The sequence below is a fragment of the Mustela nigripes genome, chromosome 4 (genome assembly GCF_022355385.1).
Source record: "Mustela nigripes isolate SB6536 chromosome 4, MUSNIG.SB6536, whole genome shotgun sequence".
In the NCBI taxonomy this organism is placed as follows: Eukaryota; Metazoa; Chordata; class Mammalia; order Carnivora; family Mustelidae; genus Mustela; species Mustela nigripes.
The window spans coordinates 134,444,911-134,572,903 of record NC_081560.1 but is presented as its reverse complement, the minus strand read 5'-3'; the positions used below and the strand labels follow the sequence as shown (position 1 = coordinate 134,572,903).

General features: G+C 39.4%; 2 protein-coding genes, 2 long non-coding RNA genes and 2 other non-coding genes across 7 annotated transcripts; 3 read left to right on the top strand and 3 right to left on the bottom strand.

The window, feature by feature from the left end:
- Positions 1 to 13,282: 13,282 nt before the first annotated feature.
- Positions 13,283 to 17,665, top strand: LOC132015219 (uncharacterized). The gene is made up of 3 exons (XR_009403592.1): positions 13,283 to 13,361; positions 14,282 to 14,330; positions 17,565 to 17,665. It is a non-coding gene; the product is annotated as an uncharacterized LOC132015219 (long non-coding RNA).
- A 793-nt stretch (positions 17,666 to 18,458) lies between these two features.
- Positions 18,459 to 54,369, top strand: DNAJC12 (DnaJ heat shock protein family (Hsp40) member C12). 2 transcript variants are annotated; one of them, XM_059395824.1, is made up of 5 exons: positions 18,463 to 18,709; positions 30,139 to 30,217; positions 41,311 to 41,450; positions 45,634 to 45,838; positions 53,827 to 54,369. In XM_059395824.1, exons 1-5 carry the CDS (start codon positions 18,632 to 18,634, stop codon positions 53,919 to 53,921), a joined length of 597 nt encoding a protein of 198 aa, XP_059251807.1. In that variant the 5' UTR covers positions 18,463 to 18,631; the 3' UTR covers positions 53,922 to 54,369. The 2 variants fall into 2 exon arrangements, with proteins under 2 accessions (XP_059251808.1, XP_059251807.1); XM_059395825.1 differs by lacking the exon at positions 45,634 to 45,838 and having other exon boundaries at positions 18,459 to 18,709.
- A 9,345-nt stretch (positions 54,370 to 63,714) lies between these two features.
- Positions 63,715 to 85,208, bottom strand: LOC132015217 (uncharacterized). Its single transcript, XR_009403591.1, has 3 exons — positions 85,146 to 85,208; positions 74,960 to 75,037; positions 63,715 to 64,116 (listed from the first exon to the last, which is right to left on the bottom strand). It is a non-coding gene; the product is annotated as an uncharacterized LOC132015217 (long non-coding RNA).
- Positions 78,280 to 78,384, top strand: LOC132017012 (U6 spliceosomal RNA). The gene has a single exon (XR_009404100.1). It is a non-coding gene; the product is annotated as a U6 spliceosomal RNA (small nuclear RNA).
- On the bottom strand, positions 84,844 to 84,925 carry TRNAS-UGA (transfer RNA serine (anticodon UGA)). Its single transcript has one exon. It is a non-coding gene; the product is annotated as a tRNA-Ser (tRNA).
- A 16,035-nt stretch (positions 85,209 to 101,243) lies between the features above and the next one.
- Positions 101,244 to 101,600, bottom strand: LOC132015216 (probable protein BRICK1). The gene has a single exon (XM_059395823.1). The coding sequence runs from the start codon at positions 101,587 to 101,589 to the stop codon at positions 101,362 to 101,364; it is 228 nt and encodes a 75-aa protein (XP_059251806.1). The 5' UTR covers positions 101,590 to 101,600; the 3' UTR covers positions 101,244 to 101,361.
- Between the last annotated feature and the right edge of the window lie 26,393 nt (positions 101,601 to 127,993).

Below are 127,993 nucleotides of genomic sequence, written 5' to 3'. Positions count from 1 at the left end.
AAAGAAAGAAAGAAAGAAAGAAAGAAAGAAAGAAAGAAAGAAAGAAAGAAAAGGGGACAATGGCCTCTCATTGGGCACAGGGGACCCCGGTCTGCCAGAAATAGTGTCCCTCCGCCTAGAGCAGGCAGCATAACCAGTTTGATTCTCGCTTCATAATTTTCCCTTACATATATTTCCCAGAGGCCCTCTTTTAACCACCGCATGACTTCATAAATTTCCATGTGAAGTGAACCAGTCTCCTCTAAGCACTATAAATCCAACACAGGTTTGTTGAACATGGACCTCGTAAAAGGTCTGTGCTGCGATGGGAGGGGAAGAGGGTGCTGAGAGGCAGGTTCCAGAGTTTTAGGTCCTCACTGTTCAGTTGGGGAAGTGGACGCATGTACAGAAAATTCAAACGTAGGCTCATTTTGTTTTAAACAGTATCTATGCTCCTGAAGCTCTCACATCAATTCAAACATCACGTTTTTCAAGACTAATTAGAACGAAGGCCTGCGGTGAAGTGATTTTTGTTTAGCTGCTAAAGTATCAACTATATTTGCAATTGACTCAGCTCCCCAGCTCTGAAATCATGTAATTCTTGAATTTTTTAATTTAGGAAGTTTGCATTATCTCCATATTTACACATTCAAAAGAACATTTAATATTCCTATGTCGCAGGAATATTAAAAAGATTTTGAGAGAGAGAACAAGCGGGGAAGGGACAAGGGAGGGAAAGAAGCAGACCCCCGCTGAGCAAGGAACCCGACTTCCGGCTCCATCCCAGGACCCCAAAATCATGACCTGAGGTGAAGGCAGATGCTTAATGGACTGAGCCACCCAGGATCTCACCATTTTATAATACAAATTCTCAAACTGTCCAGTGAAGAAAAGTACTGTTGCACAGTTGAACGTGTTTTACAGAGAGCACTTTGCTCTAAATTAAACATCGGGACTTGGAGATGTTTCACCTGGCACTTAGTAGGTGATCAAAAAATGAGTTTTGCAATGACATTGTACATACACGGTGGAAAGGAGGCAATTTCAGAAATCCTGAACAAGTTGAGGGAGATTGGGGTGGGGGGTGGAACGTAGGGGCAAACATTAATGTACCTTAAAACACCAAACACACACACACACACACACACACACTCACACGCACGCCAGGAAGAAAGGAGGTGATTTTGCTTTGCCTGAGGGTGGAATGTGATTGGTCTATACTGCCTCCATTGGGATTTGCAGTTCCCCTACCCTGCCGTCCAGCTTTCCAGGTCAGAAGGGGGGGAGGAGGAAGGGTTTGTTCTTCCCTCACTAATTCCTTCCCTCTTAGACCTAAGAGAGCTGGAAAAGGGAGACAAAAAACTTTAACCTAGCAAGCTGGAAGCGGGGAATAGGGTCCTGAACCATAGAGGATTGTATCCAGAGATGGTAGATGTAATCTTGGTCTCAGGGCTCCAAGACTGGGGGTGGATGGCTGGACAGCTGGCCCCGCCTAGGTCAGCACTGAAACAATTTGAGACTTGGGGATTGGGAAGGTACCAAAATCTAAATCTTAATGTTAGGTCTTAAAGTTTTCTTTACATAATCCAATACATGGCAATGGCAGTTTCTAGAGCCCTTGTTATGCAAAAACGCTCAGTCAGTTTTTGATGGGAGTCATTTTAAAGATAGAAGGTTGGAACTGGGAAGGCACTGGTTTCCAACCTTGGTTACCTTCCAGCCTTGCAGTGGTTACAAATCTGAATGCTGAGGCTGAACCTCAGACTAATTACATTGGAATCTCTGGGGCTGGGGGTGGGATCCAGATGTTAATATTTGTTTGTTTTTTTTTAAAGATTATTTATTTATTTGACAGAGAGAGATCACAAGTAGGCAGAGAGGCAGGCAGAGAGAGAGAGTGAGGAGGAAGCAAGCTCCCTGCTGAGCAGAGAGCCCGACTTGGGGCTCGATCCCAGGATCCCGGGATCATGACCTGAGCTGAAGGCAGAGGCTTTAACCCACTGAGCCATCCAGGCGCCCCCCAGACGTTAATATTTGTAAAGCTGCCCAGCTGATTCTAATGTGCTGTGAAGCCCCACTGATGGGCACTTTGGTAGAGAGCTGGGAAGCCCAGCCCTTACCTTCCAGGCGGGCGCTCATTGAATTTACCTTAACATATTCTGTTTAGAAGCCAAAATGTTTGATTTAGTCTGCAATAAAATCTCAAGAGTACATATGATACTAGGGCATACCTGATAATTGAGCAAATATTCCACAGGAACCATGTAGAAGGCATTTCTTTATATTTATTAGTTGACTTACCCCTCTTCCTTTTTGCTTTTCAAGCACAGTAGTGTTAAAAGAACTAAATGGTACTTTGAGGCCTGGGAGACTAATTTATCAATCTTTCTGGGCCTCAGTTTTTATTTTTTTAAAGATTTATTTATTTGACAGAGGAGACGGTGAGAGAGACAGCACATAAGCAGGGGGGAGGGGCAGAGCAAGAGGAAGAAGCGGGCTCCCCCATGAGCAGGGAGCTCCATGTGGGGCTCAGTCCCAGGACCCTGGAATCATAACCTGAGCTGAAGGCAGATGCTTAAGGACTGAGCCACCGAGACGCCCCAAGGCCTCAGGTTTAAAAAAAAAAAAAAATGTCTGTAACCTCAATTTTATGTAGTTTGGACCCCGACAGTGACACAGTAGGCAATTAGATGTAGGCAGGGAACAAGTGCTATCCCACTGATAAAAGGACAGAAACCAAGTTCCAAACAGCTGGCACAGACCCCAGGGGATACGCATGCAGTCTTCCCTAGGACCAGTGCTCTGACAGTAACCTATAGCTTCATTATAATATGTTTACATTGTTGTTTTGACCCCTTCACAGTGAGGTGGAGGGGAAGGCTTCTGAGGAGGATCATATAAGGGCCCCAAACTACCACTTCTGAGTGGTAGGAGGAGTCCCTTAGATGACTGGCTGCAACCTTGGTCAGGAATTGCCCTAGCTATGACATATGTATTTAAACATAAAAAGAAGTGTGCCTGGCGGGCTGAGTCTGTAGAGAATAAGACTCTTGATATTGATATTGAGAGATTGTGAGGTCAAGGCCAGGTTGGGCATAGAGAGATTGCTTTAAAAAAAGGAAAGACAATCTGGACCCCCCACTTAGTGAACCCCCCCAACCGTCCTGCCGCTCCTCTGGGCCTGCTGCTCTTCCATCTCCAGAGGGCACCTTCCTTTAAACTGCTATTAAACGCTTGCTTAAGAGTTTGGCTCTGAATTCTTTCTTGGTTGAATTCAAGAACTGAGGCCAGGGAAGGGACTTGCCCTTGACCCAACTGCTTCACTTAAGCAACTGCAACCAGAATGATCTTTATTTTTTTAATCAAGGTAAAATGTACATGCAGTGAAATACACAAATACTAACATTCCGGTGAGGTTTTTTTTTGTGTGTTTTTTTTTTTTTTCCCAAAGACTTTATTTATTTGACAGAGAGAGAGAAATCACAAGTAGGCAGAGAGGCAGGCAGAGGGGGGGGGGGGGGAGGAGGAAGGCGGCTCCCCGCGGAGCAGAGAGCCCAACATGGGGCTCGATCCCAGGACCCTGGGATCATGCCCTGAGCTGAAGGCAGAGGCTTTAACCCACTGAGCCACCCAGATGCCCCTCTGGTGAGTTTTGATAAATGAATACACCTGTGCAGCCACGACCCCAGAAGTTTCTTTATGCCCCTCACAGTCTTACTACTCTCCCCATAAGGAACAGCCCTTCTGACTTTTATTATCCTAGATCAGTTTCCCCTGTTCTTGAACTTCACTGAAATGGAATCTCACATCATGTACCCTTTCACAGTGATCTTTTAAATTTTATTTGTTTTTAAACTTTATTTGTTTATTTAAGTATTCACTACAGGCAATGTGGGGCTAGAACAGCTGACCCTGAGATCAAGAGCCGCATGCTCTTCTAACTGAGCCATCTAGGCACCCCAGATTTTGAAAAATTTAAAAATTGATTGATTGATGAGAGAGAGCGTGCACGTGTGCATGTCACACACACACATACACGCAAGCAGGGGGAGGGACAGCAGGAGAGGGAGAGAGAATTCTCAAGCAGACTCCCCCTTGATTTCTGAGCTAGAGCAGAGCCCATCTCAGGACCTTGAGATCATGACCTGAATTGAAACTAGGAGTCGGCTGCTTAACTGACAGGGCCACCCAGGTGCCCCGATCTTTAAAAATTTAAAACACAGAGGCACCTGGGTGGCTCAGTGGGTTGAGACCTCTGCCTTCGGCTCAGGTCATGATCCCAGGGTCCTGGGATCAAGCCCTGAGTCTGGTTCTCTTCTCCGCAGGGAGTCTGCTTCCTCCTCTCTCTCTGCCTGCCTGTCTGCCTGCTTGTGATCTCTGTCAAATAAATAAATAAAATCTTTAAAAAAAAAATTTAAAACACAAATTAGATTATGTTAATTCTCTGCTCAAAATCTTTCGTGGTTCCCTATTACTTTTGGAATAAAATCCAGACTCCTTCCTGTGGCCAGCAAGACCTTGTATCCCTCTCAGTCATCAAGCATTGTCTCTAAACTACTCTGTGCTCATTATTATGTGATGGTATTCTCTCCACACAGGTCTTTCCCAGTGCTTCCTACTTCGGGTCTTTGTTCAGCTGTATTCCTCTTCACTCTTAGTGGCCTTTAGGCACCATCTTAAATGTTACTTCCTCTCAGAGGTATTCCCTGGTGCCCCAATTCTAAATTACGTTCTCCTTTGTTCTTTTCATTTCTGCCACTGTTGCAGTTAGTAATTACCTGTATGTGTGTATTCTACTTTAAAACTGTTCATCTCCCTCGCCCATGAGGGTGGCGGCCCTGCCTATTTTGTTCACCACTGTGCTTCTAGACCCTAGCCCAGACCCTAGGTGTCCAATGAATACGTGTTAAAATAAATGGATGAAATTGTTTCATTGGACTCTTGAGCCTCTTGTTTTGCAAAATGAGAAAAAAAGGGATAGAAAAGAAAGGCAGGAAAGATGTGGGCAAGTAAGGGTAGGATTCCAAGGGAGACCAGCTCCTTCTTAACCTTGACTAGTGAGAGTGAGGAGCAACAATGGAGAGAACACTTGGGAAGAAGTCAGATCACCTGGCTTAGATCACCTGCCCCACCCCCTTCACGCGGTGAAACATCCCTGCCCAGTGTGATGGTATTTGGAGGTGGGGCCTTTGGGAAGTAACTAGATTTAGATGAGGTCTTTTTTTGTTTTTTTTTTTTTTGTTTTGTTTTTATCTTTCTTTTTTAAAAATTTTTTAATTTTTTATAAACATATATTTTTATCCCCAGGGGATAAATCTGTGAATCGCCAGGTTTACACACTTCACAGTAGATGAGGTCTTAAGGGCGAAGCCTACATGGTGGAAGTAACATCTTCAGAGGAAGCCTTCTAAGAGACAGAGAGACCAGAGCTCTTTCTCACCACCACGTGAGGACCATGAGTAGGTGGCCATCTGCAAGGCAACGAGAAGCTCTTCACCAAGGAACCAGATTGGCCATCCCTTTGATCTGAGACTAATTTTAGCCTCCAGAACTGAGAAGTAAATTTCTGTTGTTTAAGCCACTCAGTGTATGGTAGTTTGTTAGGGTAGAGCTAAGACACAAACTAAGGCTCGAAGAAGAGAAACATTAAAATTACACAGAGAACTCTCCTGTGGCAAAGTTGCTATTTTTAGTGTTGTGTTTCCTAGAGTAGCATTTTACCCACCAGAGATGACTCTTCGGTTATAGTAATTAAGGAGGCTACTTGCTAAATGTAGTCTCATCTTCACAATTCTAAGGTCCTTGACTGCTCTAAAATTCTATGTTGCTAAAAAAAAAAAAAAAACGTAGTGGAAACAACACAAATGTCCATCAATGACAACTGAATTAAAAAAATGTATATCCATACACGGGAATATTATTTGACCACAAAAAGGAATGAAATACTATGCATGCCACAACATGGAGGAGTCTTAAAAACATTACGCTAGGTGGAAGAAGCCAGTCACAAAAAAGCAAATATGCTTTCATTTATATGCAATATCCAGAAAAGGCAAATGTATAGAGACAGAAAAGAGATTAGTGGTTTCTTAGGACTGGGGGCAATAGGAAGAAAAGGAAGGGATAGCTAAAGGGTATAGGTTTTGGGGCTGGCTTAGTCAGTGGAGCATGCAACTCTTGATCTCAGGGTCATGAATTTGAACCCCACCGTGGGCATAGAGCTTGCTAAAAAAAATATATATATATATATATATATATATATATATATTTACACACACACACACATATATATAGGTTTCTAGTTGAGGTGATGCAAATGTTCTAAAATTGACTATGGTGATGGTTGTGAATATGCTAAATACATACTTTTTAAAAAAGATTTTATTTGAGATATAAATAGTGAGAGACAGAGAGTGCATGCACACAAATGGGGGTGGGGAGGTAAGGGCAGGGGGAGAGAGAGAAACAGGCTCCCCACCGAGCAGGGAACCTAATATGAATATGCTAAATATACTTTAGATAGGTGAAGTATATGATATGTGAAATGTACATCAATAAAGCTCTTTTTAAAACACGAAAAGGTATTCAACTTCATTCATAATTAAAGAAATGAGAATCAAAACAATGGTGAGCAACCATTTTTCATTCATCAGACTGGCAAACATTTTTAAGTCAATAGGTATCATGGGCGAGAGTGGGAGGTTAGTGCTCCTGCACATTGTTGGTGGGAGTATAAATTGAGGCAATCTTCCTAGAAGGAGGTTGGATAAGATCATTCATGATTCAGTATACACACACCTTTTGATTCAGTCATCCCACTTCCAGGGATTTATTCTGCAATACATTTATTGAGAATTAAAATAATTATCACAATACTGATTACAACTGAAAAATTATTAAAAATTGAAAGTCCATCCATAGAATACTAAGTAAATTATATTATAAATTCATATAAATTACGGGTTTATGCATGGTTAAATGAATGAAGGTATAGAATATACTATTTTGTGTGAAAAGGGAAGAAAATAAGAATAAGAATATATATGTATTTGCATAAAGAAGGATACACAGTACATGAATATAAACTATTATCTGGTTAAATGGGAACTAAGTAGATGGTAGCTAGATTACCATCTACTTAGTGAGACTAAGAATACCTTTTTATATTGTTCTATTTTTGAGCCATATGAATATCTAACCTAAAAAAATCATTAAAATTAATAATATAACTGAAAGAATAAAGTAAAAAATAAAAGTAAACAAAGAAAAAGTAAAATACAATTTATACAAGATACACTAAGTGAAAAAACAAGTTGCAGAATAGTATGGATAACACTTTCTTATTTATTCAGCTAACAGATACTTTTAAGTCCCTAATATATGTCCTAGAATCTAAGGATATAGAAATAAACAGGCAGAGCCAAGGATCTGGCTATCATAAAGTTTACATTTTAGTAGGAAGTAGGTATGCAAGCACATAAATAAACAAAGGTAAAAGATACTGACATGGGTTGGGGTATAGTTGTTTGTTGGATGACACAAAAAGCCCGAGGAAGTGACAAATGTGCTGACACCTGAATGAGGAGGATGTGGGAAAAGAGTGGTGTAGGAAAATAATGTAGTGAGTGCAAAGGTCCTGAGGCTGGGACAATTCAATGAGTTTGAAAATCTGGAATACAGGCTGCATTACAGGGAAAGTGGTAGGGGATGAAATCAGAGTAGTAGTCAGGGGACAAATAATGGGTTTAAATAAAAGAATAATACATGTGTTTACACATCAACTGCAAATACTTGAAGAACACACAAGAACCTTAACATTATTAAGTGGCTGTTTTGTAGATGGGTATTGGAGACTCTTTAAACTTTCTACCTTCAAGAGAAGTCTGGATTTATTAAAGTATTTAAACATGCATAAAATAAGAAAATATGCTTCACGCACAAAAAAGGGTTGTTTTTTAATGTAGAATATTGAGTAGGAATCTAGGAAAGTGAATATGGTCCCTAGAAGCTCGATGATTCCTTTGGTTCTGGTCCCTCTAGTGGCCATTATGGGGTAGTGCTGGTGCCTGTGTCCAAGAACAAGCAACCCATGGTGAGAGCTTAAAAAAACCACAACTTATTTATTTATTTATTTATTCACTCATTTTTTTAAAAGAACTTTTTTTTTTAAAAAAGGTTTTATGTGTTTATTTGTCAGAGACACAGCTAGAGAGGGAAGACAAGCAGAGGGAGTATGAGAGGGAGAAGCATGCTTCCCACTGAGCACAGATCCTGATGTGGGGCTCGATTCCAGGACTCTGGGACCATGACCTGAATCGAAGGCCCACCCTTAATGACTGAGCCACCCAGGTGCCCCAAGAGAGCTAAAAAATCTTTAATGGAACTCTGACACACTCAGAAGTTTAAATTCTTGAAATTGTTTAATCCTTGCCAAATGGTGGGTGAAGAAAACCCTCAAATTGCTACAGTGATTGTTACAATCACCTATTTACATCATGAAGCAGGGGGCAGCAAAATCTTCAGATTTTAAAATTAAAACATTATGAAAATGTTGCAGTTCAGGAAGCTGCCCTGCAATTTTATGACTTAACTACCCAGGCCCTGGTCACTATCTCTTCTGAACCTTTGCTCAGACCTATACTGTCTTGTCTTCTCTCCATCTGGATAAGTTACGTCTCTCTCCCATCTTTGGACAGCTCACCTCTTCTGCACAACTTCCCCAACCCTTAAGTTCTTCCTGACCAGGATAAAAATAGCTGACATTTAGGGAGCTGTCACTGGGTACCAGACACCATGTTAAATCATGTTACCTTGTTCAGTCCTCAAATCAACCCAGTGAGGTACTTGCTATTATCGCTACTCTTATACAAATGGAGAAGGGCAACCTATGGCATAGGCCCCTACAGTAGGATCAAGGCTGGTAAATGGTAGCTTGGAATTGAATCCCTAACTAGACCACACACATTTAACCAGTTACCTGTACTTGATTATATGGCTTTTAAAAAATTTATTTATTTATTTATTTGTGGGTGCAAGGCAAGATTTATTAAATGCACTCTCCCGCGAAGTTTCAGGGCTCAGAAGAAGAGGAGCCAGGAAAGTTGCGCCGGGAGGAGGTGGGCACCCTCGGGCACCCATTCCTCCGGAAAGGGGAGTGGGGGAAGTTGCACAGGGAGGGATATGGCTTCTTTTTTAAAAAATCTTTTTGTTATTTGTTTATTTTTTGAATATATGGCTTCTTATCTAGATAGATATTGCATATATATTTTAATCAGTGTAGATCATGGATCATAAACTCAGGTGTGTATAGGGACTAGGATGTGAGTGCAGAGAACTTGATATTACATTCTGTATTTTCTTAAAGGAATATGTCCTCTTGTTTTTCTTGAAACATAGGGCCTTTTTGCTCTGTCTTTGGATAAAACTAGGGATCAAGAAATATTTCACTTTTAACTCTATGATAAAAATGTAAGTGATAATGCCTGACAACTGATACTTGGCCTCAGTGTCAGAGAACAGCAGGGAATCAGGAGACCGTGACATGACTGTGACATGACAGCACAGACCCCATCTAAATGGTTCCACTTTGGTTCCAGGCAAATGTTGCCACTAGGAATGGCAAGTGAACCCCAACAGATATGCCAATGTTTCAAAAGGAAATAGAAGCCTGGAATATTATGTAAGTTTTCCCAACTTTAAAATGTTGGCAACTAATTCATATCTAGGAACATGGCTTGGTAGGCCTGATTTGATCTGTGCATCACAAGTTCAATCTTATCTCTTATTGTCATGCAAGTTCCTTGTGAGGAACCACTAAACAGATTCCTTTAGCTCTCTCACAGTGCTGGGTGCATACCACTTACTCAGAGAATTTGTGCTGAGCCACAAAGCTGCTCATGAGTATTTCTCTATATTTAGATTTCAGTTCCTTTTGGCAAATGTTCTGTGAAAGCTTGGGCTTTCACAGAATCATATAGTATCTGTCAATTTACCACAAAATCAAATGGATTCTCTGAATTTGCCAAAGAGGATGGGGACCAAGACATAGAAAATATTAATGAAAATTTCTTGTTTTGGGGGGATACCTGGGGGGCTCAGTTGGTGAAGTGTCTGTATCATCCCACATTGGGTTCCCTGCTTAGAGTGGAGTCAGCTTCTCCCCCGCCCCGCGTCATATCCTCTCTCATTTTCTCACCCTCAAGTAAATAAAATCTTAAAAATAAATAAATAAATAAAATTTCTTGTTTTTGAGATACTGGTCTGGCTCAGTCAGTAGAACATGCAACTCTTAAACTTGGAAGTTGTGAGTTCGACCCCACTTTGGGTTAGAGATTACTTAAAAAAATAAATAAAAATATAAAAAAACAGTAAGTTTCTTTTTTTTTTTTTAAAGATTTTATTTATTTATTTGACAGAGAGAAATCACAAGTAGATGGAGAGGCAGGCAGAGAGAGAGAGAGAGAGAGGGAAGCAGGCTCCCTGCTGAGCAGAGAGCCCAATGCGGGACTCAATCCCAGGACCCTGAGATCATGACCTGAGCCGAAGGCAGCGGCTTAACCCACTGAGCCACCCAGGCGCCCCAAGTTTCTTGTTTTTATTCCACTAATTTGTCTGAGTGATAATAATCAAATCAATGTCCTCAGTCTCAGTTATACCTTGATGCACATTAGAATTGCTGGGAAAAACTTTTTTTACAAAATACTCATGCCACATCCATAGAGACTCTTTTTTTTTTTTTTTTTTAAGATTTTATTTATTTGACAGAGAGACAGCTAGAGAGGGAACATAAGCAGGGGGAGTGGGAGAGGGAGAAGCAGGCTTCCTGCTAAGCAGAGAGCCCTACACAGGACTTGGTCTTAGGACCCCAGGATCATGACCTGAACCCAAGGCAGACACTTAACTGACTGAGCCACTCAGGCACCCTGAGACTCCTTTTTTTTTTTTTTTTTAAAGATTTTATTTATTTATTTGACAGAGAGAGATCACAGTAGGAGAGAGGAAGGGAAGAGATCACAGAGAGAGGAAGGGAAGCAAGCCCCCTGCTGAGCAGAGAGCCCGATGTGGGACTCGATCCTAGGACCCTGAGATCATGACCTGAGCGGCTTAACCCACTGAGCCACCCAGGCGCCCCCTGAGACTCCTTTTTAATTAGTCTATAGGATGGGCCTTGCATTGGTGTGTGTGTGTGTGCGTGTGTGTGTGTGTGTATTCACCAAGTGATTTTAATATGTAGCTGCACTAGAGATTACTTGTCTAGGTTCTGGGAGTCAGGACTCATAGGACCAGAGAATCACAGATCTTACTGCCAGGAGTTATCTCATGAATGATTTGGTCCAGTTTTACACCCTCAAGTCATTATTTTCTTAAAATTACCATCATATCTGATTTGATTACCGTATTACTGATATACTCCACTGCAATTCTATTTGAGAAGGGAGTGTGAAGCTGAAATGTCAGGGACTTATTTATTTAAAAGATTTTTAATTTGTTTTTTAATTTCTAAAGTTTTTTTTTTTTTTTTTTTTGATAGAGAGCGCACAAGCAGGGGGAGCAGCAGGCAGAGGGAGAGGGAGAAGCAGACTTCCCACTAAGCAGGGAGCCCAATTTATGTTCAATCCCAGGACCCTGGGATCATGACCTGAGCTAGGCCAACACTTAACCAACTATGCCACCCAGGTGCCCCAAAATATTTTTTATTTTTAAGTAATCTCTATACCCAATGCAGGGCTAAAATTCACAACCCCGAGATCGAAAGTTGCATGCTTCACTGACTGAGCCGGCCAGGCACCCCCTGTCAGGAACATATTTAATATTTGCTTCCCAAACATAATCAAGTGACTATTTAAGGAATTTCATTGTTTAAAATAAATGGTTCTAGTAGTAGACACAAACAAGTAAGTTGGTGGCTTCTTTGTTTACCAACAAATGGCATATTAACCGCTTTTTTATGATCATTAAAATGAGTAATTTTTTAAAAATTAGAAATACACACACACTCCACACACTTAATAAAAGTTCCAAAGGTATAAAAGTATAAAGTTTACCTACCATTCCTATACTTGGGCCTTCTAGTCCCCTCTCTGAAGGCAAGTACTCATGGGTTTCTTGTGTATCTTGCCAGGGACATTATTACTATACTTCAAATAGCTTTTTTTTTTTTTTTTTTTGCCTTGAGATAGGAATTTTTAGTCACTGTTCTTTTCGACAAATCTTTTAATTAAACTGCTGGAGAGTAAAGGTGCTAAGGTATCAATAGCCTTTAAAGAATCTTTCACCGGGTGTCTGGGTAGCTCAGTGGGTTGGGCCTCTGCCTTCGGCTTGGTCATGGTCTCAGGGTCCTGGGATTGATCCCAGCATCGGGCTCTCTGCTCAGCAGGGAGCTTGCTTCCCTTCCTCTGTCTCCATCTGCCTCTCTGCCTACTTGTGATCTCTGTCAAATAAATAAATAAAAAATCTTAAAAAAAAAAAAAAAAAGAATCTTTCACAAATTCTACTCTAATGTCTGACTTAGCAGCAAGACTTTTTGACACCCTGTGTGGGTCTCAAAATGCTGTTCTGCTCTTGCAGCCAGGGAGGGATTTTATTAGCTTGTTTTACAAACTGATGACAGTCACACACGTGGAGACTAAGGTCCTGGCAGGCTCCGTTTTCTTTGCATGGGTCTCCTGCTGGACCAGAGCAGTAGCGTCTGAGGAGCAGGCGTTGGGAGCTAGGAGCTAGGTCAGAGATGGAGGCCTTTTCATCACATCGCGCAAGTGGTGTCCGCATGATCCCAGTCTGAGCAGGGGGCGGGGGCCCGCGTTGCGGGAAATCAGGACGATCGGTTGAAGGCAGTTTCTGCAACTATTGGGTTTGGCGCCTTGAAAGCTCGGGATGCGAAAAGCTGCAAGGGAAAAGTGCCGATTTTGTCTATCACGACAGAAATTTAGCGCCAGACTTGAAGGAAAAGAGAGGGAGGACAGCAGCCAGTCCGAGAACGACCCTGGGGGCTGCGCAGAGCCCACCTGTAGGCTGCCTAATTTTTTTTCTCGCTCGGCGCTTCTGAAGCTTGTTAGTCTTCAACGTCTAGCTCGTCTCCTTTTTGTTTCCACCTTGAGCTGTTTTTCTCCTTCTCCCTTAAAGACTACCACACTTGATGAGAAGGGGGAAAATTAAAAAAAAAGCCAAACCCAGTAACACCTAAACCAAAAACACTTCCGGTGGGTGGTTCCTGGACGCGACGTAATTGGGACTTCCCGCCATGCCTCGTTCATGCTAATCTCGCGATGCCTGGTGGGAGTTGTAGTCCCGGGGTGGGAACCCGCTCCGGCCCGGGGGGACTGGGGCTTTTTTTCTGATCTGGATTGGCCTGGGCTTGGACGTCTAACTCCGCGACTCTTGAGGTGCAAAGAATTTTAACTCATAAAAAGTTCTACATGATTCCTATTATATATATTTTGCAGTATGTATTTTTTCAAGTTTTTTTTTTTCAACGACCATATGTAAATAAGACGAATGGTAGTTGCCCCTTGACTCGATACAAACAGTTCAGAAAGGCATAGATTGAAACTAAAAGCCTCTCTTCTGTGCCTGCCCAGCTCCCTCCCTAAGAAGAAAAACACCAGCCTTTTAAGGAAATAATTATAGGCGCAAATGTACATATTATTTTAAAAGTACACAAAAGTGTTAGTGCTAGGGCGCCTGGGTGGCTCAGTGGGTTAAGTCTCTGCCTTTGGCTTAGGTCATGACGTCAGGGTCCTGGGATTGAGCCCCACATCAGGCTCTCTGCTCAGCGAGGAGCCTGCTTCATCCATGCCCCCGCCCCGCCTCCTTGTGATGTCTGTCTGTCAAATAAATAAATAAAATCTTTAAAAAAGTGATAGTGCTATAATACTTTTTTTCCTAGTGCTATATACTCTTTTTTTCTTTTTTAAAGATTTTATTTATTTGTTTGACAGAGATCACATGTAGGCAGAGAGGCAGGCAGAGAGAGAGGCGGAAGCAGGCTCCCAGCTGAGCAGAGAGCCTGCTGTGGGGCTCCATCCCAGGACCCTGGAATCATGACCTGAGCCAAAGGCAGAGGCTTAACCCACTGAGCCACACAGGTGCCCCAGTGCTATAATACTCTTATCAAACTACCTTTTTCATTTGATAATCCATCTTAGAGATCTTTTCATACTTGCGGAGAAAGAGCTATCTTACTCTCTTTTTAATGACTGTATAGTAGTTTCTTCCACAAATATCATAATTTAGTCATCTGCTATCTTCTCTGTTGCAGTGAGGGACTTTTTGGTTGTTTCTGATTTTTCTTTTTCTGTTGCAGAGAATGTTGAAATGATCGCCTTGAACATATTTTGGTGTAAATCCACCGGGTAAACTCACAGAGACAAAACTGCCCAGTTAAGGAGATAATAACTTTATAAAAATTAATGAATACTACCAAATTGTGCCAATTTACAGTCTTATCCAAAAATGTATAAAGGTGTTTATTTCCCCACTTCTGCTCTAGTGTTGGTATTATCAAACTTAAGAAATTCCACTTCTCTGAAAGATGAACAATTTGTTTTCTTTTGATTAGCAGTTTCATAGTAAAAAATGAGGTTGCATGCCTATGTGTTTTGACCATCTATATTTCTGAAAGTAGCCATGTTGTCTGCCTAATTTTCTACAGGGTTGTTAATTTTTTTCTTACTGATTTGTCTGTACTTTTTGTAAATTAAAGAAGTTGGTCTTTTGTCTATTATGGGAATTATGAAAATGTTCTCTTTGTACATTATACCTTCTGATTTTGATTTTTTTTTTTTTTTTTTTTTGCCACACAAATGCACTTAATATTGATATACTCATGGGGGCCCTGGGTGGCTCAGTTGGCAAAAGTCCTCAGACTCTTGATCCCAGCTTGGGTATTGATCTCATGGTCTAAGGACAAGCCCCACATTGGGCTCCATGCTGGTTGTGGAGCCTATTTAAAAAGAAAATTATATACTCATGATTATTAATTTTTTCTATGGCTTCTGAGTAATTTGGTTATATGTAATTTATTTTGGCACAAGGAGGAATGGTTCTAACTTTATCATTTATCATTTATAAATAGTAGCCAGAGGACCCAACGTGATTTTTGTTACATTTATTGAGGAAAAAAGCCCCAATGAACATTAAAAATATACCCTTCAATGAGATGCCACAGCAGGTTTGGAAGTTTATTTTGGGGGAAGAATAGAAATAAATAAGTGGCACACCAACTTTTCTCAAAGCATCTGTTTGTCTTGTATTATTGCCTTTTCTGAATAATACCCCATAAAGGCTGCATCTATTTATTAAATACGTAATGAGGGGTGGCTGGGTGGCTCAAGGTCCTGGGATTGAGCTCTGAGTCGGGCTCTCTGCTCGGCGGGGAGTCTGCTTCCCCCTCTCTCTCTGCCTGCATGTGATCTCCCTCTGTCAAATAAATAAAATCTTAAAAAAAAAAAAGAATAAAAGATAGATGCCTTCTTCTTATAAACTCACAATACATTTTTCATAATATATGATTTGAAACATGTAGGTTAAAGTAAATCTTAAAAGTTAAATATTGTGAAGTCGTTTGATCATTTTGTATATTAGCAAATAATGAAAGTGTTACATTTAGGCATTTGATTAATTTATATATAATATATATACTCTAATTGCATGTTATATATACATATATGGACCCAAACTTATTTTTATCATTTTGGATTGTCATTTGGTGAAATTTAGGGTTGGTTTTTGTTCAGGCCTATGGTATATGATATATTCTATACAGTATATGGCATATTCTTGCCATTTTTCTATTTTTGATCACAACTTTAGTGTAGATAAAGCAATGCAATACTTTACCCTTAAAAGAAGTTCTGAAGTATTAAAAAAAAAAAAAAAGAAGTTCTGAAGTATAAACATCATTTAGGAACAAAAAACAGGGTTTGGCGTTGTTTACCTTGCATTATGATTCTTGTAACTTACCAATCAGAAAAGATAGTAGCTGAGACACCTGTGAGAGGGGAAGCCCTGTGATGGGTGCATTCATTTTATTCTTCTTTGTCAACTGTACAGCACAGTGTTAGCTTCCCAGGATGAGTAAACTGGTTAATTACACAGCAGCACTAGGATGTACAACAAACCAAACTAAACCAAACAAAGAATAAACCTTCCGAGTTATCATCTCTATTAAGGCCATAAATAGCTGTGTGCTGTTTGTCATTTTGCAGTTTTTACTGACTTGTTTTTTATTGCTCCTTTTTTTTATTACAAGAATAATACCTGTTTATCTTAGCAAATGTAGATGAGTAAAAAGAATAAAATGTAAACCACTTGTGACCCTATTATCTAGTGATAACTGGTCTGTTTTGGTATATATGCATTTTCATATTTTGTAAATACACATAACATATATTTATAAAACTAGCATTGTACCATATATATTTTTAAAATTTTACATGTTTTTAGGTTTTAAATTGAGATATAACTTTGACCCAGTGACATGTACAGTCTTCATGCTCAGTGAATTTTGACATAGTACATACTGGTTTCTAACTGTTTTTTCACGAAAAATTAGATGGTGAACATCACTCAGGCATTATTGATGTTTCTACATCATTTTGTTTTTTATTTTATTTTATTTTTTTAAGATTTTATATATTTATTTGACAGACAGAGATCACAAGTAGGCAAAGAGGCAGGAAGAGAGAGAGGAGGGGAAGCTCTCTTGCTGAGCAGAGAGCCGGATGTGGGGCTCGATCCCAGGACCCTGAGATCACGATCTGAGTCGAAGGCAGAGGCTTTAACCCACTGAGCCACCCAGGTGCCCCCATTTTGTTTTTTAAAGAATTTTATTTATTTATTTGACAGAGAGAGGGAGGGAGAGAGAGAGAGCGTGCCCACATGCTTGCACAAGTGGGGGAGGGGGAGGGAGAAGCAAACTCACTGCTGAGTAGGGATCCTAATGCGGATCCTAGGATCCAGGATCCTAGGATCATGACCTGAGCTGAAGGCAGACACATAAATGACTGAGCCACCCAGGTGCCGCTATACTGCATTTTATTTTTTCCTGTGTCAAACACTCGGGCTGCTTCTACCTTTTCGCTGTTGTGAATAACGATGTTATGAACATGGGTGTACAAATACCTGTTCAAGTCCTTGCTTTCTGTTCTTTTGGGTCTATCCCTAGAAGTGGAATTGTTGGATCATATGGTAATTCTATATTTAATTTTTTGAGGACTTGCCACCCTATTTTCCATAGCAGCAACTTCCCATGATTTTAAGGCCATTTGTCAGTTCTTCTGGTCAGTATTTTGTGATACCCAAGTAGGCCTCCGAATACCCCAAGGGATGTAAATTCCCCAGAACAAAAATAACTACACTTTTTAAAAACAAATTCCATACAGAAACGTAGTAAGAGAGGATATATAATGAAGACTTTGTAAAAATGGTGCTTCGGCATTTTATTTATTTTCCGAAATAAACCTTAAAGAAGATGTATATAGGTGAGCTCAAATAAACCATTTCTTTTTTTAGGTGATAATGTTTAAAGGGGTAAGGTGGTTAAAATGTTGCATCTGTGACCATTCACCTTCTTCTCTAAATCCTAGACCTGATCTGCAAATCATCCTAGGGCCAGATCGAGCTGAAACAAGTTCCCTAAACCCACCTTGGGCCGGACGCATGAGCCTGGAGAGAGCTCAGGAGGAAGGCTACAGTGAGACAAACCTCGTCAGCATACAGTTCTTCTCTCCCTGTCCTGTTTTATTTCCTGCAGAATATAAATCACTATTTTAATTGATCTTGTTTGTCTGCATGTTTCTTGTCTGTCTCCCTCCATCAGAATGTAAGCTCCTGAAGAAGTGACTGGTGTGTCTGAGTGGCTCAGTTGGTTAAGCATCTGCCTTCAGACGCTGATGTCAGGGTCCTGGGATCGAGACTCTCAGTGAGGAGCCTGCTTCTCCCTCACCCTCTGCCTGATGCTCTCCCTGTCTGTGCTCTTTCTCTGTCAAATAAATAAAATCTTTTAAAAAAGTAAAAGAACTGACTGACTAACTTATCACATCTTTTCCCATAGTCACACTGGGCACAAATCACATTCTCAATAAATACTTGTTGAATGAATAAATTACCAAGTGATTGAAAATTTGCTCTCCTAGTCTATTTCCTTTTACTCCCAAACTATTTAAAAGATTATGAAATATTTTAAACACTCAAAAAATGCCCCCTAATCAGATTTAACAATTCTAGGAGTTTGATTATATTGCTTCAAATTTTCTTCTATCAAAACAAAAGGAAAAAAGATAAAAATACATAGGGAATGGAGAAATGGGTAATTTGGGGAGTACGTAAAAATAGTCAGTCTTTGTCAACCCATAAAATGAATGGTTCAAGTGCATTACTTACTGTAAACTCAAACTACAGATCCCAGGCAGCTTTGCAGCAAACAGCTCGGCACGTGGCCTATTCTTTTCTCTTCCACAAACAGCCAATGAAAGGTAGAGTTTACAAAGGTCTAGGGTGACATCTGGTGTACTGACTGTGACCAGCCTTAAATCTCATTATTGCCATTTGGAACGTGCGGCTGAAAACAAGATCTAAAAAGGCTTTTCCGATTAATTCACAGCTTATTCTGTCTCTTGTTTCAGAGGGAAAAGAAGCTGATTTAGTAATTGAAATGGATGCAATACTAAATTACAGTTCAGAAGACACTGAAGATTTCTACATGCTGCTGGGATGTGATGAACTGTCTTCGGTAAGACTGTGGATAATGCTCTTCTTTTTCAAGTTTTTATTTAAGGTGGTAACTTTGAACTTTTAGTCAAATTGCCTTAAAACCTAATCTTATATTCTTTTAAAGCACATTTGACTTAGAGAAAGTTAAGGATTTAAATCTTGGGTCCTTAGTGGGGTAGTGTCCTTTTGTGATTTTTAGAGGTTTCTGACCAAATTTGTGTATTCTGGCACATGGCCATAGACTCTATTTCAAATACACTAAAAATATGTATTTGAAATTTTATTGTAATGCTCTTGGCAGTGTTTAACAGAATACCTAAGTTGTATCTTCATTATGGTAATTTATACTAAAATTTAGATGAAATGTAATTTTCTAGTAATTAGTGTTTTTAAAATGTTTTATTAAAATATGTACTTTTACACGAGCAGTTAAATTATATAAACCAAGAAACATTCTTTTATATTAACATTATAAATCATGTGTGAGAAATTACTTAAAAGGGTGGCTTCTGAAACAAAATATGTGAAAAGCTCTGTAGTTATTCACTGGATCTATAATAAAATAATATTTTTAAAGGACATAAAAAATGTTTTGAAGGCAGTAAAAGTTTTTTAAATTATGGAAAACTCATTTATAATTCTATTTCCCAGGAATAATGCTATTAATATGTGATTTATTAATCTTTAGTCTTTTTCTTATGTATATTTTTGGAGATATGTTTGGGAAGATACTATATATTTACTTGTTGATTCCTGCTTTTTACCCACTCAGGGATTTCTCCATATTATTGAACACTCTTCATACATATTTTAATGTTGCACATTTCATTTTATTGTTGTATCACAATTGATTGTTCCCTTATTGTTAAATATTTCATTTATTCCTAGTTTTTCAATGTTTTAAATACCATTGAGATGAATAGGAAGTACCTTTCAACATATTATTAAATATATTATATTTTATATAATAATTATTTAAAAATTTTTGCTAAAATATAGCTATTAATATCAAAATATTTTAAGGCAAAATTCTTTTCTATTTATCTTTGTTTCATAAGGCTGGAGTTTAGTAATAAAATATGCTTAATTTTGTTTGGAAAATAAAATGTGATGTTGGACTAAAGGATTAAAATCTCTATCTTCATCACACTGAGGGAGTTACCTTATGTATCTTGTAGTTAAACACACACACACACACACACACATGCACACACCAGGTTATAATACTCCTTTAGCTGTATATTTCTTCTTTAGGGTAATATGTCACTCTTGTTTACTTTAGTGGTGGTTTACTTAATAGCTATTGAGAAAGCTTATTGACATTTTTACCACCTGTGTTATGAGTTATGCTATTGCCAAATAGTTTTTGAAGGAGCTTTTTAAAATCAAAGGAACATAATTTAACTTGATAAGCTTCACAAATTGGATTTAAAGAAATATTGTTATTCTAAGTTATGAAGTAAAGGTGATTATATCCCCATAATAAATATCTACACCCTTTTAGTCAGTCTTTTGTAGGTATGTTATTGTTTCCTCAGTCTACAAAGAAGGAAAAGGAAGATAAGTTTTGAATAGACTGAAAAAAATGATCCTATTGTTTATTTATAATGTTTATGACAGTCTCTTTCATCATGGCTAGCAAGTTTGTTACCAGTTATAGTCAAACTTCCCTGTATGTACTGTAGCATATATTAAAAGGAGAATAAAAGCATTGTCTTGCCATTCCTTCTTTACTGATTCTGCAAATGACATACCATGTTTAGATTACAATCATTTATCTAAAATGATCTGTCACAATTTTGTCAATTCTTTTTATATGTATCTTTCCCCTGTTTTCATATATATCTTTCCCATTAAAAATATTTAATTTTTCTTATTTGTAAGTAATCTCCACACCCAGTGTGGGGCTTGAACTCACAACCCCAAGATCAAGACTCACATGCTCTACTGACTGAGCCAGCCAGGCACCTCTGAAAATATTTTAATTCCATTTTTTGAGTATTAAGTGTGACGTTTCTTTTAGTTGATTTGTAGTGGATGGATTTCTTTTACTTTAGATATTCCTTGATATGATACTTTAAAAAGTTGACCAGAACTATTCATACTCAAAAGCAATTTACCAATTATCATTTCAAAGCAACTTATGCAACTTATATTTTGATTCTATTTATAACAACTGTGTTGACACACACACATATAATTCTTTTGCTTTAGTATATAATTCTTAAAATTTAAAGCTTCCATTGAAAATTAATGAAATGACATATATAAACCCTGGGACGATTTCCACAGTGTTGAGTGGAAAACAACATACCCTCATTTCAAAAACATTTACTGAAGGTTGATTCCAAGTTAGCTTTTTTGCCTTGAATCAGATTTTACACAAAAGACACATGTTATGAAATCTTCTAAAGTCCTTATTAATATACACACCACTAGTGTGTAAGGCATCCTCTGTGGTTTATACCTTACTTGATTTTTTGATATTTGGTTACCATTTCAGTAGTATTGATAAGAAGACATCCTGATTTCAAGATTTCACAGACTTGAAAATTGAGCATAAACTTGATAGAAAAATGGAGACACCTATTTTTTTCTTACCATTTACTAGCTATGTGATCTTGGGAAATGGTTTAGCTTTTCTCTGCCTTTGTTTCCTAATCTTCAAATGGAGATAATAATAGTACCCACCTCATAGAGTTGTTGTGGGGATTAAATGAGACATGATAAATAAAGTCCTTAGAATAGTGCCTGGCACATTGTGGGTGTGGGCGTGGGTATGAGCATTGCTTTGGCCTCGCAGTAATACTCTACACTTGGAACTTTGTAAGTTAGACTACTCCATAATTGACATTTTAAAAAATGTTTTATTTTGAAAAAGTTTTTCCTTTTTAAAAAAAATTTTTGAGGGACGCCTGGGTGGCTCAGTTGGTTAAGCAGCTGCCTTCGGCTCAGGTCATGATCCCAGCGTCCTGGGATCGAGTCCCGCATCGGGCTCCTTGCTCAGCAGGGAGCCTGCTTCTCCCTCTGCCTACCATTCTGTCCGCCTGTACTCGCTCTCTCTCCCTCTCTCTCTCTGACAAATAAATAAATAAAAAAAAAAAATTTTTTTTGAGTAAGTTCTATGCCCAATATGGGACTTGAACTTAGGACCCCAAGATCAAGAGTCATATGCTCTACCAACTGAGCTAGTCAGCCAAAATGATCTCTTTTTAAAAATTTTTTTTATTTTTAAGTAATATTTACACACAATGTGGGAGAGTCCCACATTCCACTGACTGAACCAGCCAGGCACCCTCCAAAATGACTTTTTCTTTTTAAAAAATTTTTTTTTAAAGATTTTATTTATTTGTCAGGGAGAGAGAGAGAGAGCACAAGCAGGGGGGAGCAGCAGACAGAGGGAGAAGCAGGCTCCCTGCTGAGCAGGGAAGCAGATGTGGGCTTTAATCCCAGGGTATGGGGTTTGATCCCAGGACTGTGGGATCATGACCAGAGCCAAAAGTAGATGCTTAACTGACTGAGCCACCCAGTCATGCCCTAAAGATATTATTTCTTTATTTGAGAGAGAGAGAGAGAGAGAGAGAGAGAGAAGGAGAGAACACAAGGAGGAGTAGGGGAAAGGCAGTGGGAGAGTGAGACGCAGACTCCCCACTGAGCAGGGAGCTGGATATGGGGCTCCCTCCCTCCCAGGACCCCAAGATCACCACCTGAGCTGAAGGCACTTAACCAACTGAGACACCCAGGCATCCTCCCATCCCCCAAATGATTTTTAATACTCTTTAAGAACAGTTTTAGATTCATAGCAAAATTGAGGGGAAGGTATAGAGCTTTCCCCTATACTTTCTTCCCTCCCTTCATGCATAGATGCCCCTCTCCACTTGTTATCAATATCTCCACTAGAATAGTTCACTTGTTACAATGATGAACCTACATTGACACGTTGCTATCATCCAAAGTCCAGTTTGTATTATGGTCCACCCTTGGGTTTGTACATTCTATAGGTTTTTTTTTTTTTTAAAGATTTTATTTATTTATTTGACAGAGAGAGATCACAAGTAGGCAGAGAGGCAGGCAGAGAGAGAGGAGGAAGCAGGCTCCCCGCCGAGCAGAGAGCCTGATGTGGGACTCGATCCCAGGACCCTGAGATCACGACCCGAGCTGAAGGCAGCGGCCTAACCCACTGAGCCACCCAGGCGCCCCTGTACATTCTATAAGTTTGGACAACGTATAATACCATTTATCTTACAGAGTAGTTTCACTGCTCTAACAGTCCTCTGTGCTCCACATATTTGAATAATTTTTGATTTACAGAAAAGTTGCAAAAATAACATAGAATTTCTATATACACTGAATCTGGCTTCCCTTGGTGTAAACATTATATTTACAATTATTGTGCACAGTAAAATTATGCAAATCAGAAAATTAACATTGGTACAAAAGTATTAACTTAACCAGGGACCAACAGGCTTTTTTTTTTTTTTTTTTTTTTTAAAGAATGGACAGACAGTCAGGAATGGAGTGAAGAAAGAAGGGCACTTAGGACACAAATTTTTTTTCAAGTTTTTTTTTTTCCCCCCAAAGATTTTATTTATTTATTTGCCGGAGAAAGAGAAAGAAAGAGGGGGTGGGCAGCAAAAGCAGGGGGAGTGGCAGGCAGAGCAGGCAGAGGGAGAAGCAGGTTACCTGCTAAGCAGGAACCTGGGATCAGGACCTGAGCTGAAGGCAGCTCTTAACCAACTGAGCCACCCACGATACAAAATTTAAGGATTCACTCTCACGGTCATGCAAGTGCAGAAACCTAAGAGAGAGAGAGAGCACCTCCTTAAACCTAAGCATCCTGCTTGTCTCACCCTGGTGCTGTCCCTGAGATAGCAAACATTTTACTTTATTTTATTTTATTTTATTTTATTATTTTTGAAAAGTAGGCTCCATGCCCAGTGTGGAGCCCAATGTAGGGCTTGAACTCATGACCTCGAGATCAAGACTTGAGCAGAGATCAAGAGAATGATACTCAACTGACTGAGCCACCCAGACACCTGAGCCACCCAGACACCTCCCCCCTCTTTTGAGCTAGCAAATATTTTAGAGACTTATGGTCTCTGTCACAGCTACTCAGCTTTGCCAGTGCAAGAAAGTAGCCATGGGTAATATGTGAAATGAATGACTATGGCTATCTTCCAATAAAACTGTATTTAAATAACAGGTGACAGGCCAAATTTGGCCTTTGGGCCAGAGTTAGTCAACTGCTAATCTAAGGATAGTTCCCATTCTAATTTCATCAGTTTTTCTACTAATGGCTTTTTTTCTTCCAAGATCCAAGCCAAAATTCTTTATTACAGTCAGTTGTCTTGTTCCCTTGGTTTCCTCCACAGTGACAGTTTCTCATACCTTTCTTATCTTTCATGACCTCGACATTTTGAAAAGTAATGTTATTTTGTAGAATGTCTCTCAATTTTGTTTTGTTTTAGATTTTCTCTTTATTAGACTGAGATTATGTGTTTTTGGAAAGAACACTGCTGAAGCCATATTATACTTTTTTCAGTGTATCACATCAGGACTACATGATGCTGTTATGCCTTATTGACCTGAACACATGGTTAAGGTGGTATCTGTCAGTTTTTTTCTACCAGGATCTTGCATTGTAGAGGCACTGGTTCCCCTTTTGTAATTAAAAAATATTTTTGGTGATGATTTTTTGAGACTATAGTGTGTCTCTCAGGCTTTTAGCATTGTTTGCTGGATTTTTTAAAAAAGATTTTATTTATTTATTTGAGAAAGAGAGAACAAGAGAGCACAAGCAGGGGGAACAGCAGACAGAGAGGGAGCAGGGAGCCCGATGTGGGATTCGATTCCAGAACCCCAGGATCATGACCCAAGCGGAAGGCAGATGCCCAGCTATGTGAGCCACTCAGGTGCCCCTTGTGGATCTTCCCTGTAACAATTACTTACCACTATGGTGTTTGCCTATGGTGACTTTCTATTTTCCTCATTCATTTTACATTTATTACTAAGAATTCTTCCATAAAGAAAAGTTATCCTTTTCCCCATATTTATTTATCAGCTGTTTTTGTCCCTATGAATTAATAGTTATTGAATTTTTCTGGATTATAACACAATACTACCATTATATATTTTGTGGCTCAAATTGTTTCTCTGGCTTACGTTTTAATTGTCATTTGATTAGAATGATGTAGGATCATCTCATAGGATTTATTTCAGGGATATCATTAATATTTGGAGTTTTATGGGAAAAATCCAGTGTCACATAAGTGAACTGAAATGATGGATACTAATTAACTCACTTATTAAAATGAGCCTTCTCTTTTCTATAGCATATCAATTCCCATCACTAGAATCAATTCATTCTTTTAATGACTAAATCACAATTGCCAGAAGCTCCTCTTATGCTATAATCATATTATTGAAAGAACTTCTGTCAGTCAATAATCAAGTATTTATTCAACACTTGGCATCTTGCCAGTACTGGAAGTGATGGGGGTAAAACAAAACAAAACGAAAAGGTGAGAAATAGTGCACGTGTGTAAGACACTTGGCAGCCAGCCGAGGAGGCAAAGCTAATACAAAGGAAACAATTTGAGAAAAAATAAATACTGTGCTGTGTGGTACTATTTATAAGTGCAACAGGAATTAAAGGAAGACTACCTGAAAAAATTTTGGAGAAGAGATGAGGGTTGAAGTGATCTTCCTAGGTCAAAATTTAGACACATGGTGGGAGAGATGGAGGGCATTTGTGTGGCCAGGGAAATGTGGAGAAGATCCATTCAAGCGGGAATCAGATTAGTGCCTATTGCACAATACTTAGAGTATTTCCTGACACAGATCCAAAGATTGTGCTAATATGCTATGGAAAAGGTACATTTTTTAAGTTTTGAAACTTCATTTCTAAAACTAATCTATTTTCTTCTTTTTTAAATTTTTTATTTTTTTAAAGATTTTATTTATTTATTTGACAGATCACATGCAGGCAGAGAGGCAGGCAGAGAGAGAGAGAACGAGAGGAGGAAGCAGGCTGCCCGCGGAGCAGAGAGCTTGACGCTTGACGCGGGACTGGATCCCAGGACTCTAAGATCATGATCTGAGCCGAAGGCAGCGGCTTAACCCACTGAGCCACCCAGGCGTCCCAAAACTAATCTATTTTCAATAAAGAAATGTGCAGTAGGAAGACAATGGAGAAAAATGTTAACCTAATGCTTAAAATCTGGGAGTATGCCATATGCATGTGTGCACATGCGCTGTATTTATGTTTTTTTAAAAGATCTATTTATTTATTTTAGAGAGAGAGGAAGGGAGGAAGGGCAGAGGGAGAAGGAGAGAGAAAAAACTCAAGCAGACTACATGCTGCGCATGGACCCCGAGGTGGGGCTTGATCTCATCACCCCAAGATCATGACCTGAGCAGAAACCAAGAGTCATACACTTAACTGACTGAACCACCCAGGTGCCCCTATTTATGTGTTATGTAAGTTCACGCACATATGTGTAAATATATTTTAAAAGATTTATTTACTTGAGAGAGAGAGAGAGGAAGAGGGAGAGAGAGGGAGAGAACATGCACATGAGTTGGGGGAGGAGCACAGGGAGAGTGGGAGAGAAGTAGACTTCTTGCTGAGCATGGGGTCAAAACAATGACCCTGAGATCCGGACCTGAGCTGAAATCAAGGGTTGGATGCTTAACTGACCCAGCCGTCTAGGTTTCCCATGTGTGCATATTTGTAAGAGCATTTCCATACATATTTAGTGTCAGACTACCTTCATTCAAATACTGGCTGTGCTACTATGTGTATGGCCTTGGGACAGTTACTTAACTTTTCTATTTCTTGGTTTTCTAATCTGTAAAATGGGAAAAATAAAATAAAATATAATAATAAAATAAAATAGGGGCACCTGGGTGGCTCAGTGGGTTAAGCCTCTGCCTTCAGCCCAGGTCATGATCTCAGGGTCCTGGGATCGAGTCCCACATCGGGCTCTCTGCTCTGCAGGGAACCTGCTTCCTCCTCTCTCTCTCTCTGCTTACCTCTCTGCCCACTTGTGATCTCTCTCTGTCAAATAAATAAAATCTTTAAAAATATATATATGTATATAATATAATAAATAAAATAAAAAATAGTACTCCCTTCATTGAGTGATTGTGGGAATTAAATAAGATATTATATACATAGTGCTTAGAGTAGTGTCTGGCATATAAGTCTCAATAAATCTTAGCTTGGGGTACTTGGGTGGCTCAGTCAGTTAAGCTTCTGCCTTCAGCTTAGGTCACAATCCCAGCCTCCTGGAATTAAGCCCTGCATTGAGCCCCTTGCTCAGCAGGGAGCTGCTTCTCCCTCTGTCTGCTGCTCCCCCTGCTTGTGCTCTCTCTCCCTTTCTCTCTCTGTCATATAAATGTATCTACACACACACACACACACACACACAACATAATCCCTTTTAAGGTAAAACACTATGGTTTTGTGCTGCATATAATGCTTTGTAGTTTACATTTCCTCATAGAAATACGTTACATAATTTTTCTCAGATTATTGAAAGTCTTCTACTACAAGATGATTTTTAAATGACTGCAACATATTTCAGCCTATAACAATATTTTAATTAATTTTAATATTTTACTACTGGACACATAAGGTTTTGTTTGAAATTTATAATATTTTATTCATTGAACCTTCTTATAACTAAATAATTTTCCCAACTCTATCTCCTTAGACAAATTCCTAGAATTGGAATTGTTATATCAAACAGTGAAAAAATTATAGGCTTTTCATATACAGATATACATATATATGTATGTATTTTTATTATACATGTATTACATATTTATTTATTTATTTATTTCTAGGAAGTCTGCATCCTTACTGGGAGAGCAGGAAAGTGTTAATTTCTTTGCAGCCTGAGTGACACAGGTCATTATTATGCCCTGGATGTTTTGATTTATTTGATTTTGAGTAAAGTTGAACATTGTTTGTATGTTTATTGGCCAGCATAATCGGCAGTTTTCCAGACCATTGAGCATTGGGTCAGGAAGGCAGGACTCAGTGGACCTTGAAATGAGAGCCTCACTGGTCCAGGGGCTGTGGTTGGCACATGGGGTGGGGATGCTAGGAGATAGATAGAACATTCTCAAGACAAACTGACCTGCTGTACTCATTAGTTTACTCAGAACCAGCCCTACATAGGTGGCTTTGATAAATTTTGTGACACTAAAACTATAAAGAGTAATGAAAGACAGATATAGAGTATTCTTAATTTTTTAAAATATAAAATTGGCAAAGTAAAAAAAAATATAAAGAAGAAACTAATAATCACGTACATTAGCACTTTTAAGAATTAAACATTTTTATTCATTTGCTTCCATGGGCTGTTACTAGAATGTTTTCTAATGGGATAGGAAGGAAAAAATAAAACAATAACAACAACACTCCCCACCCCAATTTTCTACCTTTGATACATAGGTATAATTTTATCTATTTAGCTTATTAAAATCCTCCAATGTATATACATAAATATGTGTATAAGTATGCAAAAAAAGTCTTGAAGGGGGGATGTTATTCTGGGGGGATGAAGAGTAAAGGGACTTTTACTTTTTGGTCTGTATTGATATAAATTTTTTCAAAGAGAGATTGTGAATATTTATAAGTAACCTAATTAAAAATGCTTACTCTCTTAGAATCTTTTGAGTTTTTAATATTTTAAAATTTAAAAACAAACTTCATTCTCACTTTTCTTTGTTATACGAGCAGTTTATGGTAACTGCTTTATGGTTAAAGGGAGTACCCAAGGAGAGGAAACACAATTAACTAATTAAGAGATAATTTACTTTCATTGATTAGTGGATAGTAAATATGGAACTTATAATAGGTCCCTAAGTCTGAAGAATTTGACTATATAAAACAGTAGTTAAGATTATTGGATTTGAGGGGTGCCTGGGTGGCTCAGTGGGTTAAAGCCTCTGCCTTCAGCTCAGGTCATGATCCCAGGGTCCTGGAATCGAGCCCCACATCTGGCTTTCTGCCCAGCGGGGAGCCCGCTTCCCTTTCTCTCTCTGTCTGCCTCTCTGTCCACTTGTAATCTCTGTCTGTCAAATAAACAAAATCTTTATTAAAAAAAAAAGATTATTGGATTTGAATCCAATAAGTCCAACTAAGTCCAGCTGCTTAGTTAACAAAAAATTCAGCTTTTTTAGCAACTAGCTAAATGATTTCAGGCTAGTTACCTAGCCACTGACCTTTGGTTTTAGGTATCATTGAGCTCTTACTATGATCAGGCTTTGTGTTAAAGGCCCTAATTCAATCCATAAGGAAACTGAGGCACATGGAAGTTACAAACTTGCCTCAAGTCTGGGCAGAAATGAGGTTTAAAAGAAAGCGATCAGGGGTGCCTGGGTGGCTCAGTCAGTTAAGCTTCTGTCTTCCACTGGGGCCATGATCACAGGGTCCTGGGATGAAGCCTGCATCAAGCCCTGCATGAAAGCCCCTCATGGAGCCCTTCATGGAGCCCCTCACCTGGTCCTGTATTGGGCCTCCCTGCTCAGTGGGGGGTCTTTTTCTCCTTCTCCCTCTGCCCCTCTCCACCTCTTGTGTTCTTTCTCTCATTCTTTCTCTCTCAAATAAATAAATAAAATCTTAATAAAAAGAATAAAATGAAGCAATCAGATTGCTGAGCCATATAACCATTGTTGTCTCCTGCTGCTATCACTGGAATTACAATGAACAAAGACAAGTCTTGCTGATGCATGGTAACAAGGATTAGAGGGCTGAGTGAAAGCAAATCAAATAAAAACACCTCTCCAGCCTCATGTTAGTTTGGGATGGTTTCTCTTTTCCCAAGGCTTCTAGCCACACTGTTAATTGGTAACAAAATTAACAGGTTTGAATTCTGTCCTTTTTTTAAAAATTGCAAAATCCTATCCCTCTCTCTCTCTCTCTCTCTCTTTTTTTTTTTTGCAAAGTTCTTAATAAAGAAAAAAGAGGGGCAAAGGCAGAAAGAGGGAACTTATAATGGATAATTTATAAACTAGACAGTCATCCTTGAGTAATGAATGATGGCTAAGCATATTCTAAAGAGCTCAGATGATGAAAAAAAAAAGAACTCAGATGAGTGAACACATCAAAATTTATATATTCTTAGGATAGACATATCTGACCATTTTTGACATTTAAGTATATATTAGAGTCACAGGTGCCTTGGGCCATCATCTAAATGCAGTAGAAAGTTCAATTGTTATCACGGACTACTATTTGGATAGAAGTTTTCATTGGATGCTTTCTGAGTTTCATTATAGAGGGAATTACTTCTTAGAGTAAAAAGAATACAAATATAAAGATCAAAAGGAAAATTTGGGTGGAATATGGCTGTTTTGAGAAGGAATGATGCCCAGCTTCTTCCTTTATGCCATTTAAATTGGATTCCTTATTTTAAACATCGATTTTTATTTTAGGTTGAACAAATCATGGCAGAATTTAAAGTCAGAGCCTTGGAATGTCACCCTGACAAGCATCCTGAAAACTCCAAAGCTGGTAAGTATTTATTAATGCCTATTCCCCATGAAAATGAATAGCATCTAGAACTAAAAAGCTATTGAATAATAATTTAATTTCTTCTTGTATGTTATGCTCACACTTACTCTTTCATTCAATGCCCAAGAATGTTTTTGCACCATTGGATGGGAGGAGGGGAGCACCCGTGTAGGGTTTTTTTTCCCCCCAATAATATGGAACTTTCGTCTTTCTTTAGCTATCATGTGCTGCTTCCTGGTTTAAAATTTGACTATTTTATGCTTTATTTACTAGCTCTTGAGTGTTAACATGTCTTAAATATGTTTGTAACCAGGTGATTGCCTTGATGAGAACCTGGCTGTATTTCCTTCATTTGGGGGAACTGAATAATATGTCTCTATACAACATATGATAATACATTCATACTTTTGTTTTTTCTTTATCATAATTTAAATTCCATCATCATAAATTTTGACATAAATGCTTATGTGTATTTCAGCTTGAAAAAATACAAACCAATTATCTTTCCTTGACCCATCTCTCTCCTGTTCCTCTTCTGTTTCTCTTCTTACTTTTAGAGCCAAACTTCCTGAAAAAGTTCACAGTTGATATTTCTACTTTCCTTCACCAATTTTCAATTTATCCCAGTCTGACTTTCCCCTCACCTTTCTTGGGAATGACTCTTAGAATAGCCGCCAAGTCCTCTGGGCTGGCAATTCAACAGTTACTTTTTAGCTCTTATCTTCCCTGTGTTTGCATCAGAAATTGACACTGTTGACCGTGCCTCCTGGAAACATTCTTTTCTCTTAGATACCAAAATACACACTCCTGCTTTTCCTCCAACCTCTTGGGCTGATCTTTCTGTCTCTGTTGTGACTCCTTCCCTCTTCCCTAAGGTTCCCCCTAAACTCTATTCTAGGCTTACTCCCCGCTTTCTCTCTGCAGTCTTGTCCTGTTGGGTCCGTAATCAAAGGAGCGAGACTGATACAAAGCGAAGGTCAAGCAAAGCTTTATTTCACTCCAAGCATTGAGAATCAAACCAGTTGGGGCTGCTGCTGACAGAGAAGGCGACCCCTCCCTGCCTTGCCAACTAACTTTTAAAGGTCAAGGGCCATGTGGTTGAGCCTGGCCACACACAGGTGGCAAATGAGGTTGCAACACACAGAGAAAGCTGCACAGTCATGCTAGATCACATGTGACCAACTGAATCACAATTTACTGTATAGTAGATATTTGAACTAGCCTATCACCTTGGTCAGAATTGGCCCCCAAAAGGCGAGGCCCACACTCCTTGGTAGCTAGGGAGAGTGTATGCACGCCCCACTGATCGGATGTCTCCACCTGGCCTGACCCATCCTTGTATTTGGGCTTTGTTACCTGGGACTGATTTCCCCGACTTGCTTTTAAGTAAGTCGCCTTGAGGGGGGAGGGTTAGTTTAAGTTTTACTACAAAATCAACAAAATAACTGTTTAACTGGATGGAATTGCTCTGGCTAAATAGACCCTTACAGTCCAAATCTGTGATTTCAATTATCAGCTCTTTGTTGACGGCTCCCAAGTCAATCCTTAACTCTAGTTTTCACTGCTTCTTAGAATCCATTTGGAGACATTTCAGTCACCCTGTCAGAAACTGAACTCGTTTTCCTCTCACCCTCTCTAAAATCTTGCTCATTTTTCTGTGTTTCCCCATCTTAGTAAATGGCACCACCATCCATTTAGTTGGTCAAGCAGAAACCTATCACCCTCCTCTTCCCTATGCTACCACTGGTTAATTACTCAATCCTAGTGATTTACCTTCCACATTTCTCTCCTGGAGGTCCTCTTCCCTCCACCTTCACAGACCTTAGAGTAATAAGTCACCATCATTTCATGCCTGGATCCCCATAGCACTCCTTTAATTGCTTCACACCACAGGTAGTGGATTTCTTTTTAATTATGAAAAAAATATATAATATGTACAAAAAGGTCTAAGAATACTATAGCAAATACTCATATATGTATACCTAGCTTAAAACTTGACCAAAAAGCAGGGGTGCCTGGGTGGCTCAGTTGCTTAAATGTCTGACTCTTGGCTTCAGGTCACGATCCCAGGGTCATGATCTCAGTGTCATGGGGCTGAACCTTGTGTTGGGCTCTGTGCTGAGTGTGGAGCCTGCTTGCGATTCTGTGGAGCCTGCTCTGCGATTCCCTCTGTACCTCCCCACTTGTGTGCACTCACTTTCATTCTCTCTCTAAGAAAACAAAGAAACAAAAACTTTACTAATGCATTTGAAGTCTTTTGTGTTTTTCTACCCTGATTTTATCCTCAGGGTAGGTAATACTATCTTAAATTAGGTGATTATATTTACTATATGTGCATACTACAGGTTTGTGTGTAGTATGCATATGTATATGACTTTTCTATAAGGAAAATATTATGATTAATCCACATGCCTGTCTTAATCCACATTATACAATGATAAAATTCAAACCCCTCTCCATTAAAAACATTTTCCCTTATATTATAGCTTTTTATTAATTTTCTCTAGAAGTTGTTGACCTGTATAACCAGGTCATTTTCCAATATATGAAGTCATTTCTTTGTTAGAGTTAACTATTATTTTCAGGCATTTGATTTTTACCCTACTTATTAAGGCATAATTTGCTTAAGGTAGTGTGAATGAATCGTAAGTATAAACTTGATAAATTCATCTATGCATAACCAGTTTAACCACTGCTCAGAGGAAGATGTAGAACATTTCTGGTACCCCAGAAGTCCCTTTTCACATCCTGTTTGTTTATTTATTTATTTATTTAAAAGATTTTATTTATTTATTTGACACAGAGAGAGAGATAACAGTTAGGCAGAGAGGCAGGCGGAGGCGGGGGGAAGCAGGCTCCCTGCTGTTTAAAGTCAGCATCCTCTCCGATTTTTAGCTCTCTATTATCATTGATTAGTTCTTCGTGGCTTTGAATTTCACATAAATGGAATCAGACAGTCCTCTTTTGTGTGCGGTTTCTTTGCTTTGCATTAAGTTTGATATTTGCCCATTTTGTACAGGTACCAATAGTTCATTTCTTGTGATTGCTGGGCCTTTATGTACAAGCCCCTTCATGTGCTCTCCGTCTCTCCATTTTCATCTTCTCTCCACCACCATGCCCACTATTCCATGTTTCTGCCACACAGGACTACCTTGGCTCCTTAATGTGCCCTGTTTTCAGCTCTTCATTTTTTTTTTTTTAAGAGAGAGAGGAGCAGGCAGGGGTAGGGGAGGGACAGAAAGGGAGAGCAGGGCTTTATCCCACGACCTAGATCATGACCTAAGCTGAAATCAAGAGTTGGATGCTTAACCAACCAACTGAACCACCCAGTTGCCCTTCCACTTCAGACCTTTATGCCTGCTGCTTCCTCTGTCTGGCTCCCTATGATGTCTGTACACTTCTCTGCTTTGCTTTGATTGGTTAGGTCACTCCTGTGTCAGGTTTCAGCTTAGCCATCACTCCCTCTGTTAAGTCATGTGAGCCCTACATACTCAGAGCACCCTATATATCATGCAGAAAACTGTGTATCACACTGTCTCCTTGTTGCGTATTTGCTTGTCAGTCATACTGAAAGCTCAGTGAGGCAGGTTTCCTGCCATCTTGTTCACAGTACTGTGTCCCATACCTCACATTGTACCTACCATGGAGGACACTTAATTTGTGCAAATCATTTATTGAATGACTGAGTGAATAAATTCATGAGCATTTCTTTAGGAGACATATTAATTACCTCTTTGAACTGGAGTTACTATTAAAATAGATGTCCTAGGACTCCTGGGTGGCTCAACTCTTGATTTTGGTTCAGGTCATGATCTCAGAGTCCTGGGATTGAGTCAGCATGGGGTTCTGAGCTCAGGTTGGGAGTCTGCTTAAGGATTCTCTCTCTCCCTTGCCCTCAGCCTCCCCCACCCCCAGCTTGCACTCAGTCTCCCAGTTAAATAAATAAATTTTTTTAAAAAAGTTAGATCTCCTAACATAAAAGTATAAAAATTTAATAAACACTTAAAAACAACCACAACCCCAGGTTATTCTTTAACTGGGTTCTTTTCCAATAAAGCATGGCTTTGAGTTCTTTCTTTGTCCCTGGTAAGCAATTTCTATTTGGGATACATGATGAATCACTGTGCAATCATTGCCATTTTTGGTTGCCATAGTGATGGGTGTTTTCACGTATGGGCTATCTCAAGGCTTCTTGTTCAGAGGAACACTGAACTGTAAATATTGTTTAAAATGAAAGGTACACAGACATCAGTATCTTCCCCTGTCAGGCTTGCACTTGATAGATGAGTCAACCTGTGGTAGAAATTGTTTTCAAATCTGTTTAAGCATCCATTTACTCAATTTGGATTGATACGACTTTCTGAAAATTTAAGTGGGTCTTTATACACTTGGAAAACAATTATAGGTACTGATAAAAGTATTTTAAAATATCAAATGGGGGGGTGCCTGGGTGGCTCAGTGGGTTAAGCCGCTGCCTTCAGCTCAGGTCATGATCTCAGGGTCCTGGAATCAAGTCTTGCATCGGGCTCTCTGCTCAGCAGGGAGCCTGCTTCCCTCTCTCTCTCTCTCTGCCTGCCTCTCTGTCTACTTGTGATCTGTCTCTGTCAAATAAATAAATAAAATCTTAAAAAAAATATTAAATGGGGCACTTGGTTGGTTAAGTGTCCAACTCTTGGTTTTAACTTAGGTCGTGATCTCAGGGTTAAGAGATTAAGCCCCACATTGGGCTCTGCTCAGTGGGGAGTCTGCTTGAAATTGTCTCCCTTTCCCTCTGCCCCACCCCTACTCCCATGCATGCATATACTGTCTCTTTAATAAATAAATAAATCTTAAAAAAATAAATAAAATATTGGGGCACCTGGGTGGCTCAGTGTTCAGGAAGCCTGCTTCTCCCTCTCCCACCCTTCCTGCTTGTGTTCCCTCTCTTGCTGTGTCTCTCTGTCAAATAAATAAATAAACTCTTTTAATAAATAAATAAAATACTAAAAATATTTATATATTTTTTAAAGAATTCACCCAGATGCCAAATTTTAGTTTGGCAGAAATCCAGAATACATTAGGTAGATTTTGAAATCATTTCATCAAAGTGAAAGCTTATAGAGCAACTGCCGTAGGAGAAATTAAACTTGTATATATACCTTTTTGGTTCATTAAGTGTAGTCTCAACCATTTCCACTGAAATTACTAATCTGTTAGCATGATGGAATAGTAGATATGGAGAACAATCTTGTCTGTCCAGATTGCTCCTCAATCCCACTGATGAGCTAGTTGACCTTGGGCAATCTCTTGAGTGTCAGCATTCTCATAGGAAACCTGGGTAGACTCATAGTATATTGCTTCATGTATCTCCTATGAAGACTAAATGAGGTAGCTTGTATGCAGGAATAGCTCAATGAATGTTGGCAGTTATGATTCAATGGACTTTCTTTTCTTGTTTTTATGCAGCATTCCAAGATAAGTTTTTTTTTTTTTTAAATTTTAGAAAGAAAGTGTGCATGCATTTGTGCACGAGAGTGGGTTAGGAGGTGAGGCAGAGAGAGAATCTTTTTTGTTTGTTTGTTTTTTTTAAGATTTTATTAGAGAATCTTAAGCAGGTTCCATACCCAGCGTGCTGCAGAAATTGTGCCACAGAGCACAAGAGCTCCTGGCTGGTTCTCATACCAGTCCTGTGTATCTGCATGGCAGGAGCTATTTCAGACCAATGCTTCGTATGTTTCTCTCTGACCCTGAAGAAAGGGATTGCAGACTAAATTAAAGATCTGTGAAATGGCATTTTTGTTATTGATATGTAGGCTGCAAAAACATTTGGATATTTGAGGGAGAGCTCCTTGTCCTTGCTAACGTATCTTTCCAAGTCTCCATGCTTTCTTACTTTAAAAACCCTTTATTGCATTTCCCCCTATGAATAAAAATAACATAACATGTTGAAAGTGAAAGTCTGCTCTTATCACTTCCTGCCAGGGAACCACTATTAATAGTGGTATATTTTCCTCCAGATTTTTTCGAAGTATGGTCTGACATCATATTTTTATTATTATTTTTAAAGTAAGTGTAAGTTGCCTACATTAAAAATATGACTGTAACAATACCAATTCAATTGTGAAATATGCATTTAAAAGAACCTCTGTATTTTCAGAGTAGATCTAGGAGTTAAAATGGAATGTCTCTCAAAGGTCCCAGCATCATTTGCTCTTATAAGCTTGTAAAATGAGATCTCTCTTCCCAGAACGGGTAAATGTTTATCTTTTTGTGACTCATTTGATTAGCTGGTATATTAAAGGACAAATATAAACCCAAACTCATTTTTAATAAGTGTGGCGGAGAGGATGGAACAAGGAAAGGCCAGCTATCAGGAAAGATAAAGTATCTTTAGCTTTCTGCTTATCAGTTGTCGAGGGATTGAGAGCACAATAGTCCCAGGCAGGCTTCTTTCATTTTGCAGACTCTGGATACCGGCTAACAGTAATGTGCAAAGAGCAGGTGACTCATAGATAAATATGTAAATCTTTATAAACACTGCTGTAGTAGGAACTGGAATGTGCATCTGTGGTGGTAATTTAATGAGCTTTTTATTCCCTTTGGAAAAAGTGACATCTTATTTGTACAGTGGGATATTTAAGTTGTCCTCAGCAGTAGAAAGGATTACTCACTACAGCGAGCTGCTATGGCAAGATGCTTTTTATTAGCTTGTTTATTCTCCTGTAATTTCCAATAGCCCCAACTTTAGGGTCTTCCCTTTAACCCACTAATTGCTATACCTCCAGCAGCGATATTAGTTAATGGCTTATTAGGTTTTGTGCTGTCCAGCTTTGGGACAGGTCTTGGAGGGACCCTGCCATGGCAGGGAGCATCTCTGATTGTTGGGGGAACACTTAAAGTGGTGGTGTTTGGAGGAGGGGGGCTCAGGAAAAGCAATTATTTACCACCTGGGTACAGAAGAGTTTCAGTATTTTCAATTCTGTCAGTATAATTTTTTTAAGATTTTATTTATTTATTTGACAGAGAGAGAGATCACAAGTAGCCAGAGAGGCAGGCATAGAGGGGGGAAGCAGGTTCCCCGCCAAGCAGAGAGCCTGATGCGAGGCTGGATCCCAGGACCATGAGACTATGACCTGAGCCAAAGGCGGAGGCTTAACCCACTGAGCCACCCAGGCACCCCAATACTGTCAGTATTGATTGTACATTTGCCTCAATGCCTGTTTGAGAGACTCTTGATTACTTCCCATTTTTAAAAAATATTTTATTTATTTATTTATTTATTTTTAGAGAGAGAGAGAGAGAGTGCATGTGAGCAGGGGGAGGAACGAAGGGAGAGGGAGAGAGAGAATCGCAAGCAGATTTGCACTGAGCATGTAGTGCAGTGTAGGGCTAGACCCCATGACCATGCAATCATGACCTGAGTGGAAATCAAGAGTCAAAAGTTTAACCGACTGAGTCACCCAGGTAACCCCCCACCATGAGGTATTTTTAAACACTATCAGGGCAATTTAAATTAGTTTCCCCCTGACAGTATTAAAATATTCCTAATTCACAAAATGTTTTAATGATATGTGTCATTTTTTTGGTGGTTGGAGCTCAGGGAATAGCACTATATATTATCTTTCTCACACTCAAAATAGGAAGCGTTCACTCATTGGTTCATTGAACAGACAGCTCTTGAGCACCTGCTATGCTGTTTCAGTGCAAAGGATATAGCAGAGACCAAAAATGATAAAGTCTCTGTTTTCACAGAGTTTATATTGTGGTAGAGGAGATAGATCATAAACAAAAAACTACATAATGGCTGATAAAGGCGTGGTGCTGGTGGGCAGTCATTTTATACAGCATAGTCAGGGAAGACCCCCTCTGCAAGACAGGATCTGAGATGACATATGAGTGCCTGGTGTAAAAGTATTCTTTGCAGAAAGGATAGTAAGTGCCAAGGTCCTGGGGCTGGGGTGTCCTTGGTGTACTTAAGATGCATCAGGGAAGCTCCTATGGCTGTAGCAAGGGGAGATGGGGAGAATAGAATAAAATGAGGTCAGAGAAGGAAGAGATGGTAAAAGGCAGGCAGAACATATCAGACCTACTAGCCATGCCACTGGTGGTAAGAAATTGCAGTTTTACTGTAAGACAACTGGGAAGTCATTAAAAGTCATTTTGAGCAGAGGAGTGATACTATGCCACTTATTTTTTAAAAGATCTCTCTAACTGTTTTGTAGAAAACGGACTGAGACAAAGGCAGGGAGACCAGCTGAGAAGCTAGTATAATACTCGAACCAAGAGAAGACAGTGGCTTGAACCAGAGTGGGGGTAGTGGAAGTGGCAACAAGGGGTCAGATCTTAGATATATTTTAAAAGTAGAGCCAGTAGGGTTTGCTAAGGGATTAGAAGTGAGACGTAAGAGAAAATGTCAAGGATGATCCAAGTATAGAGAAAACTAATGAAATATTTTCTGACTCCCCAAGCGGAGAAGTCTTGCTTCTATATTTCTATCACATTAAATTTGAAATGATTTGCTTATATATCTGCTTCCTTATTAGACTCTGAGGTTCTCAAGGGCACAATTAGGATCTTACTGGTGAATGGTGTCATTTTATTTTCTCTGGAGGTGGAGGAGAAGCTGTGGATTGGAGAGTAACATCCATTGCAAGAAAATGGAAGAAGCAGAAAGGCAGTCAGTGGAGCGCGGCAGCTGGGAAGCCTAGCAGGCTTGGGTTTGATTTGTGGCTCCATCACTTGAAGTTTTGGGACTTTGGATAAGTTACATTGACTCCTTTAGGCTTAGGTTCTGTAAAATGGGAATAATAATAATGATAATGATAATAATATCCACATCATAAGGTTGTTGTGAAGAAGAAAGAAACCCTGTACTCAATAGCAATCATTTCCCATTTCCCCATGCCCAGCCCCTGGTAACCATGAATCTACTTACTCTCGCTACAGATTTTTCTATTTTTTAAAAAAGATTTTATTTATTTATTTTTAAATTTTATTTAATGGAGAGAGAGAGAGGTGGAGATTGTGAGAGCGGAGGGGAGGAGGAAGGAGAGGGAGAAGCAGACTACCCACTGAGCAGGGTGCCTGATGAGGGACTTGATGATAGGACCCCGGGATCATGACCTGAGCTGAAGGCAGTCGCTTAACCAACTGAGCCACCCAGGTGCCCAGATTTTATTTATTTATTTATTTGAGAGAGAGAAAGAGAGCATGAGCTGGGCATGGAGGGGTAGAGGGAGAGGGAGAAACAGACTCCCCACTTATGAGGAAGCCTGATGTGGGCTCGATCCCAGGACCCTGAGATCATGACCTGAGACGAAGGCAGATGGCTAATCGACTGAGCCACCCAGGCGCCCCTCATCCACTTTTTAAAAATATTTAATTTATTTATTTGACAGAGAGAGACACAGTGAGAAAGGGATCACAAGCAGGGAGAGTGGGAGAAGGAGAAGCCGGCTTTCCGCTGAGCAGGGAGCCCAGTGTGGGGCTCGATCCCAGGACCCTGGAATCATGACCTGAGCCGAAGGCAGACACTTAACGCCTGAGACACCGAGGCGCCCCTGAAAGAAAGAAAACCAATTGACTGCAAATTTTGAGGGTTTATTTTTAGATTCATAATATCCCATTTATTTATGTTTACTCTAATGCTAATACCATACTGTTTCATTACTGTAGCTTTGTAGAAAGTTTTAAATTGGAAAGTGTGAGTTCTTCCAACTTTGTTTTTGTTTTTCAAGATTGTTTTGGCTATTCTGAGTCCCTTACATGTACATACGGATTTTTAGGATCAACTTGTCAATTTCTGCTAAAAAAGGCACCTGGGATTTTGATAGAGATCGCATTAAATCTAAAGAGCAGTTTGGAGAATATTACCATCTTAGCAATGTTAGGTCTTCTGATCCTTGAACATGCATATTTATTTATTTAGATATTTAATTTCTTCCAACAGTGTTTTATAGTTTTCAATATATAAATCTTGCATTTCTTTTGTTCAACATTTTTTTCTAAGTATTTTATTCTTTTTGATGCTATTGTAAATGGGATTCCTTCCCGGATTTCATTTTCAGATTGCTCACTGCTATGGTATAAAAACACAATTGATTTTTGTGTATTGTTCTATAGAAAGTTTGAACTTCATTGGGGAGCAGAAGGGACACTGGAAGTGTTTACAGAAGGGACATGGATGGTTTCTATTGTATGCCATTTGGTCAAATAGATCAGTGACAAAGTTACCATTTATCAACTGCCCACCATGTTACTTCCTGTGCTTAAACCCTCCCAATAGCTTCTTACTGTTCTTACAGTAAGAAGAACAAAAAACAGACCAGAATCCTTAGGGCTCTAAGTTCCTGGATGACTGGGTCCTTGTCTACTCGACAGCCCCGTTCCTCATTTCCTCGTCATGCTTTCCCAGCCCTGTGTCCTCCAGCCACATGGTCCTTTTATATTTTTTTAAAGAAATATACATATATATATTTTAAAGATTTATTTACTTGACAGAGATCACAAGTAGGCAGAGAGGCAGGCAGAGAGAGGAAGGGAAGCAGGCTCCCTGCTGAGCAGAGAGCCCAATGTGGGGCTCGATCCCAGAACCCTAGGATCATGACCTGAGTTGAAGGCAGAGGCCACTGAGCCACCCGGACGCTCCCACTAGGGCCCTTTCTATTTTCTCTAAATCACTGTGCTCCTTCCTGCCTCAGGGTCTTCCTTTCCACTCTTCCTCTAGCCCGATTACTACCCTTCCTCACAACTACCAGTAGCAAAGGTAGTCGTCTTCTGAGTAGACAAAACTGTAATTTTTTTTGATGTTTCTAAATGTCAATCCCACTAAATAGTTCGTGTCTATGCTTCCCACCTGTGTCATCAACACCCGGAATAGCACTGGCGCTCAGTAAAGAGAGTGGATAAACTGTGCGCCAGGAGCTGTACATACATGACCTCACTTGTCCTTGTGATTCATTCTACACATGAGGAAATGAAAGCTTGAAGAGGTGAACTGGCCCAAGGTCACATAGCCGGTAAATAACAGACCTGTTCCAGTGAGATCCCTTTGCTTGGGAGTTTAAAATAACTCCTTCAAGAGAGAAGTGCTCAACTTTTGATCTGTTTTCCAGTGGAGACTTTTCAGAAACTGCAGAAGGCAAAGGATGTTCTGACAAATACGGAGAGTCGTGCCCGTTATGACCACTGGCGCAGGAGCCAGATGTCGATGCCATTCCAGCAGTGGGAAGCTTTGAGTGACTCGGTGAAAACGGTGGGTTTCTCTTTGAGCCTGAAGCTCAGGCTGCCCATGGATTAGACTCACGTAGTAGCTTAAAAAGTCAATAGGCAGTAGGAGGGAGAAGACCAAGAAGCTGATAGAATACGGATATGACTCCGTGTCCACAAACCCTATGGAGGGGAATTCAATGGATCAGTGCCAGAAGAGCTGATGACTGTGATTGTCACTCTGCTTGGCTGTTTGATTCCATATCTATACTCCTCACTGGCATTTATTGTTTTATACATTCTTTTTTTTTTTTTTTAAGAATTTATTTATTTGACAGAGAGAGAGACAGAGACCACAAGTAGGCAGAGAGGCAGGCAGAGAGAGAGGGGGAAGCAGACTCCCCACCAAGCAGAGAGCCCGATGTAGGGCTCCATCCCAGGACCCCTAGATCATGACCTGGGCCGAAGGCAGAGGCTTAACCCACTGAGCCACCCAGGTGCCCTGTTTTATATGTTCTGACAACTGTGCTTCTCAAGTGGTTCATATAATACTCCTGAATTTTGAACTAGTGCAAATTCATCTCTTCCATCCTTTTAGTTCTTTTCGTAAGGCTTATAAATTCTATAAAAAACAGAGCCTGATTAGTTAAAGAAAGCTGTAAATTATTTTAAATTTATTCTTGTTACAAATTCTGGTGAAAGAGTCATTGTATTGATGTAGAGAGACTTTAAATCATTGCGTTCTCTTTCTTCATGCTATTAAAAAAACTAAATATAAAAGTCATCACCATAATTGCTGAGTTAGACACTTACTTTGTTCTTACATTTGCATTTATATATATATTTCAATATATAAAAATTATATTTATTTAAATATATGTTTAGGAGGGGAGGGGCAGAGGGAGAGAGAAAGAATCTTAAGCAGGCTCCATGCCTAGCATAGAGCCGAAGGGGGGCTTGATGTCACAACCATGAGATCATGACCTGAGCTAAAATCAAGTCACACACTGACTGAGCCACCCAGGCGCCCCAACAGAGAAACTATGACTTGGGCTTGCTGCATGATCTCAGAGTCCTGATGCTGAGCCTGGCCATGAACCCTGAGCCCCAGGTGGAACCCTGGGTGGAGCCCCCACATCAGACTCAGCACTCAGTGGGGAGTCTGCTTCTCCCTTTCTTTCTGCTCGTCCTCTTGCTCATGCTCTCTCTCTCTCAAATAAACAAAACCTTTAGAAAAAAGAGTTAATAGGCACACATTTTTGGTGAATTGATTGTTTGACAAATTGATCCCTTCTGGGAAGGCTCTTTGGGCTCTTTGAGTTACCCTCACGTGGATCTGTTTGTCCACTGATTGTTCTTGGGTTCCTGGGCTTGGTGAGGTGTCCTTGGGGTGAGTCCAGTTGGCTACAAATGACAGGGGAAGCTTCCTACTATGCCCGTTTGGTTACCCTTTCCCCAGGAAACAGTGTGTAATTCAGTACCTTCTGGGCCTGTTCAGAAAACAGTCTGTCCTAAATGAATGTTATCCAAGAGCTTGTCAAAGATCACCTAGGCAAGTAAAAAATTTACTCATGTTGATCCAGAATAAAAACAGCTAGTCAATATTGAATAGTTATTTAGCTTATCCATGGCTCACGTAAATCAATTAATTTTTTTCTATTTGTCTATTTCTTTTCTTTTCTTTTTTAAAGATTTTATTTATTTATTTTTTGTCAGAGAGAGAGAGGGAGAGAGAGAGAGCGAGAAAGCACAGGCAGACAGAGTGGCAGCCAGAGGCAGAGGAAGAAGCAGGCTCCCTGCCGAGCAAGGAGCCAGATATGGCACTTGATCCTAGATGCTGGGATCATGACCTGAGCCGAAGGCAGCTGCTTAGCCACCTGAGCCATCCAGGTGTCCCTCTGTTTGTCTATTTAATATTTACTGGCATATAGGCACAATTTTTTATTATTAAACAAGGTATAGAATTAAATGAAATTACTTACTTTATTTATTTTAAAGATTTTATTTATTTGAGAGAGAGAGAGAGAGAGTGCACGAGCCAGGGAGAGGGGCAGAGGGAAGAGGAAGAAGCAGGCTCCCCGAGGAGCAGGGAGCCGGATTTGGGACTGGATAACAGGACCCTGGAATCAAGACTGGAGCTGAGGGCAGATGTTTAAGCCACCCTGGTGCCCGAAGGTCCAGAATTTTAAAAATGACTTCCTAGGGGAAAAAAACACATTAAAGAAAGCTGATAAACAAGTTAATGGAGAAGGTAAGAATAAACAACATACCAATTTCATAGACTATAGGACAGTGGCCTTTGCACCCAGGCTTGGTGTCTGTTTAGCATTGGTTCACCCACTGCACACAGTGAGTTTTTTGGTCTGGTGCAGTTCATTATTTTGCTGCACAGACTGTCCTTTTCCTAATGTCCCTCTTAGTCTCTATCAACGACTATCATTTGATATTTATGCTGATGATCCTTTTATTGAACTGAGTCATTCCACACTAGTATCCTCGATGTTAAATGTTGTTCTGCCCAGTTAATATCTTAGGGGAGCTGAGAAATACGCTCTGTGAGCACAGAAATGAGGCCTAATTGTGTCCCAGCAAACCAGGCTGCCTAGCATCGCTCTTACATTAGTCCTTTGATTGAAGTGCAAAATATGAGAGGCACCCGAATTTGTGGTTAGATACCGTTTGGATTTTTCCCCTGTGTATTTCCCCTGTGTATTGGGATCAGCAAATACAGGGGCCTGATGTTAAAATATTTTATTCTTATAAAGTGGATGGATGAACAAAACTATTATCTCAGGATATCTTTGGCATCCATCAAAGCATTTACTGTAGGTAAGTCATTAATCCTCAATGCCATCTAAGGGAAATAGACACTTTTATCCTGAGAAGGAAGTACTGAGGCCTGGAGTAAATTCACTGTACAGGACACTTAACAGACTTGTGATGTTGAAGGACCACATTTTCAGCTCTCTGGGCCCTGAATTCTTGAATTTCTTATTTTCTATTTTTCACTAACCTTCCTGATATCCCTTCCCTGATGGATAAAACCACTGGAAAGCCTCTTCCACTCTGTGCACCTGCAGAAAAAGGAAGAAACCAAACTAAACAACAACAGACCCAAACCAACCAAAACAAAAGCAGATTTTTTGCACCAGCTAAGGCCACTGTCCCTTTTAAAAATTAACATTGAAAAAATATTTTATTTATTTATTTGAGAGAAAGAGCATGAGCTGGGGGGAAGGACAGAAGAAGAGGGATAAGCAGGCTCTCCACTGAGCAGAGTCAACTCAAGTGACTCAAGGCTCGATCCCAGGACCCCGAGATCATGATCTGAGCTGAAGCCAGTTGCTTAATGGACTGAGCCACCCAGGTGCCCCTAAAATTAATATTTTAAGAAAAGATTTCTTTTTTTTTTTAAATTTATCTATTTTATTTTGCTTATTTATTTTTAAACGATTTTATTTATTTATTTGACAGAGAAAGAGAGTTCACAAGTAGGCAGAGAGGTAGGCAGAGAGAGAGGAGGAAGCAGGCTCCATTCTGAGCAGAGAGCCCCATGCAGGGATCAATCCCAGGACCCTGAGATCACGACCTGAGCCGAAGGCAGAGGCTTAACCCACTGAGCCACCCAGGCGTCCCTATTTATTTTAGAAAGAGAGATGGGGTAGGGTCAGAGAGAGAGAGAATCCTCAGCAGGTTTCCACGAAGTGCAGAGCTGTATGCAGGACGCAGTCTCACGACCTTGAGATCTGAGATCATGACTTGAGCTGAAACCAGGAGTCAGACACCCAACCTACTGAGCCACCCAGGTGCCCCTTAAAGATTTTTTATTTTTAGGTAATCTCTTCACCACATTGGGGCTCAAACTTATAACCCCTAGGTCAAGAGTTGCATGCTCTACTGTCTGAGCCAGCCAAGTTTCCCATCTTTTTCGGTTCCTCCCTTCTTTTCTTCCTTCCTTCCCTCCTTTCTTCCACCTTCCCCCCCCCCCCCCCCCTTTCTCTTTAAGTAAGCTCTGGGCCAACCTGGGGCTCAAATCCACCACCCTGAGATAGTCACCTGTTCCACTGACTGAACCAGTCAGGTACCCCAAAATTTACATTTTTATTTTGAAATAAAAAATACAGAAAAATTCTTAATATTAGGTCAAGTTTTACCACACATCGAACTTTAAATACAGAATACTATATAATACTGATTTTATGTTTTGTGTCTACTTTTAATTAATGTAGTCAATGCACTGGGCTGTCAGAGGTAAAAAAGATCTGATGCTGGAAGAATCTGACCAGCCTCATACTGACAAGATTGAAAATGAGGAATGGAACAAGCAAGGAGAAATAAAGAAAGAGGAACTGGGTTCAACCACAGAGAAAATGGAGCAAAAAGAATCCCAGTCCTTGGAGAAGTCATTCTGGCCACAAAATCCCGATTCTCCAAGTAAGTCAAGTTATGTAGCTTTGCAGAACAAAGAAGATCTGAAATTAAAGGGCTTGGTTTGGGACACCTGGCTGGCTTAGTGGGTTAAAGCCTCTGCCTTTGGCTCAGGTCCTGATCTCAGGGTCCTGGGATCGAGCCTCGCATCAGGCTCCCTGCTCATCAGGGCTCTGGCTTCCCCCTTTCTCTCTGCATGCCTGTCTGCCTACTTGTGATCTGTCTGTCAATAAGTAAATAAAATCTTTAAAGGGCTTGGTTTATACTGCGTTTATTCTCAACCTCTTCCAACTAAACAGTAATGCCAAATTGAAGGATTACTTTATCACCTTAAAAGATACTTACTTAGCACTGACACAGACACTGGAAGACACATTCCCCAATACATTCCTTGCAAGGGAAATTTGGGGCATTTCTGGGAGTGTCTTGTGCTAGACTGAAATAACACTGCCATTTATTGGGTGTTTACTGTGTATAGAAATGTTCTTTATGTGCATTACTTTACATGGATTATCTTGTCTTATGTTTAATTCATAGACAATTTATTTACTCCTCACTACAAACTTGTGAGGCGGGTACCATATTGCTCATTTTACAGATGAGAAACCTGACGTCCAGGGAGGTTGAGTGATTTTTCCCAAAGCTCTCCAGCTTGTGTGTATCAAGTGGGGGGCTGAACGAAGGCAACTTGGCTTCAGAGTCTGAAGGCATTGCACTACCTTGAGAAGGTACATCTGGAAGTAGCTCTGGAGACATTCTGTATGATAGACAGCTCCACTGAAGCAGGGCATTATAGAGATTAAGTTCCCAAGCTACACTACCTAGCTCTACCACTTGTGATCTGTATTACTTGGTAAAAGTGACTTAACTTCTCTAGATTTCAGTTTCCTCCTCTATAAAATCAAGATCTTGATGGTACCTTCTCATAGAATTATCATGAGGATTAAATGAGATTCATGCAAAATGCTTATCAGTGATTCGCCTACCCAGCCGGTCTTGGGTTAATGTCAGCTATTGTGATCATTTCTTTGTGTTTCCAGCCATTCCACTGTGTTGATCTTGTATAGGTGTGTTTTGTACACACACCGTCATTGTCCTTCAGAGTCTTGCTAGGCTCTCAGGGTTGTGATTCAGCATATCTTTAGAATTTAACCTTTAAACCAAAGGCTCCTGAAAGTCCTTGAATCCTTGAATATTTACTGAAGGAAAGAAGATAATTAGTTTGTGGTGAATTACAGTCTTTCTAGAAATAGTCACTTGAAATCTCCCTTTGGGGAGAACTTCTACATGCTCATTACCTGAAAGAATAAAGATTTTTAGGGTGCAATTCAGGTGTCTGTGCTGGTTACTCAAGATATCCTTTCGTGGAGTCCACATATCGATTGCATCAGCCTCATATCTGGGCATGGTTATAATGTAACAAGCTGATCAAAGCAGAAGACCCAATTTCAGAAAAAACAGTGTTTTAGGTAAATACACACATACCAATAGAGACCTACGCACAGGCACACACAGGTAAACATACAAATGTTTCTTTACTCAGCCCAGAATATTCAGATCTGTGCTTCCTGAACCCCTGGGTCCTCCCTCTGCCGTTCTGTTTAAGATTCAGACCTAGTCTGAATTCACTGGGGCCCGCGAGGGGGGCGGGGAATGGTGGGGGAGGGACATCTGATCACTTCAGAGCCTCAGGCTTGAGGCTGGAATCCCTTGCATCAGATTCTAGGAAATTTTCTCTTCCTTTAAAACACTACTTATTTGTGGGGCACCTGGGTGGCTCAGAGGGTTAAGCCTCTGCCTTCGGCTCAGGTCATGATCTGGGGAGCCTGCTTCCCCCTCTCTCTCTGCCTGCTGCTCTGCCTTCTTGTGATCACTCAAGAATTAAATAAATAAAATCTTTGAAAAAAAATCACTTATTTAGATATTTTTTAAATACCCCAAATTAATAGGAGTTTTTTTTATTAGAGAATTCAAAGAAGCACATATAGATAGTGACTTGGTATCTTACCCCAGGTTCCCATCATTCTCTGCTTCTGTTTCCTGAGTAACCAATGCAGATGCCCAGGTGTGTCTCCTTTCATATTGTCCTCTATGCTAATACAAGCCTGAAGAAATACATGTTCACTTGTGAGTGCTTTAAAAATAATGGTGTTATACTGCTACACAGTGCCTAGAGCACAAAGTCTGGAATCAGATCCTTGCTTTTCCACAGATGAGTTGCATGACCCTGTTCAAGCAAGTTAATAACCCCTCTGTATCTGTGTTTTCTTATTATATGGCCAGAACGTTAGTGTCTATGTCATACGGTTTTCTTGAATAATAAATAAATTATGTAAAATATTTAGAGGTACCTGGTAGGTGCTTTTTTTGGTGTTAGCTTTTATTATTATGGGGCTTCTCCTTAGACTCATACATTTAGAATTAACTCATCCTTTTACTTTTTTTTTTATTATGTCCTTTTAAACAGCAGATAAGAATTCCACATGATAGATATATTATAATTTACTCAGAATAAATTGTGATGTCAGGGTTTTTTTTGTAATCCTATTTTATTATTATTAATTTTCAAATTCCAGTGTAATTAACATACAGTGTTATGTTAGTCCCGGGTATGTAGTACAGTCTGATATCAGTTTTGATGCCTTCCCATGGTAAAGTATATTCTCTTATGATGATGGAGGGATGAAAGGTGGGGGGAGCAGTGAGAAGGGGGTCACTGTTCTGAGAAGCTGTTGTTAGAGAATAAGAATTACGAAATTTTACTCAAGGCCACATTTACCATTTCTTAATGCTTTTTAAGAGATTATTGGCTGTAGGGGTGCCTGGGTGGCTCAGTGGGTTAAGCCTCTGCCTTCGGCTCAGGTCATGATCTCAGGGTCCTGGGATCGAGCCCCACATCGGGCTCTCTGCTCAGCAGGGAGCCTGTTTCTGCCTCTCTTTCTGCCTGCCCCTCTGCCTACTTGTGATCTCCCCGTCAGAGAAATAAATTAAAAAAAAAAAAAAAAGAGAGAGAGAGAGAGATTATTGGCTGTAAAGAGTAGCACCGTAAAGTTGGAGTTTGATATACCAAAGTGCAGTTGTATGATTATTTGTACCTTTATTTTACTGCAGCGTAAATTTCTGTAACAGCCACACTTAAGAAATATTCATGTCTGCTTTACCGAGTCCAGAGTCACTTCTCACCTACTTTTTCAGCATATTCATTAATTCCTTTAAGCAGTGATTCATATTTACTTCGGAGTTTGCCTTTTGATGCCTCTTCTGTGATGGCCATCTGTCAAATAGTCCCCATCCTGTTCTGACTCTTCACTGCAACCAGGAAATATGGAGCACAGCCCCCGAAAACTGGTGTGTGAGACAGTCTCACTTTTCCTTTCTTCCACTTAAATATGCAATAAATATGGCTTCTGATCAATGCCATTCTCGAATAAAATGGTTTATGTAATGTTCTGGAATTAAAGAAAAAAGATCTTATGTAGCCGATGTGTGCTGCTCTGGACATCTCTGGACATCTGCCTGCCCACTGCTCACTCTGTGGTTTCTACCAGAGGGTGTTCTCTGGCGGTTGAGCCAGCGTGGCAATAAGTGCCAGGGAATAAACACCTTTGGATTAGCCATGGATATTGATGAATGTGAGTGGGAGGCTCCTTTACTTCTCAAACTGAGAGAACTCTGTGGGGGTTTTTATACTGTCTTCCAGGGCTCTCTAGTGCAATCAAGCCCTGGTTGCCCAGGGTAGCAATCTGCCTGATAACGTACCTGATAACTTGGTTCCTTTCCCTATTTTCTTACCAGGACCTCCCTGAATCAGCTTTCAGATTAACCACTTATTGACCCTGGTGCAATCAGAAGAGCATGCAACTCTTTTTTTTTTTTTTTTTAAAGATTTTATTTATTTATTTGAGAGAGCGAGAGCTTGAACATGTGAATGTGAGCAGGAGGGAAGGGCAGACTGAGAGAGAGAAGCAGACTCCCCACTGAGCAGGGAGCCTAACTTGATCCCAGAACCCTGGGATCATGACCTGAGCCAAAGGCAGATGCTTAACCAACTGAGCCACCCAGGTGCCCCAGCATGCAGCTCTTAATCTTGGGGTGTGGAGCCTACTCAAAAACAAACAACAAATGAGCTACTTACATTGGAATTCTTGTTTGGGGCTCTATTTCTATTGGAACCCAAGCTAGAAAACACCTTTTTCAAACTGTAAAATAACAAGTATATTTATAGTAGAAATGTGAGAAATGTGGTCAAGCAAAAGGTAGAAAACACAAATTTGTAATCTTAGCACCTAGAAACGTATCTATTATTGATCTTTTGGTGTATTTATATATATGTTAGTATACCTAAAATTAAGAGGACCATACTGTACATGTTGTGTGTGTGTGTGTGTATTTCAATCACAGGTTGTCAGAAATTTCCTTTTGCTTTTTCCTGAAAAGAAAATTCTTAAATTTGTTTTCTCTGATAATTCTAAAGAGAGTACAAACAGATCGTTTTCTTAAACGACCACTGTCAACTGTTCTGTGTGTATTTTTCTGATTCAATATTTAGATAATATTTTAAGATATCAATGGAAGCATATTTTGTATATTATTCTGTAAGCTTTTTTTTTTTTTTTTTAAGATTTTGTCAGAGAGAGAGAGAGAGAGGGAGCAGCAGGCAGAGGGAGAAGCAGACTGCCCACTGAACAAGGACCCCTATGTGGGACTCCATCCTAGGGCCTGAGCTGAAGGCAGACATTTATTGATTGAGCCACCCAGGCATCCCTATAAACTGTTTTTTTAAAATTGTTTTTAATTTATTTAACAGAGAGAGATCACAAGTAGGCAGAGAGGCAGGCAGAGAGAGAGGGGAAGCAGGCTCCCTAATGAGCAAAGAGCCCGATGCGGGGCTCGATCCCAGGACCCTGAGACCATGACCTGAGCTGAAGGCAGAGGCTTAACCCACTGAGCCACACAGGCACTCCTATAAACTGTTTTCTAACTATCTGTCAGTGATATGAGAATTTTTCTATGACCATAAATATTAAAAAATTGTTAATGACTATATCAAACACTTTTTAAAATATTTTATTTATTTATCTGACAAAGATCACAAGTAGGCAGAGAGGCAGGCAGAGAGAGAGGAGGAAGCAGGCTCCCCACTGAGCAGAGAGCCCGATGCAGGGCTTGATCCCAGGACCCTGCGATCATGACCCGAGCCAAAGGCAGAGGCTTTAACCCACTGAGTCAGGCGCCCCAATATATCAAACACTTTTAACCAACTTTCCATTGCTGAAGATATAGATTGTTTCTTGATTTTTAAAAACATTTATAGATCATGATAAATATCCTTATGGTTAAATCCTTGAGAACATCTGCGATTATTTCCTTAGGATAAATTTCTAGAAGTAGAATTATTGAGTTAAAATTTACACATTTTAATGAGTTTGATAAATTTTGCCAAATTGCCTATGGCAGATTTTTTGCCAATTTACCTTCCTTCTAGTAGAGAAGGAAAATGACCTTTTATGTTATTTTTAACAAAGTTGTTTAGAATTAAAGAAATCTTATTATTGTGGAATAAATTATTTGTTTTTCCAGAGATCCTTTACCATTGACCTTTTACTTTGGCAGCTATTTGAAAGTTGTTTCCAATTTCTTTGCAAATGAACTCCCAAATTCCCACCACTGGAGATATCTATAAATATTCTTTTATTGTTAATCATTTAAGCACAGAATGTCCTTTCATCCATGTAAACTAATTCTTGTTGATAAGAAGTCAAAAGCTGGCTCTACAAATCAAGAAGAGAAAGATCAATATTCCAAAAGTAAAAGGGCGGGAAACTTTATAAATAGGCAGTTTAAGGCAGAAAATATAGCAGCTTTTAAACATATAAAAATATTTCATCTCATTGTAATTAGTGAAATGATAACTTCTCTTAATGTATGCTTCTGTGAATCAGTGAGACATAGGATCAACCACTCGGTAAAAAAAAAATGAGCAGATAATTCATAGAACCGAAAATACACAAATAACCTTGGAACATATGAAGAGATGCTTTAACTCACTCATACCAAGAGAAAGGCAAATTAGAACTGCACCGTTTGGTACTCTGCCTGGCAAAGTTTACTAAGTTTGTTAATGTGGTGTTAATGATGGTGTAGGAAAATCAGCTGCTGCTGGGTCAAGCTTTATGAAGAACTGTCTGGCAGTGTCTGTTAATAACAAACTGCAAATGCACAATGACTCTGACCCAGCCATCCCACTTCCACAAATTTTATCCTACAGATCACCCATGTGCAAAATGACATGTGTGCCATGTTATTCACTGCAGAATAGCAAATAAATGCATTGTGTTTTTGTTTATCATAAATAGAATACTCATCCACTGTAAGAGAGAACGGGAAAGCTCTTTATATATAAAGAGCAACCATACATTAATGCCCGGATGGCTCATTGGGTTAAACCGCTGCCTTCGGCTCAGGTCATGATCCTGGGATTGAGAAAGGAAGGGTTCCTTGCTCACCAGGGAGCCTGCTTCTCTCTCTGCCTCTGCCTGCCACTCCCCTTGCTTGTGCTCTCTTTCTCCCTGATAAATTAAAAAAAAAAAAAAAAAAAGAAGAAGAAGAAGAAGAGCAACCACCAAGGTATATTAGAAACAGAAAGTCAAAAGGAGACTAGTGGGCCATCTGTTAGCATTTAGGATAAAGAAGGGGTGGGAAGGTGGGTTGGAGGATGTATGCATGTATTTGCTTGTATATAGGTGGACTATCTCTGGAAGGATAGGCGGCAGCTGGTAACAAATTTGTCTACTGGGAACATCAGAGGAGAGGAAGGAGAAGACTTTTGGAGTAAATCTTTGTGCCTTTTGAATTTTAGCCATGTGAATATACTGCCTACTTGAAAAATAAATAACAATTTTAAATAGACAAAAATCAAAATAGATAAAGAGAAAAAGAAATTTGGGATCTATACCTCATTTTACTGTTTTGTGACCACACAGAAGTCCCCCCTTTTCTTTCGGAGTGGGGTCTCCCCATATATAATATATAAATAAATGAATATTTAATATCAAATATTCACAAGGGCTTTATAGAAAAATTAGCTGGGTAAGGAGACAGGGAGGGACGGAGGTTGGGGCTGGGTACTATTTGCATCAAGTGGTCAGGTAAGGAAGCTGCTTAGAAATCCAGAATCGGGGTGCCTAGGTTGCTCAGTCGTTAATGGTCTGCCTTAAGCTCAGGTCATGATCCCAGGGTGCTGGGATCCAGTCCTGCATCAGGCTCCCTGCTCAGTGGGAAGTCGCTTTTCCCTCTCCCACTACCCTTGCTTGTGTTCCCTTTCTCCTGTATCTCTCTCTGTCAAATAAATAAATAAAATCTTAAAAAAAAAAAAAATCCAGAATCTCAGTCTCTACTCCAGACATCCAGAATCAGAATCTCCAGTATAACAAGATCTCTAGATAATGACTATGCATATGGAAGTTTGAGACACCCTGGTCTAGCTAATTCCTACTCATGGTCACTTTGAATGTGACTTCCTTCTAGAAGTCTTTTCTCACTTTACCTCCTTTATTCTGCCAAGTCCACACTGAATGACTTTCTCTGGTCTCCCATTCTCCTATGTGTTTCCCTCCATATATATATATATATTTTTTTTTTCCACATCAATAGTTTTCTGGATTCTTATGTGACCCCGATCAGGAGACAGGCACTGCTGTCTCATGGTACTTAGCACAGAGGCTGGCAATATGTAATAGTTGCTCAAAAAATGTTTCTTTACAAATGAATAAATGAATGGGTGCACCAGGCCAAATCAAAGTGTGTGTGTATGGAAAAAAGAACTCGAATGTCTACTTAAGATAATCAGTTTCTATAAGATATTGGTAATCCATATTAAAGACTTACTTACATTTCATTTATTGCAGTGAAATCTTATCAGCAAGCCATTTTTGCCATGACACAGTTTTCTTTTGCTACCTCTCTGATTTTAAAAACTCTTCTGTGCTTTAAAGGTTTTTCAGATGGGAACTCTTGGCACCTTCGTTTCCGCTGGTCTGGGGATGCTCCATCAGAACTCCTGAGGAAATTCAGAAACTACGAAATATGAAAAGTTCCTGCTCAATTGGAGAAAGAGAAAGCAAGACCATTTCCTGTGTTGCCAACAAGGCTTTGTTTAAATCTTATAAATGTTACGTTTCTCTGTCATTTTTGTGAATCGCTCAGTACTGATTGGTTCCTCCATCCTTTAAACCCATTCAATCACAATGTGTTTTTTAAATGAGAAAAGCTTCAGACTAGTTTCTTTCAATATTTGAATACATTAAAGCTCTTAGATCCAAAGTTAGCTTGTATGGTGTGTATTTTCCTGTTAATGTTACTTGTAGAACTCTGTTTTAAAAAGCTATCTCTGTATTTAAATAATTCATTGATATACCATAATCTCTCTTAGTGCTGGTTGTATAAGAAATGTTTTCTGACTCTTGACTTAAAATGAAACGTGAAATTACTTGTCTAAATCCCATAGAGTGAAATAAATCACTTCCCAAAATTCACAATGAATTTGTAATTTAATTGTATTTTGAAAATAATTTGATTATCTATTTCTTTCTTTTTTTTTTTTGAGATTTTGTTTATTTATTTTAGAGAGAGAAATCATAAATAGGCAGAGAGGCTCCCTGTTGAGCACAGAGCCTGATACGGGGCTTGATCCCAGGACCCTGAGACCACAACCTGCACCAAAGGCAGAGGCTTAACCCACTGAGCCACCCAGGCACCCCTGATTAGCTATTTCTATTTTAATGTTTATAAAATTAAAATGTTATTTATTTGAGAAGATATGTTTTGGGAGGAGAGGCAAGATGGCAGAGAAGTAGGAGACCCTGTTTCAGCCGGTCTTCTAAAGTGAGCTAATTAGCTACCAGAACACTCTCAACACCCATGAAACCAGCCTGAGATGTAGGATTATACACTTCTGGATCTCTATGGGGGCAGAAGACGCCAGTGGAGAGGTAAAGCAGATTGGGAACAATTGGACTGATATCAGAGGATAAATGGAAGGGGGAGGGAGCCACCAGAAGCAACCCACTGGAAAGTAATACCCCAACACGAAAGTGCCCTGTGGTTGGGAACCAGCATTAAAATGGAGTCTGGGGGCTCCTGAGTGGCTCAGTTGGTTAAGCGGCTGCAGCTCAGGTCATGATCCCAGTCTCCTGGGATCTAGTCGCACATTGGGCTCCTTGCTCGGCAGGGAGCCTGCTTCTCCCTCTGCCTCTTCCTACCACTCTGTCTCTCTCTCTCTCTGACAAATAAATAAAATCTTTAAAACAAAGTGGAGTCTGGTTAAAAGCACTCAAAAAGAGCAAAAGATCTTCACGGGCAGCTGGTGGAATGAGGCAGTCACAGGCATGGGCCTAAGCCCACGGACCTAGGTTGGCCACTACAAGTGACCACCCATGCCAGAGAGAGTGCGGTGGTGGAGCCTCTAGTTCCTGGTCCCAGACCCCTCAGCGTTGTGCGGCTTGCACCGCCACTCGGCTGGGGTGCACTCCTGCCCCCGTGAGGGAGTCTGGTGGGCGCTCTCTAGAACCACAGCCTTTTTGCACTCTGCTCTCTGCGAGACTGGGGTCTGAACTGTGCTCCCCACCCGCCCCCGAGAGTGCTCTTGGTGCTAGTCAGCGGTCTCTAGGATCTGAGGAGAGTCTGGACACTCCTAGCCCAGACTTGAAGGAACTACCCCAGAGAGCTGTCCTGGCAAAGGCAGCCACCTGAAGTGGGGCTCCCTGAACCAATATTGCTAGTGGTTTTAGTGGCATGAGGGTGCGGAGACAAGTGGGCGCTTTGGGCAACCCCTGAGACTGTGGCTGGGAACGGGCCCTGCCTGTGGGAGATTGCATGGCTCAGCAGAGTTTGTAGAGGAGGAGCTGGTATGTTCTGCACCACCCAGAGGGGAGCAGACTGAAGCTACTCTCTGAGGCAGAGGTCTAGGTACAGTTTGCTTTCCACTAAACCTCCAATAAGCCTCAAAAAGTCACCAAAGAACAAAAACTTCCAGAGAACAAAAGCCTATAAAACTGGTTTCCACAGAGCCCAGCCCCTTGATAGGGAGCAGAAGGACTCAACCCAAGCAAGACTGACTGAAAAACAATGCGGCAGGCCCCTCCCCCAGAAGCCAGTCAAAAGAATGAGAGGACACCACCACAGGGTCCCCATAAAACTGTAAAATCCCAGTATCAGAGGAAAACAATATATTAAGCTCCCGGTATTGCCCTAAAACCTGTATATTTCATAGATACAACTTTTATTTTTCATTTTTTCTCACTATTCTTGTTCTTTAAAAATTTTTTAACCTATTTACCATTACAACTAGAAGTTAATACAACATATTCCATAATAACTTTTTAACTTAATTTTTTCATACATATACCTGTATTTTTCTTTTCTTTTTTTTAATATACATATAGATACAAGTTTCAAGGCAATCTTCCTTCCCTAAACAATACTACCCCTATATATTAACCAGTTTTACTCTCCCTTTATCTCTGGAAATTTGAGTCCTTTAACAAAGATATCAAGATACATCTAGGAAGAATCAAATGTCCTTGCCCACATTGAGGATTTATAACCACTCTCCCATCTTTTTCTTCTGTCCATGTTTCTGTGTATTTGTTTTTATTCTGGTATTATATAAATCTCATCCTTGAGGTCCATTTTGGCTGGGTTCTTTTTTTTTCTTGTCATTTACTTTTGTCAGTCTTTTTGTTTGCCCGTTTGTGTTTGTATACCTTATAAATCTTACCTTGGGGGACTATTCTGGCTGGGTCTTCTCTTTTTTTTCTGTCTCTCTTTCTCTCTCTCTCTTTTTCTTTTTTCTTTCTTTTTGGTGGTGACTTCCAATTGCTCAGAAGTGTTTCAGGGTGCACCTTGCCTGGATCGCAGTTGATATATTCAGCTACACATCCCCTCAATGACTTCTTACCAAAATGACTAGAAGGAGGAACACCCAACGAGGAAAAATTCAGAGAGTATGCCGTCTCCATCAGAGCTACTGGGTAGGGACATAAACAGTATGTTAGAAAGGGAATTCAGGGGCACCTGGGTTGCTCAGTGGGTTAAGCCTCTGCCTTTGGCTCAGGTCATGGTCTCAGGGTCCTGGGATTGAGCCACATCGGGCTGTCTGCTCAGCAAGGAGCCTGCTTCCTCCTCTCTCTCTCTGCCTACTTGTGATCTGTCAAATAAATAAATAAAATCTTATAAAAAAAGAAAAAGAAAGAGAATTGAGGGTAACAATTATCCAGGCAATGACTAGGTTGGAGAAAACCATTAGTGACAACATGGAATTGATTAGGATAGAAGTGAAAGCTGACTGGGAAGAAGTTAAAAATGCTATCAATGAGATTGAGTCTAATCTAAATACTCTAACATCTAGGGTAACCGAGGCAGAAGATAGAATTAGTGATCTAGAGGACAAATTGATGGAGAAAAAGGATCAGGAGGGGGACTGGAACAAATAGCTTAGAAGCCATAAAAACAGAATTAGGGAAATAAATGATGCCATGAAATGTTCCAACACCAGAATTATTGGGATCCCTGAGGAGGAGAAAGAAAAAAGACTAAAAAATATAGTTGAACAAATTCTCCATGAAAATTTTCCCAATTTGGGGAATGGAACCAGTGTTCATGTCCTAGATGTAGAAAGAACACCCCCTAAGATGAACAAATCTAGAAAGACATCAAGGCACTTGATTGCAAGACTGAAAAATCATAATTTTAGGCAAGAGCTTTTGAGAGCAGCTGGGGGAAGAGATTCCTTATGTACAGTGGAAGGTCCATCAGAATAATGTCAGACCTGTCCACAGAAACCTGGCAGCCCAGAAAGGGCTGGCAAGACATATTCAGGGCACTAAATGAGAAGAACATGCAGCCAAGAATACTTTATCCAACAAGGTTGACATTCAAAATGGATGGAGAGAGAAAAAGCTTCCAAGACTGGCAAGGTTTAAAAGAGTATGTGACCACCAAGTCGACACTACAAAAAATATTAAGGGGTGTTCTATAAAAGAAGAAAGAACCCAAGAGTGTCAGAACAGAAATTTACAGAGACAATCTATAGAGACAAGGACTTCACAGATAACATGATGTCAATAAAAACGTATCTTTCAGTAATCACTCTCAACATGAATGGCCTAAGCACTCCCATAAAATGGCACAGGGTCACAGATTGGATAAAGCAACAGGACCTGACCATATATTGTCTACAAGAGACCCATTTGGAACCCAAGGATACATCCAGACTGAAAGTGAAGGGATGGAGAAGCATCTTTCATGCCAATGGGCCTCAAAAGAAAGCTGGGATAGCAATTTGCATATCAGATAAATTAGATTTTAAACTGAAGACTGTAGTCAGAGATAAAGAAAGACACTACATCACTCTTAAAGGATCTATCCATCAAGAAGATCTAACAATTGTAAATATTTATGCCTCAATATGGGAGCAGCCAACTACATAAGACAACTGTTAATCAAGATAAAGAGTCATACTGATATGAATACATTAATAGTAGGGAATCTTAACATGGAACTCTTAGTGACAGACAGATCATCCAAGCAGAAAATCAATAAAGAAACAAGACCATTGAGTGACACATTGGACCAGACGGACCTCATAGATATATAGAACCTTCCACCCTAAAGCAACAGAATACTCATTCTTTTTGAGCACACATGGAACTTTCTCCAGAATAGACAACTATTGGGTCACAAATCAGGGCTCAACTGATACGAAAAGATTGATATTATTCCCTGCATATTCTCAGACCACAATGCTTTGAAACTGGAACTCAAGCACAAGGAAAAGTTTGGAAGGAATTCAAACACTTGGAAGCTAAAGACCATCTTGCTTAAGAATGTTTGGATTAACCAGAAAATCAAAGAAGAACTTAAACAATTCATGGAAACCAATGAGAATGAAGACACTTTGGTTCAAAACCTATGGGATACAGCAAAGGTGGTCCTAAGGGGGACATACATAGTTATCCAAGCCTCACTCAAAAAAACTGAAAAATCCAGAATACACCAGCTCTCTTTACACCTTAAAGAAGTGGAGAATCAACAACAAATTAAGCCAACCCCAGACACAAGGAGGGAAATAATTAAGATTAGAGCAGAGATCAATGAGATAGAAGTAAGGATGCAATAGAACACATCAACAAAACTGGAAGCTGATTTTTTGAAAGAATCAATAAGATTGATAAACTATTGGCCAAACTAATCCAAAAGAAAAGAGAACCCAAATTAATAAAGTTATGAATGAAAAAGGAGAGATCACGACTATCACCAAGGAAATAGAAACAATCATCAGAAATTATTATCCACAGTTATATGCCAATAAGTTAAACAACCTAGATAAAATGGATGCATTCCCGGAAACCAAAAACTTACAAAACTGAATCAGGAAGAAATTGACAACCTGAATGGACCAATATCTAGTAACAAGATTGAACCAATGATCAAAAACCTCCCAAAAAACAAGAGCCCAGAACCTGATGGATTCCCTGGAGAATTCTACCAAACATTCAAAGAAGAAATAATACCTATTCTCCTGAAGCTGTTTCAAAAAATAGAAACAGAAGGAAAACTTCCAGACTCTTTTTATGAAGCCAGCATTAACCTGATCCCCAAATCAGGCAAAGACCCCACCAAAAAGGAGAATTTCAGACCAATATCCCTGAGGAATATGGATGCCAAGATTCTCAACAAGGTCCTAGCTAATAGGATCCACCAGTACATTAAAAAGATTATCCACCATGACCAGGTGGGATTTGTCCATGGGATGCAAGGGTGGTTCAACATTCACAAATCAACCAATGTGATAGAACAAATCAATAAGAGAAGAGAGAAGAACCACATCTTTCTCTCAATTGTTGCAGAAAAAGTATTTGACAAGATACAGCATCTGTTCCTGATTAAAACCCTGCAAAGTACAGGGAGAGAGGGAATATTCCTCAACTTCATAAAATCTATGAAAAACCCACAGCAAATATCATCCTCAATGGGGAAAAGCTGACAGCCTTTCCTCTGAGATCAGGAACATGACAAGAATGTCCACTCTCGCCACTGTTATTCAACATAGTACTAGAAGTCCTAACAACAGCAATCAAACAACAAAAAGAAATAAAAGGTAAACAAATTTGCAATGAAGAAGTCAAATTCTCTCTCTTCACAGATGATATGGTACTTTATATGGAAAACCCAAAAGACTCCACCCCCAAACTACTAGAACTTATGTAGCAATTCAGTAATGTGGCAGGATACAAAATCAATGTAGGAAATCAGTTGCTTTCTTATACACTAACAATGAAAACATAGAAAGGGAAATGAAGGAATTGATTCCATTTACTATAGCACCAAGAACCATAAGATACCTGGGAATAAACCTAACCAAAGAGGTAAAGGATATGCATTTGAAGAACTACAGAACACTTGTGAAAGAAATTGAAGAAGACACGGAAAGATGGAAGAGCATTCCATGCTCATGGATGGGAAGAATAAACATTGTTAAAATGTCTATACTGCCTAGGGCCATCAATACTTTCAATGCCATCCCAATCAAAATTCCACTGGCATTTTTCAAAGAGCTGGAACAAACAATCCTAAAATTTATATGGAACCAAAAGAGACCCCAAATTGCTAAGGAAATGTTGAAAAAAAAAAACAAAACTCGGAGCATCACGTTGCTTGATTTCAAGCTTTACTACAAACAGTGATCACCAAGACAGCATGGTACTGGCACGAAAACAGACATATAGACTAGTGGAACAGAGTAGAGAGCCTAGATATGGACTCTCAACTCTATTGAGGACTCTGTGGTCAAATATTGACTCTATGGCCAAATAATCTTTGACAAAGCAGGAAAAAATATACAGTGGAAAAAGAAATTTCCTTCAATAAATGGTGGTGGGAAAATCAAACAGCTATGTGTAGAAGAATGAAACTCGACTATTCTACACCATACACAAAGATAAACTCAAAATGAATAAAAGATCTCAATGTGAGGTAGGAATCTATCAAAATCCTAAAGGAGAACATAGGCAGTAACCACTTCAACATCGGCCACAGCAACTTCTTTCAAGATATGTCTCCAAAGGCAAAAGAAACAAAAACGAAAATGAACTTTTGGGACTTCATCAAGATCAAAAGCTTCTGCACAGCAAAGGAAACAGTCAACAAAACAAAGAGGCAACCCACGGAATGGGAGAAGATATTTGCAAATGACACTACAGACAAAGGGCTGATATCCAAGATCTATAAAGATATCCTCAAACTCAACACACACAAAACAGATAATCATTTAAAAAAATAGGCAGAAGACATGAACAGACACTTGCCCAAAGAAGACATACAAATGGCTAACAGACACCTGAAAAAATGTTCATCATCATTAGCCATCAGGGAGATTCAAACCCAAACCACATTGAGATACCACCTTACACCAGTTAGAATGGCCAAAATTAACAAGACAGTAAACAACAAGTGTTGGAGAGGATGTGGAGAAAATGAAACCCTCTTACACTATTGGTGGGAATCTAAGTTGGTGCAGCCACTTTGAAAAACAGTGTGGAGATTCCTTAAGAAATTAAAAATAGAGCTACTTATGACCCTGCAATTGCACTACTGGGTATTTACCCCAAAGATATAGATATAGTGAAAAGAAGGGCCATCTGTACCCCAATGTTCATAGCAACAATGGCCACAGTTGCCAAACTGTGGAAAGAACCAAGATGCCCTTCAATAGATGAATGGATAAAGAAGATATGGTCCATACCTCCAACAGAAAGGATGAATACCCAACTTTTGTATCAACATGGACAGGACTGGAAGAGATTATGCTGAGTGAAATAAGTTAAGCAGAGAGAGTCAATTATCATATAGTTTCCTTTACTTGTGGAGCATAAAGAATAACATGGAGGACATTGGGAGATGGAGAGGAGAAGTGAGTTGGGGGAAATCAGAGGGGGAGACAAACCATGAGAGACTGTGGACTCTGAGAAACAAACAGGGTTTTGGAGGGGGAGGGTGGGGTGAACCTGGTGGTGGGTATTATGGAGGGCACGTATTACAATGGAGCACTGGGTGTCATGCATAAACAATGAATTTTGGAACACTGAAAAAAACAAAATTAAATTTAAAAAAAGGATGAAAAGAAAAAAGAAGACGTTTTTACAGGATTTCTTTTGTTATATATAGTAAGTTATATATTTATAAACTATGTTCTCACAGTGAGAATAGGCCTGTTAGGTTGGAGTTATTGATGATCATGTATAGTCTGTGATTATTTTTTAGTTTGTAAACAAGTGAATGAAAAATTAAGAAGAAAAACATTCTACTTTACTTATTTTTAAAGATTTTATTTATTTATTTATTTATTTATTTATTTGAGAGAGAGAGAGAGAATGTACACACAAGCATGGGGAGGGTCGGGGAAGAGGAAGAAGCAAGCTCCGTGAGGCAGGGCTTATCCCAAGATTCTAGGATCACAACCTGAACCAAAGGCAGACAACCAATTGAGCCACCCAAGAGCCCCAAAGAAAAACAATTTTAGAGCAGGGGTTCCTTAGTCAATGATAGAGTTTTCACTAGTCAGTTACAGAGTTTTCACTGGTGTTCATAGCAAAATGAGAGAAAAAAGAATATAGAAAGTTTTTCAATTTTAATTTATTTATTTTTAAAGGTTTCATTTATTTATTTGAGAGAGAGAGAGAGACAGATAGCAAGAGAGAGCACGAGGGGGAGGTGGAGAGAGGGAGAGGGAGATACAGACTCCCCACCGAGCAAGGAGCCCAAAGGGGGTATAATCCCAGGACCCTGGGATCATGACCTGAGCCAAAGGTAGACACTTAACTGATTGAGCCATGCAGGCAGTCTAGTTTTGTTTTTGTTTTTCAAGCTACATTATTTAGAAATTATGTCCTTTGTGGTTTAAAATGTGCTTCCTTTTATGAAATAATATCATAGTAGATTGTGTTAGTTTGCAAGGGCTGCCATAACAAAATACTACAGACTGGGTGGTTTAAATAATGTTTCTCACAGCTCTGGAGCTAAAAATCCAAGATCAAGTTATCTGCAGGTCTTTAAAAAATTTGTTTGTTTGCTTGTTTTTTGAGATTTTATTGTGGGAGAGCACAGTTAGGGGAGTGGCATGCAGAGGGAGAGGGAGAAGCAGGCTACCTGCTCAACAGAGAGCTTGTTGCTGGACTCCATCCCAGGACCCTGGGATCATGACCTGAGCTGAAGGCAGAGGCTTTAACCCACTGAGCCACCCAAAGGTCCCTGCAGGCTTGTTCTTTTTTCTGAGCCCTCTCTTCTTGGCTTGCTGCCTTCTCAGTGTGTCCTCACATGACCTTTCTGTGTGCACAAACACCCCCGGTATTTCTGCCTCCTCTTATGAGGATAGCAGTCATATGGGATTAGGGCCCCACTCTACAGCTTCCTTTCAACACATTCACCTCTTTAAAGAACTTATTTCCAAATAAGGTTACATTCTAAGGTGAGGAGGATTAGGACTTCAGCATATGAGTTTTGGGGTTATACAATTTAGTATAAAGGAAAACTTTGTTTTTCCTTTTTCTTGGATGAAACTTTTTTTTTTAAGCAAATACAATTTCGTGTTTGTTCCCTTAATTTTATTTGAATTTTTACCTTTTGTCAAATAAAAAATCAAAGCCAGCTGTTTAGAGAATTATTTCTATTAAAATTTTACCATTTCAGTAAAGTGTGATTTGGCATTGTTACCATACTGCAAATTTTTGCTTCAAAATAGAAACAGAGTAATTTTTTAAGGCATGTTTTAAATTTTATTGGAAAATAAAGTTTTTATTCAAAGAACATTAAAAGACTAAGGACCAGGGGCGCCTGGGTTGGCTCAACTGTTTAAGCAACTGACTCTTGATTTTGGCTCAGGTCATTATCTCAGGGTTGTGGGATTGAGCCCTGCTCTGGACTATTTGCTGGGGGGTGGAGACTGCTTACAATTTTCCCTCTTCCTCTGCCCTTCCCCACTCATTAAAAAAAAAAAGACAAAGGACCTGTGTGGGAATTGGTGTGAAGAGAAATAAATCTCAAGCTCAACTGGGCTGGACATGGGGCTCTTCTCCTGAGATTGGGGGGTCTCAGGGAAGGCCTGGTTGGGGTGCCGCTGGGTCTGGTAGAAGGTCAGGAAGCAGTCAGAGAGCACCAGGTCGCAGTGCGGAACTGGGGCCAGCGGTGGAGGTCAGCCTCGGCAGCCTTAGCAGCTCACCAGATACTTCCTGGAAATAGAGCACGTTAAGTTAATAAAATGAACTTTTGGGCTACAGTTGCCTGTCATAAGGCTTGTGTGGCCCAGGTGAGCCCTCAAACAAATACTAGACTGAACAAGGGAATTTTTGAATCTAAGAATCAGGTTTTTAATTTTTCCCCCCTGTTTTCCACCAGACTGATTTACAGCACAGATGACTTTGAGCGCTTGTCGAGGGGCAAACCGCTCCCACTCCTGCAGTCCACTTCGTTTTTATTACGAATGCACTTCCCAGTTGTTGACAAGATTGAGAACAGCTCTTGTTCACTCTTCTCTCCCATGATGGCCTGAAACCTTCAAGTAAGAAATGAGAAATAGCTCCACTAGATTGTGAGTTTATGATGGGTCACGCTCTATATAGCACTTCCTGTACTTGCTCTCTTGTAACTTAGCAGGACACCTTTTATTCTTAAATACTTACATACTTTCCTGAAACCAAAGTTTATAAAGGGAGGAAACTGTGCTTTGATAATGTAGCTTTTCTCTTTGAATGAAAAATAAGGCGAAACCTGGACAAGTTTTTTTCAATAATTTGTTTGAATTCTCCAGTGTGTCTAGCAACTATGGTCACACGTATGTACAACAGCACATTTTCAAAGCCATTTATTTTTGGGTTATGGCTTAACTTCATGACATAGCAAACTGATGATGAAAAGAATTTTATTATTGAGTTCTTTTTTTAAAAAAAGATTTTATGTATTTATTTGACAGAGAGAGCATGAGCAGGGATAAGATCAGAGGGAGAAGCTGACTCCCCATGGAGCTGGGAGCCCAATGCGGGACTCGATTTTGCGACTCCGGGATCATGACCTGAGCCAAAGGCAGTTGCTCAATCAACTGAGCCACCCAGGTGCCTTATTATTGAGTTCTTAAGTCAGATCTAAATGATGAAGATAATTTGATTCTCTCATATTTGATATCGAATGATATTGAATGAATGAGTGAATGATAATGAACAAGACACATTTCTTTAAAACATTATTATTTTTTTTTTAAGATTTTATTTATTTGACAGAGAGAGATCACAAGTAGGCAGAGGCAGGCAGAGAGAGAGGAAGTGAAGCAGGCTCCCCACCAAGGAAAGAGCCCGATGTGGGACTCGATCCCAGGACTCTGGGATCATGACCTGAGCTGAAAGCAGAGGCTTTTAAACCACTGAGCCACCCAGGCGCCCCTCTTTAAAACATTATTATGTGATATTGTGCTAGCATTTGTCTAAGATATAAAAATCCTTAAGTCATGTTTATGTTCTCAAGTAGCTAATAATCTAGTGAAATAAGACAGGCACATGAATGTTTTATAGTTAACAGAAGCATATCGAATTAGTTTAAAGAATGTGTTGTGTTTAGAATATTCCTGGCACATAGTAATCCCTGTGTGTTATTTACTATTCCTACTATATTATTAAGTAGGTATGCTCTAAGGAGTGAGCCAGCCAGCCACTCTGTTACTGTAACAAATAATAGAAGTGTGGCCTCTGTTCCCTGGACCACTCCTCTATCTCAGAAGCATCATTTCTTGCATGTCTTTTCTTGGATATCTTGTGCGTTTACACACATACAAGTATTTCTTTTCTTTTCTTCTTCTTTTTTTTTTTTTAGATTTTATTTATTTGACTCAGAAACAAACTGAGGGTTTTGGAGGGGGAGCACTGGGTATGGTGCATAAACAATGAATTTTGAAACACTGAAAAATTTTTTTAAAATTTTTATTTATTTGAGAGAGAGAGCGAGAGAGCGCACGAGCAGTGGGGAGGGGCAGAGGGAGAGAGAGAGGCAGACTCCCTTTTGAAGGGGGAATCTGACTCAGAGCTCCATCTGGGGACCGCAGGGTCATGACTTGAGCTGAGGCAGACGCTTAACCGACTGAGGCACCCAGCGCACCTGTATTTCTCTTCTTTGCATAGATGGTAGCGTACTATTTACAGTGCCGCACGCCTTCATTTTTTCAGTTGCTGTATCTTGGAGCTTTTTCCTTTTTAGTGCATTAGTGCTAACTTGTTCTTTGTAGGTGCTTTATAACATTCCATGGTGTGGATGAACCACACAGTTTAACTTGTCCACTATTCTATTTGATACCTTCCAAGGTTATTTACATTTTTTTATAACACTACAATGAATAGCTTTGCACATAATATTTCTTGCATGTGAAGTACACTGGTAGGGTAAAAAGTTAGCACCGGAATGGATCAAAGAGTACTTACGTCCATTTCAGAGTTGATTACCATATTCTTAAACAAACAGCTGATGCAATTTGGCAAGTTTTAAAGATCTTAGGGTCATTGGATTGGAAAACCCAGAAAATAGTGTTTGTTCATTGGGATTGTTGCCTGCAGGGTTTTTTTTGTTTGATTGTTTTTTGTTTTTTTGCTTTTTAAGTCTAGGCCATATTTGTTGAGTAACTCAGCTTGAAGCACTGTATTTATGGAACAACTTACCCAAAACCTTCCCAGACCCCTGATATCAGGGGGTGACCAAGATATAAAACAATAATAAAACCAGAGTACACTTTTCTTCCAGTAACTTCTCATGGAGCCAGGGGGAGAACAGAGTGTTTTATCAGTGTTAAAGCTTCCTGCTTTCTGGGTGTCCTGAGATGCTGAAATGTAATTGTGAAATATTGTTGCTCCTTTAAGCAACAGGCAACTCAACAGAGCAACTCTGAAAAACCCAGACAGAATCCACAATTTCCTGGGATCCCGAACAGTTTCTAGTCCCGAGTGAATAGAAGAACCCTGCCTGTCAAAAATACGTCCCTGGATGAGCAAATTAGAAATGCAAAAAGTCTTGAAGCTATTTCTTGTAAAAAGCGAGCTGGATAAGAAGAAGATAACATTGTTTTCCTGCTTATGAATTTTCATATCCTTTCTGGGCCCAGATCTGATGGTGGTTACGAGATCAATCACAGCAGCAAGTGCCGATGACTAATGCATTTACCGAGAGGGGTCTTTAATTTCCTGGAGGCAAACACCATTACCCGCCACGTCCACAGTGAGGATGAGGAGATGCCAGGACCACTGGGGAGTCAGTGATGGAAGAAATTATAAAACTGATGCAATTACTGAGAAAATGATGAAATGTGTCACAATGAAAGGCTTCAGTTCCCTTCAATTTCAGGTTTTGTGATATGCATCAGTATGGCTGTGTCTGCAGCATTATTACTTCTCAGTTGCCTATGTCATCTCACCCTCATTGAGAGAGAAAATTCTGCAGCAGGCAGCTCATTCTCATCCTTTCTCCTCCCATCCAGGGTCTTTCATTTCTTTATTTTTACTTGGACAGTTTCTTGTATTAATTAGCTGCCCCGCATGAATGTTTTCATAGTGGAAGCTAGGTTAGGTTTACGGAGAACTAGGTCTTTCTCTTGTTCTAACGTGTGGGATATAGGGAAAAATCACTTGAGCTCTCAGATCCAGTTTCTTCTGCCTGTGGCTGGAATCTCCCCTTTGTAGAACACAAGGTCTCTGCCCACGACCAGGTCCAGAGCTGGCCCGCTTCGGGCCTCCATTGGCCCCATAGGTGTGGGCCCGAGAGGGAGTGTGTGGTTTAGAAGTCGAGGACTAGTGAGGACAGGGAAAGCAGAGATAGAGGATGTGTCTTCTCCATCCTTCTGATAACTTGTTCTTCCTTGATTTTTTTTTTAAGATTTTATTTTTTATTTTTGAGAGAGCATGGGCAGTGGGGAGGGGAGGGATGAGGAGGGGGAGAGATTGAGAGAGAGAGAAGTAGACTCCTGCTCAGCAGGGATCACCTAGGCAGATGAGGACAAGAGAGTCCATCAGGGTGGGGGATGTGTAGGGGGAAGAATTATGTGTCTCCACCAGCAGCAGCCAGCTAAAAATGCTGGTTTAGAAATTCCATCACTGCTTAAACAATAAAAATGTGACACTCAAAAATTTAGAAATAGTAACATCTAGGTGGCTCAGTTGGTTGGGCATCTGCCTTCACTCAGGTCATGATCCCAGAGTCCCAAATCGGGCTTCTTGCTCAGCAGGGAGTCTGCTTCTCCGCGCATCACCACCCCCCTTTTGTGCTCTCTTTCTCTCTTTCTGACAAATTAATCAGTACAATCTCAAAAAAAAAAAAAAAAGAAAATTTTAGAAATAAAACCTGATGTGGGAGAAAAAAATGCAGATGTGAAGGTTGTTCATCAGATAATACTTAAAGAGAAGTGATTGGCTATATGGCCCGAGGCAAGTTCTTTACTTTTATTTCTTTGAGCCCATTTCCTCTCTTATAAAATGAGAAGACATAAAACTCATTGTACCAGGAAGTGAAATGAACCCAGGAAAATTGTGAACCCAAACCAGACTGTTCTGGTTTTAATTTTCCTCTTCTGGTCTAAAGTCAAGGAATCAGGGATCTATGCATCAAGGCAAGGACTCGACATTGGCAGACATCCACAGTGATTTCATCCTTGGTGAAGATATGTGGTTAAGCGGTATCTCTGCAGAGAGGACTTAACCATCAGTATCACCTTGGGCAAGTTCACTAATGTCCTTGTGCTTCAGTTTCCTCATCAGTAAAATGGGATAGTAAATACCTTGATGTAGGACACAAATATTAACCACTAAAATATTAACTATTAATAGTAGCCATTGGGAAAGAAAGAGAGTGACTAAAACTTTTTTTCCAGCACCTTCTCAAACTTTAGAATGGTGCTCCAGCATCACTCAGGAACTTCATACAAAGGCAAATTGTGGGAGCCCTACTTAGATCTACGGAGTTAGAATCCATGAGGGATAAGGCCCAGGACTCTGTTTGGATTCTCTCTGGAATCTCCATGGGATCCTTATGGATGCTGAAGTTTGAGCAATACTGTTTTAGAACTTTGCTCCCCAAAGTGTGGTCTAAAGCCCAGAATCATCAGCATCACCTGGGAACTTATTAGACATGAATCCAGGGCCCAGTCTGATACGCTAAGTTGCAATCTGCATTTTAACAAGATCCCCAGGTATTTCTATGCATGTTAAATCTTGAGAAGCACTGCCCTAGAATTGTATTTCTAATACAGTAGCCACTAGCCTTAGGTGGCTCTTTCAATGAAAATTAAATTAGTTAAAATGAAATAATATTATAGATGCAGTTCATTAGTCACACTAGCCATGTTTCACATGCTCACCTGCCACATGTGGCTAGTGGTTACTATTGGATAGTATAGATCACAGAACTTTTCTATCATCTTAGAAAGTTCTATTGGATGGTGCAGCTCTAGAATAATTATTCCAGGGCTTTTTTTTTTTGTAGGCACAGAGCATCTAGATGGAGCAAATTGCCTGGGATAAGGATGACAAACTAATGTTTAAAAAAGCCAGGCAGGTGAAGTAAATGAGTGAAGTGTGTCAATTATAAGAGAACAATGAACATAAACACAGTGGTCATTGGCCAGTGATACTCAACCTCTGTGCTGGGATTACCATTGGGAATACTGGGGACTCTGTAAACTGGGAAAGCAGGTTCCAGCCGATGGTTACCATGAAAGAGGTTAGGCTCTGGCTATCCTAGACAGTTTTATTTTTGTTTAAGGAGGTAGAAATCTGGATTTTTATGTGGGTCTTAAATTTTGATTACTAAACAAACACCTGATTCAGTATTACCAAACACCTGATTTGACCTTGGTGTTGTGGCCTGAAAATCAAGCTGTGTGGTTCTGCCTTGCCAAGATCAATTGTTTGCCTTATGTATATCATCCTTTATTGTCTCTATCATTTCTTCTCTTCTTTTGATTCCATCTTTGCTTTCTCTTTCCTTTTGTTCTTTTCTTTCTCATCCTCTAATTGTCCTTTCCTTCGGTAAGCATTTGCTATATGCTCTGTGCTGGGAACTGAGGATACAAAGATGAACTAACATTGTCTCTCTGCCTCAGACAGCCCAGTGCTTAGTGGGATACTCAGACATGAATTGAGGAAAAGATAGTGTAATTTGTGGGATGCCCCAGTAGTGGTGTATCCAAAGCCCTGCAGAGTGGTAAATAAAGGAGTGAATCAACTTTGACGTGGGAGAGGTCAGACAGGTCTTCACACGTGTGTGGACATTTGAGTTGGGTTTTGAAGGATGTGCAGGAGTTTTACACAGTGAAGAGCTGAGATAGGAGTGGGAGAGAGTATTTTTTAGTGGGAGGAGCACCTTGGAGACTTGACAATGCTTGGTTTGTTCGGAAGGAGAAAACTTCTGGATAGCTGATGTATAAGATATAAAAAGTTATTTACCAGAGTTCTCTGTTCTCATAGTCTGTCGGGTAGCCACTTCCCACCACCATTTGGGCCACTTGCCTCTACCCTCAGGCTCTTCTTACCACAGTCTTGTGTCCCCTGAATCTAAATCTTCCTTTTGAATCTTCTCCCACCCCTTACTGTCTTTTCATTCCCTCTACTCCCCTGCCTAGATCTCCCTCCATCCATTTAAAATTCAGAGTTCCCTTTATATATTCAAAATCATCCAGTGCTCAACTAATCAGAAGGAGAATAAAGATGCTGAGATTGTTAACTCACCTCTTAGGAAGGTGGTTTAAATGTCAATGGCTCTGAGAAACTTATTTGAATCCTGATTCAAACTTAGTGTTGAAAAACACTGAGAAAACTTGAGAGATGATTGGAAATTTCAACACTAACTGGATATTAATAATTGATATTTTTAGGTATGATAATGATATTATGGTTGTGTTGAAATAAGTTCTTATTTTTAGAGATGCATCAGATATTTTTGGATGAAATTATAAGAAGTCTGAGGTTTGCTTGAAAATAATATAGGAGGAGAGAGAGTGGATGAGATTCAGATGAGACAAGACTGGCTGTGTATTTATAATTGTTGAACCCAGGAAATAGCTACATAGGGTTCATTACACCAGACTCTATTTCTGCATATGTTTGCATATGTATTATGTTTGAAATACTGCATGATATTGGTTGAATTGAGTCCTTCAAAAAGATGTGTTAGGGGCGCCTGTGTGGCTCAGTTGTTAATTGTCTGCCTTCAGCTCAGGTCATGATCCCAAGGTCCTGGGATGGAGCCCTGTGTCGGGCTCCCTGCTCAATGGGAAGACTGTTTCTCCCTCTCCCATTAACCCGTTTGTGTTCCCTCTCTCTCTGTGTCTCTCTCTGTCAAATTAATAAATAAAATCTGTAAAAACAACCCCCCCCAAACCCACAAAAAGATGTGTGTTAAAGTCTTAACTCTTAGAACAACTGAATATGACCTTATTTGGAAAATAGGGACTTTCCACATGATATCAAGCTAAAATGATAGGGTTGGTCCTAATCCAATATGATTGGTGTATTTTTATAAGAAGAGGAAAACTTACATGGTCAACTAATATTTGACAAGGAAGCCATGAGGGGGAAGGAGTAATTCTTAATAATCGGTGTTGGGAAAACCGGATGACTGCATACAAAAGAATGAAATGATATCTCTGTCTTACACACTCACAAAAATGAAGTCGAAATAAATTAAAGATTTAAACATAAGATCTTCAACTGTGAAACTCCTAAAAGAGAATATAGGAAGAAAACTCCTTAACATTGGTCTTGGCAATGGTTTATTTTGGATAGGACACCAAACATAGGCAATGGAGCCAAAAATAATAACTGGAACTATATCAAACTAAAAAGGTTCTGCTCAGCAAAAGAATCAATAAAATGAAAATATGACCTACAGAATGGGAGAAAATATTTGCAAGTCAATTCCCAATAGTGAGTTAATATTCGAAATATATAAAGAACTCATACAACTCAATAGCAAAAACCTCAAATGATCCTTTTTTTAAAATAAAGATTTTATTTATTTATTTATTTATTTGTCAGAGAGAGAGAGAGAGAGAGAGAGGACATGAGAGAGAGAGAGGGTGGGCTGCAGATAGAGGAAGAAGTAGGCTCCTTGCTGAGCAAGGAGCCCGATTAGTGACTCTGGGATCATGACCTGAGCCAAGGGCATATGCTTAACTGACTAAGCCACCCAGGTGTCCTAACAGAAATAATCCTATGAAAAATGGGCAAGGGAACTGAATAGACAGTTTTTCAAATTTGTATCTTTATGCACTCCTATGTTTATTGCAAGATGATTCACAACAGCCAAGATATGCCAAGATATGCCAGATGACTGTCAACAGATGACTGGAAAAAGAAGTTATGATACACACACACACAAACACAGGCACACACACATGCACACCCATGCACACACATGGGAATATTATTCAGCCATAAAAGTGAAGGAAATCCTGCCGTTTACAACAACATGGATGAAACTTGAGGGTATTATTCTAAGTGAAATAAGTCAGACAAAGAAAGACAAATACTGTATGATATAATTCATATGTGGAATCCAAAAAAGCTGAACGCATAGAAACAAGAGTAGAATAGCATTTACCAGGGGCTGGGGGTGGGGGTGGGAGAAATGGGATGTTGGTCACAAGGTACAAACTTCCAGTTATGAGACAAATAAGTTCGGGAGACTCTAATATATAGCCGGTAATTATAGTTAATAATACTGTATTGTATACTTGACAGTTGTTAAGAGAGTAGATCTTCAAGGTTCTCATCACAAATAAGAAATGGCAATTATGTTACATGATGGAGGTGTTAGCCATCACCACTGGCGGTAAGCATTTTGCCACATACAGGTGTAAGATATCAACACATAGTACACCTTTACTTTATGCAATGTTGTATATCAATTACATGTCCATAAAGATGGGAAGAAAGAGTGGGGTTTGGACAGAGACACACAGGGGGATGCCTTGTGACTGGCAGAAGCAGAGCCTGGAGTGATACAGGGGCAAGCCAAGGAATGTCAAGGACTGATGGCCAACACCAGAAGCTAGGAAGAAGCAAGGAAGAATTCTCCTTTCTAGCCTTTGGATGGAACATGATCCAGCTTACACCCTGATTTCTAGCCTCCAGAACTGTGGGGGAATAAATTTTTGTTGGGACAAGTCACCCAACTTGTGACTCTTTGTTATGATAGTCCATGGAAACGAATAACTTCTCAATAAAGTGAGGGGCTTGGGCTACACCAGGAAACCTTCCTTATCTACCTCACACTGGCTCAGGTGCTCCTTTTCCACCTGAACCAACCTGCTCCTACTGTACCAGGCATCATCCCATTTGTCCCTGGTTACCCTCTGTCACTGCCACAGGATTGTGAGCTCCTTGAGGCAGGGACTGTTTTGTTCACCACTGGATCCCCATGCCAAGTCCCTGGCTTCTCACTTAGTAGATGCACGACAGAAGTAACCTGTCACAACAACACTGTATTTATGGTAAATCTGTAAAATGGGTGGTAGAGGGGTGCCTGGGTGGCTCAGTCGGTTAAGCGACTTCCTTTCCGCTCAGGATCTTGGGATCAAGCCCTGGGTGGGGCTTCCTGCTCAGCAGGGCAGTCTGCTTCTTCTATCCACTCTCCCACTACCCCTGCCCCTGTGAGTGCTCTTTCTCTAAGTAAACAAATAAAATCTTTAAAAAAAAAAATGTGGCAGAATTTCCCTTTCGGAGAGATACAGAAGAAGCCATTTGTCTGCATGTAACTATTTTAACTCTTTGGACTCTGCCAGGTCCCTCTCTTCCATATCTTCTTTGGGATCAGTCTCCCTCATCCTTTCTCCCCTTCCAGAGGCTCCACCTCACTGTGTTTGACGTTAGAAATACATTTGGTACAATGCCCAAAACTGTGCTGAGGATAACTAACGTGCTCGCCTGGGGTAGATTTTTTTTTTTTTTGGACTGTGTTAAAAGTTTCGTGCTTTTTAGTGATGAGAGTTAAGCCTTACAATTGGTTTCAGAGAGGAAACAAGAAAGAGGCAGAGTACTATCGGTGTTTAACAAGGCCTTCGAAGAAGGATTTTTCTTTGCTCAAGGGAAGACATCAGAACTGCAGATATGCATGTACAGTTGAAGCCCTGAAGAAAAATGAGCCAGAAAAAGCACTTCAAACACATATAGGTTGGTTTCTGCAGTGCCTATGGAATGAGATTTTTTCCTTAGGAGTGTTTCCATTTCAGAAATAAGGAAAATTTCGTGATGCAAAGTAACCATGTGAAGAATGTATAATCTGTCATACAGCGATTTTAGCAGAGTGATACATTAAGACAGGCATGTTGTTGGACTGGTTTTACAAACTGCCTGGCTGTTTCGCTATATGGTGGTTTTCAGGATTGTTTTTACTCTAAATTTCTATGCTTCTTTGAGTAGAATCTTTTCTATTCCACTTTCAAAATAATTCAGAGTATGTTCTACCCAGACTAAAAGTTTATGGAAGTTATGACAATGAAATGTAAAGCTTTTTTTTTCTCCCAGCAGTGTATTTGCATGGCCCTCAAGAAGTTTTCCTTCAAATCTTTAAGGTAGAGTCACCATTATTCCTCAGATGGCCACAAGATGGCAGCTTTGGGCTAATAGTAGTAGAAAGATCCACCCAAAAAGCATTTGCTGGTTGCTGTGATGGTGCAAAAAAGACTCAAGACCTGGTTGTTTCTTGGCCTCTCCATCTCCACAGTGTGCTTCCCAAGTTTTATATAAGGCAGAGTTCTGGCTATCTGTGTTGGTCCCTCAGACCCACCCTCTGCTGTCCTCAGCTGCAGAGGCTGACCAGTTACATTTGGTCAATGGGGGAGGCCCAGGCAGGGAACAGAGGGGACAGAAGAATGACGAGGGACAGTTATCCCCCTGCAGGATCACCTTGCACTACTTGTGTCCCCTAAAGGGAGGTCACTGCTCTTCTTTTCAGAATGTTTCTTCTGGGTCCCGGTGGCTGCTCCTTCCCCTCTTGGGAATGGTAAAAGCTTTTCTGTCCCCTTGTGGTTTTCCTGGACTTTCTCCTTACCTTTGTAAATTGTTCTGGGAACAGTGAGTAATACGCTTTCTTTCAGTGGCAGTCTTCTGATCTGTTGACCTCCCACACCTGAATAATAATAAAACCTACATTGTACTTATTTATTTATTTTTAAAAGATTTATTTATTTATGTTTAAGTAGTCTCCACCCCCAACGTGGGGCTCAAACTCATAGCCCTGAAATCAAGAGTCGCATGCTTCACTGACTGAGCCAGCCAGGTACCCCAAACCTACATTTTATTTATTTTTTTAACTTAAATTCAACTAGTCAACATATAGTATATCATTAGTTTCAGATGTGATGTCAGTAATTCATCAGTTGCATATAACACCCAGTGCTCACCAAATTACATGCCCTCCTGAATGCCCATCACCCAGTTACCCCATCTGCCCAGCCATCTCCCCACCAGCAACACTGTTTTTTATAGCTAACAGTCTCTCACGGTTTGTCTCCCTTTCTGATTTCTTCCTATTCAGTTTCCCCTCCCTTCTCCTTTGATCCTCTGCACTATTTCTTATATTGCACATATAAGTGAAACCACATGATAATTGTCTTTCTTTGATTGACTTATTTTGCTCAGCATAATACCTTCCAGTTCCACCCATGTCGATATAAACAGGAAGATTTCATTCTTTTTGATGGCTAATATTCCATTCTTTATATGGGCCACATTTTCTTTATCCATTCATCTGTTGATGGACCTCTGGGCTCTTTCCACAGTTTGGCATTGTGGACATTGCTGCCATGAACACTGGGGTGCAGGTGCCCCTTTGAAAGCATTTTCAAATATGTGGAATGCATAAGGGAACTGTCATATACTTAACTCGAAGAAGGAACATTGTATGGAAAGTATTTTCAACTAACATCTTCTTGCATGAAGATAGAAGCATAAAACATGCATTTTAAAACAGATACAAATGTTTTGATACTTTTATCATTTTTAGAAAGTGACTAGCTCTCCCCAGATCTGTGACATTATAGAAGAGTAGTAACTGGGTAATGTTACAGCTCTGTGGGGGGGTTTCACTGGAAAGACGAAAACTTCTATTGTAATTTTCCGGTGCCCAAACATTCGCCCCAATGAAAAATTCTCAAATGCTGTAGTAATAATAATAGATAATAAAACAGAGCCACTAAAAAAATTGAAATATGAAGATATGGCCTAGTCAGCAACGGGCCTCTCTCAAGAGAGAGTCTTGAGAAAATGGTGAGAGGGTTTTGTTTTTGTTTTTAAATGAAGCTTGAAAGCACTGGGGAGGGGGAAACAAAGGATAATTTAGAAAGACATACTACTTGGGACGCCTGGGTGGCTCAGTGGGTTAAGCAGCTACCTTCGGCTCAGGTCATGATCCCAGCGACCTGACCTTCGGCTCAGGTCATGATCCCAGCGTCCTGGGATCAAGTCCCACATTGGGCTCCTTGCTCAGCAGGGAGCCTGCTTCTCCCTCTCCCTCTGCCTGCCATTCTGTCTGCCTGTGCTTGCTCTCTCCCCCTCTCTCTCTGATAAATAAATAAAATCTTAAAAAAAAAAAAAAAGAAAGACATACTACTTGAAGGTGGTATTGATATTTTAATACATGTTAGAAAAGAGTGGCTCAGGAAGCATCAATCTGCCTGAGCAGTGGTCATTTTTCAAGCCTGGATGAATGTAAACAAAAATCAAATTGTCACAAGTAGATCTGAACGATATATTGGCTAATTTCCATTGCAAAAAGAACAAGAAAAGCAATAGATAAGAGGGTGTATGAGGCTCTTTGCTTGCATTTTAGAAATAAATTCGTTTCTAATGAGAATGCATCGTCAGAGAATGCACAGCAAAGCAGTGGGGACTGTGCTATATTAATGTAGGTACTGAAAAAATTCAAGTCTTTCATCTCACCCCTGAAATGTTCTTCAAGTAGAAGTAGTAACCGAGAGTGGGTCCCACGGACCTCCCATCACTCCCTTGCCTTATAAATAACCTTTGTCATGCTGCAGGGAAGTTTCCAGACCTGCATTTTTTGTAATCCAGTCTTTCCTGTCCTTTTTTATGACCAGAGGCAGTGAGTACTACACCCAAAGAACATTTGAGTCAGTAGGGGCTGTAGTCACAGGAATTATTATTGAAGCGTCTTGAATTCTTAATAAGAATTCATTAAGTCCAATAGTTTCTGGTAGAATATGGAGAGAAGGACAGAGAGAGGAAACCGAAGTAGGAAGAAAAGAGACTGTTTCCAAGAACTAACTCATTTGGGATGATTTTTTAAAAAAAGATTTTATTTATTTAGGGTGCCTGGGTGGCTCACTGGGTTAAAGCCTCTGCCTTCAGCTTAGGCCCTGATCCCAAGGTTCTGGGATTGAGCCCTGCATTGAGCTCTCTGCTCAGTGGGGAGCCTGCTTCCTCCTCTCTCTCTCTCTGCCTGCCTCTCTGCCTACTTGTGATCTCTGTCTATCAAATAAATAAATAAAATCTTTTTAAAAAGTCTTTTTAAATAAAGATTTTATTTATTTATTTGACAGAGAGATAGATAGACCAGAAACACAAGCTGAGGTAGTGGGAGAGGGAGAAGCTTGCCTCCCACAGGGCAGGGAGCCTTATGAATTTGAACCATGAGACTATCTTACCTATTCAATAAGCAGTTAATGTGATTTAATTAAAAATTGGGATGAATTGGAGTTGGAAGAAGGAATGTCACACAGGCTGGGAAATTATATTTGTAAAACCAATAATGAACTACAAAAGACATAAAAAAAACCCCACAAAAAATCAGCCCAGCTAGGAGAGAATGTCAAAGTAACGACATGCCTCTGAGAGAAGGGTCTCATAAAGTTCTAAACATGTCCTCGGCCAGAGGAGCTCCGGGCGGCTTTGTGCATCAACTCCCAGGGAACTTGCTCAGTTCAGATAGTCTAGTTCAGAGAGACAATAAAGCATAAAAAATTCCACTCCAGTAATATGAATTAATAGCCTCTTTTGTTCCTGTCCAGGGACTTCCTCAGGATGATCCCAGACACCTTTATGAAGGACCTGCTCTGGGTAAAGAGGAAAGGAAGTGACAGCATGAGATCTCTTCCTCCATCCCCAGCAGTAAACCAGTTGTGACCTGTTTTGAGGGTTAAAGGAGATAATGTATGTAAAGCACTTACCACAGTGCCTGGCCTATGGTTGGAGCTCAGAAAATGGCAGTTATTCCTGCACCGTGAAGTAGGAGTAATAATTATTATCACTTAGTAGATAAGGAAATTAGGTCTCAGAGAGGTTAAGTCACCTGCCTGAAGTAACACAGCAAGAAAGGGAAGGAGCCTGGATTTGAAATCTGGTGGCTCTGGGGTTCATTTCAGCAGCACATATACTGAAATTGGAATGAAACAGAGGAGATTAGCATGGACCCTGCACAAGGATGACACACAAATTCATGAAGCCTCATGGTTCTGACTTCAAAGCCCTTGTTCTTCCCACTCCCTCAAGATACTTCACAAATAAACCTGCCAATACGTATTCGAATCACATCCTAAGGTTCACGGTTTTGTTTGCAACAGCAGATACAGATAGAGCATTTATTTTTTTCAGAGCAGTAGCCTATGTTGCAAACTACAGAAAGAGGATCTGCACCCTTTCAGTCTCTTTAGTGAGTAGAACATAAGAGCATAATGCACAGGAGAAGATTCTAGAAGGTTCTGGGCTCTTCTGATGTATTGAGATAAAATGATCTTAGAAAACATTCACTCCCAGTTTTGCCTTATGTATTTTTATTGATGTCTTTTCTTGGTATCTTCATGTTAATGAAAATCTCAAGATTTTATAGCTATGTTAACTAGTCTCTTAACAGTGTCACAGTTAATCATATCTTAATATTATACTTGGAAAGACCTTTTTATTATACTGGGGTGAGTCCTCTGGCCGCTGGGCCAAATCCAGCCTGCTACCTGCCCTTGGAAATAAAGTTTATTTGGAACATGATCACACTCATTTGTATATGGCTTTTTTCCATGCTGCAAAGGCAGAGTTGAATAGTTACACAACAGAAATTACATGACCTGCAAAGATAAGAATATTTACTAGCTGACCTTTTATAGAAAGTTTGCTGATCTCTACCCGAGAGTCATGTGCAAAAAGTAAGCATGAAAAAGAAAAGTAAGCATGGCATTTCTGTGCTCCAACATTCTAACACACATTATTTCAAAACACTAAGTCTCTTTCCACTGATGTATATGTCTTCACATCTGGAAGCTAAGTCCCTTTCACATAGATACCATCTCTGGGAATGACTTGTGTTGTCAGGTAAACTGTGTCTAAAGTTCCTCACTAGACAAACACTCTGAGAATCTTAAATGAATATGAATATGTCTGGGGGGAAACATAGTCCCTAAAAGTCTTTGGGGACAAATGTGGTGTCAAGGAACAAAGGACTCTAAGATCCCTCCCATGGGACTATGGGACAGGAGCTAATCAGGTAGGGGGTGTGGCCAATCTCAGTGCCTGAGTGAGCTTACTAACCCCTGACTCTTCTTTACCCCTGACCTCAGGCAGCAGAAAGTAGAAAGAGCATAAAGCCCACGCCCCGGGCCATGCTCTCTGTTCCTGGAGTCTTCTGAATGGCCTAGAGATGTCAAAGGAGACCTGGCCTTGCTTTCTCAAGCCTCCCAAGCAGCTCAATGCCAGACAAAAGCAGTGATAGTACATATAAGTCTATCATATCCTGTCTTTAGGTCTCAGAGTCCAATCTCTGAAAGCATGTCCCCAGACCTAAGACAAACGAGTAGATACTGGGGACAGTGGGAAGGAAGTGGAAATACCTCGTTTAACATGACATCTAGTCTATTAGCTTGGGTGAACTTGACAGATCAACTTCATGGAGGCTGGGAAGGAAACTAGTCATTATAAGAAGAGCTGAAGGCTTTAAGTTTTTCCAACAGTGTTTCAAATAGAACACGTCATCTCAAAATACCAATATCAGATCTTCTCTCTCTAACTCTGCAGGGGCTAAGACTTAGCTGTCTCTATTAGTTGTCTGCATTCTAGTCTGCAGTGAGGGCCTAAGATCCAGTGTTCTGGGGGACATGGCACACTTGAGGGCAAGATCTCCAAAAGTGGGCCTGGGGGGCTTGTCAAAACTGGAAAGGACTTGGAATACAAGTTTACACATGTCCTCTGCCAGCCCTATCTTTCAATCCTTTTTTTGCTGCCTCAGTAAACAGCACTGCCTCCATTAATGAAACCTCTGGAGATGAACCTCCTTTACAATGAACATGATGTGTTAAAACAAAATAACAGCTTCATAAATCACACTAAACAGTACTGCAATATATCAGGTGGCTCTGGTGCGATATTCCTGCTGATCTATGCAGTCAGGGCACAAATCTCTCCGGGCACAGTTTTGATTCATCTCCCAGAGCTGAAGGAAAACAGAGTGTATCCACCCTCATTAGAGACTTTATCTCCCACTACTTCAGATATTCTGAGACCTCTTGCTCTCTGACTTTCCCAACCACAAATTTTGTTCAACAGAATTATTGATTGAGGGCCCCTCAATCGTCTGCCTCCCTGGCTCCAAGGGAATCCTGAAAAGCAAATTCGTGGCTTTTTCAGCTTCTGGGATGGGGCCCCCTAAGTACAAGATAAGGACATCTAGTGGTTAAAGGCACACACACACAGATACCCTGCACACATGTTCACACACAAGGAGAGATCAAGCAAATATTCATTCTAATGTATTACACAGTTTCATAAGTGTTGTGAAAAAAAATATAATAAAATGGTTTGAAATCATGTAAGCAGGGGACCTAACCAATTTAAGAGGAGGATGACACTGGAATGCGTAAAATTCCCAAGCTGAGAGAGTCAGGTCTCTTCAAGGAACTAAAAGAAAGGACAGTGCATCTGCTAGACAATGAATGGGAGAAGCCCAAGAGGTATGCTGCTTGGATCATTGGAAGACATGGGTTCATGCTAAGGGTTTTAAGGCTGTTTTGTTCAGAGTACACGGGCATCCCCAGAAGGGTTTTAAGGCGGAGGGTTATAAGATCAAACGTGCATTTTAAAGAAAATTTTGTTTTATGGACAACAGATTGGAAGGGAGGAGTGTGGAAGATAGGAGGCTGAGAAGTCGTGGAGGTGAGAGGTGGTGTTTAGACTGGGTGGTAGAGGTAGATTTGGTGAAGGATGGGAAGTATCAGGCTGATTCCAAGTGGGTGTGTCCTACTCCAAGGCTGGAGATGCCACAAACTGGGTGAAGAACTTGGAGAAGAACCTGGATCTGGAAGGGAAGGGATGATTATGAGTTCTGCATTTGCAAACAATTCACTGCAGTCTATTTACATTTAAAACCTTTGGCTTCTGGGAAGTTGCAGGATTTATCTTTTATTAATAGAAATGAGTTGAGAAAGATTTAGGTAAAAAGGAGACTTTGGTGTCATATTTATAACCTCCTCTGCCTTCTAAGGGGACACTTTTTAAATGCTGGGCACACTGAAGTCAATGCACAGAGAATTGCTCTGTATCATAAAGCAGTGAAAAAGTTGGGGACTGTAGGGCCAATCTTCAAGATCATGAATCTTGTGAAGTTGGATTGGAAACAGCAGGCTCCAGGGGATGCACAGGAGGGTGGGAGGGCAGGAGGACTCTGGAGGAACGGAAATGGAAAGAGAAATGGAAAGAGGAATCAAGTAGTGTCTTTCCTCTGAGGAGGGCAGAACCTCTTCCACATGTCCCCTCTGAAGTCTTCCATGGATTTTCCTTTCCGTGATTCTCAGCCATGGAGAGACCTGACATCAGGTTACATGGAGGTTACCAGGGTGACAGTGAACCACTCTCAGGGAGATGGGAATGGGAGTTGACCCACCGAGGAAAAGGTGCTGCAGGTGCTTGCTTCCTGACTCAGTCTGCCCTTTCAGGGCTAGAAGACAAGGGAATGGAAGAAAAAGTAAAAGAAGACGAGAAAGACATAAGAAAAAGGAAGACAATGGGAAGGGAAGGAGGGATATGTTGTTGGGGTTCTGTTCTCTCTCCTCTTCAATTAAAAACACCGAGAGAAGGACAATATATATTGTTATCTCATACTAAAGCAAAGGTCAGTGACTCTCAAAAGGAAAATGGCTGTTGACCTCCTCATCCCCTTCTCTGGGGTCTTCTTGGGGGGGACTGTGGATTTGTGTGCTTACTCCTATATTTATTCAGTCCTTTATCACAAATTCATTGAGTACCTTTTCTGTGCTAGGCAAGGGTATCACGATGAGAAACACAATCCCTTTATATATTTGCAGGGAAATTAGCACTTAGTGGGAAGACAGACAAACGACAGAAATATTTCAATGTGACCCTTGCTATTATAGGGAATAGGAGAATACACAAGGGTCTTATGAGTCAGCCTGGGGCATTGCAGGAATGTTTTACCCCCAAGGTAATACACTGAAGAGAAATCATGAGTTTCCATCATGTTGGTGGTGTGAGGAGGGAAACGATACCTGGTATTTGGAAGAGAGAGAAAAAAAGACTGAGGCTGAAAGCAGAAAACTTACCGACCTACTCTAAGGATTTTGAATAGTTCATAGAATTATCAGGAAGGCTGCAAAGTCACTTTTGGAGAATGGGAGAGGAGTAAGTTTGTTAGGCATAATCCAAGATCATTTCAGAATGACAGCACAAAACCAGTCTGGTAGAGACAGGAGGGTCAGTGATGCTCAACAGCTACAAACCCCAGTTGCAGCCTCGGTGCTGCTGCTGTTAGCAATGCCTGCGGTTGTTGTTATCGTGGCCTTGGCTCACCACTACCAGGATGAACCCTTATCCTCTCTGTTTCTTTGCATGAATGACTCAGATTGGAAGTTGCAGGTGGGCACGTTTGATTGTCTGCCTCCCTGGCTCCAAGGCAATCCTGAAAAGCCAATTCATGGCTTTTTCAGCTTTTGGGATGGGGCAGTCACATACCTGGATTCAAAAAGAGAAAGTCCTCCAAATAGAAAGGGAGTTCAAATCATGGGCAGCCCTCTTTTCCTAATAAGAGGAGAGGGATGAAGGCAAGACAAAGGTATTCCAGGTAATTGTATGTGAGTATGTAGAAAGGCTCAAAGGCATGAGCTAGCATGCTGTGCTGCCAGGCCTGCTAGTAACTCAAAAATAGGTGGGAGAGAAGGGAAGGAGGGCTGGGAAAGCGGACAGGGGACTTGTTTTGAAGGCTTTATGCCTACAAGTTTGGCTTTCCTGTTAGAGGGTTGTGGCAGGTTCGGCTAGGTGTCCACTCACTATCCATTGATGTTTCTTCCTTACCAATGAAATTCTAGTTTTGATTTGGGTAGCTCTACAGCCAGCGATACTTCCTTGTAGCTATCAGTGATTGCCATATTCACCGTTCAAGTCAATGAGACATAAACCGAGGATTCTTGTTTCTCCCTTTCCTAACTAAATACAGCTGTGAGCTCTGGAGGTATAGCAATCAACTTAGGATGGTAAGACAACCAGCAGGGAACGAGGCCCATGTATTAAAATGGCAGAACAAGAAGATGGAAAGAGCCCAGTTCCCGGTTTCATCTGAGACTTGCCTACTCCCAGATTTCTTGAGACACGCCCCACGTGTTTTTAAGTCACTAGAGTTGTATTTTCTGTTATTTGCAGCTGAATGTGATCCTGACTTTAAGGGGGAAGGAGACCAGATAGGACACTAATAAAATCATTTATAAGTGACTTCAGTGGGGACAGAAGAGGTAGGATTGGGCAGAGAGGATAGACTGAGGATGTGAATGTGGTGAATGTATATGTTCAGCCATGTCTCAAACGGGATGGGGGCTATGGGGGTGGAATTTACTTCAGGTATCACAGAAAACTATCCCTAGCATTGAAGTGTTAGGGAACGTCATGAGAACACCTGGAAAGCATGGAGTGAAAGCAGGTGAAAGGGAGCAGAATGGGGAGGTGTATGGTCTCAAAGACTAACCTCACAATATTTTTTTATTATTAAAAAATTACAACATACAAAATACAACAAACAAAATATATTGGGTCAATATACAAATTTTAGAAAACTCAGTTAAGCAAAAAAGTGTCCGTTAAAAATATTAAAACCCTCCCAAATTCCACTACCCAGAGGTAATAATTACTTCTAACATTTTGATTCTTTGCAGCCCCCATGTAGTCCTTTTTTCCCCGTTCTTACCACAAAAATGATTCTATAAATAGTTTAACGAAAATGTGACCATATTATGTATTGTTTTTCAATCTGCCCAACATTTTGCATTTGACAAAACTGAGAAGGGCTTTTTATGTCACTATCACTGTAGTGGCTACATGCAGTGCTCCATTCTGTGGATGTATCTATCATGGTACAGATGTCAAACTTTTAAACATTCTTATTTCTCATTTCATGCAGGGGGGGAATTGTTAAAGGTAATTCTGGGATTGAAGTAGTAGCATTAGCTTTGCCATCAGTTTTTTTTTTTTTTTAAGTTTTAATTTTAATTCTAGTATAGTCAACATACAATGTTTTATCAGTTTCAGGTGTAAAATATAGTGATTCAACAGTTCCATACATGACCCTGTGCTCATCATCTATTTAACCGCGCCCCCCACCCCCATCAGTTTTAACGTGATAGCTTCTTTGGGCTGTGACAGCCCCCAAAATTGCGCCAATATTTATCTTATTTTATTTGTATTTTGTCAACTTTCCTTCACATTGTGGAAAAAGATCCTAAAACCGTTACCTTGCTGGTCAGGACAAAGCAAGATTTTTCCCTTTAGTATAAACAGTACGTTTGCAGAGCTGACATTTACTAGCTTTCCTTTAACACTTTAGACTTCTCTGTAGGTGAGCCATTTAGCTTGCAGGCAAGGAAATGCAGCAGTTAGTAACGATTATCATTTAATGGCATACATTGAAAGAGGAAAAGAGAAGCTGCCGGCTTCCGCAGCGAGCAGGGTTCGAACCTGCGCGGGGAGACCCCATTGGATTTCAAGTCCAACGCCTTAACCACTCGGCCATCGCTGCTACAGAGGCGAAACGATCGCAGAGACACTTTAGTGCAATAACTGCGCGCACGCGCGTCCAGCCCACTAAGGGGCGGAGCCTACAAACTCCCCAGCCCAGTTCAGAGAGGCGTCAGAGGGTTCACCGCTCAAATTGTGTGAACTATACCGTGGAAACAGAGAACAGAAACTCCCTTAAGTAGTTTAAGTAAACTTTAAGTAGAAGGTCTGGGAAACCCTACCCTTCGCTGAGCTCCGAAAATCCCAAAGTTGCCTGGCTTCTGGTCGCCGACCATATTTTTGCCCGCCCACTCCCTTATTAGGTAATCGAGGTAGCTGTGAAACAAAGACCTATCCCATTCAGTGCTGCGGGCCTGCGCTCTGGGAAATTTCTGCGTTTCTGCGGGGGCGTGCGTCTTCGGCGCTTTCCTGAGTTGACCGCGTCGCTTTGACCCCTCCTCTTTGAGCGGAAAGGCGGGAGGCGGGAGGACTCGGGGTCGCTGTCTGTGGTCGCACCTGTCCCGAGCTTCTGCCCAAGCAGCCCTCTCTCATTCTTCCTCCAAGGGTCCCTGCTGGAGGAAATCCGGCCCCAAGTTGTCTCAGGTCTTTGAAGTGTTGAGCATTGGACGTAGTTTGAGAACCAAGTTCTGCGAATTAGGTCTGCTTTCTACCTTTAAATACCATTATTTTCTCCCTTCAGCACTAGCCCTCCCCTGCCCCCCCCTTTTTTGAGTTACTTAGTTAAAGGTCTCAGAAGCGGGTAGGTCGGTACTATGCCGCCTACTTCAGACAACAGAAGCCCGGGACCCGCCCTTGGGTTTGGGCTGCCGACTCCAGGGCGCACGCGCGCGGCTCCTCATCCGCGCACGTGGAGGACGCCGCCCCCTCCCCCCAGCCGGTTCTATCTGTTGATGCAAGATTTGGTGACAACAGCAGTAACAACAGCAACAAGAAAGGCGACCTTTTACTAAATTTCTAAATTTCTTCTTAAATTTAAACTTTTAAAATTCTAAAAGTGTTCCTGGAAAGAAATGTCACCTTCTCTCCAATAGTGTTACAGGAAGGCAAATCCTTGCCTTTTGGAAACCCGGATGTTGGGTGACCTCACTTTATGTGTGAATTTTCTTGAGACTTTTCAGTGCCATTTCTTTTAACCAAATTATGGTGTTAGGTGTCTAAACCTATTTAATTGCAGAAGGGGAGTATAATACTTAAGAATTTTAAGAGTGCTTTCTATTGGGTTTGAAATGGTTTTTAGAATATTTATCATTGTTTTTAATTTGGCAAAAACTACGGAAATGGTCCCAGTTTCTCTGTGAATCCTATATGGGAACAAAGCTATTCCCGACAATCCCAGGCATAAGTTTTGTCATGTATGTGAACTTTATTTGGCCTTTTCCAATAGAGACTATCTAAGAAGGCATAAATTTCTGTCCTTCATTCTTGTTCTTAGATCACACATGTGCTGTGCGATAACCTTCATTTAATCTTACTACATTAATTTACCTTGATTAGGAAGTCTTTTTAAAAATTTCCCGTGCAGTGAAATGGTAATATTTACTGAAAGCTCTTTCTCTTCCTTAACTTTCCCTTCTCTTAGGAGTACTCCTCACTTGCTTAAAAGCATGACAGTAATGGGAATTGATTATGGTTAAAATAGTTTAACCAAAAAATCTACCCAGAAGGTTTCATGCTCATTTTTTGGTTTGATTTTGAGGGGAAAGGAAGACTGCAAAGAAAAGAATCTATTACAAATTAATGTGTATTGGTGAGAACCACTGTGATTAAAATTTCTTTGCAAAATTTCAGAAGTGAAATAACTACATTAACGTTTAATTTTCAGCTTATTTGAATTAATGTAGGCTTTTCAAAAATGAAATTGCCTTTTTCCTGATTTACATATTACAAAAATGAGCCAAGAGATCAAAATAATTACAGGTTTTCAAATAGCATGAATTCATAAATGAATTCTTTCAGATTCCACCTTAGGTTTTTAGCATTGCCATTTAATGCAATGTGTGGCAGCTAAGGGAAGAAGAAGCAAAACACATGTTTCCGACACAATTATAACATAAGTGTTTTATGATTCATGACAGTAACATCATAAAACATTAATTTTCAACCATGAACATTTTACTCTGTAAAGTTCCCCTGGTGATTCTGATTACCTCCTTTTCTACACTAACCTCACATTTTTTATTTTTTAATTTATTTTTTTCAGTGTTCCAAGATTCATTGTTCATGTACCACACCCAGTGCTTCATGCCTTACGTGCCCTCCTTAATACCCACCACCAGGCTCACCTATCCCTCCAACCTCCCTCCCCCCTCTAAAACCTGCAGTTTGTTTCTCAGAGTCTACAGTAACCCCAGATTATTTTATGTGGTAGTTTTTATCAACCCAATTTGATGTGGAAGGCAAATATCTGTGGCTTTTTCTAAAAACCTCTTTGGATGCTACTTTCAAAGGCAGAATACTAGGGGGGATGGGGCACATGTTTAGGAGCAGATGGGCTCTTTTTTAGCAATCAGAATTTATTTTGAATTATTTTGCTGGTTTTATTTTTGAATAAAAAATCATAGACTTAAAGCTAGTCTAATCCCCCCCGCCTTTTTTTTTTTTTTTTTTTTTTCAGACAGGAAATTGTGGCCCATGAATGGCTTACCCAAGGTCATGTAGCTAATTAGTGGTAGATTCGAGACTGTAATTTGTTATATTAGCCCAGTGTTCTTGCTAGGTTTTTTGTGTATTCTTTGTTAAAAGTCTCTGGCCCAGTGGCATGCAGATCAAGAAGTGTGTATATCAAGAAGTGTGGTTATTGGGGCGCCTGGGTGGCTCAGTGGTTAAGCCACTGCCTTCAGCTCGGGTCATGGTCTGAGTGTCCTGGGATCGAGTCCCGCATCAGGCTCTCTGCTCAGCAGGGAGCCTGCTTCCCTCTCTCTCTCTGCCTGTCTCTCCATCTACTTGTGATTTCTCTCTGTCAAATAAATAAATAAAGTCTTAAAAAAAAAAAAAGAAGTGTGGTTATTGAACAGCACATATAGACAAAGTCTACTGAATAGGAGAGAGTTGTGAGTTGATATTTGAAGGCCTTTGAGATGTCACATACTGAATATATCATGGCTGGTGAGTTTTTTTTTTTTTTTTTAAATTCCAGTATCCATCCTCTCAACTAATGATGACACTTCAATTGTGCTTAAAGAAGACCACTCCTCCCCCATTGGATGCAGCCTTACTTGAGCTGTTAATCAAGGTATCCCATCTACCAAGAGGTAGGCATGTGACTTGTATTTTTTTTATTGCTGCATAACAAATTATAAGATGTTTAGTGACTTAAAACATTAATTTATTATCTCACAGTTTCTCTGTGTTAGGAATGTGGTTATGGATGTGGTGGTGGGTTGACTGGGTCCTCTGCTCAGGGTCTAACCAGATCTCAAGGTGGTGACTTGGACTTTGATCTTGTCTAAGGCTTGGGGTCCTCTTCCAATATCACTAGCTATCAGCAGAAATCAGCTTCTGTGGTTGTAGGACTTGTTGCCTGTCAGTGGAGGATCACTTTCAGGTGCTAGAGGCTGTCCCTTATCAACAACATGATGATTGGTTGTAGGTTGTTTGGTTCTTTAAGGCCATCAGAAGAATTACTCTCTAATTTACTACAGTGGAATTTCATGTAATATAATGTAATTGCAGAAGTGACTGTTGTATCATGCTCACAAATCCAGCTCAAGTGAGGGGGATTATATAGGGTGTATACATACAGCTGGGGCAGGGATCTTGGGAGCCATCTTAGAATCCTGTCTACCATGTTACTGAAGTTGGACCAATCAGATCCTCTCTAAACCCCCATTCTTTCTGTTACACAATTGTATTTTTATGGACATCCCACACAAAACACATACATAGTAATCAATGAGAGGTGATCAGAGACTGGAAATTTTATCTTAGCTGCCTTATGTACTTTGTACCTCATATGAAAGAAATAGAGTTGACAATGGCAGAATTTTAGAGGCTCAGCCACCATTCAACTTTCTTGAATTTAATTCTGTACTGATTGCAGAATTACTCTAGCTATCCATTTTAGACAACATATGAGAGCATTAGTTCAAGTTGGCCAAAAAAATTTACAAAGTTGTTGGCAAGAAAACCCTAATGAAGGTTTAGCTAATAGGTTTACAGGCATCATGAAAAGTGATGGAAATAAATATGTAATTGCTGCATTGGGAATGATTGTATGTTTGAAGCCTAGGCAATTAATTGTGGGTTGCTTTATAATCATTATGTTACTTACACATATATGTTTGAGGGAGGCTAGAGATATACCCTGCTCAGCACTAGAGCAACTTAAAGGATTTTCCTACCTAATTGGTCCCCTAATGCCATGCCAATTAAGAATTAAGAAGTAGAATCAAGACAAATGGAATCTTCTTTTTCTTTTTTTTATTAGAATAGAACTTTATTGGTGGCATCAAGATTTTTAAAAATTATTTTATACTTTAAAGTATGCAATAATTTGATACATTAATCAGTTTTTAAAAGTTTTTATTTTAATCATCCAGTGCTCGTCATGACAAGGGCACTTCTTAACACCCATCACCTCTGGTCCCCCACCCAATTTCCCTCTGGTAGCCAACAGTTTGTTCTCTCTAGTTAAGAGTCTGCTCCTTGCTTTTTTTCTCTCCCTCTCTTTCTCTTTCTTTACCCCCTTTGCTTATTTGTTTTGTTTCTTAAATTACATGAATGAAGTCATATGGTGTTTGTTTTTCTATGACTGACTTATTTCCTTTAGCATAATACTCTCTAGCTCCATCCATGTCATTAAAAATGGCAAGCTTTCTTTCTTGCTTTTTTTTTTTTAATGGCTGAATAACATTCTATTGTATTTATATATCACATCTTCTTGGGATACCTGGGTGGCTCAGTTGAGTAACTGTTGATTTTGGCTCAGGTTGTGGGATCAAGCTGTGTGTTGGACTCCATGCTCACTGTGGAGTCTGCTTGGGGTTCTCTCTCTTTCTCTGCCCCTCCCCCCTGTGCACTGTCACACGTTTGTGCAAGCTCTCTCTTTCTCTCTCAAATAAATATTTTTATTTTAAAGATTTTATTTATTTATTTGACAGAGACAGATCACAAGTAGGCAGAGAGGCAGACAGAGAGAGAGGGAGGCAGGCTCCCCGCTGAGCAGAGAGCCTGATGCGGGGCTCGATCCCAGGACCGTGACCTGAGCTGAAGGCAGAAGTGTTAACCCATTGAGCCACCCAGACGCCCCTCAAATAAATGTTTTAAAAAATATATATCACAACCTTTTTTATTCATTTATCAATTGATGGACATTTGGGCTGCTTCCATAATTTGGCTATTGTAAATAATGCTGCTGTTAACATAGAACATGTTATCCCTTTGAATGAATGCTTTTATATTCTTTCCATAAATAACAGTAGTGTGATTGTTGGGTCATAGGGTAGGTCTATTTTAAACTTTTTGAGGAACCTCCACTGTTTTCCAGAGTAGCTCTACCAGTTTGCATTCCCACCAACTGTATGAGAGGGTTTCTTTTTCTCCACATCCTTGCCAACACCTGTTGTTTCTTGTGCCTTTGATTTTTAGCTCTTCTGACAGGTATGAGGTCATATCTCATTGTAGTTTTGATTTGCCTTTCCAGTGATGAGCACCACTTTTCATGTGTCTGTTGGCCATCTGGATTTCTTCTTTCAAGAAATGTCTGTGTCTCCTGCCCATTTCTAATTGGATTATTTGTTTTTTGGGTATTGAGGTTTATAAGTTCTTTATATATTTTGGATACTAACTCTTTATCAGATATGTCATTTGTAAATATCTTCTCCCATTCCATAGGTTGCCTTTCAGTTTTGTTGATTGTTTTCTTTGTTCTGGAGAAGGCTTTTATTTTGATGTAGTCCCAGTAATTTATTTTTGCTTTTGTTTCCCTTGCCTCAGGGAACATATCTAGAAAAAAGTTGCTATGGCCAATGTCAGAGAATTACTCCTCTGCTCTCTTCTATGATTATTATGGTTTCAGGTCTCAAATTTAGGTCTTTAATCCATTTTGAATTTATTTTATGTTTGGTATAAGAAAGTGGTCCAATTTCATTCATTTGCATGTAGCTGTCTGGTTCTCTCAATACCATTTGTTGAAGAGACTGTCTTTTTCCCATTGGATATTCTTTCCTGCGTTGTTGAAGATTAATTGACCATATAATTTTGAGTTTATTTCTGGATTTTCTATTCCATTCTGTTGATTTGTGTGTCTTTTTCTGTGCCATTACCATACTGTTTTGAACATTACAGCTTTGTAGTATAACTTAAGGTCTGGAATTGTGATGTCTCCAGCTTTGCTTTTCTTTTTCAAGATTTCTTTGTCTGTTCAAGGTCTTTTGTGATTCCATACAAATTTTAGGATTGTTTATTCCGGTTCTGTGAAAAATGCTGTTGGTATTTGGTAGGGATTGCATTGAATGTGTAGATTGCTTTGGGTAGCATAGATATTTTAACAATAGTTGTTCTTCTAATCTATGAACATGGAATGTCTTTGTGTTGTCCTCAGTTTCTCTCATCAGTGTTTTATAGTTTTCAGAGTACAGGTCTTTGGTTTGGTTTGTTCCTAGTTATCTTATTATTTTGGTGCAATTGTAAATGGTTTTGTTTTCTTGATTTCTCTTTCAGCTGCTTCATTATTGATGTATAGAAATGCAACAGACTTCTGTATGTTTCTTTTGTATATTGCAACTTTACTGAATTTATCAGTTCTAGCGTTTTTTGGTGGAGTCTTTCAGGTTTTCTACATACAGCATCACTTTATCTGCTAATAGTGAAAGTTTTGCTTCTTCTTTACCGATTTGGATGCCTTTATTTATTTTTCTTGTCTGACTGCTGAGGTTAGGACTTCCAGTGTTAGGTTGAGTAAAAGTGCTGAGAGTGGACATCCTTGTTTTGTTCCTGATTTCAGGGGAAAGGCTCTCAGTTTTTCCCCATTGAGGATGATGTTAGCTGTGGATTTTTCATAGATGGCCTTTATGATGTTGAGGTAGGTTCCCTCTAAACAGACCTTGCTGAGGGTTTTTATCATGAATGAATGTTGTACTTTGTTAAATACTTTTAATGCATCTATTGAAATGATCATATAGTTCTTATTTTTTCCCTTATTAATGTGATATGTCATGTTGATTGATTTGCAAGTATCAAATCACCTTTGACTTGGGAATAAGTTCCAATTCATCCTAGTGAATGATTGTTTTGAGTGTGTTGTTGAATTTGGTTTGCTAATATTTTGTTGAGGATTTTTGCATCTATGTTCATCAGAGATATTGGCCTATAGTTTTCTTTTTTTGTGATGTCTTTTCTGATCTTGGTATGAGGATAATGCTGGCTTCAAGGAATGCATTTGGAAGTTTTCCTTCATTTTCTATGTTTTAGAGTACTTTGAGAAAAATAGGTATTAACTCTTCTTTAAATGTTTGATAGAATTCACCTGTGAAGCCATCTGGTCCTGGACTTCTGTTTGCTGAGAGTGTTTTGATTACTGATCTAGTTTCTTTGCTGGTAATTGGTCTGTTCAAGATTTGGTACTTTTGCCAAGTTGCCCTTGAGAGCTGTTTTCCCCATTTGTATTTATACCAAAAAGTGTCTTAGTATTTATATCTCTATACTCTTGACTTTCTTATGCCCAGACTCTTATCATTCTTTTAAATTTTTGATAATAAGCAAGAAATAGTATCTTTTTAGTGTTTTCATGATTTAGTTAACTCTCAGATTATCTTTTAATGTAATAGGTAAAATCCCTAATATTATTTTCTTCTGCTAGATTGTTCACTTTTTCAGGAGATAGGTTTTTGAGTCTTTTATTTTTTTCTTTGTATTTGTTCTTACTGGATAAGTACTCCGTTAATTTTTCTATATTTGACTTGAATTCCCAACAACAACAGATTGTTCAACTCTCACTTCCAGATTCAGAACGTTTAATATGATTGTTAATCTTTCAGTCCCATTTATACCCTGATTCTGACCGCAGTCAGGTGTTTCATCTTCATGTGGTTCTTAGTTTCATGTGAAAAAAAAACAAGGAAAGTTAATTTGAATTAATTAAAATGTAGATTTAACATCTGAACAAAGATTAAGTGAATTTTTAACTGATTTAAATGGTTGGCCAGAAAAAGAGAAAGGGAAAGGTTTATTTAATAAAGTCTTAAGTCTGTAAGTGGGTATTACATAGAGGATAGAAGGAACTGAAAGAGTTTCTGCACCTGGAGGAGTTTAAGTTGGGAATAATAAAAAGAATCTCAATATGGTTGTTATGAGACATTAAAATAAATTCTCTGGTGGAGGTTAAGTATTTTCTGAAAATCTGTCTCCCTCTGAATGGTCCAGGTGCAGCCTTTTCATGGAAAGAGAAACTATAAGTCCTGAAGGATTGGGCTGTGGCTTCTTTTATATTTTTAATCTCTTAAGACCAGAACCAAATTTAGGTTCTGGCCACCATGGAGCTACCCAGAATGTTTCCTTATAAGTGTTACTAAAACATCAGTGGCAGTGTAGTAAGATGGAGAAAGTCCTGTTTTCCAGAATGCCTCTCAGGAAGAAAAGAATAAATATGGTAGGAAGGAATAAGATCCTTGGAGTGGTAGAGAGGCTAATAGTGGGGTATTTGTGGGGAACCTGCTCCAATAATGAAAGATGTTAAACTCTTTTCTAAGGAAGGTGTGTCTAATTATGTATTTCCCAAGGAAGGTGAGTCCAGTTCTTATTTTGCTGAGTGACAAGTACACATTTAGGGCCAGAATTGAATTTTTTTAAAAAAAGACTTTATTTATTTATTTGACAGAGATCACAAGTAGGCAGAGAGGCAGGCAGATAGAAAGAGAGGTGGAAGCAGGCTCCCCACTGAGCAGAGAGCATGATGCAGGGCTTGATCCCAGGACCCCAGGACCACGACCCAAGCCAAAGGCAGAGGCCTTAACCCACTGAGCCACCCAGGTGCCCCCAGAATTGAATTGTTTTGAACAACCGAAGGGAATGCATACCACCAGAAGTCCTTCTTGTGGCCCCTTTTTGAGTGGAGAACATCTTCTTTGATGTTGAATAAAGGCAGTGAGGTGGGATATGGAAGGATAGGAGATCTAGAAATGGGGAGTGAGTATTGAGGAACCCAGAATTCTATTATAGATGTATTATATTTGAAATTATTTGATAGATATATTTGTATAGATGTATTATATTTATATATGTATAGATGTATTTGAATTATATTTGAAATGCCACATTCAAATAGTTTGATACATTTAAGTAGATTTATTGTGATTTGACCATATACCCTTTTGGGAAAAATCGAGTATTTTGAATTGGAATTATAGTGGCTTTTTTTCAATGAAATTTTATGTAGGCCGCTTTATTTTTTTAAAAATTATTTTTTAAAAAAGATTTTATTTATTGATTTATTTGTCAGAGAGAGAGAGTGCACGCACACAAGCAGACAGAGTGGCAGATAGAGGCAGAGAAGCAGGCTCCCTGCTGAGCGAGGAGCCCTATGTGGGACTTGATTCCAGGACCCTGAGCCAAAGGCAATGGCTTAACTGAGTGAGCTACCCAGGTATCTCAGGCCACTTTATTTTTTAATCTTAGCTTGTCTAAGACTTAACTTTATTACTTTTTTAATTAAAAATTTAAATAAATATGTGATATAGGTATATGGGTAACTCATTACAATTCTTTCTGCATAATTTATATTTTCTTCTTAAAGTAGTATATATACTATATAGCAAATGGATTACATTTTTTACTTAATGGGCAGCTGGGGACTTTGAACCTACTGTTACCATCTCCGATCATTTCCCCCAGAAACACTGTCTCAGCTATGGTGTGTTTCCTCTGTAACCATTTAGGAGCTCATCTTATTTGCTCAATTCTACAATTTTAATGGAGTCTTTAGAGGAAGAGAAGATAAGGCTGTGTTCAATTTCTCATCTTTAACCTAATTCTGAATATTTTCATAATAAGTTATGTTATATAGTTTTTAATACCCAGGTCTTCTGGAATTCTAGGGACAAATGAAAAAATAATGTGAAAGTAATATGTTGTGAGAGACACAGTAGGTTAAAAGACATTTTATCTATCTTCATTACAAAACTGCCCATTTTTGTGTTGTTGGTTCATTATACAAGTAAAAACATAGAAAGATTTAGGCCATTCTGTTACTGATGAGCGTTGAAATGAATTACATTTTTTTAATTCTAAAACTGTGCATTTTTAATTAGCAAGTTATGTCAATAAGAAGTGCTTACAACATGCAAAAAGGACTTCTCAGTTTGGGTGAAATTAGTAACATGAGGTTTTTACTGATCAAGAGGATTAAGTCAACAACGGTTGTTAAGTATTATGAGTTTTTGTGATTTTTATGACACTTTTTTCCTAAGACCACATCCCATTTAGATACTCAAACAAGATTTTAAGTTAAATGACTAAATATCTATTTACTCCTAAGCATGTTTTAATTTAAGCACATTTAGATGATTGTTTATTTATTTATTAAGATTTTATTTATTTGACATAGAGAGATAGAGAGGGAACACAAGCAGTGGGAGTGGGAGAGAGAGAAGAAGGCTTCCCACTAAGCAGGTAGCCTGATGTGGGGCTCAGTCCCAGGAACCTGGGATCATGACCTCAGCTGAAGGCAGACGCCCAATGGTTGAGCCACCCAGGCACCCCTGGATAATTGTTTTATATAACCTACACTTTTGTTTGATTTTAATTATATTTTTTATTTAAAAAATTTTTAATCTATTTATTTAAGAGAGAGCATGTGTGCAAATGTATGAGTGGGGGAATGGCAGAGGGAGAAGCAGGCTCCCCCCTGAGCAGGGAGACCAATGCAGGGCTCAGTCTCAGGACTCAAGGATCATGACCTGAGCTGAAGGCAGACACTGAACTGACTGAGCCACCCAGGCTCCCCTGTTTGAATTTTAAAATATAATCCCAATGGTTGGTGTCATAGAAATCTGTAAATAAGATTTTTCAATTAAACTTTACTTTTATCTAATGATATAAACACTTGTTAAGAGCAAACTAGTTGAGGGGCACCTGGGTGGTTCAGGTAGTTAAGCAACTGAGTCTTGGTTTTGGCTCAGGTCATGATCTAAGGGTCATAAGATTGAGCCCCATTTAGGGCTTTGTGCTCAGTGCAGTCCTCTTGAGATTTTCCTCCCTGTCCCTCTGTCCTTCTCTCCACCCCCAACTCATGTTCTGTCTCTCTAAAGTAAATGATAAATAAAATCTTAAAAAAAAAAACCAACAAACTAGTATAAAAGACAAGGCTCAGTGGGTTAAGCCTCTGCCTTCGGCTCAGGTCATGATCTCAGGGTCCTGGGATCAAGCCCCACATCGGGCTCTCTGCTCAGCAGGGAGCCTGCTTCTGCCTCTCTTTCTGCCTGCCTCTTTGCCTACTTGTGATCTCCCTGTCAGATAAATAAATTAAAAAAAAAAAAAGAGAGAGAGAGAGATTATTGGCTGTAAAGAGTAGCACCGTAAAGTTGGAGCTTGATATACCAAAGTGCAGTTGTATGATTATTTGTACCTTTATTTTACTGCAGCGTAAATTTCTGTAACATCCACACTTAAGAAATATTATTCATGTCTGCTTTACAGAGTCCAGAGTCACTTCTCACCTACTTTTTCAGCATATTCATTAATTCCTTTAAGCAGTGGTTCATATTTACTTCGGAGTTTGCTTTTTGATGCCTCTTCTGTGATGGCCATCTGTCAAATAGTCCCCATCCTGTTCTGACTCTTCACTGCAACCAGGAAATATGGAGCACAGCCCCCGAAAACTGGTGTGTGAGACAGTCTCACTTTTCCTTTCTTCCACTTAAATATGCAATAAATATGGCTTCTGATCAATGCCATTCTCGAATAAAATGGTTTATGTAATGTTCTGGAATTAAAGAAAAAAGATCTTATGTAGCCGATGTGTGCTGCTCTGGACATCTCTGGACATCTGCCTGCCCACTGCTCACTCTGTGGTTTCTACCAGAGGGTGTTCTCTGGCGGTTGAGCCAGCGTGGCAATAAGTGCCAGGGAATAAACACCTTTGGATTAGCCATGGATATTGATGAATGTGAGTGGGAGGCTCCTTTACTTCTCAAACTGAGAGAACTCTGTGGGGGTTTTTATACTGTCTTCCAGGGCTCTCTAGTGCAATCAAGCCCTGGTTGCCCAGGGTAGCAATCTGCCTGATAACGTACCTGATAACTTGGTTCCTTTCCCTATCTTTTTTCTTTCTTTCTTTTTTTTTTTTTTTAAAGATTTTATTTATTTATTTGACAGAGAGATCACAAGTAGGCAGATAGGCAGGCAGAGAGAGAGAGGAGGAAGCAGGCTCCCTGCTGAGAAGAGAGCCTGATGCGGGACTCAATCCCAGCACTCTGAGATCATGACCCAAGCCGAAGGCAGCGGCTCAACCCACTGAGCCACCCAGGTGCCCCCCTTTCCCTATTTTCTTACCAGGACCTCCCTGAATCAGCTTTCAGATTAACCACTTATTGACCCTGGAGCAATCAGGAGAGCATGCAACTCTTTTTTTTTTTTTTTTTTTAAGATTTTATTTATTTATTTGACAGAGAGAGATCACAAGCAGGCAGAGAGGCAGGCAGAGAGAGAGGAGGAAGCAGGCTCCCTGCTGAGCAGAGAGCCCGATGCGGGGCTCGATCCCAGGACCCCAAGATCATGACATGAGCCGAAGGCAGCAGCTTAACCACTGAGCCACCCAGGTGCCCCTAAACAATATTCTTATATTACTATTTCTTGAATTTTTAGCTTGAGATTTTATATCTTGATTTTTATTATATAACCTTCAGCTTTTAAAAAATCTTACCTTTTAAATTATATGATGATACTTGGTTCAAACAATATTCAGTGTTCATATTACTGTGATTATGTGATTATTATTCATTCATAGCTAAGCCACATAGTATACCATGATTACACTTCCTTTCTATTAAAATCTTTGTTTCCCCTGGGCATTAATGATTATATTATTCTTTTCTGTCTGCTTGATTTTCTATATGATTGTCACTAATTCATCTGTAGCTTCCTGACAGAACTACTTATCTCTCATTATATTTAAACATATCAGATAATAGATTTCTTTCCCTGTCTTCTGGCATCTATTCTTTCCCCCTCTCTCCCTCCCTCCCTTTCTCCTTCCTAGCTTTCTTCTTTCCTTCCTTCCTTTTATCTAGTATCCCTTCTAGATCCTCCTGTTCTCTGCTCTAATCTGGACCAGTTGCTCTTAAACCTGCCCACCTGTCATCTTGGGATGTTCCTTCAGTTCTCTCTGTAATGTATTTTATTGTTTGCTGGATCACATCTTCCTTTTCTTTGTTTCCTTTCTCGGTTGAGGAGCGCATGCACTATAGTAGCTACCTCAGAAAGGGTGAATGAGAGGGGAGATAACATCTTTCAACTTCACGTATGTGAGAATGTCTTTATTCATGCCTGTGTTTGATAGTGCGGCTGTGTAAAAATTGTAGGTTCAGTCAAAGTTTAACAAGATGTCAACATTCTTTTAAAATAGTCCCAAGAAAAGGGCCAATGAGGGCATAACTTTGTATTTATTTTGAAAGATGCAAGCCATTTGAATCTGATATAGTTAGAGTAACCTGCTTACCTCTCTGCTTTTTAGCCCTAATATGTGTAAACTTTTACTCAGAATTTTCTTTTCTTTTTTTTTTTTTAATTTTTTTTTTTTTATTTGACAGAGAGAAATCACAAGTAGATGGAGAGGCAGGCAGAGAGAGAGAGAGGGAAGCAGGCTCCCTGCTGAGCAGAAAGCCCGATGCGGGACTCGATCCCAGGACCCTGAGATCATGACCTGAGCCGAAGGCAGCGGCTTAACCCACTGAGCCACCCAGGCGCCCCTACTCAGAATTTTCTAAGATTTTTTTCCCCCTGGAATTATGAGTAATGTATGAAGTTGGACAGGGACTATTTTTTCAAAAGAGAAGGGAGAGTAAATGAACCAAGTGGGTGGGGGGACACCAATCAAATTAAATGCTTTTGGGAGATTATCATTCCAAGTTATTTGCTAGTTGGGTTTATACATTAAGTCCAACATTTTAAGGTTTTTTCTCTTGTAAAATATCAGGAGCAAGAATCTTTTTAAAAATTAACATACAATATATTAAGGGATACAGGTCTGTGATTCAACAGTCTTAAACAATTCACAGAACTCCCCATAGCACATACCCTCCCCAATGTCCATCACACAGCCACCCTATCTCTCTCACCCCCCTCCACTCCAGCAACCCTCAATTTGTTTCTTGAGATTTAGACTCTTGTTATGGTTTGTCTCCTTTTCTGGTTTCATCTTGTTTCATTTTTCCCTCCCTTCTCCTATGATCATCTGTCTTGTTTCTCAAATTCCTCATATCAGTGAGATCATATGATAATTACCTTTCTCTGATTGACTTATTTTCCCTAGCATATTACCCTTTAGTGCCTTCCACATCATTGCAAATGGTGAGATTTCATTTTTTGATGGCTGCATAGTATTCCAGTGTACATATACACTATATCTTCTTTATCCATTTGTCTGTTGATGGAAATCTGGACTTTTCCCATAGTTTGACTATTGTGGACATTGCTGCTATGAGCATTAGAGTGCAGGTTCCCCTTTGGATTGCTACATTTGTATCTTTGGGGTAAATACACAGTAGTGCAATTGCTGGGTCATAGAGTAGCTCTATTTCCAACTTTTTGAGGAACCTCCATACTGTTTTCCATAGTGGCCGCACCAGCTTGCATTCCCAGCAACAGTGTAGGAGGGTTCCCCTTTCTCTGCATTCTTGCCAACACCTATCATTCATTCCCACCAACAGTGTAGGAGGGTTCCCATTTCTCTGCATCCTTGCCAACATCTGTCATTTCCTACTTGTTAATTTTAGCCATTCTGACTGGTGTGAAGTGGTATCTCACTGTGGTTTTGATTTGTATTTCCCTGATGCCGAGTGATGTTGAGCACTTTTTCTTGTGTCTGTTGGCCACTTAGATGCCTTTTTTGCAGAAATGTCTGTTAATGTCGGAGCAAGAATCTTTTTTTTTTTTTTAAAGATTTTATTTATTTATTTGACAGACAGAGATCACAAGTAGGCAGAGAGGCAGGCAGAGAGAGAGAGAGAGAGAGGAGGAAGCAGGCTCCCTGCAGAGCAGAGAGCCCAATGTGGGGCTTGATCCCAGGACCCTGGGATCATGACCCGAGCTGAAGGCAGAGGCTTTAACCCACTGAGCCACCCAGGCGCCCCTCGGAGCAAGAATCTTTTTTTTTTTTTTTTTTTTTCGGAGCAAGAATCTTAAAAGGACTTGAAAACTGTTGAAGTTGTCTTGTGAAAAACCAATCTTTTATTTTGTTTTTATGTGTTTTTAAAAAAATTGAGGTGACATTGACATAAAATTAACCATTTTAAAGTGAACACTAAAGTGGCATTTAGAATATTTACAGTGTTGTGCAACCTTACCTATGTGTTGCTCCAAAACATTTCATCACCCCCAAAGGACTGCCAAATCTTGATACTGATTCTTTTCTTAGAATACAAACTTGTACTGTGACTTTCATATTTGGTCTTAAGCTATCTGTAGTAACTTAGGAAATCAGCCAAATTATTATATTCTGGCTATTAAGTTCTTTCAAAATTACATTATACACAGTTTATAGTTTTCATACCAGAAAATCACAGAAAGATATTAATGTGCTTCCTATGTATCATATTTTTTGATACAGTGTAGATGTTAAATTAGAACACATTATTAAAATTAGATTGTCTTTACTCTTTTTTTTTTTTTTTTTTTTAAAGTTGAGGAGTTTATTAGGGAAATATGAGAGGCAAAGATACCCCAAGTGACAGAAAGAAAATTCTGAACATGTCCCTTCAAGCCAAGTGGGGGCCTGGAAGGACAAGAAACTGGTGGGTTAGCAACAACATTCTCTGGCGGCCACCTTGCCAGGGCACAAGTGTCTCGGCCAGGACTGCCTCCCAAATGCCACCAAAGGTGAAAAGGAGACAAAGACTGTTTCCAGAATCAATGCAGAGGCAATGAGAGCTGTAAGAAAAGTCTGAGACAAAGAGAGGTGGGGAGGACCTTAACAGTCCCAGGCGTCTGGCTCTGAGCGCCTCATACATTGACAGATAGTTCTACAAAATGTTACTTCAAAGATAAAATGCCTAATGTTGGTTCCAAGAGCTTCTCTGGATGTCTTCCCACATGCCACATCACGCACCGATGTACATGGCAGAACCCAAAGGCCACACTTTTGGAAAAAAAAAAAAATAAAAACCAAAAACAAGAATAAGCCCTGTTGCTCTTTAAGGAGAGAGGAAGGAGCTGAGGCTGCTGGGGCCTTTCCCACATCGGCCTGCGTTCCATGAAGCAACTTCCCAGCAGCAGCATGGCATAGCTCTAGGTGAGGGTCTCACCTTTTGTCACCCGTGCTTCAATGTACTCTATTCTCCGTTCGAGGGCTGTCAATTTTTCGTTTAGTGTTGCAAGTCTTGAACGACAAGACATATCGAATGAGTTGAGAAAGTCCGCGATTTTCTTGATGCTGCTGGTGATGACCTCAATGTATTCTCGGTTCGCCCAGTCCTGGTGAATCTCCCGCTGCACTGGATCCTCTTGACCTGCCATGGTTGCCGCCGGACGACCTTTTTTTTTTTAAGAGTATTTAGAAATGTACTGCCAAAGGACTTTGAAAATGCAGGCTAGAGAGTAAACACATCTCATCAAGAAATGTTCATTTAACAGGGGCGCCTGGGTGACTCAGTGGGTTAAAGCCTCTGCCCATGCTCAGGGCATGATCCCGAGGTTCTGGGATCCAGCCCCGCGTCGGGCTCTCTGCTGAAGGGGGAGCCTGCTTCCTCCACTCTCTCTCTCTGCCTGCCTCTCTGCCTACTTGTGATCTGTCTTTCAAATAAATAAATAATCTTTAAAAAAAAAAAAAGAAAGAAATGTTCATTTAACAAATAAGTCAGTAGATCTATAGATGTTTGTTTTTTTTTTCTCCTACCAGCACATTGTGCTGCCATTTGTCACATGCTGTAGGATGATCATCTTGTCATTCTGTGATGGAGATGATTCTCTTTTGAAGAGAACTTAAAGTGGGTGGGGTTTCATGGAAAATAATTTCTGGTACCTTTAGCGAGGTGGTGAGAATGAGGAGTAGGAAAAGTGCCAGAGACCACTTTTATCTTTTCTTTTCCCCCTAAAACTCTCTTTTAAAAAATTAGATTCCCTTCACATTTCTGCTTTTCTTATTAACAGCTCTTTTTTTTTTTAATTTTGTGACATTTAGAGATTAATAAGGAAACTTCAAAGGGAGAAGCATTCTCTCTGGAAGGCAGAGTCTTACCAGCTTTTGCCAGATTAGTCATGGGTGGTAGTTAAGTAAGATTTGTTGTCTCATTCTGTCAGTCAAATGTACAGATTTTGTTTGTTTGTTTTATTTCAGTGTGAAATAAAATACCACATAACAACAGTAGGTAGATCTAAAAAAATCTAAGTAACTATGGAGTGTTATAAGTTACCACACAGATGTAATTATTAATAATTAGAGTATAAATTAAATAGAAAATAACAAATAATATAAATAAAATGATGAATAAAGATCAAATTGCATGTTAATTAAATGTATGTGTATAAATACCTCCATATGTAATAATTAGATGTAATTATTTGGATCAGTGATTCTCAAAGTGTATCTCCCAGACTAGTAGCATCAGCATCACCTGGGAGCTTGTTAGGAATGCAGTGTCTGGGGTTCCTGGGTAGCACAGTCGGTTGAAAATTGAACTCTTGGCTCAGATCATGATCTCAGGGTCATTAGATCGAGTGCCAGGTTGGTTTCCGAGCTGAGCATGAAGTCTGCTAGGGTTTCTCTCTCCCTCTCTCATTGCCCCTCCCCTCCGCATACTTGCTTGTTCTCTTTCAAATAAGTAAATAATCTTAAAAAAAAAAAAAAAAGGAAATGCAGTATCTATGTAACGACTCAAAACTCTAGGGATGAGGTCTAGCAGCCCTCTAAGTGGTTCTGATGCAGGACCCAATTTTAGTTGGAAACCAGTATATTAGGTACTGATAGGATGTCCTCTAGTGTTTCTGCCAAAATTGCATTTGACAAATCACTGGCCTAGAAATCCTGATGTAAAGGTAAAAATGAAAGAATATATATAAATTACCTTCTCTTGGGGCCGTCAGTTAAATATCAGACTCTTAATTTTGGCTCAGGTCATGATCTCAGGATTCTGAAATTGAAGCCTGTGTTGTATTCTGAGCTGAGCATAGAGCCTGCTTAAGATTCTTTCTCTCATTCTCCCTGTCCCTCTGCTCTTCCTCCCTCCAAAAAATTACCTGCTCTGAATATTTCTCTTTCTCTCTCTCTTTTTAAATATTTTATTTATCTGTTTGTCAGAGAAAGAGAGAGTGTGAATGAGCACAAGCAGGGGAGCATCAGTCAGTGGAAGAACCTGGGGAGCAACAGTTTGAGGGAGAAGAAGGTTCCCTACTGAGCAAGGACTACAATGAGGGACTCAATCTGGGGACACTGGGATCATGACCTGAGCCAAAGGCAGATGCTTAACCAACTGAACCACCTAATCATCCCTCAGTATTTCCTTGAAGTCTTTTTTTTCATGCATATTCTGCAAATTTTAGAAAACATCTATACAATTTTAAATTTTGGTCTTTTTGGACTTAACGTTATGGAAGAAGCATTGTCCATGTCATTAAAAACACTTGGTAAACATAATATTGAAAGTCTGCTTAATAGTTCATAGTTTCATCTTCTTATTTTCCGTACTTGTACTATGAAAATTTCTCTTTTAAGAAGGAAGGATGGGGGAATGTTTTTTTGCCTACCATGTTATCTTTGTATTACTTAATAGTATCATTGCTATATTACCAAAGAGTCATAGACAAATTTTGTAAAACTTTTTTTTTTTAATTTTTTATTTTTTATAAACATATATTTTTATCCCCAGGGGTACAGGTCTGTGAATCACCAGGTTTACACACTTCACAGCACTCACCAAAGCACATACCCTCCCCAATGTCCATAATCTCACCCCCTTCTCCCTAACCCCCTCCCCCCAGCAACCCTCAGTTTGTTTTGTGAGATTAAGAGTCACTTATGGTTTGTCTCCCTCCCAAACCCATCTTGTTTCATTTATTCTTCTCGTACCCACTTAAGCCCCCATGTTGCATCACCACTTCCTCATATCAGGGAGATCATATGATAGTTGTCTTTCTCTGCTTGACTTATTTCGCTAAGCATGATATGCTCTAGTTCCATCCATGTTGTCGCAAATGGCAAGATTTCATTTCTTTTGATGGCTGCATAGTCTCCATGTATTTGGGTTCTTTCCAAACTTCCTTTTGTGGTTGAGTTCTAGCTTTAGAGCATTGTGGTCTGAAAATATGCAGGGTATGATCCCAATCTTTTGATACCGGTTGAGTCCTGATTTAGGACCGAGGATGTGATCTATTCTGGAAAATGTTCCATGTGCACTAGAGAAGAATGTGTATTCTGTTGCTTTGGGATGAAATATTCTGAATATATCTGTGATGTCCATCTGGTCCAGTGTGTCGTTTAAGGCCTTTATTTCCTTGCTGATCTTTTGCTTGGATGACTTGTCCATTTCAGTGAGGGGAGTGTTAAAGTCCCCTACTATTATTGTATTATTGTTGATGTGTTTCTTTGATTTGTTATTAATTGGTTTATATAGTTGGCTGCTCCCACATTGGGGGCATAGATATTTAAAATTGTTAAATCTTCTTGTTGGACAGACCCTTTGAGTATGATATAGTGTCCTTCCTCATCTCTTATTATAGTCTTTGGCTTAAAATCTAATTGATCTGATAGAAGGATTGCCACTCCTGCTTTCTTCTGATGTCCATTAGCATGGTAAATTCTTTTCCACCCCCTCACTTTAAATCTGGAGGTGTCTTCTTGCTTAAAATGAGTTTCTTGGAGGCAACATATAGATGGGTTTTGTTTTTTTTATCCATTCTGATACCCTGCGTCTTTTGACAGGGGCATTTAGCCCATTCACATTCAGGGTAACTATTGAGAGATATGAATTTAGTGCCATTGTATTGCCTGTAAGGTGACTGTTACTGTATATGGTCTCTGTTCCTTTCTGATCTACCACTTGTAGGCTCTCTCTTTGCTTAGAGGACCCCTTTCAAGATTTCCTGTAGAGCTGGTTTGGTATTTGCAAATTCTTTCAGTTTTTGTTTGTCCTGGAAGCTTTTAATCTCTCCTTCTATTTTCAATGATAGCCTAACTGGATATAGTATTCTTGGCTGCATGTTTTTCTCGTTTAGTGCTCTGAAAATATCATGCCAGCTCTTTCTGGCCTGCCAGGTCTCTGTGGATAAGTCAGCTGCCAATCTAATATTTTTACCATTGTATGTTACAGACCTCTTTTCCCGGGCTGTTTTCAGGATTTTCTCTTTGTCACTGAGACTTGTAAATTTTACTATTAGGTGACGGGGTGTGGGCCTATTCTTATTGATTTTGAGGGGCGTTCTCTGAACCTCCTGAATTTTGATGCTCATTCCCTTTGCCATATTGGGGAAATTCTCCCCAATAATTCTCTCCAGTATACCTTCTGCTCCCCTCTCTCTTTCTTCTTCTTCTGCAATCCCAATTATTCTAATGTTGTTTCGTCTTATGGTGTCACTTATCTCTCGAATTCTCCCCTCGTGGTCCAGTAGCTGTTTGTCTCTCTTTTGCTCAGCTTCTTTATTCTCTGTCATTTGGTCTTCTATATCACTAATTCTTTCTTCTGCCTCATTTATCCTAGCAGTTAGAGCCTCCATTTTTGATTGCACCTCATTAATAGCTTTTTTGATTTCAACTTGGTTAGATTTTAGTTCTTTTATTTCTCCAGAAAGGGCTTTTATATCTCTCGAGAGGGTTTCTCTAATATCTTCCATGCCTTTTTCGAGCCCGGCTAGAACCTTGAGAATTGTCATTCTGAACTCTAGATCTGACATATTACCGATGTCTGTATTGATTAGGTCCCTAGCCTTCGGTACTGCCTCTTGTTCTTTTTTTTGTGTTGAATTTTTACGTCTTGTCATTTTGTCCAGATAAGAGTAAATGAAGGGGCAAGTAAAATACTAAAAGGGTGGCAACAACCCCAGGAAAATATGCTTTAACCAAATTAGAAGAGATCCAAAATCATGAGTGGGGAGAAAGGGGATAAAAAGAGGTTCAAAAAGGAAGAAAGAAAAAAAAAAAGAAAAAAGAAAAAGAAAGAAAAGAAAAGAAAAGAAAAGAATTATTTAAAAAAGAAAACACCTTTCAGAAAGTGGTTGATTTTCTGTTTCCAGAATTGCTGTTCTTCTTCTCTTCGATCTGCCGATGGATTTTCAGGTGTTTGCAATCTTTAGATAAGCTATCTAGCTGATCTCCGGCTAGCTGAAGCAGTCTCAGCTTGCTACTTCTCCGCCATCTTGACTCCTCCCAAATTTTGTAAAACTTTAAAGCAGGCAGTCGTGGGTGCTTAAAATGTTAATTTATTGGATTTTGTGTTTTTCATTTCATGCCCTGCATCACCTCAGCTTATTGGCCTTTGGCTGCTCAGTGTCTCATTCTCTGGTTTAGTCCTTTTTTTGTTATTCCTTTTTTTTTTCTTTTTTAAAGAAAGAGAGTGAGCAAGCATGCAAGTGTCAGTTGAAGGGAGGGGAAGAGGGAAAGAAAGAGAGAGAGAATCTAAAGCAGGATTCATGATCAGTGAGGAACTGATGTGGGGCTTGATCTCACAACCCTGAGATCACATCCTGTGCCAAAATCAAGAGTTGGATGCTTAACCGACTGAGCAACCCAGCACCCCTCTGGTCTAGTCCTTTTTGGCTCACTTTTTCCTTTAAATATCTTCACTGGTTCTATCCTGAAGCCTTTAAAGGCAGGAATTTTGGGGACTATGATAAGCAATTGGAGAAGATATTTTGGTCCTTGCCTTTAATCTCAGGATAGAGGTGCTTGCTTACTTGAGCTTAGTGGTTAATAGAAGATCTGTAGAGTCAGTTAAACCACATCTCCATGTAATTAGCTTTGTGTCTTTGGCAAATAAATCCCTGTGAGCTTAGGTTTTTTCATCTAATAGTCTAATAGTGTCTTATTTATAGATGTGACCATTACATTCTATACAATTTATAATTTATAAATGTGAGCATTACATTGTATATGAAGTGCTAACTAGTGTCTGTCATAACAAATCCTCAGTAATTATTAGCTGTTATAATTACAGCTACTATAAGTGTTTAACTCTAGAGCCATTTTTGTACAGTTTGGTAAGACTCCTAGTTTTAGTTCTTAATTTTTGTGACTATTTTTTACTTTTTATATTTTGTGTTAATGGAAAAATTGCTTTACTTTGTCTCCCAGTCAAATTTAACTGTTAAAGTGACAAATTTTAAATTTTTATGGAAAAAATGTTTTAAGAAGGTCTTATCTCAGATTCATATTTAATCTTTCTTTTTTTAGAATTGAACATTCTTTCAGAGTAAGTTGTCTCTTGTAGACTTCTTGTATTTTCACTATTTTTATAATATTACCGATTTCCTAGAAATTTGTGGGGAAAGCATATATAAGTGTACTCTTATTTATAAGCTAATTTAATGTTTCCTTTGTATTCAGTGAACTTGCTTAGGTTTTTTTTTTTTTTTTTAGGATTTAATTTATTTCTTTGAGAGAGAGAGAGCGAGTGCATGCACACAAACAGGGTGAGAGGCAGAGAAAGAAGAACACTCCCCGTTAAGCAGGGAGCACATTGTGGAACTTGATCCCAGGACTCTGGGATCATGACCCAAGCCAAAGATAGACACTTAACTGACTGAGTCACCCAGGCGCCCTGAACTTGCTTAGTTCTTAAGCATGGTAACTCGAAGTATTAATTGAAAAAAGGAAGCATGATTAGGTTTTATTTTCATTTTGCATATTTTTTATGATTTTCTTAATACTGATTTGTTCTCTGCATGTGCTGAGAAGTGTGCAACATTTTGGCCTACCAGTTTATTCCCTTAACCGATAATTGCATGAGGTAGGTACCATGTTTGGTGCTAGGTATATAAGTATGAAGAAGATACGGTAGAGCTTATTCTTTTGTGGAGAAATATATAAACAGGTAGTTTCAGTGCAGTGTGCTGAGTAGTATAATAGAAGCACGTAAAAAGTGCTGTAGAAGCATTTGGGTAGCACATTTAACTTGGCATTCAACTTGGGTAGAGAGCGAGGAGGACTGGTTGTTAATTGTGTGTAAGGCCAGGCAATTAGGTAAGACTTATCCAAGAAGGTAACGTTTGATTTGACTTTGAAGAAAGGAAAAAAGTTTAGTGGGTTGTCCAGGCCAGTATGTCTGAGAGAAGGAGAGGGGCACTGATGTCATTTGTAGATGACACAGGAATCAACTGAGAATGTAAAGTGAATGAGAATTCTGCAACATTGCCAGGTATGAAATCAACTTACAGGAATGAATAGCATTTCTTTGTACTTGTCTTAACCAACTAGGATATATAATTAGAAAATTTATTCAAAATATAAAAATATCTCTAAAATATCTAGAAATGACAAAATCTAAATGGCAAAAACTTTGAAACTCTAAGACAAAATAAGCTGAATAAATGGAGGGATATCCCATATTGAAGAGGGCAACTTATATAATGTATGTCAGTTCTCCCTTAATGGATGTATAAATTAATTGCATTTCCAGTTAAAATTATAGTTTTATTTTTGAGGAATTTGATAAACGTTGTTAACTAAATCAGTCTTAAATCCCCATCTTTTGTTTTTTTTTTAATCAGACAAAATATTAAGACATATTAAAAACCCGTAATGTTACACATAGATCAATGAAACAGCTTAGAGATTTTGTAGACAGGCTATGTGTGTTCGCTGATTCTCATTGTTCACAGATTCTGTTATTTGTGAACTCATATACTTGCTAAAACTTGTTTCTAACGCGAGATCGATATTCACAGTGCTTCTGCAGTCATTCAACAACGTGTACAGAATTGAGAAGTATTTCAGTTGCCTGATGAGCAGGAGCATGTTCCCAGCTGAACAAGGCGATGTTCTTGTTTCAGTGCTCATGCTATAAATGCGTCCTATTTGCAGTCTGTTTAGAGCCACATTTCCTGCATTTTTGTGTGTTTTGATGGTGACCTCACTGTTTAAAATGGCCCTGATGCATAGTGTTGAAGTGCTGTCTAGTGTTCTTAACCACAAATATTTATGGAAAATATTTGTGATGTGATGTGCTTTATGGAAAAATATTTGTATCAGATAATTTCGTTCAGACATGAATTATATAGTACTGTTAACTGGGAATTCAGTGTTCATAATTAATGATATATATTAAATAAGGTATCTTTAAACAGAGACACACATAAAACAAGGTACAGGTATTGATTGTACTGGAAATATTGTGACCACAGATTCACCGGCGCTATATTTTTCTTAGGATCAATGGTTCAGTATTGCTAATTCAGTGGTTGTGGTGACTTTATTGCATAATTAACAAGAATCGACTCCATACGTACATCTGTCAGAGTCAAGTCAAGAAATCAGAAACCATACTAGGAGGTTCAATAAAAATAATTCACTCTCGAGAAGTGTCTATAATTGTGTCGGAGGGCTAAAAACCAAAGAAAATCAGAGGAAACACCATGGGAGAACAAAGGGAAGAGGTTGGAGTTCTTAGAATTCTCAAGCATGGAGCAGGTTCTGGTGGAGCTGGGACACTCAGTCATCTGAAGGGAGAGTACTCCAGGATGGGGTTACAGAGAGATCACCTCTGCACGTTTAAAGGAGCTGACCCTGGAAGAGCCTTTGCTGATGGGATGAAGAACCATTGCTGGGCTGAGCTGTATGAATAGCAAGAAAATAGGAAGCAGGGAATTCTGTTTACTCTCTTGCCTTTCAGTGTCCTTGGAAGAACCTAACAGTATGCCAGCTGGCAAAGGAGGATAATTTACTGAATTCCAGCTCCAGTATTACAAAGCATAGTATAGGAGCAGGATGTTTGGATCCGAGGGACAATAGTTTAATATCCAGCACAATATGAGATCTTAATACATAATAAAGATAGCACTGCAAATTCTCACACATGTCCATGAGAGACATGCATAGCAGGGTGATTAAAAGCACAAATTCTGGAATGAGCTTAGATTTGAATTTTGGCTCTGTTATTTACTGTATGATCCTGGGCAAATTATGTAATCTATCCGTACCACCACATGAAGGAAAGAGATTCACCTCCCAGAAATAATTATATTGGGTTGTTACATGAGCAAGAAAAACTACTTTGTTAAGCACTGAAATTTTTTTTTTCAGTATGTAACATTTTCCTATTACCATAGTAGTATTTGTTGCAATGTTTTTTAGGTAGGGCAGTGTCTATTTTGATGAAAGGAGACAGTTTAAATATGGTGTATGCACAGGTTGGTGAGATTTATACAATAATTAGAAGTGAAAAACATAGATATACAAATGAATTATAAAATTGTGGTGTTGGGAACCATATATCTCATGAAACAATGAGACATATGACACCAGTACCATTTAGGTGAATTAAAATATATTGATACAAAACAATATACATTTTTTCCAGAACAAATTCAAACACAAAGATATACTTTGAGCATATTGGACGGGTCTCAAGGGATAAAAGTAACAAGAGGGGCATCTGGGTGCCTCAGTTGTTTAAGCATCCGACTGTTGATTTCAGCTCAGGTCATGATCTCAGGGTTGTAAGATCGAGCCTTGCATTTGGCTCTGTGCTTGGCACAGATGCTGCTTGAGATTCTCTCCCTCTGCTCCTGCTCACATACTCCGTCTCTCTCAAATAAATAAAATCTTTTTTTTTTTTAAAGGCTTATTTATTTGACAGAGAGAGACAGTGAGAGACGAAACGCAAGCAGAGAGAGGGGGAGAGGGAGAAGCAGGCTTCCTGCTGAGCAGGGTGCCTAATGCGGGGCTCAATCCCAGGACCTGACCTGAGTCAAAGGCAGACGCTTAACCACTGAGCCACTCAGGTGCCCCTAAAATAAATACAAATTAAAAAAAAAGAAAAAAAAGAAAGTAACAAGAGAGAGGTTGTGCACAAACTAGTAGTGATAATTGCCATAAATCTATGACATTTAATTTATTCAATCTTCTTTTACCTAAGAGTAAAAGAAAGATAAACATCAAATCTATAATAGTAACAAAAGAAAAAAATAAATTGGAATGAATTTAATGAGAAATGTAGAGCACACTAAGGAAGAAAATTTTAAAGCTGTACTGATGTGAATGAAAGATATCTTAAATATATACAGATAGTCCTTGTTTTTGTGAAGTTCAAGTTTTTCTAAATTGTTCCATATATTTAGTACAATCTTGAAGTAATAGGATTTTTGGGAGCTGAATAAGCTGATTCTAAAGTTGATATGGAAAATAAATATGTGTGAACAGCTGATAAAATTGCGAAAAGAAAAGTAATAAGGAGTGACCAGTCTTGAGAGAGATTCAAATGGAAATGTATAAAAACAGATTAAGAAAAAAGATTTTATTTGTTTGACAGATAGAGATCACAAGTAGGCAGAGAGGCAGGAGGAAGCAGACTCCCTGCTGAGTAGAGAGCCCGATGTGGGGCTCAATCCCAGGACCCTGGGATCATGACCCGAGCCGAAGGCAGAGGCTTTAACCCACTAAGCCACCCAGGCACCCCTAAAAACAGCTTTTATAGAGCCATTAATTTGTATTTGAAAAAGTTTAGAATTGCCTTATGAATCAACAGAATAGAAACCCCTAAATAAATCTCTCTCTCTCTCTCTCTCTATATATATATATATATGGAAATGAGTGTACAATATGATTCATTTAAAATTAAGGAAAGAAGAATTGTTCAGAAAATTATGTTGGTATACTTAGTTATATATTTAGCAAAGTATATATACTTAGCTATACATTAGGAGGAAGAGGAATTGGGTTCTACCTCATTTCTTTCATAAGGATCAGTTGCAGATGGGTAAAATTTAAACATCCCAAACTAGAAGTTCTAGAAGAAAGTATAAGTACATTAAAAAATTAGAAGTACTAGATGATTAGGTAGTTTACATTGTCATCATTATCATCTTCATTATCTTGGAGTTGGGAATGTTATTCAAGTAAGATCCAAAACCCAGGTCCAGTAGGGGCAGGATTTTTATGTTGCATTGCATGAAAATTTTAGGTTTCTGCCTGGGGTTCCTGGGTGGCTCAGTCATATAAGCAGCTTCCTCTGGTTGGGGTCATGATCCCAGGGTCCTGGGATCAAGTCCTACCTTGGGCTCCCTGCTCGGCGGAGAGCCTGCTTCTCCCTCTACCTCTGCCTGCCACTCTGCCTACTTGCGCTCTCTCTCTCTGTCAAATAAATAAAATCTTAAAAATTTCTGCCTAGTAAGAAACACTCTAAGTGGTAGATTAACAGGAAAGATTGACAGCATCTGTATAAGATGAACTAATTTCTTTCATATATATAGGGATTACAGTTAAATATGAAAGCAGCCAATGGAAAAGTAGCAAAGAAAAACAAAGCTTGTATGGGAAATGATATACAGATGGATTTGCATACAAATGAAACAATTGTAAAATTACTCATAATTAGAGATACAAAAATTTTTTTTAAAGATTTTATTTATTTATTTGTCAGAAAGAGAGAGAGAAAGCACACAAGCAGGCAGAGAGGCAGGCAGAGAGAGAGAGAGAGGCAGGCTCCCTGCTGAGCAAGGAGCCCGATGTGGGACTCGATCCCAGGACCCTGGGATCATGACCCGAGCTGAAGACAGCAGCTTAACCCACTGAGCCACACAGGCGTCCCTAGAGATATAAATTTTAATTTTTCGGTATATGTGCTGCCAAAGTGAGCACAGCAAATTTTATTTTTTAAAAGAGACCATTTTTCATTAATCAGATGGCAGAAATAAAAAGTGTTTTTTTTTTTTTTAAGATTTTATTTATTTCTTTGTCAGAGGGAGAGAGAACAAGTAGGGAGAGTGGCAGGCAGAATGAGAGGGAGAAGCAGACTCCCCACTAAGCAGGGAGCCTGATGTGGGACTCAATCCCAGGACCCTGGGATCATAAGCTAAAGATAGATGCTTAACCAACTGAGCCAGGACATTTCCAGGAATAAGTTTGATAATGCAGGGGGTTGGCTGGGATGTGGGAAAATGGACAGTCTTATGGATTGTTTGGAGGGTGTTTTAGGGGAAGCTCACTGAGGAAAAGAAGGACATGATTTCTGTAGAAACTGGCAAATACTCCATGTCTTTATGCTTTTATCCTGAAAGATAACTGCTTAGATAAATAATATCTCTTGTCCTTAGTATATTTGTATCCTTTAAATTGGAGACTGGTATTTGGAAAGATAGGGAAAACCCAGATTGGTAAAAGGCTTTGAGTTCCAAATTAAAGATTTTATAGTTTATTGTCCAAGCCCCCTGAAGACTTTGTATGCAGCGTAGTGAAGAAATCAGACTGTATTTTATTTTATTTTAATTTAATTTTACTTTACTTCACTTTTAATTTAATTTAATTTATTTTTAAAGTGGGCCCCATGCCCCGCATGGAGTTCAGTGCAGGGGTTGAACTCAAAATCCTGAGATCAAGAGCTGAGCTGAAATCAAGAGTCAGGCACTTAACCAACTGAGCCACCCAGGCACCTCCAGATCATATTTTAGAAAGAACTCTGATAGTAAATGTGGAGAATGGTTTGGTGGAGTTATGGTTTGGTGGAGGTAGTGATATTGAGAAGACTAACACTTGAGAAATCATTTGTACAACATTGCAGTGGTTCAAATGACCATCGTTAAGGCTCTGACTTGGGACAGTGGGAATGGGGAGAGAGAGAATTTGGAGTTATTAGGATTTGGTGACTGACTGGGTATGTGGGGAGAGGGAATAAATATGACTCTCTTCGTGAAGTCAAAAAGGAATTGGGAGTTTTAGAGAGTTTCTTAGAGTAATTCTGCTTGCTTTAGAGCTTGTAAAACTAATTCTACTCATTGTTGAGTAAGGTACACCTATGTATCTACAATAAAACCTAAACATTTTAAGATTTTGGGGAATTAAGAGTGGCCTGGGGCAGGGTTCTTGAGCCTTTTGCATTTCCTAGAACCAATTTCCTTGTCTCTTTCCCTTTCTTTCTCTCTTAGTTTCTGAGATTTTATTTATTTATTTGACAAAGAGAGACACAGTGAGGGAGGGAAAATAAGCAGGGGGAGTGGGAGAGGGAGAAGCAGGCTTCCCACCGAGCAGGGAGCCTGATGTGGGGCTCAGTTCCAGGACTCTGGGATCATGACCCAAGCAGAAGGCAGACACTTAGTGACTGAGCCACCCTGATGACCCTCCTAGAACCAGTTTCTAGCATTGGTTTTGGAACAAGCTCCTCTCCTTGCCTTCTTTATCATCTCCTTCTCTCTCATCTCCATCTCCCGTATTCATCTCTGTCATCTTCATCTTTATCATCTTCTCTGTCATCTTCACCTCTGTCATGTCTGTCTTCATCTCTATCCTCTCCCTCTCTATCATCTCTATCTCCATTTCTATTACTTATGTCTCCCATCTCCGTCTCCCATCTCTATCTCTGTCATCTCCATGTTTGTTATTTCCATCTCCATCTCCCTCAACTCCATCTTTGTCATCTCCATCTCCATCTCTATTCTACAGCTCTCATGTCCCCTCTCTCATCTCCCATTTCCCATTCCCATCCTTTTCTCCCCACTTGTTTATCATGGCTCTGTTAGAATATCAGCCATTTCTGTTCTCTGTTCTAGATTTAGTCAGGTGACTCTGATGTGTGACAAATGGTAATGCTGGGAGGAATGAAAGTGTCTTGTCCTTAGAGTGTATTAGCCAGATCTTATTATATAAAAGCAATTTAATAAATTAATATTTCTATTAGGTGAGTGTATAGTTGAATGACTCATGTATACTATAAATCCATCATTGTTTTATCATATAGTATGTGTCCTGAGAAGGTAAAAAGTTGAAAATAGATTGTAGTGGGAGTATAAATGATACAATTTTCTAAAAAATAGCATATGATTAATATATATTACCTTTTTGTGTTTATGGAATTTTCACCTGAGCCCTGGCAGACTGCAATATAATATGTACTTATAAACTTTCTAAGTGCTACAAATATACTTCTTGTATTTGGAGAAGGGCTGACCATGTTGGAAGCAGCTTATTTGTGCCATAGGACCAGGAATAGCCTTGGGTTTTGGTGATCTGTGGCATAAATTCTGGGAGAGGTACTACCAGGTCCCCTTAAAAATGGGAGTATGGAAAGAAGGAAGTGGAAAACTGGAGTCTTGGCCAAAATTCTATTAATAAGGAATCCCCTAGTACCTTCCCAATCATCAAGACCTTTCAGTGGAATTCTAGGTGGGGGAAGTCTTGATTGTAGTTTTTGCCAAGTTTTGTAGTGTAAATACTGATAATTTTGGCCATTCTCAAATTACCTGTGTGATGTCACTGAATGCAGAATTGGGAATAGATGCTCACAAACAGCTCTTTTCACTTGTACTACATCTTTGTTCACATTAGTGAGATGTCATGTGCTAAAGCTTATCACCGGCAAAGGGGCCTCATTTCCATCTGGACTGTGAGTGATCTAGTTCAAGAGTACTATTGTGTTTTCCAGGCCCACTCCTGGTAATGTTTTGGATTCTCTCCAAAAGAAAAAATACTGGGACTTGTGTCTAGGTAGTTTATTTGGGTAGTAGCTTTAGGGAGTGGGGATGAGAGACTGGACAGAGTGAGGAAAAGAGGAAAGGAGAATGTAGGATAAGCCTGCATTATCAAATCCACTGCTAAGCCCAGTTGGGGCTTGATGCTCCTTAGAATTCTCTTCCTAGAGGTCAACTAGAAGGAGCAAATTGTCTACCAGTTGTTCTTGGCCCCCACTAGTTGTGGGTTAATCCTGAGCACTCATTCTCAGAAATTTATATGGCCGTGCACGTACTAAGTGGGCTCCCTGTATCCTCTGTGGTATTGGAAAAGCCCTGGGGCAGCCAGTGAAAGATGTGAAGTGTGACACTGACAATGTGAGGGGTGTTATGGCCCTCCAGGAAGTATCTTCCACCATTGTGATTGGGATAAAAATGAGGTTGAACTTGTGTGGGCAGGGCACCGGAAGTATCTGATACAGTGATGCTTGGTTTTAAAAGATAGACTAAAAAACATTTATTCACAATGAAGCTACTATTTCAGATCATAGGTCTTGTGGAATTAGTTCTTTAAGAATTGGGGGGCAAATGTAATTATTTCTCTCCCTTCTTTTTTTTTTTTTTAATTTTATTTAAGTAATCTCTAAACCTAATGTGAGACTCAAACTCATGACTCTGAGATCAAGAGGCCAAAATTAGCAAGACAGGAAACAACATGTGTTGGAGAGGATGTGGAGAAAGGGGAACCCTCTTACACTGTTGGTGGGAATGCAAGTTGGTGCAGCCTCTTTGGAGAACAGTGTGGAGATTCCTCAAGAAATTAAAAATAGAACTTCCCTATGACTCTGAAATTGCACTACTGGGTATTTACCCCAAAGATACAGATATAGTGAAAAGAAGGGCCATCTGTACCCCAATATTTATAGCAGCAATGGTCATGGTCGCCAAACTATGGAAAGAACCAAGATGCCCTTCAACAGACAAATGGATAAGGAAGATGTGGTCCATATACACTATGGAGTATTATGCCTCCATCAGAAAGGATGAATACCCAACTTTTGTAGCAACATGGACAGGACTGAAAGAGATTATGCTGAATGAAATAAGTCAAGCAGAGAGAGTCATTTATCATATGGTTTCACTTATTTGTGGAGCATAACAAATAGCATGGAGGACATGGGGAGTTAGAGAGGAGAAGGGAGAGGAGAAGGGGGAAATTGGAAGGGGAGGTGAATCATGAGAGACTATGGACTCTGAAAAACAATCTGAGGGTTTTGAAGGGGCAGGGGTGGGGGTGGGAGGTTGGAGTCCCAGGTGGTGGGTATTATAGAGGGCAGGGATTGCATGGAGCACTGGGTGTGGTGAAAAAAAATAATGAATACTGTTATGCTGAAAATAAATAAAAAATAAATTAAAAAAAAAAAGAGTCACATGCTCTTCTGACTGAGCCAGTCAAGTAGCTCTCTCCTTTTTCTTCTTCCTCAAGTAAAACTCTGGGTTATGTAGTGTTTTTGTATTGTAAGAAACCCATAGAAAGGATTTTATTTTATTTTTAATTTTTTTGTATTTTTTAAATTTTTAAAAATTTTTATTTCATAGAAAGGATTTTAATAAAGTTCACGAACATTAAAAAAAACATGAACAAGTAAGTTAATTCATTTAAGGAATACTTAATATTAGTTTGAGAAAATATAAACTTAATTTGTGAAACCATCAGATCCTTTAAAATGTCTTTATAGGTTTTTATAAGGGATAAGGGATGATATAAAACAACTTTGATGAAATTTAGGCATTCATTATTTTTTTATTTCTTTGAGAGAACATTTCTGGAAGTTTTAGTGCTTCTACTACTTAGTCATAGGTCTTTGTTATGGTTTCTTTCCATTTGGTAAAAGAATAAAGACAAAATACCTATGTATTCTCAAAGCTACATCTCTAAACCTCTTTATCCTTGACAGTTTCTTTTGGGATATCATCCTTATGTTATTTCCTCCTTTGAGGTTGGTAGCTGTGAATTATTTGTGTATTTGATTGCCTTTAGTTATCTGTAAAAATTCAGAGAGCACGGATAGCAAAAACTACATGACATGATTCATGCTTTGCCTTACCTTCTTTAGAAAAAGAGGAACAAAAACTAGAACTGGTCTAGTCCTACTAGAAAAGAATTCTCTCATTACTTCTTTTATTACTCACCTTCTTGTCACTCTTTTTCACTGAACATTTCCCAAACTAGTGAATAGTCTGACATCCTGTGCAATTCTGTTAGATGTAAACCCCGGTACTGAATTTTAAAAAATTTAGTTCTTAATGTTTGTCCTAGTTTCCAAGATAAAGTATTAATTTAGTGTATAAATGAGAGGAAACAATTGATACTGTTAATAGAAGGTTTAACTTAATTATTTAAAGAATATTTTATTTATTTATTTATTTTAGAGAGAATGCACATAGTGTGCGTGAGCGGGAGTCAGGGGCAGAGGCAGAGAATCTCAAGCAGACTGTGCACCGAGCACAGAGCCTGACTCTGGGTTTGATCTCACAGCACTGAGATCATGACTTAAGTTGAAGCCAGGAGTTGGATGCTTAACTGATTGAGCCACCCAGGTGCCCCAGAAGTTTCAACTTATTTAAATTCAAAGTTAACAATTAGAAAGGGTATGTAAGTCATGGACTAGTTTTTTAGCTACTGAGATTTTTCTTATTTTCAAATCTGTGCTACTAATTAGGTCATTTAATAAGTACCTTAAAATCTCTAAAGCTTAGCTGCTGTTGCATATTTTCTGAGACAAAAATTCCTGGTTAGTACATGGTAAGTGTTAATATATTTGATAACATGAATTCTAATAATAAAACACTGAACTTTTATGTTTGTTATTGAAAGGCGTAGCGCACCCAAACAAGGATCATTTATATTCAGGAGCTGTATAATAAAGGTTCTGCTTATCCAGCTGACTAGCTGCAGTCAGTTAAGATACCTGCTCTTAAGAATATATGAAATATCTTCTTACAACTCAAGACATAATAAGTGTGTGCATGGATTACTTGAGAAAAGCTGAATCTGCATTATGTAAAGAATGCCTACCTCAAACTTTTTCACGTATGTAGATACTAATGTTTGTAGTCTATGGCATCAACCAGACCCATCCCAATTCCCAAATAAATCTGTTTGTAGATAGAATCTGGACTTTTAGTCCCATATCGGTGTGTCCATTGAGTCACAGCCTTCCTTCTAACTCTCCACCATGTTTGTTCAATCTAGGTGACTGGTTTTTCACCCAGTGCACTTGGCTGGGGCTCTAACTCCCTGCCTAATGTGTAGGAGTTTCCAACGAACAACCTGAAATAAGGCATCACTACCACCTAACATGGAGATACTGCTGTCAGGGGATTTCTGCTGCAGTGACCCACTTACCAGATTCTTGGTTCTTGGACATTGTAACTGGTCCTAGTTAAGTACAAGTTTGCTGTATCCTCCTAACCCCTGAGCCTTTTCAGTTGGCCTGATATCCAGGTCTCTTTGGGGTTTAGCCCTACCATTTGGTCAGTTCCTCTAGTGTTATTTTTGCCTGGCTCCATATTGTTGCTTGGTCCTTTCTCTTTCTTTCTTTTTTTTTTTTTTTTAAAGACTTTATTTATTTATTTGACAGAGTTAGAGAGATCACAGTCAGAGATGCAGTCAGAGAGAGGAGGAAGCAGGCTCTCCACGGAGCAGAGATCCCGATGTGGGGCTCAATCCCAGGACCGTGGGATCATGACCTGAGCCGAAGGCAGAGGCTTTAACCCATTGAGCCACCCAGGTGCCCCAGTCCTTTCTCTTTCTTGCACTTGCCTATTGCTGAAGTTGAGGTGGAGCTTGCCTAAAATGCAACGTGAACTAATAGACTATTTACTAAGTAGTTAACATGATTAACTATAATTACCATATATTAAAGACTTAACTATATGTTGTTCAGTATGTCTGAACATCAACACCATGTTTTATAAAATAAGGTCACATATTCTTTTAAATATCTAGATTTCAATAGCTCAGGTCCCTATTGTCTCTTCTTTTTTAATTTTTTAAAAAAGATTTTATTTATTTATTTGACAGAGAGAGATCACAGTAGACAGAGGCAGGCAGAGAGAGAAAGGGAAGCAGGCTCCCTGCTGAGCAGAGAGCCCAATGTGGGACTTGATCCCAGAACCGTGAGATCATGACCTGAGCCAAAGGCAGCAGCTTAACCCACTGAGCCACCCAGGTGCCCCCTTTTAAAGGTTTTATGTATTTATTTGAGAGAAAGAGAGAGAGAGAGAGACAGAGACACCCCCAAGCACACTACCTGCTGAGCTTGGAGCCTGATGCTGACCTTGATCTCACCACCCAGAGATCATGACCTAAACTGAAAGCAAGAGTCTGATGCCCAAGCAACTGAGCCATCCTGGCACCCCTCCTCTGCCTTTTTTTTATAAAGATTTTATTTTTAAGTAATCTCTACATCTAATGTGGGGCTCAAACTCACAACCTCGAGATCAAGAGTTATATGCTATACTGACTGAGCCAGGCTGGTGCCCCAAATCCCCATTGTCTTAATGCTAGGAACCAGCCCTTACTGTTTCTTGGCTATATCTGAGTCATCCCCAGAGCTCTCTCAGTTGGGTTTAGGAAGAGGCCCATCACTGTTTTCTGTTTTGGACATGTTGTCATGCTGTTGCACTGCTGCTTTCGCTCTTGTTCTCCAGGTCAGTATTCCATCTGAATTAGAAAACAGAGGCTTTTCTTAATTTTCTTAATAGCATTTTAACCAGAGTTTAACAAAAAGAGGCAGGATAAAGATAACACAATAATTACAATAAACACACACACACACACACACTCACTCTCTCTCTCTCTCTCTTTTACCGGGGCCGCACTCAGTATTCCCTGGTCCATTTTCAGTCATTTCATTTCAGTCAGTTCATTTCAGAGCCATTTTCAAGGCATCCTTGAAAAGGGTCTCTCTGACTTGTTTCTGTCTACTACTAGTATGAACGTGTCAGCTTGCCTTTCCATTGTGGGTTACTGTCTGGCTTTCCCTTTCTATCTGGAGTCTAGGCGGCCAAAGCATGGACTTTACAGAGAAAGGGACCCCCTCCCCCTGCCCATTTCACCTAAAAGCCCAGCTTTCCATTTCTCACACTGTCCTACATTCATCTTCTTGCCCAGAATAAATAACAATGGAAATATCCATTCTTTTCACAGAAACCTCACTCTCTCACTTACAGGATAAGGTGTGGTCTTGTGGGTACTGCCCATTCTCTCCTCTCCCCCAGACACTTACCATAACTGTCTTTAAAACGTTTTCTGGAAATTTTAATTATTATTAGTTTTTTAAACCATGTTTGGGACTATGGTAGTCCATTGTAGGTTGTGCTATGCCATTTTAGTCAGGACTTTTTAAAGAATGTATTTTCCTTTCTAGGTCAGTCCCTCCTCTTGTCTATCTTCATTTCAGCCTCGGGGCTCTTGTAAACATGCAGTGTTTAGAGCAGTGATTCTCAAGTCCCTGCCTCTTCTGCTTCACCCTGGGGCAGGCAGTTTTTGTTGTCACAGTAGTACAGACACATCTAGCATTTAATTGTCTTGAGCTAAAGAAGCTTACGTGTGTTTTGCAATGTGTGAAACTCCCCTCTATAATGAATTGTCACACATCCCAAGCAGATTTCAGATATCCCACTGGACATTCGTATAGATTCTGTTTATAATTTTCTAAGCCTAGAACTTAACTGTGCTTAAAACTTAAAAACTTAAAAACGCTAAGTGTTTTTTTGCATAGCTTTAATATATACTGATTTTACTAGGAATGCACTTGAGTATATCTAAGGAAGATCGCACTCGGGTATATGAAAGGAAGATTGTTCTTGTTTTGTTTTGTATTATATGAGGGGTTGTTCACCATTTAGGAAGAATCTTGTCTCTGTTGCAAAGCAGCTGTAGACATTTGAATTACCAACACAACACATCCTTATCAATTTACATTTGTAGCTATCACATTCACATTGATTTTATGCTTAACAGGAAACGTGACTTTCATTATGTGTTCCAGTATGAGTGTGCCTGAGCATTTGTGTAATGAAATACAAATATACAATTTATGTAAATATATATAACTGTATATAACTTACATTTTTATATAAAGTGTGTTTTTAAAGATTCAGTTAGATAATGTGTAGTTAGTAACTATGAAATTCATTTTAGGATATTAAAAAAGGACATTGGGAAATACTTATAAAGAGGGTGTCAGTTCTGATGGGCTTGAGAATCATATAGATTCAACCAGGAAAAAGAAACTCTTCTTTTTGAGAAGCAATAAAAATCTGTAGAGACATACCTCACTGAATTTCTTTGTGTAAAACACCATTTTCTTCTTCATATTTTCTTCTTCATATTTAGGTGAGACTTGGCTTTTGTGCATTTGCACAACTATAAAATTTACCATATTGGTTTTCTCAGAACAAAGAGACAATTTGTCTCAAAGGAAAATTTAACCTGGTACTCTTTGAAGGCCAAACGTGATTCTACGTTTTAAATGATATCAGTCTTACTGTATCCCTCAATGAGTACCTCTAGGCTAAGGTGCTACATTACTTTTTATTTATATTATTTACTACTAGCTCTTGAGGTTACATTCAGAAAAATAAGACAGTTTCTATACCATTTTAGAAGTTGTATCAGTGGGGCATCTGGGTGGCTCAGTAAGCTAAGTGTCCAATTCTTGGTTTCAGCTCAGGTCATGATCTTGGGGTCCTGAGATTAAGCCCTGCTCCTTCTGAAACAGATGAATAAAAAGAAAGCTGTATCAAGTAAAATGTATGTTTAAATACATATCGTATTACATAATTTGATCAATAATTACATCTTTTGTTTAAACAGTTTGAAACAAAAAGTTTTCTAGATGTCCTGTATATCTGAAAATGATTGTGATTTTCAAAGCTGCAAGAGCAGGTTTTTAGAACCATCAATACTAGATCCTTTGGTTGATTAATATATTCAAGGGAGTGATAGTGTGCTTAATTAATAAAAGAAATGTCACCAAGAAGGTCTGTGCTGGGAATTTTCATTAACAAGTTGAAAAAGAAATAACAAAGTAATCAATGAACTAAAACAGACGTGATTGACTGTAATTACTGTGCTTGTTAAGGTTATTGACTAACAGCAAGATGGCCTGTCAAAATTGAGACATGGCACTCTGAGAAAATTAAATGAGAAAAATTAATGAGAAGAACATTTGTTTTTGCCTCTCTGTTATCACCAAGGAAATAAAGTTAATGTGTCAATTTCAGTAGTGATGAACTAGTTAAACTGAGATTTTTAATTTTAACTCTAAGTACACCCTACTAACGTTTAAATGCTGTATTTGAGTTTTACATAAAGTGAAAGAGAGGGTGAAGAAGAAATTTGGTGGTAAATATACAAAGATAACATACAAGACATAACTCTTTTGTGTCAGGTCAAGGTAGTAGCTGTGAAGATGGAGAGACAGTGGATTTGAAGGACATTCGATAAATAAAACTAGTAAGACACTGTTCTCTTCGTTTTCTGGTATCTTTTATATCTGCATCCAGGCAAATATAACTCCCTCCAGGAAAATTTCCTGGATTATCCTCTTCTCCTAGAGATATCTTTCCCTCCTTTGAAATCTCATAGATATTGATGCATCACTTTGTATTTAAGTTAATTTAAATATGCCATACTGTAATGGACTTGCCACTGCCCTTAGATTTCATTCCCCTGGTGAAGACAGTGTAAGTAAACTAATAAATACATGCTTAAGGTTTTGGGGGCAGTGAGATAAGGTAATCAGATAAGTGAGAGGGGGCAGTGAGATAAGGTAATCAGGCAATACCTGCATGAAAAGGAGCCAGACATATAATAAATAGCTGGAAAGAAATGATTTCAGACAGAGGAGGAGTAAGTGCAACATTCCTAAGGAGCATAAACTTGGGTGTTTTCTGAGTAGAAAATGGAACTGAAGTCCATGAACTAGGGGTGAGGGTGCTGTGAGTCAAAGTAGAAGAGGTTGTTGATAGGAGCCAGATCACAGAAGGCTTTGTAGATTTGTTAAAGAACTTGGATTTTCTTTCTTTCTTTTTCTTTTTTAAAAAATTTTATTTATTTGACAGAGAGAGATCACAAGTAGGCAGAGAGGCAAGCAGAGAGAGAGAGAGAGGAGGAAGCAGGCTCCCTGCCAAGCAGACAACCCGATGCAGGACATGATCCCAGAACCCTGAGATCATGACCTGAGCTGAAGGCAGAGGTCTTAACCCACTGAGCTACCCAGGTGTCCCCCCCCCCTTTTTTTTAACTAGTAATAAGGCATTGGATGATATTAAGGAGGAGCATAACATGAGCTGAGCTCTGTTCTGAAAGATCATTTAGATGCTTTGTGGAGACTAGTTTACAGATGCCTCAATTTAGCTGTGAAAGAGGAGATGGGGAGAAGCGGATATATTAAAGATCACTTTTGGAAGTAGGATTAGTGGGGATTTTTGATGACTGTGAGGGGAAAAAAAGGGTTGAAGGATGATTCCTAGGTTTTGGTTTAAAGCATTTAGGCGATGAAACCAGTTACTAGGATATGTTAGTAGATTTGAGAGGTGTAATCAAGACATCTTTTTTGGGATAGAATAAGTTTGAAATGTCTATTAGGTATCCAGATGGGGAAGGCAATTGGATGCTCTGGGGCTCCTGAGAGAGGTCCAGCTGGGGACACAAGTTTGGAATTTGTTAACGTATGGATGTAGGAGTGGTGTATCTGGTGCACTAATGTGCCTTCTCCAGTCTCTGCCTGTCCTTTTGCTCTGTTGCATCTCCCTTTCTCATTCTTGAATGACATACTGGTAGGTGCCATAATTTCCCTGCCGTTAGTGCAGTGCTTTAAAGATGGCTTAGTCCAGTTTAAAACTTGCACTTTATTCCAATTTAAATCTTCTCTTTTTCCTTCAGCATTGACCAGATGTCCTCTCCAAGGACTTGGCAATGGGAAAGGGCAAGACTGATTTTTTTCACCACTTCTGTTTTGGTATCTTTAAGAGGAAAGATTTAGTTGGCCTTGTTCCTCTAATTTTTCAAGTCCCCTGACTTTTTCTATAGTGTTAGGGCTAGGAGAGGAAACAGGAGGGGAAGAGCCTATAACTTCTAACTGCTTCTTAGTGAGCCCTGAATGAGGTCTCTCTCTTCAAATACTGGAAATTTGCACGTTATATTGCATGCAATATAACATAGATGGCTTAATTTTTTTATTTTGAGTTTGGTTGCCAATTTTGCACAATAGGAGAAATCCCACTTGACATCTTATTACAGATCTTCTTTAAAACTGTGGGATTGGATCAGATAACCCTGAGGCGACAGTATGATTTGGCCACACAGGTGTTGGTGGTAGACTTAAAAATGGCCCTCACGGTAGAGAAGGAAACAGAAATGGGTTATGGAGTGAATGACAGGTGAAAATGTAAGAAGGGCAAGCAGCTTATTTAGGAATTATTGTGATGAAGGCAGCAGAAAGTAGGAGGAGCTGTAGGGTGAAGCTAATACTTTTGTTTGTTGGATATTTTTAAAGTTTGAGGTCTTGTGGCATATTTTTGTGCTGATCATTAGAGAAACGGTGATAGTATGGTACATGAAGTGAGAAGGAAGGAGTGGAGTCCTTGAGAAGGGCGGAGAAGAAGGGATCCAGAGCAGAAGAGGAGAGATTAGTCTTTGATAGGAGCAAGGGTACTGCTCTCATTGTAATAGGAGAGGAGCTGGAGACACTGGGACTCAGTGCTGGTGCTTTTGTAGACTTGATGATGAGAAGGCATGGGACTTCTTCCCAGGGGGCTCCTGGTTTTTTTTTTTTTTTTTTTTTTTTTGTCTGTGAGATAGGAGAGTTGGTTAGTAGCTAATTACAGGATGGGTGGGAAGGGAGAGTTGGGGAACATCTTTTTTGCTGCAGCATATAAGACCTTTGAAATAGGAGCAGATTCATTTAGTTTCATCTGAAACATCCAACAAAGTGCCAGTGCTATTTATCGCATATTTTTGGTATAAGATAATTATATTTACAACAGAAAAATTATCCTTAACTTTAAATCTCTTCTTAAAAAGGTGTTATAGGTGTTAAGAAAATCACATGTTTTTTTGAAGCCCCAACCTGCAATTGCCTGAAACATTTTGAGGTATCATATATAGAATAAAATGGACTCATGGTTCATGCAAAAGCTACATTCATTCTTTAAGGTATTTTAATGAAAAGAAGAAAAGGTATTCTATTCTGGTTGAAGAACTGATTGTATCCTGGAGGGCTTATTTTCCAAGAGGGGCTGCTGATAGAGATAGAATTATTTTCTTTTTGGAGGCCTCCCTTCTGTGCCTCTGATGTTCTAGCTAGCTCCTAACATAGGGCTCCACATCAAGGAGCTTCTGGGTATATGTAGTTGAGTGACTTTGTCTGGGGCCAGAGACACACTTTTGATTACCTCAGGATGATTGCTACAACTGCCGTGATTTATTCTGTCTCTTTTGTCCTTTTTTTTTTTTCCAGCTCCTTTACCCTTAACCTTTGTTTGCTTGCAAGAGGAATGTGAGCCAAAATTTTAAAGTTTGAAAAGTATAAAGAAAGGAAACAAGTAAATAGGGAAGGAGAATAAATACTGAACAAGACTGGGCAAGGTTACAAGAAGGAATTACTGTGAAAACCTGGAAGGGGGCCAGGATGCAAAACGCAGTAGCTGTGTAGTTTACAGGAACTATTTAGTGTTCAGCATGCTTCAGTGATCACCCAGAGAAAGCCGGTTTTCTCCGGTTTTGTCTGCTGTCCTATAGTTAGCTATGGAAACTTGACATAGGTGATCTGTATTTTTTCTCAGCCAACTGATATAAATATAGGGATTGTGGGGCCTCTGCCTATCAAATCTGACACGATTTGAATTGCTAGGACAAGGACCTCTTGTGGCCAGAGTGGGAAATACTTCAACTGAGAAAAAAAAAACTGGGAGGTTACATTTTTATGAGGCAATTAAAACAAAACAAAACAAAACAAAATAGGGCTCTTTAGAATTACATTTCAGATATTTAATTGTTTTGATAACACCAGATACTGTAATTGCATCTGTATTTTATCTATGAGAAGTTTAATATAATTTGAAACACTTCAGATTTTATCCATTTAATTCACCTATCCCCTGAATACAGAAAGAATAGGGGTTTTCATTTTCATTTTGCAGATGGAAAAGAGAAGTTCAGAGCAGGTAAGTAACTTATTTGTGGTTTTACAGTGGGGGCAGAGTGACTTATAATAGAATGTGGATATTTTATCTTGGGTTCAGTTCAACAGTCTGGGTTTGGAAAACATTCATTATTAAAGCTCTAAAACAAAAACTTCTATTTTGCAAGTGTCAAGTGAATTCTTTATTCAAGAAAAGATGGATTGGGAGACATAAAACTTACTCTTTGTTTTCAGTGTGAAAAGAGGCTATTCCTAGATTCTCCAGGGGGAAAAAAGCTGCTTTAAAAAAAAAAATTTGGGAGGACAGTATGTTAGCAACTAAGAATCTTTAGATAAATGTAATGCCAATTACGTACAATTTAAAGGAAGCTACATAAAAATACAGTTATTTGCAAATTTTTCTAGGAATCATATAAAATTAAGCCCCTTTCATTGTTGATTCTCTCTGACAGTCCCCAGACCCAGCCTTTTCTGTCGTTTCCCTAATACTTGTTCTAAGAGTGCCTGTGGAGCTAATACACAAATGCTTCCTTTTTATTTTTATTTTTAATTATTTTTAATTTCTTTTTATTTTGAATTCAGCTTTTTAAGAATAAGAATGCTTAAACTCAAATGAGTAGTTCTTTTATTTATTTATTAAGTATATAATTAGAAAAGTTTCAATTCCAGTATAGTTAACATACAATGGAGTAGTTCTTTTTTAAGGGACAGTTACCACCTGTTGTTTTAGAAGCTGTTGGAAGAAAGTTGCAGAAGTGGTAATGTGAAGGAAATGTGTAAGTTCAGGTGAGGAGTCAAGGAACTGATGAAATGATAAAGCATAAGTGAGATTTGTTCTGGCGAATGATAGGGTTTGAGGAAAAGGATATAAAAAAAAGGGAAGAGGAACTATAAAAAGAATAGCCACAGAAATAAGAAATTTTGTTGGAGAAGACTTTTTTGGTAACTTTAACAATGGTTTCACCTATGGAGCATTTGGTAAATCTTAACTGTACACACCTTACTAATAATTATGTGGTTTTAGTGTGATACCTGGGGCAGGTGTATCTTGCAACAGGCAAGATTTCAGAAGAAAACCACTATCTCAGATGTGACACATCATCCTATGCTATTGAAGA

Bases quoted from the DNA above. Each gene is read 5' to 3' on its own strand.
- DNAJC12 (XM_059395824.1), top strand. From the start codon at position 18,632: ATGGATGCAATACTAAATTACAGTTCAGAAGACACTGAAGATTTCTAC. The intron at 30,218-41,310 runs GTAAGTATTTAT...TCTGTTTTCCAG, and splicing joins TCCTGAAAACTCCAAAGCTG to TGGAGACTTTTCAGAAACTG. The intron at 41,451-45,633 runs GTGGGTTTCTCT...TAATTAATGTAG, and splicing joins TGAGTGACTCGGTGAAAACG to TCAATGCACTGGGCTGTCAG.
- LOC132015216 (XM_059395823.1), bottom strand. From the start codon at position 101,589: ATGGCAGGTCAAGAGGATCCAGTGCAGCGGGAGATTCACCAGGACTGG.